This window comes from Pyrus communis, chromosome 5 (genome assembly GCF_041283825.1).
Source record: "Pyrus communis isolate YQ-2024b chromosome 5, ASM4128382v1, whole genome shotgun sequence".
Lineage (NCBI taxonomy): Eukaryota > Viridiplantae > Streptophyta > Magnoliopsida > Rosales > Rosaceae > Pyrus > Pyrus communis.
Window position 1 is genome coordinate 33268974 of NC_142569.1, and position 118472 is coordinate 33387445.

A 118472-nucleotide genomic window follows, 5' to 3' on the forward strand; every position below is an offset into this window, starting at 1 on the left:
ATGACCTTTGAGTAAAATTTCTTAATAACATTTTTCCATCCAATCCTATTAAGATGACCACCTGTTTGATTTCCGGCTAATGTCTCAGCTACACAAGTGCTTATAAATGTCTCAACACTTGCATCATTCCACATTGCCTTGCTTTTTTTTTTTTTTTTCATTACCTTCCCCACGTGCATCTTGTACATCCTTAATTATATTTTTTGACATATCTATGAAGAGAAAGGAAAAAAAAACCATAGCACGTAATAAGAGCATACACCATTGCTTACGTCCTAACTAACAACATGAAAGTAAGTTAAAAACCATAATGCATGATTTGTAATCTAATACTTGCTATATAATGCAGTACACCACTGCTTGCAATATTTCACTACTATAAAATTATCTATAACTGGCGGTCCAAAAACTGACAAAAAACGTATATTACTAACGGATTTTAAGCAAAATCTGACAAAAAACGGATGCAATGACGGATATAATAAGCGACAGAATTGCCAGCATCAGGAAATGAATTTTCCGACAAAAAAAATACTCTAAAACCGACAGAAATTGTGTCGGATAACCGACAAAAAATATGTTAATAATGAATAAATAAGAGAATTTCTGTCGGCTAAAACAGACAGAAAATACTAAAATCAACGGAGAATTTATTAAAAAGAATAAATAAAAGCCTTTTTGTCGGATAAAACCGACAGAAAATCTATTACTAATAAAAAAAAATATAAACAACCACTTTCTGCATTTCCATATCCCCTGCATTCACTGCATTTTCCATATTCACAGTAAGATCAGACATAGATTCATTAGGAAGCGGCTTAGGACCCGTCATGCTAGCCACTGTTACAACATTATGTGTTTATACCTACACACATACACATTCCATTAGAATCACTCAATCACAGCAAGCATTGCTCATTCTCTCTCCCCGAAATCGAATGAAAATCGAAATACTTAACAATGTTGATGAGATCTATGATAACGGAGAGCTCCTGGTGCGCCAGCTGCAAGTTCTCCACCATGCTTTGCCATTGCCACTGCGTCGCCGCTCTCTCTTTTGAGCTCTTCTTCTGCTTCTTGTTCTCGTCCTTCTCCACAGCCCAAGCGAAATCGATTCTCCTTATCAAATTCTACCGCTTCTCGTCGTAGGCTACATCACTTTAATCGAAGAAATAGATAATTAGGAGAGAAAGGGGGAAGGAAGGGGGAAGGGAGAAGGAAATGAGGAAAGAGGAGAAGAGAAGAGATGTAAGATCCCACTCACCTTGATAATTCGAGCTTTGACAAGACAACTTATCTAAAAATCTCCAGAACTTAAACTTACATGCATACTGACTAACTCCTTTGCATGATAACAAATGAGAGCCTTTGCACTTCATACCCTCAGCCTCTCCCCCTGCTTCTCTACGTTGCTCTCTCTGCAACACTGCTCTTTATGCGTGCAAATGAAATGAAAGAGTTTGAGAAAGAGAGATATAAAATAGAGAGAGATTGAGTGGCTGAGAAGGAGTAACGTGAGGGAAGGGAGAGTGCACAGGAAAGTGGGGTGTGTGTCAGAGAAAGAAAGATGTGAGGGAAGAGAACCGGTTGATGGGGAGAAGAAATAAAATAAAATTGGGAGGATGAGACATGAGAGAAGAAGTGAGGGAGATTTAATAAAAAGTAATGATGGTGCTGTTGAAAAGCTAAAAAGGTCATGATGATATTTGTAGAAAAAGAAAGAAGGCCGGCTGATGGAAGTGGGGAAGGATCCTATTTTCTCATCTTAAAACTTCACAGAAATCCAACCAAAAACGGGTTTTCACAGGAGAATAGAAGGAAATGCAAGGAGAAGAAAAAGGAGAAGGCATCGGTGTAAAGGAAGAGATGGAGGGGTTTTAAGTTTGAAAATTTTTATTACTCCCAGTTAAAACCAACAGAAAATTTTCATTACTGTCGGTTATAACCAACAGAAAAAAAATGGCCGCAAAAATCCCTCCAAAATTGACACACCCCGACCGAGATCAGGGCGTGCTGGCCGTCACACGAAGGTGACGTAACCATGTGCGCGTGCGGAAGCTAATGAGAAGGTAAAATAAAAGTACGAATAATTAAAAAACTAACTAATAGCATACAAAGTACTAGTGTATGTGAGACACAATTCAGAGCAAGTCTACAACAGTCCAAAAGGAAAAGATACGACATATATACACCCGAAGGTGACCCTACAATGGTGAGTGTCTGTCAGAAATGCCGGGACGCCCTCTGGGATAAACCACCGAACTCGCTAGACCACTAGAACCTGGAGGGGCGCAAAAACAAAAGCGTGAGTGGGCAAAAACAAAGTTCTTTGAAAACTCTTTAGCAAAATACATTCTAACCCCTCGCCGTAAAACCTGTATACTTCCCAGAAAATGAACATATATACGTATATATAGGTATGCCAATCATGCTTCACCATATGCCATTCATGCTCACAATGTGCCATTCATGCTTGAGAATATGCCACAACAGAATCTCATAATCAAATATAAATGCTCAAGCGTAATTCACATCAATAACATATAATCTGGCAGCCGGGAGTCACCTAACGTGACCTGTACGGCTGAATCTAGAGCTCCACTCTCAACTCAATAACTGAATCTGCACACAAGTCGGAACCACCTAACGTGGTCTGTACGACAGGCTGGGTGTAATATATATATATGTATGCTCTAGTGCTACGATCACGTGAAGCTGTGCGATAAATCGCGGGTCACCTACAAGTCGGAACCACTTATTGTGGTCTGTACGACAGGCTTGCACCTAACTTGGATCCAAGGCGAGCATGCGGTGCTGGTGAACATACACGTGAAGGACTCTGCCCCTCTCTGGGCGGGAGCACTAACACCGGGGGTGCAGATTATGAGCTCTCTAAGCATCTCAAACTACTATTGCATAATAAACAGGAATGCATAACCACATGAATACCGCTTACCTGGCACTTACCTGTGCGTCCACAGCACCAAATACACATTTATATATATGTATGCCACTACTAATACATGCGATGATGCGTAAACAACATTCATATTATGCATGGCATAAAACAAATAACCTTTTCTATTTAATTTCTGGGAATTAATATGTATATAGGTATATACGGAAAACAAAAGCCCACTCACTGGTAATTAGAAGGGTCGTAGCCCCCCTGCCTCGAGTGTGTACGCTCGTCCTCGGAAAACGAATCACCTAAACGCGACAAAGTTACGAAAACATTAATTTAAAAGCACCTAAGCAACTTCTCGTAAAAACTTCTCATACATTGCTCAAATTGGACAAATGAATATACCAACGTGATCTACACAACCTCAGGATCACGCCCATATTTTTAGAAAAAATTTTGGACCACGCACGCGCCCCCACGCGCCTGAACAGGCACGGACCTACGCGCCCCCCACGCGCGGCCACGTGACCTGCACACTGACGGTGTCAACAGACGCCGTCAGGAATATTCTGTCAACTAACGGAATATTCCGTTAAATCTAACCAGATTCCGTCCTCTGCCGTTAGGAATATTCCGTTAAACTTAACGGAATATTCCCCTGTCTTCTCCGGCGAGACTCCGGCACCGGCGACGGCGCCGGAAAACTGGGTAATTTTCAAACTAAGTTTTCTCCTTCGTTTTTCAACCATTTTTCACGATCTTTATACCAAAATGAAGCCTAGGACTAGTAGAACAACGTTAGACTAGTTTTAAGGCCTAAAAATTAAGGAATCTCACCTGCAACAACGATCAAAGTTCAGCCAACTTTGAACTTAGCCTTCCCGACGTCAAAACTCGTCCAACGAACTACTCCGAGGCTCCTGGGAACCTCACAAACACAACTACAAGCTTAGAATCTCCTAAAACAAGCTAGATTAAGTTTGCATGAACAGTGCATAATTCGGACCACTTCGAAACGACGTGAAAATGGTAGTTTTCTTACCTGGAAATGGCACCACTGGACTCCTCTCAGCTCCACGAACACGAGGGTGGTCTTGGTTTCTCGATTGGTGAAGATTTGAATAGGTTTGTATGTATGGTCCGTGTGTTGAGAAGAGAAGAAGAAGAAGAGAGGAAATGGACTCGGGGAGAGAGAGAGAGAGAGAAAGAGAAAGAGAAAGAGAAAGAGAAAGAGAGAGACAGAGTGAGGAAATGAGGGAGGGAATCCCGGAAAGTGATAGTGTGAGTGTGTGTGTGGGTGTGATCCAATACATTACACACCACACCAACAACCAATAACGTGACAAAAACGATCTAGGGGTAAAATTGTAAATTCACACGTACGTTTTAATGAAATTTGGGACGGGATGTTACAAAAATTCTCTCCCAAAATTTTATTACGATTTTAAAAAATAAAATAATTATTGTTTGGTTTAATAAATAAATAAATAATATGTATGTAAATATAATACGTTTTTGAAAACTAAATAAATAATTGCTTGGTTTAATAGATAATAACCCATGTAAAATATGCAATAAAGAAACAAAAAGATAATTGTACAATGAAAATGTCATCACACAAACTAAATATTGTCTAATCAATACTTGAAAAACATAAATAAAAATTTAGCACAAATTACTTTTCTCACTTCAAAATTTAGGCAAATTCAACGAAGATGTGCATTTTACGATCCAACCGTCAAACTTATTTGTACACACTCCGATATTGCATGCATAAAAAATGGTTAAAAAAAACATTCAGAGATTACGTAACGAAACAAAAGTTTTTGACGGTTATAAACGAAAAATCACAATTTAACGGTTATTTTAACTCCAATTTTAATGATTTTTTACAGCTACACTCCTCAACCCTATAAGAATACAATGAAAAATTTTGATCTTCAATTTAAAATATTTGCACTAGTGGATACCACAAAATCTTATTTTATACTTAATGGAAGTATAACATTAACTCTTAAGTGTTTATTTAATCTACCGTTTTGACGCGATACACATTCTTCGAAACTTTTTTCAAAGATCTAACCGTCAAACTTATTTGTACACACTCCGAGATCACATACGTAAAAAATCACAACAAACAAACATTCAGAGATTAGGTAACAAAACAAAAGTTTTTTACGGTTATAACCGAAAAATCACAATTTAACGGTTATTTTAGCTCCGATTTTGATGATTTTTTACAGCTACACTCCTCGACCCTATAAGAATACATTGAATGAATTCGATCTTCAATTTAAAATATTTACATTAGTGGATACCACAAAATCTTATTTTATGCTTGATGAGGAAGTATAACATTAACCTAAGTGTTGGTTTAATCTACTGTTTTGATGCAATACGCATTCTACCAAACGTTTTTCAACGATCCAACCGTCAAACTTGTTTGTACACACTCCGAGATTGCATACGTAAAAAATCTCAAAAAACAAACATTTAGAGATTAGGTAACGGAACAAAAGTTTTCGATGGTTATAAACGAAAAATCACAATTTAACTGTTATTTTAGCTCCGATTTTGATAATTTTTTACAGTTACACTCCTCAATCCTATAGGAATGCAATGAATGAATTCGATCTTCAATTTAAAATATTTACACTAGTGGATAAATCTTATTTTATACTTAATGGAAGTATAACATTAACTCATAAGTGTTTGTTAAGTCTATCAATTTGATAGGATATGCATTCTATGAAACTAATTTCAATGATCTAACCGTCAAATATATTTGTATAAACTCCAAGATAGCATGTGTAAAAAATTGCAAAAAAAAAAAAAAAAAATCAGAAATTATTCTAGTGGCCATCCAAAATTTTGCTTTGTTCATGTCAATTATATCCGACCAGGCCATGAGTGAAAAAATAAAAAAATTAAAACATGTATTTATTTATTTATTTTTAATCAATATAACATTTTAAAATAATAAAATCAAACATGATAGAGTACACCAGATGTTCATGTGTGTTTATGTGCCAGACAATGTGCTTTGTGATGCATTGAAAAAAATAGGTTGAATTTCTTTGTATCTTATTGCTTGCTTGTGAGGGAGCATAATCCTTATTACAAAAATAATAAGTGAAAAAAAAATATTTAAAATATGTGTTTATTTATTTATTTTTAATCAATATAATATTTTAAAATAATAAAATTTTCATTTCTGTCAGTTATAACTGCCATAATACTAAAATAATAACCGTCAGAAAGTAAAATAATAAAATAGTCAATTTATGTTGGTTATAACCGCCACCACTAACTTAAAAACCGCCAGAATATGTCAAAAATATTTAAAAAAAAAGGATTATAACCGACAATATTTTTTTGATATCCGCCAGAACTTTATGTCGGATATAACCAACATGATTTTTCTAATATCCGCCACTAATTACATGATGTGTCGGATATAATTTATCCGACAGGATTTTTCTAATATCCGTCAACATCATCTGCCACCTAAAGCTAATATTGTAGTAGTGTTTGTAACCTTAACAAGAAACTAATTGTTAAGTTGTTTTAATTGTATGTTCGATTTGTATGTGCCCTCGGTTACTAATGTTTTTTTTTTTTTTTTTTTTTTTTTTTTTTTTTTTTTTTTTTGGTTCTTTTGGGATTTTAAATTAACATGTAGTACTGAGCATTTGTCGATGGAGGAAGTTGCTGGCATACATGAGGGATTTAAGCTCATGGATATTAACAACAAGGGCAAGATTCATGATGGGGATCTTCATATTATCATTGAAGCTGTAATAATATATATGCATGTTCGACTAATAATTAGTTATGACCTGTGGGCTAATAATAATCTATATGCATATTCGACTCAAAGGATATGAAACCATCTTGTTTGAATGACTTTGTGTATTGCATTACTACTTTAAAGATTCATATAATGCTATAGATAATAATAAGAGGGCTTTCTTTTATCTTAAACAGTGTGAGTTTTAAAGATCCATATATGCAGGGAACACTTATTGTCTATCAATAGGAGGCCGAAGGTTTGGTTTATGTTTTCTCCTGTTTGTTTCAATTCTGAGGCCATATTTTATTGTTTTCGAGCCAATTCACAACGATTTTGACAAAAATATTATATAATCAAAAAAATTCTCACACCACATACAAATTTAAGATAAAAAATAACATAAATACCTGCACAAAAATTTCAGGTTATGAAGATGTAGAGAGATTTGGGAAGATGGACAAGAAGAGATAGAGACCAAGTGAACTGCTCTAGCCTTCAAAATAATTTGAAAATAAAAAACCTTTTGGGTTTTCAACGTGCAACCCTAGAAAAAATTGGTGATGGTAGTTTTGATGATTTTACAAAGTGGAATGGCATTTTAGACTTTGCAAATTAAAAAATAGGGATAATTTTGGAATTGAAAAAAAAATCATTAAAGGGAGCAAACTGCTTCCCTTGTTTTCTTTGTGCAACACTTTTAGGAGGAATCAGCTCCTAGGTGCTTCTTAGAAAATGCTTCTTAGTGAAGCACTTTTAAAATGTTTGCCAAACAACCAATTTTTTTAACTGAAGCACTTTTACTCATTATGAAGCGCTTTTAGCTCTTTCAAAAGCACAACCAAACGAGTCCTAAATCACTGATTCGGCTATGAAATTTTAATATTTATTCTGGAAAAAAAAATCCTATTGAATGATAGGAGAAATTCGAATATCTTAATTAGTTCTAACAAGAAAATATTAATTAATTTCTTGACAACAAATTTTCAAGTTGATGATCCTCAATTTTGAACGAACTACATTGGAAAAATGCATGCTTATAAGAAATTATTTGAATGTGTAAATGTTTGGATCCGATTTTACACTATCAGTCTGAGCAATCGAGGTTGTTGAATGAGTAGAATTTTAGACATTTGAAGGACAAAATTGTTGAAATAATTTTCAATTATTATTGAGAAATAATATTGTGATTTTAATCATAATGTTATCTCTTAGTAATATATTAAATTATTAGAACCTAATATTTGTCTAAATCCCAACTAATTTGAATGATGATGAAATTTGGGGATATGCATTAAGGCATGGTATCACATAACAACATGCAGAGATATTGGGGATATGTTTTGCATATATGGTATTGCTTTGGCCACGTGACATATGCATAATTAGGACTCCTATGCAAAGTGGTATTTGATGGTAAATGGCATCTCAAGTGATTAGCTGATATTGCAATTAAATTGCATGCATGGTTGCACAGGTGTCGTGGGAAAGAAAGCTTTATAGTTTGCATTGGGAGTCTTGGTTATGAATGACAGCTTAATGGGATAAAGCAAGGCTACTGATGGAGTTTTGATGATAAGGTAAAAAGCATAGGTGGGCTAGGCTTCTGATGTGATGTGATAAGCCTAGATAGGTTTTTATCTTGTTTGAAAAGTCACAAACAGTAATCTAAAGGATATGTTTTGGCTTCGGACACAGATCAATTTAAGGCCCGCGAGTTAGAATTGCAGTTGGACTCTAGAAATATCATGTCGTGCCAAGCAAAAAGTATGGATGCTATAAGCCTATAAATACAGAGTCGCGGGCAACATGTAGAGCTCCTTCCAATTCAACACACAAACTGCCATGCGCAAATTCTCGCTCTATGCAAAACATCTCAACAACCTTGAGATTTTTATTTTCTTTTTCCCGTCGACACATCTTCAGTTTGGATAAACAGTATTGTGAAGGCAACCGGCAAACATCTTCAGTTTGGATAAACAGCACTGTTACTGTAGAATCAGTCGACCGTGGAGCACCTTCAGTTTGGATAAATAGCACTGCGTCGAGGCCGACTGGTTATCTATCCAAGTCTCGGTTGAGAAAGATTTTTGAATCCTTATTGGCAGAGGTCATCTCATTAACCTTCTCGGCGAAGTGAGGTGTTACGGGTTACTACATTCGGCACATTGAAAGCCGAATTTGATATTGAACTTCGCAGAACTAACAGCCTTGTCTTCAGGCTCTAGAACCCGAAGGCCGAGACTTGTTCCTTCCTCCGCCGCAATCACAAGATCAAGAAGTTAACAGCGCGCCCAACGCGACATCAACACATTTTACTCGTCGGTCGAGCTACTCCTCGGCCGAGCTCGACCGACGAGTTGGCACATCCCATACACAACCAAAGGACGTAGTTAGTTTATTAATTACTCGGTCTGCGCACCACGTATGTTTGGTAGTTTTTAAGGTCAACAGTAAATAAACTTTATCAGTGTTCAGATTCACAATCTGAAAAATTATAATGTAAAGATGAGTTATCGGTGCAATTGTATATACTGCGTTCTTATCAAAAGAGGATCCCTTACGCCTTCAAAGACCACTCCTTCTGTTTTAGCAGCCGTTTGTTTTTCTTTCCAATATTTTTGAAAGAAACAACATAACATTATTGAAACCAAAAAACAAAAATTAGAAGGTTAGCTTAAATAAATACATTCTTCAACACAATTGTGAGAAGACATATTGCAACGAAAAGCAATAAAAAAATATGGACCAAAAATCAACAAAACAAAACAAGCTGAAATGAAAATTTTGTTTTGGTGTTTGGTGGGGTTGGGGGTTGGTTTGGTTCTGGTCTGAAGCTCCTGGCGCACCTGCGCGTGTCTAACGTTGTCCAAGTAAATAAACTCCTTGCAATTCTAAGCACCTTTTCTCATATCACATGATCCATGCCACTTTCACGTTACCCTCCACTAGAGCAACACGACGTAGGATACAAATATATATATATATATATATATATGTTATATAAATATATACGTTATATAAATATATACTTTCAGTGTAGGAAGATATCCATCATCGCAAATCTTGAGCCAAGTTCGCATTAGGTCAAAACAAAGATCGAATTTTGAAGTCATGTTTTACGTATATTAATTAAAACGGCAATGCATATACCACACGGAATGCATTCTGATGATGGTATGTGTTGAGGCTCGGAATCTATATAATTTTTTTCTTTCTATTACACAAAACTTAGCTTATGATATTTTGGTACAAGATAACTTATATACATATATATAACGATAAATTTACATTAAAATGAGAAAATAAATTAATATCGAATTTGCCACGTAAAATATTTAGGAACTGAAACTGTAAATCTCCACCTCAGTTTGATCCAAAATTCTTGAGTTAAACTCTTACGATCTGTCAAGGGTTTTAGTTTCTGAAAAAAACTAGCGAATTAATAATTGTCCCCAATGAATACGAATAGTTGTATTTTGTCATGATCGCAGATAAACATTAAACATCGGAGTCAGACACGACAGTGTCAGTTGGCCACTAGTTCGTTACTATTAATTTCAACTGGTTGAACGTAATTTTTTTTTTTTTTTTTATTTAATCAGACTGGTGGAACCTAATTAAAAGGGTATTCTGTACAAGCAGAAATTAGATGCTTTGCTTGTTCTTTGCGTCTTCTATTTCTTTATTATTTATTACTTGCACATTACAGACTTACAGTAACTATCATATCATATGTATAACCTTGTGACGAGGCAAAAAAACTTCAATAGGTCGGAAACACACCAAGTATTATTATATAAGTGGTTAAATTTTTTTTTCAAATATCCAATCATTTTTATTATGATACATGATATACTAGACCGTATTTCTAGCACACTAAAAAAAAATACTTGTAAATCTACTAATTCCAGCAATTTAAATACAACCTACAATGATTTCTTTCTAATAATTTGGTCCGCACATTCAAACAACAACTTGTCATATTCACCATCAAGAAATTGATAATTTTATTATGTGAAAATTATAAAGTACCGTAATGTATGACATTTTGCGGAATTTAACAGTGAAGTATTTTGAAGAATTCAGACGTACATATGCTAGACTGAAAAGAAAACCACCTTGATGTTATGTAAATATTAAAACTTTGCTTCATTAGGGTTTGATTTCAAGACCAGAAGTATCACTTCTAGTTCTAGCTAGGTAAACTTATTTCACATACGAAACCCACCAGTGAAAATCATAAGACTCTTTTGCATAAAAGTACCTCAATCTGCAGTAAAGTGAAAACCCGCTCTAAAGATATTGTTGATGTCGTAACTTTTTCTCTTTTTTTTATTTTTTTTTTATTTTTGATAAGATGCTGTCACTAAAGTTTTAGGAGGAGGAAATACTTTTATATATGCATGTATATTGATGGTACCATTTGCTTTTATGTCTTATACTGTAGCATCGAGGAGCAGAATATTTATTCGTGCACATCCATATGGCCAGTCCAATCAATTTGTGGGGCACATGGTCACCATGCATGTATATTCAAGAAATTTACGGTATTTTTATACATGATGCACAAAGTGATATGGTTTGTAATTAAAAAAGTTGATGTTTTATTATAAAACTAATTGGTAATATAGAGAGAATTTAATTTATCTTTACATTCTCAAACGCTTTATTCATGACAAATTTTCAAGTCAAACATGTGGAAAACACGAATTAGGTGATGTGGAGCACGTGTGGCCGTTGAGTTTCACACTTGAGCTAACCTACTCTGATACCATGAGGAAAGTTGAGGTTCCACCATAAAACCAATTTGCATATGGAAAGTAGCCCAACCTCTTATAAGCCCTTGCAAGGTTCCTCTTTTCACCAATATGAGACTCTTAATTTACCTTCACATTCTCATATGCCCATGTGTGTGGCGAATTTACACACACACATATACATAAATACACACATATATACACACACGTTGTAGCGCCATATTAACTTTCTAAATGGTTAGTGTCTGAACCTTGTATGCATACATATTGGATGTTATACTGATAGCGTAAGTGGGTTAAATTGCTAAATATTAAAAGGAAGGAAAATTAATGGGGATCAAACTCGCACCATATTGAATAGACATTATTACTTTCCATCACTGCGATAAAACGCCATTTGCCAACTCCTTTTTATTGTTGTCTAGGCTAAAATGTAGGATCTCAAAACTCCTTGAAGTGAAACATTTACTCCTCACAAGTTTCTCTCATTTAAACTAGGCTAGTGATTTGTTTTCACTTGTAAGTAAAAAATCTCAAGTTCAACTCACATGATCAAGTACACATAATATTTGTTTTGAATTTAATCTTAATTGTGACTAATTCATTGTTTAGCTTAACCCAATTCACCTTCACTTTAGAGTGCGCAATAAAACCGGTGATTCAAACATCAAGCAAAACAATTAAGTTAATGGTAATCTTATAACCAGAAAAATGAGTTCATCATTTTAACCGATCATCTTACATGAATTAATTTGAGCTCAATTTCCATGCCGCAGTTTATTACAGCAGATATTGATCGAGTTGGAGCTCCCAACAGTAGCAAAGTAAATTAATAACTATATAAGTAATTAAATAAAGGAGAAGGTAGAGGAGGTCATTAAACTATGACCCTTGATCCTTTTGTGGTACTGACATTAATTGATCAATTAAATTGAATGGAAATTAAACGACTTCGACGTTTACAGAAAACCGGTGTAAATATATAAAGGCTTGAGAAATACGAAGATTCCTTTTGGTGGGATCCCCATAAATATGAATACATGTGGATGTTGACATATTGTGGACATATGGCTCCTGTTGTAAAAACGGCTAGCAAATTGTCCCCTCCTTTTAAGCTGTTATGCACTGTACAAAGCCGAGCCCTAAGTGAGCTTTCCCAAATCTTCTTGTTTATCTGCAACACCATTAATTAATTTAATATATTTCGAGTAATGTTATACTTACTACATTGTACGTTGTCGCCTCTCTAATAGAGGTAGTGTCCATCAACACATGTGTGTCTCATCTCTATTAGAGAGATGATACAAATGTGATATAGAAAATGTGGATCCCAACCTTACCACATATTTGTACCATCATTTGTATCATCTATTTAATAGAGATGGAACCGACATATGTTGGTGGACCCTACCTCTATTAGATAGATGGTATAAATGATATTGTAAATATAATGTAGCATTACTCTTTTTGTTCAATCCCTTGACATAATACATACATATACTAGCCTTTCTATGGATTCCGCTACATTGTTTATAAAGCGGGATAGATAGTAGGATTAAATGGTTCGTGATCACAAATTAACTATACATGTAGCAAGACATGGTTAATAACGTGTTCGCAAAACAATCAATATGAGGACACTATCTTATCTCACTCTCTAAATATATAGTGGAGTGGAATACTTTCCAATGATTTCATTTTAATGATTGGGTTTAAAATATTAAAATTTAAAAGTACATTCATTTATTCTCCAGTCTTGATATTTATAAACTTTTTAGGCCACCACTAACATCACCGATATTGTCTCAACTTAATCACCAATAGGCTGGTGTTACGTATTATCTAAAAATGTCTCGGTGATGTTAGGGGTGAAATCTCCTATATATTAATTGTAGATTTTTTTTTGTCATATACTCAATGTGAGATCCTATTCTCCAACATATATTAAATCAGAATGTGAGTGACCATAAATTTCGTAACAAGTAAATTTGGCATGGTTATAAACTAGCACATAGTTCCGTCTAATAATATAAAGACGTGTAAATATTTGTCTACACCATATTACTAGCACAGAATAACACAATAGCGGCGTACCCATACTATATGCTTTCTTTCTCTAACTTCTTACATTCTCTCCTAATCAATTTATTCTATAGAAGGACTTAATCTTTGAAAAGAGATTACTTTTGGATTAGAACCTTGTGTAAGATTATAATCTAATTCTAGTCCTTTTACTCAATGTTCAAGTCAACATACATTTAATCAATGGCAAACTAAATAGTCAGGGCAAACTAAATTACAACCTCCTCCTCCTACTTCTTCATCTTCTATTTTTCTCTATCATCCTTGTCTTCTATTTCTCTCTTCTTGTGTGAGTCTTTGTTGTGCATACCAAATGCTCGACGAAATGCATCAGTTGACAAGCATTTGCAATTTTCAACATTACTCTACAATTTCCTATAGTCACCCTCGACAAGCCTCAACATATCATAATAATTGTTGACATATGTTGGCAAGAATCGATAAGTTCCTACTAGGTGCTCGACAAAATGATCAAATGAAGTTTTTTTGGCATATTTAAAAAATCGTGACTGCACTGCATTTTTCACCTCACATTTTATTTTTATTTTGAGATTTTGTTACTCTTTTTCTCCCTATAATAGTAATACCATGTGTTCACAGATTGTATTGCATTTAATCTTATTTTTCTTTTGATTCATCATAATGTATTTTGATATAGACATTTAGGTACACTAACTTTTTTTTAAAATTGGTACACTTTGTGTTCTTTATTTAGGTACATTGTTTCATTTTATATATTTAAGTACAAAATTTTAGATACTTTAATTCATTATAATATTTAGCTAATACATTTAGATACATTAATATATATTTTGTTACAAATATTTAAGTACAATATAATATATTGTAGTACATACATTTAGGTAAATCTTTTAATATGTATTTATTATTATTTTTTTTTTTACTAAATCGATATTTTTACACTAAAAAGAGAGGGAGTTCAGCTAACCACACAATGGGCAACCTAATTTGGTATCAGATTCGCCATCCACGAGATTCGAATCTAAGACATCTCACTTCCAAGTAAAGATAAATATCACCAGACCATAGTATTGAGTAGCTTTTAATATATTTGGGTTCATTATGCATTTGCATTTCTATATGTGTCACGAATACATTTATGATATGTTTTCTCATTTATAATTGGATGAAATTAAGCATAAAATTAAATATTGACGAGGAGAAATTTTTGGAATGAAAATACGCATTAAATATATAGTAAAAAGACTAGAATCAATATCTAATCTAACACTAGCTATTTGTTAGATTTCAAACTTATTTAATGATTAAAGTTCAAAACCCCCTTTATTTTGTCAGTAAAAGTTTGAATTGAAAGTTAATATTTATATAAATAGACGGTCCAGGATTCTCTCTGAATCATTCTTTGCGGATCCCGTTCGGAATAACTCATTATAGCGGTTCCCACACATCCTGAGGCCAGAAATTATTTTTGGCTTCTCTTTTTTCTTTGTCGCGTGGGGCGATAACAACCTAGAACCAGCAGCCACCGATCTCTCTCCGCAAAGTCATTTCCCACCCCCTTCAGCTACTCAACGATCCAATCCCTCAGCCACCCCACCTTGCAGGCGGCCATCGCACTCTTCGTCGCTGGAAAATGTCCTTCTATTTATCTCTTTCTCGAAACACGGGCCGGTTCAAGGAGTTTTAGCAGGCAAAGATTAGGGTGTGGTAAAGAAAGTGGAAGAAGAAAGGGAAATAATAATTAAAATCTAATCACACGAAATGAATCAAACGGCCAAGATGACTTGGTCCGCAAGATTTGAAGGCATAGATCCGGAGATAAATGAATACTCCTGTTTGTTAATGTCTCTGAAAGAAATTAAAAAAGTTGATGCGCTAAGGAAAACAAACAAAAAATATAAATGCATCCAGAAAGATCATAGACTAATTTATAACCATTTACTCACAATTTACACCACCAACCCCATGAAAAAGAAAACCAAAATGAAAATTACAACACTAGTTGAAAACTGTCTATTATTTATCGTGGAACTCGAAGTTGATAAACCCTCTTTATCTCTTCCTCGTGACCTTATTATTTAGAGAGAAAAAAATAAATAAATTATAAATAAACATATTATAACTTGATGCCTGACTGTAACTCTCCTCTTACCAGTCACCACTCACCTTCACCATTTGCCTCTCTTTTAAATTTCTTCCCAAAATTCAGGACCCGCCACATTGTATTTGACCCACTCACCCGTCCGAAAGCCCTGCAAAATCTGACCCACGTTCTTTGAATCCATGTTATGTTGCCCATTTTCTAAGTCATGACTCAGTCATTCAGCTGTTGCTGCACCCACTGAAGCTGGTTTGTTTGCCACTATCTCATAGTTCCCATCTCCTTCATCATCATCATCATCCTCCTCCTCATCCTCCTCCTCTTCATCCTCCTCATCATCATCATCATCACCGATATTGTTCTCTTTATCTTGCTGATCATGATGATCCTCCCCTTGGTTCTGATGATGATCAGTACCCATCATCAGTCCCTGATGATCTTGCTGCTGGTGCGGCGGTGGCTCAGGTGGCCATTGTTGCTCCGGCCTCACCATCAGAGGTACCGAATTTTCGGGCTTGAATTGGCTCGAAGAATTAGTAGTACTAGTACTATTGACATTGTTCTGATCAAAATTGTTCCTCTCTCTATACAAACTATCTAGCAGGTGAAAGTAGGGACATGTCTTCGAATCCTCAGGCCTTCTCTTGTTGCTTTCCTTCACTTTCTTGAAGTACTTGTTAATGTTCTCCCACTTCTCCTTGCACCTTTTTGCGTTCCGATTGTAACCGAGCTTCCTCATTCCTCCCGAGATTTCCTCCCAAAGCGGCCCTTTCGGTCCATTCTCTTGGTACTTAGAATCAAGGCTGGTTCTCAGCTTGATCAACGCCTGTACCTCCACTTTCGGCCATCTTGATGAGCTCGGTGGCATCATCAAATTATCGTTCTCCCCATTGTTGTTTGATTTCGGAACAATGTCAAAGGTCGTCACTTTCTGTTGTGGTTGTGCTTGTGGTGGTGGTGCAGGCTGCCGCAGTGGAAGAGGAAGTGGAGCTGGTTGTAACGGTAGTTGCTGTGACTGGTTCGGCGTGCTTTGGTTTTGGTTTTGATTTTGGTTTTGGTGCTGCTCGGATACCTTTTGCAAGAATGACATGACCGCGGCATCTTTGGCTGCCTTGATTGATCGTTCTTGAGCTAAAATCTCGTGCTCTCTATTGATTCTTGCAATCTCTTGCATTCTCCAAGCTTCTTCTCTTACAATTCTTTCTTGTTCACGTTTCTCGATGGTCTCCAAGAATCTCTTCTGAAGATCCTCTTGCTTCTGGATCACATCCTTCATTAGTCTCTCGAAGAAGTCCTTCCATTTCCTCTTCTTCTTCGCCCGCCCTTCCAACTCCTCGTCAGACGAGGTGGAGGAAGAGGCGGAATTGGAAAGGAGGTCAGTGGGTATGGTTGGGAAAGACGTTGGAAATGCAGTGTGCTGCTGCTGATGATGATGACTGAGATTGCTTGTAGGGTTTGTTGTTGTTGGTTGAGGCGGCGGAGGTTGTGGCGGTGGTGGAAGAACTATTGGGTTTGTTGGTGGGAATGAACTGGGGAGTGTGAGGTTATTAAGTGTTGGTGTTGCAATGCCTTGAGAGGACACAGTAGGAATTGTAGGGTGCGGGGCAGCTGACGATGGAACAGTAGTACTACTATTGAGATGAGAAATGGTTGGGGGAGGGTTAGCCATTGCCATTGTTGTCATTGTTGCCGCAGCTGCCACCGTTGTAGACTGATGAGGCTTAGGTTGATGATGAGTAGTAGTATTGCCCGGAGTCGGAGGTTGATTTTCGAGGGCGTTTAACTGATCGAAAAACCGATAAGTCTTGCCTTCGGACTTGCCGGTGCGGCCTTCTTTGGTTCTCCTGTGGTACTTGTAGACGTTCTCAAACTTCTCCTTGCATTTCTTGGCGCTTCGATGATAGCCAAGCGCTGCTAGCTTGCTGAATGATAAGAACAGTTGCACAAAAATCAACACACATAAAAATTAATAAATTAAACATATTAACTGTTTATCTTGAATTCAGCAACAAAAACAAAGCATTTACACATAAAATTTTGAAAAATTATGATAAATAAATATATAAGAAATTAACATCCAGCTAACGCTGGCAGGAATATTTCAGATATATATATATACACACACACACACACATATAATAAGAAAGACAAGAAGGGATTCATTGATGAAGGACGGTAACCTCTTCTGGAAATTGTATGATCCAATTATTGAAAGAATTGATTCCATTTGTCTTAAATTTCTCTGTATTTTTTTGTGGAATTTATTATTATTCCCATTGTTGATTCCGTAATTTCTTGAGATAGACCAAGGAGAGGTCAAAATTAAAACCAAATGAAAGACACAAAAAATGAAAACAAAAATAAAATTACCCAAAAGAGTAATTAAACGAAGTGAAGAACTTGAAATAGATCATAATTAAGCAAACAAAACAAAATAAAAATATAGTACAAAGAAATGAAAATTTCTATCAGTTATCCTCAGATCTCAACCCCCTATGGATCCAAAAGAGCTCAAATTCTCACTAAAATTAATCAAGAAAAAAATTAACAAAAACAAATTAGCAGTAGATAATTAGCTAGTTTTTATAGATATGGTAATTAAAATTTAACCTGGAAACCTCTTCCCATAAAGGACCTTTAACACTTGCATCACGAAACGCCACGTCCATTTCAGACCGTATTTGCAAGAGAGCCAAAGTCTCTTGGCGCGGCCACCGATTGCCACCGAAGCTCCTCTCGCCACCTCCTAACAATTCCTCTTGACCACCTCTGAACGTTTCTTCACCTGAATTATTATTCGAGCCATCGCCGCTGCCGCCACCACCTTCGGGAGCTGCCACAGCTGCAGCCGCAGCATCGCGGCCGATGGAGCTCGCTAAGACACTAGTAGATTCCCCCAGCATAGGACCAGCTGGTCTACTTCCCCTTTTTCTTCTCTTATTACTCCCCTCTAGCTATAATAAAACTAACAATTACGACTTACAGCAGCTGATGGAAGTTTATAAAAATATATCACTCACACGAGAGAGAGAGAGAGAGAGAGAGAGAGAGAGAGAGAGAGAGAGGGAGAGAGAGAGATGGTGAATTCTGTACAGAAGGGTTTTAAGAAAACGGGTGAAGGGTGAAGTTAATTTATTTCGGTGGGATCTGCTTCTCGATCTCAAGGAACTTGTTTTTCTTTTCCCTTTTTATTATGTATACACATATATATATATATATATATATATATATCTCCTTCTTTTTTTTCTTTTTTTCTGTGGAATCTTATTTTTTTTTTTTTTTTTTCTGTGTAAGTTGGTAAAAAGAAATAAAACATTATTGGATCATTTTCCTTTTTTTTTCTTTTCAAAAATGTATTATTTCAGAAGGAAAAGATATATATAGATATATGTATGTATGTATGTATGTATGTATGTATGTATACGTAGAAAGAGATTATTCTTTTTTCGGTGGTAGTGTTACAACAGACATTTTCTAACAGCTGCACAAAGAGACGATGATGATAATAAGTTGGTTTTTGTGTGTCCAGCTAAATTTAGTTAAAAAGCCAGCCCATCTAGGTCAGCTTTTTTATCTCTTTTTTTCTTTTTCTTTTTTTAAAAGGATTTTTTTTTAATTTTTGTGTTAATGATTAAGATCATTCATATATAAATTATTCCGTACGTCTTTAAAAAATTCAATTAAAATTATTTAATCATAAAACTGTATAAAAATTGATGAAGAGAATTAAGTAAAATAAAAGCCGTCCCGTTTAGGTCAGCTTTTTCCTCTTAAGGATATTTTTTATTTCTATTTATTTACATATTTTTTAGGCTCAGTGGCCGTTGGGTGCAATTGGGTTAAATTACCACTTTACTCCCAACGTGAGTCCCATTGACCTTTAATCATTGAAAGCTAATCTGGTGACGTATATTTTATTGGATCAGTACTATTGCAGATCCAGGTTTTGTTTATGTAATTCAGAGTTTTTTCGCTTAATTAGGTAATCGTGGATTTACCAGAACACCCTTGGTTTAAAAGAAATTTCAAAGTACAGAAAAATTATTGGCATGATATTGTTGACCATATATTTTAAGGTGAAGGGAGTATTCGAAATTGGTTCCTTAATTTAGCAAAATTGCTAGTATTATTACATATTTGTATCATCATTTATAATATTTTTTTAATAGAGATGTGATCCGTGTACATTATTTTTATTAGATATATAGTACAAATATATAGTAAGTGTAATATTATTCGTAATTTAAAAGATGAGGAGTTTCGAATGTGGCATGCATAGATAGAAACTCAACATTCTATCCATTAAGCTATTAGATCACATATTGTCGACCATATTTTTTCACTACATGTAAAGCGATATTTATGTGGAATCCACTCTTGCAAGTAAATTTCCTCGATTTATTTGAAACATACTCATATATATTCTATGTGAATCCAGATATAATATACACTAAATTAATAACAATAACAAAGAGGAATTTAAACTTGGTTTTTAGATGAAGGAGCATACAAATCTAGCAAACTTGACTGAACCAAATTTTTTGTTGTTTGCCATTTTGTTTTGGTAAAAACTTATAAATGCTCAAATTTTTTTTAACAAACGATATTATCTAAAACTACTAAATATTCGTATGTTAGTAATATAGTATATTATGTAGTATTATTCTAAATTAAAAAATTTAATAAGAAAAATGCCCCTAATATTTTTCAACTGGTTGGGTGGAAGTATAACTGTAGAATATGTCGCCTAAGGGGCCTCTTGTGATTGTGACAATCAAAGTTCGACAAAATTATATTCTTGCAAATTGAGCAAAGAAAATAATTTCTTATCGGGTAATACTAGGGATGCTAAATTTATAGACAAAATTTTGTAAACTAAATGACATGGATCTGATGATTTAATTGTTACTTAAGCGTTGAGAAACGTGCTCATACCTATTAATGACAAATAATTTAGTTTGCAATTTTAGTCTGCAAATTAAGTCTCCTTATCGTTACCCATTTGTTATCTTAAAAGAGACATTTAGGAGTGGGATCCACTGTTGGAATTAGTTCAATTAATCTTTCTTTGGTTAGATGTAGGCCATTTTATTAGGCCAAAGCCATTTATGAAAAGGAGTAAATGGGGGCCAATTTTTCAGTTGGGTTATCGACCTACCACAATAAATTTTGTGGAATTTTGGACGGCTGTGATCTAATCATCGACGAGGATGCGGAAATTACTTGGACATTTTTGGGACCATTAGCTTGTGATTTAATTCAATGTGTTCTCTAATTGTGTCATGATCAAAGCATTGTAGCCACACATACACCATTTGTGCCACGACTGTACATACTATTACTATGGTTACATTTCTCTTTCGTATTTTAAATTCCACTTGGAAACGGAATGTGACTTTTGCATTTTTTGTTATGAGGTTGTTATGAATTGCAAACTGGTTTTCTTAACATTAATATTTTTGACCCTTCATGCATTAAAAAATTATAATTTTCCAGAATATCTAACATGTACAATAACTCTGAGTCATAAGTTCCAGTTACAAATACGACAACATCACATGTTACACTGTTAGATAAGTTTCGAAAACATTGTAAAACGTGTAGCTTGAGAACTTGTCTAGATATGTTACATGCGTGAGATGTTACACATCTGAAATCTCTTCAATTAAGTTTATTAAAAACATTATTTATTAATATAGTTAATTATCATGGTTAGGAATTATGCCCTCTTACCGTGTCAAACAAATAAAACTTCATTCTTGTGCCATTATCTTAGCCAAGGGTCAAGAAATGAGTTTTGACCTAGTGGGTTGCAATTATGGGTAGTTTTCTATTTCGAGCTCATAAAAATCCATGAAAATTCATAATACTCTTTAAAGTACATGGTGGACTTTATGATCAACTGATGTTCTTAAAATAAAGAGAAATGCAAGGTAGACGCTCTAAAAAATGTTATTTTTTATAAACTCTTTGTTATCTCATATTTTTTTAGACAATGTTTTATAATGTCGAAATAGTATTTAACGTTAAACTGTGAGGTAACAGAAAGTTCATGAATAGTTTTACTTTGAAAGAGCCTCCTTAACATTTCTCTAAAGTAAAATGTATATTAAAGACAAGAATATGATAAAAGATCATACATGGTTGCATAATACAACGTTTTTCTTTAAGATTTGAAATAAATTACAATAAATATTATCGACCAATCTTTAATTTTTATCATTGATCCTATATTCGGTTTAATCATTTTCCGAATTTAGCATATACAATGGTTTTGGGAAAATATATTGGCATAAAAAGGCAAAGTGAAAAAAAAATTTATATATATCAACTTGTAGGGAAAGGAAAGAAAGGAAAAGGGAAATCAAATTTTTGAAAACATTACAATTTGCAATCAATTCCGTAACTCAATTATTGAGGTGAAAAAACAAGTGGATTGCCCAACCCATATAATGCAACGAGGTGGGACCCCCTTGAATCAATAAGCCATTTAATGCACAAATCATCGAAGATTAACTTTTTATGTTTACACACTATGATTAGTGAGTTCAAATTTTTTGTATTTATTTATTTTATTTGTGAAAATATTTTCTAAAGTGATAACACATATCAATTAATAATAAAATTAGAGGAAATCTATCAAAAAAAAATAAAATCAGAGAAAACCAAAACACAAAATAAATGTAAATTCACCTTCACTAGTAAATAAAAATGGAAGTTAAAAACCCAAAGAACGTGAAGATTGTGTGATGAGAGAAATTTTTAGTTGTGACGGGAATACGGATGGTACATCATTTGTTTTTATGTAAGTGGTAAAAAATTTTAATTTTTAAGTTATTAACCTTTTAACACATATAATCCACCATTTATATAAGAACTCGTGTGATGGTCGTGTGATGAGGGTAACTTTTTTGGGCCAACCGAATAGCGTAAGCGATTGGTTAAAGCGATCAGCAAGGATGAGGAGAGGGGCATATTGGTAAAATGATTACGAAGAGGTGGAGTAACACGTAAGGTAAACGTGAAAGGATGAGCACCGTCTATTTTTAATCCTTATTTTGGACAAGGGTAAACCTTACGTAACTGATAATGATAAAAATTAGTTACAGTCACCATATGTTATCATTTGTTTTAAAAAAAAAATCACTTTTAAAATATGCTTTTACTGGCACTAACTAGTTTTCCATTTTCTTTACAAACTATAAGAATAGGATATGAGTAGCCACTATAGCACTACAATTAGTTAATAGTTTTTTTTTTTTTTTTTTTTTTAAGGTGAACTGTCAATTTAGTCTTTAAATTATTAATATAGTGAAAATTAGGTCTCTAAATTTTTTTTTTTTTTTTTATAAAATCAGTCCTCAAGCTAATAAAAATATGCCAATTACATCCCTAATATTAGATCAAGGTTATTCTATTCACTTTTTCGTCAAGTTAAGTCATGTGACTTGCATGTAATACACTTTAGAGGGTAGATTGGAAAATTTTCATAAGTTAAGGACTTATTTTCTTCGAAGAAATAATGTATGGAGTTAATCTCAAAGGATAAATTAGATATTAAATTCGCAACTATATGCGACATTAAGGGCTCATAGGCTAGAAAATAACAGCATTAATGATAAATTAGACATTAAATATCATCTAAAATGTGTCATGTGACTTAAACTGATGAAAATTGGATAAAACAACTTTGAACATAATATTAGAAATGAAATTAGCAGTTTTTAATGAATACTGATACTTATTTTACCCAAAAAAAAAAATTAGGGATCAAATTTTAACTGAGGTGATAATTCGGGGACTAAATTGAAAGTTTCCCCCTTCTCTTATTCTAGGTGTGAGTTTTAAGTTTGACTTTCATTACTCTTGAATATGAATTTAGTATCAAATTAGGCATGGCTTGTGGCTTACTCCAATCTCTTATGCCCAATATCGATAAATAACAAATGATAGGATATTCATGAATTTGTTTTATAAAGGGGGGTAAAACTCACCTACACCAAATCACAATGAACCACTCATTTGTATTGAAAATCACTACAAACACAGTTTTCACCAACGTGAGTCAAACTTTGAACCTTCTCAAACCAAATAGAGAATGGGTGCAACTAAATTAACTAATCATGTCCGCACCAATTGGCTTGTGGTCTAATGATCTTTGGCCGCACTTAATTGGAGTAGGTCTCATATCGACTAACATGAATGACGATGACTATTCTTCAGGGTGAATTCGAATCCATACCTAATTGTTATAGTATTGTGATGTGTAACTTTATTTGTAACAATCAACAATGACAAATCATATCTTTAAATGGTGATAAAAAGATCAACAGTTCTGATTATGAAATTTATACAATGAAGGACATTACTTGGAAGTGAGTAATTCATACGCCACCATAATAGGGTTAACCTCCGCTTAAATATCGAACACATATGAAATACATATAAGGTATATGAATTGAATTTGATACCTCTTCAACTAAGCGAAAACAACTACCAGTTAAATAAAACCTGCTGCAAGAGATCCTGCCTTCTAATAGTTTTACTATAATGACATAGGGTAATACTGATAGCAGCACACTTGACGGTTGTCGACAGTACGCCATAATCGACTAATGAGTATGTCAAATCCAGTTATATATATAATTACATTGTACTAGAAAACAATGATCACACAATCGCCATCGATTGTGCACAAGTTGTACACAAATTAATTACCAATTGTTAACTGTCATTATCTGGCCTCATCGATCAATAAATAGTAAACATGTTAATTATATTGCTTGTATTATAATTAAGGCATTAGATTTACTGGGTTGTACATACACACACACACACATATATATATATGGCCTGCTTAGCTGGCAGAACATATATATCTGTAAAATCTGTAGTTGGATAGGATCTTTAGATGACAGATGCCTTGTGCAACCTCTCTAAGCTAGCTGGCTGGAGATCGAGCGAGATGCCTTCCTCCACTATGCCCACCACTTTGTATTTTACAGCCTTACACCTACTACGTACCTCTCTCTACCATTCTGTATTTACAGCTTTTACAACGTAAACTCTCTCTCTCTCTCTCTCTCTCTCTCTCTCTCTCTCTCTCTCTCTCTCTCTGAGGAACTCACATGGTACAAACACATCGTTATTGTAATAATATAATGACATGTGCAGTGATAATGTACTTGTACTGTATAATTCACTATAAAACTCTGGACTCGAGTTATCATTTTTACCAAGGAATGCATGATGCATGCAGTAGTGTATAGCAGGCTGAAGCCATTACGGTCATACTATCAAAAAGAAGCAACCTTTTATGAATAATCAAGATTCATAGTTTTCCAAGATAAGAATTTGTATGATACATTAGGTGTGGTAAAGAGAATATTAACGTATATACACGCATGCGTATACGTCACTTGCTAATATTGATAAAATGAAATACTATTTTCGATCGTAGTTGTCTTCTACTGCAACAACTTGTAGGAAAAACCAATCTTGGTGACTTGTGAAAGCCAGATATTCTGCTAGCTGCAGAACTTTAGGCATAAAATGTAAGAAACCGAAAAAAATACAACAAATTTAAATGAATAGGAACAGAACCGTTTCGATATGATCCAACCTTTGCAGTTTGTGCCTGCTGGGTTAAAATACAACGTTTACTTTGTAATTGTAAAATATATTATTTATAGTATCGTACGATTACCTCACTTTTATAAGACAAACAAATGCCTCGAACTAGGAAAATGTTTTGGAGCATTATCATCATTTTCTTTTTCCTTTTTATTAGATGTAGGAAATTATTTAAATATATCTACGGAAGCCTTCAAAGACTAACCAAGCGATAAGTTAATACAGTGTTAATTATATGTTTGAGTGCACTCCACAAGTCATCTCATGGTCTAAATGTTTATCGGTAATTATTTGAAGGCAACCCTTGCGAAAATTAGCGGAACCAAAAAACATTAATTAAACATATATAGGGAAACCTTCAAACACAAACCGATTAATAAGTTGATATGGCGTTAATTACATATTTGAATCCACTCCACAATGCAGTATGATCATCTAACTTTTTGTCAGTAATCACTTCAAAACAATCATTGCAAAAATTAGCCAAATAAAAAAAAATTTAATCATCGAACTATAATATAGCAAATAAACGAACACAATATTGCATGTTAACAATGAAAATTTCCACAACAATATCAAAAGACAATTTTTCTATTTGACTAATTCTTTTGAAACTTGTATATGTGTATATATATTCGAATATTTGAAAGGTGATATTTGAACCAATATATGTATATAGAAATGTATTATAAGAAATTATAAACACATATTTATTTTATCATTTTTGGTTTTTTCATTTGATTTTTTGACTCGATAATGAAAGATAAAGACGCGTGTGTAAAATAGTTGACTCGATAACCAATGATGAAGAAGCGTGTGTGAAATATCTGACAATAATGTGAAGAAATATGTATGTAGAGCTGGCTGAATTTTATAAATTACAGCCCGTTTGGAAAAATAAAGTTTACACTTTACATGTGGACAAAAGGGTTTACTCACATGGGTGGACATGTGATGTGAATGTACACACATACTTCTGTCTACCATGTGGTTTAACCCCATGGATTTTATCTGTCACCAGCTAAGCATGCCCACACCCAGTTGATTTTTTTTTTCTTTTTTTTTTGGGCCAACTCTTTCTTATTTGTATTTTTTATTTTCTACCCCCTTTTTATTTACCTTTTTCTTAAATTAATAACAAAAAATTATGCATCACATATTAATTTTCAAGGAGCCCACCAAGAACAATTTAAGACTCATGTCACTCAACCTCATGGAATTAATGATTTTTTTTCTCTCTCTCTTTTTATCTTTTTTCAACTTATTAATTTTCCATGTGGGATCTAGAGGTAATTACATGAATGTGACCCATCAACAAAGCTAGCTAGCCAGCTAGAATAATGTTTTTGAATGGTTCCTACTTTTATCACACTTGATTATTTATTCATGTGGAATTTTTTTTAGGTACTCTAAAGTACTTGATATTCTGAATGTTTTAACCGTTAAATATTTGTCATAGAGATTGTTTGTCACTTTCCTTTTCAAGTTGTACCATTTCATCTTTTTCTAATAGTAATTAAATATATATTTTTCTTCTTTTTTCTTCAAAAAAAAAAAAAAAAGAAAGTAGAAAATTAATGGTGAAAGAAACAAAGCATTAAGCATATAGGTGTTACAATGATTAATTAGTTGTAATAGTGACCGCCGTTGTTCTTTACCAACAATGTTTGATTAATAATTTACTATATATAACACTTTCTATTAGAACCTTCCTTGTTGTCCAACCCATATCATAATATTCCTTGAGAATCGTTTAAGCATATAATAATTAGACCTTTTGAGTTTAGAAGTAATTAAGTGTAGATTATTACTTGAAAGATGATAACTAGTGGAGTGAATTGAAAGCCATTGCAGCATATATTGCAAGTTTGCAACCATGTGCCAAAGATTAGCATACTTAATCATGTTTTATTATGCAAAGTAAACCCAAATGCTGCAAACGTTTATATTAATTTGGAACATGAAGGCATGGGCATGCAAATAACTATTCCATATTGCAGTGGAAGATCCTAATTGAAGGATTCTAAGAAATTTGTATTTTCATAAATAAAATAAAATAAATTAAAAAAATTTGTAGCTCAAATAGTTATAATTATTCATCCCAGCGACAGAAGATATTAATCAAGGGACTAGCGCTTGTAACTCAAATGATTAAATTCATTCTAGCAATGGAAGGTCCTAATTAAAGGATTACATTTTGGGTGGGCAAGAGGCCTGTAGACCAAGTAATTAATCTGAAGTAGCATAATATAGAAAATAGTGTTATTCACACACTAATTTTTATCTCTCACACACTTTTGTTAATTTTTTGTCATTGATCTTCTTCAATTCATCAATCCGATGGCTAAAAATTGAGAGAGATATATAAGCAGTAAAAATGAGTGTGTAGATATTTTTTCAATTCATTTGATCTGACGATCGAAAATTAAGAAAAATATGTAAGAAGTAAAAATGGTGAGTTGATATTACAACCCATATAGAATTTGGTTGTATTACTCTAAAAATGGTGTGTAGGCATTTCAACCCATGTAAAATTGGTTGTATTACCCTAATGCAATAGAGGAGCTCATTGAGGATGGGCCCCATGTGGGCCAAAGAAAACCACCCAAAAAGCCCATATTGGGCAAGAAAGAGTGGAAGGGCCCCATGTGGCCACAAACAACAAGTTAACAGTGGGAAAGAAAGGGAGAGTACCAAGGGAAAAATCACGTTCTCACGTCCACTTCTTTGCTTTTTTCCGCCCTCTCTTACGCACGTCCATTTCTTTGATGTTAGAGTTAGACCCAATTGGATAACAGGATAAGCTTTTCCCAATACGCTTTAATGTAATACTGTTGCTTCTGTGATCATTTTGTTATATTATATCTTTCCAACCCTAGCTCACGAGGATGGACCAACAAAAACATATACATTCCGATTATACAATATGTCTGGACGACATAGTTGATGTTTCGCACAATTTTATGGTATAACACGAGTTCATTGATAGCACCATTCTCACATTGAACAATTGCTCAAAAGTATAGTTGTGAATTGCTAGGAGAAAAACTTGGCTATTCCGGTTGTATGCCCCCGAGAGTCCCAAAAAATGGTTTCAATTAAGTTTTTCTCCAACTGAACTATATGTAGTGGATTGCTCTAGTGGTTAGGATCTCACTCTTCAACCCAGTGTGTCCTGAATTTACTCTTCTTCCTTATTTCTATTGGGGGTCAAATGACATGAATCTAACTTAGCAATAACAATGGCACCAAGTTTGTAGCCAAAACTTGCTTTGTAGGGAAAGGATACTCTTAATTATCCAACAGCAACAACCAAAAGAGGTCTTAAATTTAGCCCATAAAGGAGTAGGATGAGAGAACTTAATACACTCACATGATAACATGCATTTTTCTCAACCCTTTAAAGCGGGGTGATGCTCACTATCTCATTGGTTACTGTTAGATTAGTTTGATTTAATTGATTTGAGACACAAATTTTGAAATTTAGACTAATCTAACGACAACCAATGAGATGATGAGCGTCATCCTCACTTAAGAGTGAGCAAAAGTATTATTCCTTATAAGTTATATCAATTGATCAGAATAATATATTTATAGTAGTTTAAAATAGAAAATTGCCACAATCCATTGAATATATAAATTGAAATGTGTCGGCCCTATTATCTGGTTACTTTCAATCCATCCAAGGCATTGAACTAGATAGAGAATTTTATACTTTTCTAGTGAATATGCATCATCCAAAAATTGAAATCCACCTACTTGAAGAAGAATAGATGTATACACAAACCCCGGGGAGGGCGGTGCTATCCACACATCTTTTTTTACTTTTCACACACCTCTCTCAATTTTGACTATCAGATCAAATGAATTGAAGAGAGTGAAATGACAGAAATTTATAGACGGTAAGTCGAGTGTAAAAATGGGTGTGGATAGCATCATCCAGAGAGTTCTCTTCCAAGTAATTGTGGACCCCTCCCGCCTGGCTCCTGCAATGAAAATCAATGAATTCTATACAGTAAACAACAGACTTGATGATTCCTCGTCCTCTCCTACCATATATTTGCCGATATAGGGGGTCTTGCACCATGAATTTTCCAATAACGAGTCTCTGTTTCATTTACCTGGCTAAGGGGCCATAGCTAAGCTTTAATGCATGTCTACTGGGTAAATTGCAGTAAATTTAAATTTCAACTTCTGAGAGAAAGCAAGTACTAAGCAGGTCCCAGTTAGTTAAAACCACTGTAACAAAGTAAAGAACCTACTCTCTCATTTGCAACAACAATGTCTGTCAATAAATATTAGGGACGTACAAGAACTAAATTTACAGGCTAACATCTCAGCACATAAATTCTCAATGAATTGGCACTGATTGAGCCACGGATACCTGTTATTGTGTTGACAGGCCGATTGATAAGGCGGATTAGTGGTTGCACCATCACTGCCAACACAAGTTGTTGCGAAGATTCGACACTAGTTCATGTTCAGTTCAGACGTTTTATAATCTAAGCACATTTTACACATTCAGCAGCAATCCACCTTGAAAGCAACCTATTCAGGACTATGCAGAAGCCTAGCTCAAAACTTCATACGAAATGTTTCTGCAATTCACATTTACCGCTACTAACGGACTTTCATAACTACAGCTACTGTTCTCTGAGCCAGACTAGCCAAATAAACCAAAAACAAGGAACTCGACCATAAACAAAATGAAAACGAATACTTGATGCAATCAACTGCTGTAATCCTACAAAGATTTGTTTCCTCTTTATCATAATAGCAAGCACTTAGAAGTTAGACATTCTTTCTTTCACACTATTCCCTGATAGCTTTATGAACCGAGTAAAATATTAATCTTCCATAGTCGATTACTACTACAAATATTGACATATCCCATAGCAGCATCAGATATATCTACATCTATTACACAGCTTTTATATTTTGATTTTGCTTAAATGAAGCTAACAATCTCTCTTGAGCTTTCAATTGTCAAAGCATGATGCACTAGTTACATAGAGTCATTGATTCTAGCACTCTACAAAAAATAAGACATATCAACAACTAAGTAAGAGAGCCACTGAGCAGGACAAAAGTACAAGTCAGGTGGATCAATGTAAATATCAAATAGATGAGCCTAAACTGGTGTGAAAAATATTGAACACTGACTGACAATCTAATTCTCTAAACGAAGGTCAAGCATGTTGATATTAACATTTAATGGAAAATACCGGAAGATAGATAACTGAACAGGAGTATTGTACACAGCGATTATTAAAACGTGAGACTAACTGGCCAAGAATTGCAACTTACGTAAGTATCAATACATCTGAGTCCAGCACACACTGCATCCTTCCCCAAGTAAGCACTTGTTTCCCTTCTAAGGTTTGGCGTGGTCAACTGAAAATTCTTTTCAGAGTATATGCTAATATGGAATCTGGAAACTGAAAAAGAAATGAAATTTTTAATTTTTTGACCGGTTTCCAACAACAAGATTCTATTCTGAACCTCAAAACCATTAACTTTCGACAATAAACTTCAAGGCACCAAAGGTTATCCACGTCTACAGTACATGAAGAAACATATATAATCAAAAGTTACCAATTGGTGTATGCTTTTCGCAGATGGTATAGTTCTAATAGATGAAATGGGGGAGGGAGTAAATGTAAAGCTTAACCTTTTGCAAGAAGTGTTGGAATCTAAAGGTCTTCCCTAGAGTATATGGAGTGCAAATTCAGTGGAAATGGAGGTCCTAATGAGATAAGGGTGAGGGTTGGAGATCAAGAAGTACCAAAGAGTGAACGCATTTGTCACCTTCAATCTATCTTGCAAAAGAACGGATAATCGAATGGAGATCTCAATCATAGAATACAAGCTGGATGGATGAAGTGGAAGAGTACATCGGGTGTATTGTGCTACCGTCATATGCCAATAAAGCTCAAGGAAATTTTTTATAGGAAGGCAATAAGGCCAGCAATGTTTTATGGCACAAAATGTTTGACGGTCAAGCATCACCACATGCAAACAATGAGTGTGGCGGAGATGAGAATGCTTTGTTGGATGCGTGTACACACGAGAAAGGACAAGATTAAGAATGAGGATATCCAAGGTAAAGTCGGAGTGCCCGCAAATGAAGATAAGATGAGAGAGAATCAGTTAAAGTGGTTTGGACATGTGAAACAAAGACGTTCAAATGCTCCAATTAGAAAATGAGATGATAGAGGCTCATGGCAAAAGGGGTTGAGAAAAACTAGTAAGACTTGGACAGAGACTTTAAGAAAAGACGAGGAATATTTGGAGCTAACATACGACTTGGCGCAAAACCAAGCGTAATAGCGTCCTAGGATTCATACAGCTGACTCCACTTAATGGGATAAGGCTCTATTTTTGTTGCATTAAAAAGTTACCGATTCACAGTATGCGAGTATCATATAGCCACCACAAAGTTCTTGTAAACCTAATTCTCTAATTTCAAGCTTAGTAGTCTTAGACCATAGCCTATCCACATCATCCAGGTAACAAAATTCTATTACTTCAATTGAAGGTGCCATGATTTCTTACTACTGGTTGCTTGATACGTATTAGGTATTGCACAACCTCTCACTTGATAAAAGGGTATATTTGTTGGAAAGGTCATGTACAAATCAGCTCCAATATTTCTTTTCAGCCAGATACAGATTTCACTTCTCTGTTACTGGTTATGGAGGCAATTGCAATGGCAAGTACAGAAAGCAACTTCAACGAAATGTACCCGATTACCCGTAGGCTAACATCACAAAGGAAGGTAACATGGCTTTGTCACCAAAATATAATAGAACGAAGGAACATAAATTAGGATATATACCAAATCCTCAGATCATGTATTGAAAGTTATATGCTGACTCAGGTGCTATAGAAATTACAAAACAAGACCCGAAGTTTACATGTCCGCAAGAAAATGTACAATATCTATCACCGATTAACTCAATTAGAGGTCCCTCGGTTATTTCATGCACCAACAGCACTTCAAAATTCACATTAAACAAGCTAGTCTCAGGTTCTCATTTTCTTCCATCACAGTTTAAGCATTTTGAGCTAAACTACCATTGCTAAGCACAGTGTATCAATTTATAATTTGACTACACCAATACCCGCCCCTCCATGGTGTGAGGAATCTCTTAATTTCTCATCAAGTCCAATCATGCACTGACCACTGCCCAGCAAAGAGAGTCACAAAGTCAGGAGGAGGAGCGCACCTGACATGAGCAATGAGTTATTTGACAGGACAATGGCAGGGTGATCTTGACGGGAATGAGATCCTTCCTCACAATAATGGGCTAAAACCCACAGCTACAACCGCTCTGTAATCAGCACAGATTTAGTTCTTAGTTCAGTAGAAACTATGTCTTGAGTATCTCCAGGTTAAGTTGTTAACACAATGATCAATGCAGAAAGATAAGTAAAGACGGAAGTAACAGCATATTATTGATAAGCAAATCTTCAACCTCTAGTAATAATTTTCTGAAGGTTTCTTATCACGACCAAACATTACATTCTAGCCAGTCTTTATAGTTTATACAGTACCCTGCCTAATTCTAGTATAAGAAAAATAGTTTATACATGCAAATTACTTGTGATTATCATTGTACAAGTAATATGTGATATCAGTCTCAAAAATAAACTCGTAAACTTGAAGATGAAATATTGCATGCCATTTTAGACATGATAAACTCTTGGAAATGGGATATAGGTAAGTTTCAATTTCTAGAGAAGAAAAACAAGATTACTTGTGCGAGGCCAGAGCCTGCAAAAACTCACACATATATGAAGCATTCTGGTATATCTAATTCCTACATAGATAAACCATCTATAGCTCTTGGATTTCAGGAATTTTATTGCATTCACTATGATGTCAAAGTTACAAAATTCTCAAATAAAATGATGCAAAAAATTGCGATGCTGAAGAAAATAATTCCTGGCTAAATCAACAGGAAGAAAACTAACTGTAAGAATCCAGTTCTGCAAGCTGATAAAGTGGTATGGACAGTGAGTGGACAAACATCTTAAACATGCAGTGTAGACTCCACAATCAATGTTTTAAAAGGCGAAAGCGAAGCCAAAGCTTTTCATGGATAGCCTCGCCTAGGCGATAGGTACCTAAAATTATTATAATAAATAAATAAATAAATATACATATATAAATATATATACACACACCTGTAAAATGTAATACTTTGTAAAACAATCAAGCAAGCATGCCAAGCTATCAAATATTTGACTATTATTATTATTTCTCTAATTCACATCATAAAGTCATAATAAACCAATAGAAACTAAGTTAGAAACGTAAAATTAACATGAACTTTATAAAAACCAAGCACAAAACAACATCTTTTGGGTTTGAGCTATTTTAAAAAAATAAAAAAAAATCAAACGCCCAGGTGGGGCCTCGACAACGCCTCAGGCGCCTAGGCGCACCTCCCAAACACCTAGGCTAGTCTATAGCCCACTCCCGCAGGGGCAGAGGCGTTTTCTTGATATCCCTGCCCAAAAAACCGCCTAGGCTAGTCTCAATACTAGTTTTTCAAAATATTGCTCCACAAAGAGAATAAAAGAGACCTACACGACTTATAATGTTTAATTGAAGCTTTCCCGTCCGAGATTCAGAATAACTAACACAGTTCTAGATTAGCACGAGTTTCACAGACTACAACTTGAGGTGACAAGAAAAATACAACAGCTTTAAGCCAGAAACTCATAATCCTTGACCTTAAATCTAAGGATGGGCTAGCGTATCTATAGCATGCAGTAATATGAACATGCATGAGGAAAACAAAGCTTGCGGTAGCAGTTGTTTCTAGCATTGTACATGACATACATACATATTTATCGAGGGTACAGGATGGACTGCAGAACCTGCTCCTGTGGACTTCCTAATTACAAACCTACTCTTTTTGGTTATTATAGAGAAAATAATATTACTTGGGACATAGGGACATAGACCTAAAATCATGTAAATCACTAGAACAAATTCTTTTGAACACAAAAAAAAACAAGAACAATAACTGTAACATTGAATAACAATATTTGTAAGCTGCCAGTAAAATATGGAAGATCAAAAGTAAAAAAGACAAGAAAATGAATGCCAACATTCATTTGAGAAAACCAAACAATAATACCAGAGATAAAAAGCTGATGAAATACGGAAAGCACCAGAATACAATAAGCTATTAAGCCATTGTTCATACAGTTTTCAATAAAAGGTTTCAACCATATGAAATTACCATTTTACCATATGCAAAATACTGAAAACTAGACATTGATATTGCCAAAATCATAAGTTTTAGAGAGTACATCCAGGTAGAGTCGTTCCAAGAAAGCTCCCCCGAACAATATGTGATACTTGAACCCACTGCAGCTTACCGAATTTGAGAGAATCAACATTGCCTAGATGTCCCACTACTGCAATAAATACTGATCAGAAGAGACACTTAACTACATCCAGCACCCATTTCCTTCTGTTTCAATTCTAATATCATACGCTCATTCTCAAGTTTCATCCTCTCATTTTCCAACCTCAGCTTTTCCAGTTCATGGTCCCTTTTCTTGCTAAATCTTTGCCACTTCAAACGTTGCTTCTCCAATTCTAACATCTCAACTTGAATTTGTAGCTTCTGTTCTTCTAACTGAAATGAACGCGATTCAACCCACTGCTTCTGTAACCAAACAGCTTTTGTACCATCAGGTAAAACTTGATTCATATCAGGTTGGGGAAGAATCTGGGGGTGAGAATAAGAACTTTTGTTACTGTCTTGGGAATTCAAAGAACTCCCAAAGTTAAAATCTTCACGGCCCTGGCCTTGTCTCAACCTCTTTATAGAGTCCTCTGAAATGTATATTCCCCTATTATCTCCACGTAAAGCATTATTTTCCTCAAAGTCGTCATGCTCGTCATTTTCCATATCTTGATCATCTTCATCAAGATCATCATGGTGGTGCCTTCTCAGATCATCATTGTCAGGATCATCTCTTTTAAGCGCCCTTTGTAAAGATTTCTGCAAGGCTGGATCGTGAGGAAGATGCAAACGATTTCCATTATGATAAGAACACATCTCCTCATAAAACAAGTGCTTCGAGCTTAATATTTTCCTAACATCGTCTTTTTCTTTCTCTGTTAGGTACTCTATCACATCCAAAAGTGCAGGGTTCTCAACAACCTGGCAAGAAGTGCCCCTCCCGAGCATATCGTTAAGTTTCTTATACCTTTTGTTAAGGTCATTGAATTTATCCTCACACTGCTGCGGAGAAACATGATAACTTCTTTCTGCCATGACCTTGGAAACAGATTTCCACTTTCCCTTCTTCTGTACAACAGAATATTTCCTTCTTCCCCCGCTACCGCAATCTGAACCTGTATCCTCACCTATATATGACACAGCAGTAATCAGAAGCTTCACCATCTGATCAGTCCACTTCACACGCTGCCATGGCGACCCCTTCTTCCCTTTACTAGCTTCAGGGTGACCATCAGCACCATCTTCCGCATAACTTGGCTCATCCTCATCACTTGCCGAGTTCTTGCCTCTCTCCCCCTTATTGTAATCCACCATGGAAATGGTTTGATCACAGTGATGCATGGTTCCCATTTTGAGCGGAAAACCTTCGGGAATTGATGGGTGGACCAACGACCCTTGATGAGGATGAGGAAGGTGATGGTGTATGGTGTGTGGGTGTTGGGTTTGGTGATGACCCCTCATTGATCCTTGCAAATCAAGCCCACCAAACGAAGCCCCGCCCGGAACCATACCTCCTCCTCCTTGTGATAAATTCCCTTCCATTCCTTAATCCTCACTATTAACAACAATCACAACAACAACTTCTTCATCCTAAAACCATATTCTACATCTATTCACACGCCTCAAGCACTCAGAGGTAAAAATCAATCATCTTCCTTATCAATTTTTAAGCTTTTCGAGCTTTTTCAACCCCCAATTCAACTACCTGAAGCTACTTACAGTCTTACACCATGAAAGTATATGCATGTCCAATTCCCACAAACACCATAACCAAACAGAAACCCATTTCCTAAAATCCAACACCAAGCACAAATTTTTACCAACTGAATAACAAATTTATCCAAAACCCACCAACAAAAAACTACTCAAATCAGCACAAATTCAAGGCAACAAGTTCCGGAAAACGAAACATCATTCTTCAAAGATCAAGAACACAGAAGCAAAGCAACTTATCTGCAGAGAGATGCCCACACAAATCTGAGAAGCTTCCAGTAATCGAGCCAAGATTCCCGGGCGGAAGATGACGGAGAAACACCTGCTATCTGGCTACATAAATAAATAAAAGGGGTTGGAACTGTGTAACGTTATACCCCCTATATAATAATAGCACGACCACATATACCAAATTTTTTTTTTTTTTCTTTTTTTTCCCAATCTGTCGGAAGAGTAGTAATATCCACACGTCTTTTTCACTTCTCATACACGTATATGAATTATCTATCAAGAAAATTAATTACTTACTCAATTGTTTATTTCTTCTTAAGTTTTAAAAATTAATTTAGATTAACCTTTTTCAATAAAAAACTATATAAAATTTATTTTAACCTTACTTGTTTCAATAATTCTCTTACGTTGAGTTCCTTCTTGTTGTTTGTATTGGGAAGAAGCCAACAAAGTTATTTGACTTTGATAGGTTCGATGTATGGGATGATTCGGGGATGATTCGGGGATGATTCGGGGGGTCCATGAGTCACAAATTTGATAAAACCCATTGTCACTAAACCAAAAAAAACAATATAAAAAATAAGCAAATTACATTCTGTACCTTTAATTTCGGAAACAATTGCAAACTTGTAAATCATCATTAAAATATTGTAATGTCATATATAAATTCTTGAATTAGTTGTAATGTCGTATACTAGTTAAAGATATTTTAAATTAACCATTAAGTGATGATACGGCAAATTAAAACCTATATTTTTGTTGATATTGTTGTCAAATATGCACCATGTGGATAAGAAGCAAATAAAAAATAATAATTGATTCAAAATTTGGATTACAATTAACAAAAACAAATTTATTCATTTAATTAAAAATAAAATCAAAATCCTATTTAACCTTCTTTCCTGTACTATCTCTCTTTTTTATTTGTTTTTTGTTCGCATAACACAAATTTAATAGTCACGTTTGGATTTGGGATACTTTTATGTTATCATTTGTATTTTCTATTCGTGTGTTGAATTAGAGGTGCAACTTGAGCAAAGTCAACTGAATCCGTTTATACCCAATTTGATTTCAATCCAATCAGGTGAATTACAATGAAGTAAAAACTCGTTCAAACCTAACTCGACCTCAACCCGATTATTTAGGGTTGGATTGGGTTGATACTTTGCCCACCCACGTCATCCCAAACCCGATTTCTAGCCCAAATTGTTCATGCACATATTACTCATCTCACTTCATGTTATAGTATTGCTTTTACATTTCTATTAGTTAAAATTTTGGTATTGTCTTATAATTTAAATTCAACTTTGCATGTTTGAAACTTTACAAATGTGTCCCACACTATTTAGTTTATCTTTTGTACGGACGATGACATGTAATATTAATTTTCAAATAGTTTGACGTTATATGGTTACTTGATATTTACCTTATAAGATAACATGTAACCAGATTAAACTTTATAAAGTTCGGCAAACCCAAACTCAACCCCAATAAGCCCAAACCAATTTAAACCCGAACTCGAATAAACCCACAAACCGAAACCCAATCTAAACATGAATTAAAAATATTGATTTAAAATTGGGTTGACGATCTAACCTGCTTGAGTTACAGCCAAATTTGAATAGAACATCTGTTCCAAAAACAATTGGGTGCTAAGCCTGTTTACAGTGGGCCTTGTAATCAAAGACAAATTGTCCAGTCTATTACAATACAATATTTAATATAATAAATAAGCTCAGTCCATACAAATTGCCCCCTAATAAACCCATTCGAAGAAAGAGGAAAATACAAAAATGGCGAGTGAGGAAGAGAGCGCCGTGAAGGAGCCGTTGGATCTGATAAGGCTCAGCCTCGACGAGCGCATCTACGTCAAGCTTCGCTCCGACCGAGAGCTCCGCGGTAAACTCCATGTACGTTTCCACGCCCTATCTATCATGTCTCTCGCTCTGCTGTATATTAGGTTTTCTCTGCTTTCTGGGTTTTTCGAATTAGGGTTTTAGATTGGGCAAAAACAAAAAGTAGTGAGAAAATAAAATTAGGGTTTAAAGTATGCTACTTTAGTGTTAACAGCTGAATGGAAATTACATCCGATATGCATCAAGGTTTGATTCTCCTCTTTATAGACTCGAACACCAATAACAAAATTGTGATGTATGCTCAATAATTGTCTATTTTTGCATTTGCAATAGGAACTCGAGTCTTTTCATTTTATTTGCAATTCCATGTTTTTTTTTTCTTTTATATTTTTCTTTCGATGTTGCTTTTGACACTATGATGATTATGGCAATGATAATGGTGGTCAGTTGGTGGTTACTGTTGCAGTTTATAACTTGTATGGTTTGCTCTTATCGCGAAATTATACTTCCGGTTAGCGGAGCTAGGAAAATTGTGTGACTTTATAAGAAATTTGTAGCTATTTTTATGGTTTTTTCGAGGGTGAATCTTCTCTTCTCTTGATGCTGAGTCAAATTTTAAATTTATAGTATGTGAAGTGAGTGTCAGTCTGGCACTTGTATTAGTGAACTCATCTTTATTGAACCTATGAAATATACGACAATATCTCTACCTAGTTTAATGCTAAGCTTCCAAATATATGGTCTAGCCGACTCATCCTAGTATGAATAAGTAGATCGACTTTTTGACAAAGCAATGCTTCTATGCTAAGCCAAGCTGGTTCATCCTAGTATGAATAAGTAGATCTTGGGTAATCTGTGGACTTTTTGACGAAGCAATGCTTCTTACTTCTTAGCTAGGATTGTAATTCTTGTAAGGGTTTATGCTAAGCCAATCACTGATGTTTTCCAAATGTTTCCATGGTTCTCGAAAGTACTTTCTATGGAGTCACTAATTGTTAGCTGCCTCTGTTGTAAGGAAAGGCGTGTAAACAAACAGTATTCCTCTATCAAACAATGAGTATGTCAAGTGATATTTGCTAGCTTAGTATTTGTGGTTATAAAGCTTCCTGTCCGATTCTGATTTTGTTGTTAAAAATCTGGCTTTTGCAGGCTTATGATCAACACTTAAATATGATCCTTGGTGATGTTGAAGAAGTTGTTACATCTGTAGAAATTGATGATGAAACTTATGAAGAGATTGTCCGGGTATGTAGCTCACACTCTGATATCTTTTTCACTAGTTTATATAAAACAAAAGATTTTGTAAATCAATGTAACTGAGTGTTGTTTTCCTAGAGGACTAAATTGCGTAAATAATAAAAGAATGCATAACCTTGGGGTAGAGCTGCTGTAGTGACTGTGCCCTCAGATAGGTCCAGAGGTAAGAATGTTTACTACCTATGGGGATGCCCAGTTAGATATGAATGTTTCTGCCTTACCACTGTGGACGTGCTAAAATTTGGAAAACATCTGTCTATGGAAATTTATGCTAACATGATCACATCTGCTCCTGAATGTGTTGTGTTTTGTTCCGTCATTCATTTATCTCATCGTTAAAAGATACTAAACTGAAGCTAGTATAGGTTCTGTAAATATCGTGCCTTTTTTTCCTATGATCAAAGTGCAACTTATATTTGGTATGTTTGGTTTCTCCTTTTTCAATTAATAACCAAAGAAATTGCTTTTAGCGTTGGCATCATCGGTGAGAATGGGTTTTTGTGGAATTAGCATAATTTTTAGCTTTAGCTTTGGCTGTCGTTGCATTGATCTTGTATTACATTTTTGGCCGACAACCATTTTTTCCTTTTTCCATTGCAGACTACAAAGCGGATGGTTCCTTTTCTCTTTGTCAGAGGAGACGGTGTCATCCTTGTTTCACCTCCTCTAAGAACGGCTTGAGTTAGTTACTTGTATTGGGAAATCAACTGTTGTGACATTTACCAAATCTATCTTAATATTCCGCTTTTAGATTTCTGAATGAACGAGATTTCTTCAATCCCGAGCTACCTAGGATCAGAATTTTTACTGTATTTGAGGAAACCGAAAGAGTAGAATTATAAGAATCTCAGTTTCAGGTGCCTCGGAATTGATGGATCCAATTTAATGTAATCTTCATAGATTACTTTCAAAGCTTTGTTACCCGATTTTATACTTGACAACGAAGTGACGAACACAACACTTTCAACAAAACACTTCGCCATCTTTCTCTCGGTCTCGGTCTCCCCTTGGCAGCTCGGAGCATTGAACCAGTCTATGCTGCAACGGGGGCTGGCCTCCGCCCTACTCTTTTTCTTTTCCGTTAATTTGATGGATTTCTTTAATTGAGTAGAGTTGTTTGAAATCTGAGAAAATAAGGAAAGAAAGTAGAGGAGTTCTCCAGAATATAAGACGACGACCTTGTTAGAGTTGTAAGCATCAACAAATTATTGTACGCTCTCTTTACAAACTTCATCTAATAGAGGAGTTCAAATAGATGAACAATTATGTGATTTACGATGAGAGAACCACAATTCCTAGGTTCATTTCTTTCCTTCAGCTGCATAGAGTGCCTTGATTTCCTCAACGTCGTCGTAGCTGCCGAGGAAGATCGGAGAGCGCTCGTGTATCTTGGTCGGAACCAGGTCAAGGGCCTGTCAAGATGTATGTTAAAATCAATTACCAATCAATTCAAAATCGACTCACAAATGAAAAGAAATTAATCCTGTCTTGGCTTGCAAGTAATGTTCAATGTTCTTTTGTCAATTATCAATCTTAGCAACAAACAAGGTGAATCGTTATTTATAGATGTGATAAATTGACATTCTAACAACATAATATATTCGACTAATAATTTTAGTAATAGATTGCCCGATTAACAATTCGGTTTGATAATTCTTGGAAGTTTTCTGCAGTTACGAGAAATTGTCTGTGTTGCACAAAGCTTCACGACAGAGTGTGGAGCAGAGTTCCATAATTTATGCCCGCGGCTGCCTATTCCGGCTACCCTCAGGGCTGCCCCTGATTTCTGGCATGAATCGGCTTTATACACAGAAAGCTAGCAAGTTATTTAACCATTTTCATTCAACGTATCAACGAATAAGAAATGTGCGAGAGTCAATACCCGTTCCTTGCCAGTGAAGGACTGACCGCCTGCTTGTTCCAACAAGAACGACATTGGGAAGACTTCGTAGAGAACCCTAGTTAACACAAGTTAAACCAAATGCGTGACTTAAGTCCATAAACTTAAACCTGAAGCTACAGAACATGATACAAGGCTTCCATGACTGTTTCAAATGAAAATGAAAGCTGTAATTGTGCTTGACATACCGCAGTTTCCCGTTTGGGCTCTTCTTATCAGCAGGGTACAAAAAGATACCGCCATACAGCAATGTCCGATGAACATCAGCAACCATGCTGTTAACCATGACGATAAATCATAACTATCACTACTTACTGAACGAAACAGAACAGAATCATATGTCAAACACAAGAACGGGATGAAGGATCAACATTCAAATTCAACAGAGGCAGGTCGTTCATATAGAAAAACCAGATTAAACTTCTACGATGAGAATCCACGGTACCTTCCAATGTATCTTAGCGACTTCGGGGATGAACCATCTTCCGGGTACTTGCACTTTTGCACATACCTGAAGCCAAAAAGGTCAGAAATTTTCAACGCTGGACATCAAAATAAGAACTATTATTGAGGTTGACATACTTGGCTGTCGGGCCATCCCAATTTTTGGCGTTCCCTTCATTCACTGAATAGATCTTTCCTTTCTTTGGAATCTGGGGAAAGAAGCAGATATGTACTGAACGTTGGACACTACGATAACACATCTCATTTACTACATTCTCATCAAAATGACATATTCACTATATATATGCGCGCACACGCACACAAAATTTTTGGGACAATAGATGAGAATGTAGTACGTTCTCAAGTAGCACACGAATTATCATAGCAACATTCAGATATAAAAGAGGTTGAATTCCTTCCGTGTGTTACAGCACGAGAAATACCTGGATGTCTGGGTGAGTTAGTATGAACTCCCCGAGAGAAGGATCAAGGGTGAACCCATGAGCTCCAGATCCAGTGCTTATCACCAACTGTAAAACCATTACATTCCCAAATAGTTAAAAGCAGTGTCTTGCAAATCTGGACTGCAGGCAACGAAAATCCACAGGAAAGATGGTGTTTTGTATACCGTGCAAGAGCTTCCGTACATGCAGTAGCCTGCTGCAACCATATTCTTTCCAGGTTGCAAGACATCGTCAAGAGAAGGTTCGCCATCTTTTACCACATAAATCCCAAAAATCTGATAAGACAAATGTTTCGCAGCATAATACTGAGTTATTCTGGAACAAATGATTCAATTGCATAGATTTTGTCAGTAGTCTTTTGATGCAATAATAAATAATTAATAAGAATGAGGGATTGTACCGTTCCAATGGAAACAGCACAATCAATGTTAGACGAACCATCCAGTGGATCGAACACAACACAGTACCTGCTCCAGTATGAGTTCAAAGCATTATTCAGACAGACAGCCTTGAGTTACAAGTCTCAAAAACAAACATTCATTGGAACAAGCTCTGATAACAGGCATAAAGCATAGACAATTACTTTCCACGCAATTTTGGCTCCACGAAAATCGCCTCTTCATCTTCTTCTGAAACAAGAATAGACTGCCACAAACCCCAAATTGTTAGCAATATCGGTCCTTCAAATTCATCTAACGCAAACATTATAAAGGAAAATTTTGATGACTTACGGTTCTGCCACTGCTAACCAGAGCCTTAACAAAAACTTCATTTGAAAGAACATCCAGTTTCTTTTGCTCTTCACCCTATAACCGAAAAATCGAACAATTTCACGTTATAGAATATCCCCAATATAGTATATTCAATATAAACAGATATCAAATACTTACCTGAACGTTGGTCTCTCCAGCAAGCCCGATAAGTTTGGCCAGACCAGCCTGCCCAAGTCAAAAATTTCCAGATTAAAATCCCCATTTCCACAGTGCCAGTCAGTTCCCCAAAAACAGAGAAAAGCCATGCATACAAAAGCTACAGTACCAAGTTAAGAATGGAAAATATTTTCTATTGTATTCGAGCGATATTCTAATTTAATCCAAACTACAATAGCAAGAATCGAACTTGGGTGGAGTGACTACACTGCTCTAATCAAATTGACTACGTCATGACAATGATTCGAAAACTTTCATTCCAAGAACAAATTTGGCATTCAATATAATCTTTGAGGAAAATGACACTATAACAAAGAGAGAGACCTTGTTGACTGCAGAGCAGACAAACTTGCAGCCAAGAACAATATGATTGAGCAAGATAGTGAAGTCACCGCGAGACTCAGGGCGCTTGGACTGCTCATTCAGCACGAACCTCGTTATGGTCATCAAGTCCGTCCGGTGAGCATCGGCTGCGTGATCCATTTTTTTCTCTGCTGTCGTTGCTATTCCTTTACCAAACGCACTGTCACTTAGAACCTCCAATAACAAACCCCCAAACAGCTGACCAAGGGCTAATTATATAGAGTTTGGTTATTCACACTCTCTCTCCATCCGTTTTTTTAATGAAATTATGGATTACAAGTTTGTCCATTTATAAAATGTGATCCAAGGATCTTAAAAATATATAATAGTAATCATTTAATACTACGGTGTAGTTGTGTATTTTTTTACTTAATTTATAACAGAAAAGTCTTAAGTCGATTCTCGTTAATAGCATGGCTTTGCCTATCCCTCCTCCTCGGAGGTAAATGGAAAACTATAAGGAGAAAAAAGGAATGAAAAATGTAAGGAGGAAAAAATGGTTTGGTTTGGATTGGATTAGAAGGTGGTGGTGGTGCTGGATTCGAGGGCTAATGGATTGGGGAAGGGAGGCTAATCCAGCACTAATGGAAGTTTCGGCAGACACGTGGAGGGTTGTGATGGGAGAGTGAGGTATGTGGTTGTCACTAAAGATAACGCCTGTCGTCGTTTTCTTTCTGATTCGGCGGTTACCAGGTTTTTGTCTCTTCTTTCTCCAGCATGGAAGAAAGGGACGAGGTTGCCTTCATTCCAAGCAACTATTCACACTTTTCTCAACAAGTAGCCTTTTTGCATGGAGGTACTAATTCTTTTATACAATAAATCGGACGTCTTCCTTCTTTTCTTCTTATGCAATAAGTATGAAATTTAGGTTCAATTTTTATTAAAAATAAATTTATAATACATTATTATGATTAGTCCAGTGCAAGGTTTTGTTCATTTCTCGATCCCTAGTATAGATAATATAATTTATTCAAAAAAAAAAAAAAATGTAGCACGATGATCTGAACGAAGATTCTAAAAGCCATTAGACCCTAGTCGGGAAGCGGACTGGAGCCTAGCTCCTAAGCAGACTAAGCTGATTTTTAAATAAATTTACAATATATTGTATAAATAAGTCTCTTGTTATAATAATAATAATAAATAAATGTATATATATATATATATATATATATAATTGTGTCGGAATACATAAATTGCAAAATAAAATGATATATAGATTATTAAATATTAGAACATATTGAAAACATGGGAAACAAGCATATGATGAATGTTCATCCAAATATTCAACAAGTCTCTTCTATTTATTGAAAAAAAAAAAATTAATGCAAAATAAAAGTTATGTGTTTTTTGTCTAAGTGAGAGTCACAACCTATGTGAGTGCCTAATTGGGTATAGGCGGAGACAGACACCTAAGCAGGTTTAGGCGCCCTTTATTAATTTTAAACACCAAGGGTTAATGGGGGCAATGGTTAGCCACCTAACGCTTAGGTGAGACCTAGGCAGCTCTAGGCGGAGAATTTTATAATAGCATCAAAATTGTCTACATTTTATGTTACTTAAAAAAAAAAAAGCAAAAAATGAACTAAACTAGATGCGCTAACCATTCGATTAACATTGTTAAATATTAATGTTTAATCAAAGAATATTGTTGAAATATCAAAGCTGTAACAACATTGTGTATTTTATCAAAAGTAATATAAGAAAATTTGGCGATCTTCTCCTCCACATATTAGTCTTCCATTTTTACAAACATGATTCATTTATTTATAATATACTATTAGGCCATCTCCAACCGAAAGGGGGCCAAAGGGCCATGTTTAGCCCTATAGCCCTGCAAGAAATTTTTTTTTACATGAATAGTGCCAGGCTATATTTTATATCATCTCCAACCGAGGAGGTTAAAGGACTATAGGACAAAACATAGTCCTTTGACAAAAAAAAAAACTCATCTCCAACCAAGGCTGCTATTTTTTAGCCCCCTCAATAGTTTATTATTTTAATTAAATTAATATGGTTAATTGAATTAAAATACCATATTAAAATAATATTTTCAAACATATTTTGAGTATCACTTGTAGCTAAGGTTTTTGGACATAATTGAATTAAACTATCATATTGAAATAAAATGAGGTAAGATAGTATGGAATGGTAAAACGGATGTGAGAAATGATGCAAGAATAACTTAGGTATTTATAGAAAAAAAATTAATTAATTTAAAATTTCGTCTAAAAAGCTTTGTAATTTATCATAAGATTAAATTATGTTAATGCCAAATGCACCTGACAAATGGCGCTAGAACGAACCGCTTCATAAAATTAAGGGCTCGTTTACTAATCCGTAATCAGATTGAGGGAAATTGAATTGAGAAGAAATTGGATTGTGGAGGAATCATAATTAGATTCCTATTAAAGTTGTTTACTAAACTAGCTAGAATCAGAGTAAAAATGATATTAGTTTCATATAACTTGTTTTCTAATTCACTTGAATCGGAATTAAAACTATAGCTTGATTACTAAGTTGCTCTTGTTAAAATAAATTATTCATGTAATAATTAATAAAACTCAAGTTTATATAGAAATTAAAATTGCGCAAGCAGTGCATTGCTTTCTTTTTTGCTTCTGGTTTTTATTCTGTTGTAGAAATTAAAAAAATGAAATAAATGAAGGGTGAGAATATGGAAGGAAAAAGAGAAGGATTGCTCTGCAGTGCACTGGGTAATCTCTTTGAAGTCTCCCTAAACATTCTAGATAGTCTTTGCTTGCGAAGATCTGAACAGAAAATAGAGAAAGATAGGGGACTAGGGTCAGCGGCAATTGGCTTTGGAATGACTGTCGGAATCACTCCGATTGCTGCCATGGTTGGTTGGTTAGAAGGAAAGAAGAACGAGGAACGAAGAGAGAGACGAAGAAGCCAACTAATTATCCTTCCCATTTGGAGTGTATTAGTTAGCAGGAATAGACCGGATAAAATAAGTGAGTCCAAATAATTAGTCGGCCGAGTATTTAATACGAAACTGCACCAAACAACTGGATTACTATTAATTCTATCCGTTACTTTATACGATGTGCCAAACAAAGTCGTTGTGTTAATTTATCAGATCGTACTATCAAACTTACCAAATGATAGGTGATCTGACAAGAAAGTTAATTAACAATAATTGGGTAAATTGTAAGGGAATTTTGAATGAAAAATTTCTCACAAAACAAAAATTTAATAAAAAACGCCAAATGAATAATTCTTAACCATTAAGTATAAAATAAACAGCACCCCCAACAGGCAACAACAAGCAAAACCAAGGCCCAGCTTGTTGGGTTTTGATCACATGGATGTTGTTATTTTCATTAAAAAAAAATTTTAACGAAGTGTTTTTGTCATTTTCAGTATTGGGTATAGATATTTTTTTTAACAAACGATATTATTTACATTAAATTAAATATGGTATAAGACAAAAAATGTGGTAAGTACATCATTTACGCTGGAACCAAGACAAGTAGCAGTAGGTACCTCAGAGAGAGAGAGAGAGAGAGAGAGAGATGGAGATGGATGGGTTGCCTGCAAGGGGAGTGAGAAAGAGAGATCATACCCGACAAAGTTGAATTAATCAACTTAGAAGATGACAATGCAACTCAAGGTAAAATTGCTCCCAATTTGAGCATGCATTTCTTTCTGGTTGGGCTCAAAGATCAAATCTTTTTAGGGTTTACGGGTTAGATTTTTTCTGTTAGGTTTTACATAAAAGGCCAGATTGATACATTACATTTGCTGCCTGCAAGTATAATTTCTTGTAAAGAATTTCAGTTTGGATTTTTGCTTTTTTTGTTTTTATATGATAAAATTTGTAAACATAAACTAGGTGCATTGCTCTGTTTGATTGCTGAATTATACGAGGCATTGTAACTGAAACTTTTGGTCTTATTTTTTTGTAATTCATGATTTGGTTTTAGAAAGGATGGTGTTATCCACACACCTCTTTTTATCTTCCACACAATCTTGTTAATTTCTGTCATTTGATCATCTTCAATTCTTTGAACCCGGCGTTCGAAAGTTAAGAATGTGTGGAAGGTATACAGGGGTGTGTAGATAGCACCACCCTTTGTGAAATTTTTCGGCCTTTTTGTGAGATTATGCTTTTGCTATCTGAAAAAATACTGAAACTTTTTCGCTTTATGTAAAGTTAGCTTTTTTTACTTGGAAGGGGACCTAAACTTCTGGGTTTTTTTTTGGTAAGATTATGCTGCTGTGTTTTTCTGAGAAAAGACTGGAAGTTTTGGGCTTTACGTAATATTATGCTGTTATGTTAAAAAGAACTTAAATTTCTGGGCTTTTTTGTAAGATTATGCATTGCTGGCTGAAAACGACTGAGAACTTTGGCCTGGAATTCGATGCCAGAAAAGAAGAAAACATTTAAGAAAGCGGAGGGATCGAATGCGGATCAAGTTGGTTCCTTCACTAAAGTGGCTCAAAATATTCATGATGTAAGTATTCCTTCTTTTCCCTTATTCCTCTTCATTAATCTATGGTTTGTTTGTAGTTAGTTAATGTGACTTGTTTGATCTGAATATGTTGTCAGGAAAATATGATGCTCATACAACTTTATTCCACAACCAGGACTGAAAAGGTTGTCTTTTTGTCAATCTGATTTGGCTAAACTGTTTCGTTTTTGATGATTTAGTTTGTTTAATTACTTCGTTATATTATCTGCAGAGGAGGCTCGCAAGAAGACAGTTCCCTGCGCTCGCTGTGGTGGCACAAACACAACGTTTCGTTACTTCAATCATGGGGATCTCAGGAAAGACACACGTAAGTGCCATGATTGTAACAGAGCGTGGGTTGTAGGTGCAAAATTGAGATGATATTAATAGGATTGGGACAGTACGGTAGTACAAAGATGCCAAAATCTCAAACGTGAGGAATGTCAAGCTACTGACTGTTAAGGACAAGGTTCGAATTATGTAGTATGGTTGCAGTTATGTTTTAGCTCAAACTTCATGCATACGTTCACCATCTAACGGTTAGTTATGTTCATATATGATATAACGAGTCGATGGTGAATGCGTTAAATACATGCATGTACGGTAGCCAAATCCGGATATTTAATGCTATTTATGCATATATGCTATTCTGTAAGCAGTGTAGAACTTCTATAGGCAAAATTGTAAAAATGGGAAATAAAAAAGAAGCTTGTAGCTTTTAACCTTGCAACAAGGTTCAGGAGAAGGTGATTACATGTATAACAACAGTAATGCAGTAAAAATCATTACAATATTTCGACGAGACAGACTCGATGTTTGTTTATTGAAGTCCTTCCCAGGAACTGATAGCTCCTCGACTCCACAACAAAGGTGATTATATAGATGAATTTTACAATTTGAATAGACAATAAACTTGCACAAGATCTTTTTCCCCCTCCGTTCAATATGTTGACGAATCAAAGATCGAATTGATTGCTGAAGCTGCAGCATGTACAGAGGATGCCATCGACACTGTCCACGTATTGAGACTGACGAAAACATTAGATGAACACTCTTTGTATCTTAAGGGTGGCACTTCAAACCACAAGCTCATCCTTTTGGCTTGCAATATTAGTTCTCCTGCTTCAGCAATGAAAGTACGACAAACGATACCCAAATAAGATTCTCAAACAACTCAGACTATGCTAGGCGGGTCACCTACCCAATTGCAGACAGCACGGGGCCAGCGAGTTCTTATGCAGTCCACCAGAGGTGCATGCTGAGCAGGCTCCGGCTTAGCAATTTCTGTGACTTTCCCTCCAGATTCATTACCACTAGAAGCTGAGGTCACTACCACATCTGTCATGTATTCTTCAGGAGTCCACCTTGGAGGTACCGACACCCTCAATTTTGTGAGCCTAGGTCTTTGAACTGGAATCTCGCCTCCCGAGCTTGTCTGGCTTCCATTTAGGTCAGATTTTGCAATTCCATTAAAATGGTAAAGATCAAACACCTTCTTACCCATCAATCCAGTTGAATCCTTTAGGCCTCCTAAGCTCTTGTCCAAATCCAAAATGACCTGCCAGAATTCGCTCCATACAATAAATCCTGTGCTGCAGAGGAGGTCAACCTTCTCAGTTGGAAGTTTTACGTTAGTTTCCGTAAGGACTTGATGAAAGCCTTCTACACTAATAAAACCACCGCCACCGCTCTGATCTTGTGCGTCAAAAGCTTTCCGAATCTGTGATTCCCTTCCTTCCAGTTCATTCTCATCTTGGACAGTGGTATCAAGAGAAAAAAGGACTGTATAGTGAGACTCGCTTCCAACTACCCAGATCGGCCATTTTGGACTTTTCAAATACTGACCAACCTTACAGAAATTTAGGGATTCTAACAGAGTGAGGAATCCAACTTCCACAGTTTTGGATATGCCTTTTAAAGACATGCCACCACCCAAATCCATCTTTCCATCGAAAACATTAGGGACTGCCTGCCCGCAGAGCAATAAGTTCACAATTTCCTGTTCCATAACATACAAGGCAGAACAATGGAATTTTAATGCAAAGTTCTTAAAGAGAATACCAAATGGATCAAGTACTGAAGCACTGGGCCAAAAGTGGAACTCATTCATATGGATGCGTACCTGTGAGGCATGGCCAAACGGAGCAGTGACAAGGGGTAGGCTGGGGTCGTCCCTATCAGATTGAACTAAGTCCTGCAGTAGAGTAAGTTCAATAAATTAGTTTAGTTAACAAAAAAATATCACTGCATTACTGAATTAAAGTGTACAGTGTTCAAAAGAGCTTTCAAGCTTAAAAACCATACCAGTCCACGAGAAAGTAAAGCAGAAATAAGGAACAGCAGTGCCCCCATACGACTTTGAAAAGCAGGAAGCACTGCTTGGAGCCTCTGAAATGCACTTTCTTGTGTTGTGTATGTGCTAACTCTTAGCACTTTATGCAAATCAGCAGCCGATTCGATTGAAAGACCTTCAAGTGACTTGGTTATTACCTGTCAAAGCAGAAATATAAAGGCTCAAAGCTTAATTCAAACCAAATCCATATGAATATTCTGCAAGTGCATCATACATTATTCTTGTCAGGAGAAAAGAAAAAAAATAAGTGCATGAATCACTAGCTCCAGTTCACTTACTTCATCATTCAGTCTGTCTTCAGACCTCTCAGTTTCTTCTCCAATAACACTCAAAGTCGCAATCACCGCCCTTTTGTTGCTTCCACATAAGAACAATATCTCACCCATACTTCTAATAAGTACTCTGTCAAAAGGACGAAGTGTTGGTTTCAGCAACATGAATTCCCATGAGTCAACTTAATCAATCATGAAAAATATTATCAAATTACCAACATGAATCAACATAGGGTCAAATAATTTTCATACAGCGAGGATGCAAGAAGATGGTGCTTAGAACTTTCATGAAAATTTTCTTATAATCCTATTTCAAACCGGGTTGAGACACATATCAGGCAGTCGTCTTTTTCTTCCTTTCAGCATGATTTGGAAATATAAGGTTTCACTCAAGGTTATGGTTTTTGGCTCAGTTGGTGGTACATGGGAAGGTTAACACCAGCAATTTGCTCCAAGGACATGGGCTGGGATCCTTTTTATGCCCAGATTGGTGTATTTATGCAAGAGTTTGGGGGAGAGAGTGGATCATGTTTTCTTATCTTGCCCTTTTAGTTGTAAGTCGGGGTGCTTTTTATTAACCAGAGTAAAGTTTATTGGTTGGCGACAAAAGACTGTTTTGTTTGTTTGCTGAGAAGTTAATTATTGGGTGGTGGAAGGAAGGCTAATCAATACATGGGTTGTTTGGGGTTGGCTATTATTAAGGCTATTTGGTCAGAAAGGAATCAGCGGATCTTTGAAGATGTTCGGGGGATGGAAGTGGAGGAGGTGTGGAAGTAGTTCAAGTTTTAGGCGGCACTTAGGGCTTCTGGATCTCGTCTTTTGGGTGAGATTCTGTATCTCTTAGTCTTTACGAATACCTCTTTATCCAATACTATGCCAAATAGAAAGAAAAAAAAAACATATTTGTGCCAATTTCAGAGAAAAGAAAATAATAATCCTAAAAGCAGAAGCCTTGCACATAAAAAGTTAAGTTATAATGTGAAAGCGTAAAACAATTTCTGAAGAGCGCAAGGAGATAGTAAATCTTACAAAAGTTTAACATACAAAGGTAAAGTGGTTACAAAAAGTAAGACTTACTAGTCATTAGCCTTGCACATAAAAACAACTGAAAAACATTTTTGCACATCCTATAAAAATGCTCTGATTTCTCCTTATACTTTATGTAGAACCACAAATTAAACAATATTTTTCCAGTGAAATTAGTGTATGTTTACTAAGGAGGGAAAAGTTTGCCGTGTGTGCTTACAACTCAATAATGTGCAACAGAAATGAGTAAACCAGAATGGATGTACAGGAAGTGTCTGTGGCTTGTGCTAATTACAATATGAATAACTTAATGCATAAGCATGTTCAACCATCATATAAATTACCATGCAATGATTAATCACCTTGCTTTTGCATCTTCAGTTAGAGAGGCAAAATTATTTGTTGCAACACACTGACTATTAGACGGTGTCCTTGAACCCACATTTTGATGCATGTTTGGTGCAACTTTACCTAATTCAGCTGGGTAGAAAAGTAGGTATTTGAGAACAAATGCCTGCACAACCAAACAGAAAATACTATTACCAGACTAAAAGAGAATCATGGAATGCCTGTCAAGTCAATAACATTTTTTAAAAAGTACCAAGAAATATTAAATAATAACACTAATAAATTGAAGAAACATCAATTAAACCTAGGGGGTGGGTAGGGGCAAAGACACATATCTTATTACAATGACAGAAACATGTCTCAAAAACATCACATATTAAAAAAAGAAAAATTCTTCATATGACACATAGATATTAGGAAAAAAAAAAGAATAAAAGGCTCAATACAATCTTTTTGTTTCCTCCCACTGTAATTTCACTCACATCAATAAAATTGAGGAGTAAAAAAACTTTCTTATGAGAATAGCATGAAAATTGAGTTATATTCTTCATAATACAAAAGGTGCCCTTGATATTGCATTTGCAAAGCAAGAGAATTTTGAGCAACACCACATTATTAAAAGAAACACATAACATATTATGTTGAGAAATCAGGAAGTTACTTGAATGGCTGCTAAAACGCCACAGGGCCCACCTTCATGCTGCACTAGACCCATAGATGTTTCTGGATCAGGGCTAAACCTATAAAAAAAAAGTTTTTTAAATTAGCCAAACAAGTGAAACAACCACAAATTTATTTTTCAATACCATAATAACAGTAAACAATGGAGATCATATTAAGGATGTGATGAAATTCAAAGTGAGAAGAGAATTCAGTAAACTTGTTAAACATGGAGGCAAAATTTCTAACCAGGCAAAAGTTTTCACAAGTGATTTAAATATGTCCATAACTGGTGTCTTACAGAAGTGGTTCCGATAACTTATATATTATGGTGGCATAATTGGATGATGCACAAAGAAACCTAAGTTTTGAGCATAGAATCATAAAACTACAACAATACAGAACTGTTGAGTTGATTCAGTAAATTTAAATTGATTGTCTTCTGAAGAATAAAGTATAAAGTAAACTAACTGCGGCACATGTGGATTAGTAGGAGCATGACCAGATATGAAGGTTTTGATCTCCATAACCTGAAAAAGCTAATAATAATCCCTTTCTCTGTTTGTTTTTGTTCTTTTCTTCCCATCATCATTCCAATGACATACTAAAAACAAAGAGGTGGGCCATAGTTTCAGTGAATTGAGTTTTGAAGGTCCAGTATAGAGTTTCTGCTAGCTAGCAAAGAACAACTAGAAGAACAAAAACTTCCATCCATTCAGTGTTAGCTTGGAGGGCCCCTTAAACTTTCAAAGAAGTGTAAAGATAAAAATGATAGACAAATACTCCGGAAATGCATCGCCATGTTTTTGTCAATGTATGCCCCTATTAAATTATCAGCAAAACCATAAAACATTTCATGAAGATGTATTAATATCCTTATTCTTAAGTTCCTATCTCTGTCTGTGTAACGTGAGTCCAACCATACACATAACCAATGCCATGGCCCAACACCCATACTCTATTTCAAATATGGATCCAGATATCCAGCTGATTGGAAAGAATGCATACTTTTCTATAGTAAATCTGCCACATCATATCCTTTAAAGCTTTACTAAAAGTCTACAACCAAGTCAGCTTTTTCATGCTATGTGGGTAAAGATTGCATAAGCATGTGATGTGTGCCTCAGGGAAAAGTAACAAATGTGTGAAGGCGACCAAGTTTTTACCATTATACAACAATCATCACAATTAAGCTTAAGCTTTTTATCAACCTATACATTCCCACCCCGTTTGTTATATGTGGAATGGTCTCCAAAGAAAAAGTAAATGAGAGAAACAAGTTCCCTTGATGGATTATGCCGCCAAAAGCAATCAAAGACAACCTAAATCCATCAGAATTGGGGATTTCACTTCTTTGCTATCTTTTTTCTAAGGGAATGTGTCATTATCTTCCTCTAAATATACATTTTTCTTTCTTTTGAGAAGATCGTAGGACAGTTACTAGAAGGCGGAAACTCTGGATCATATGCATCTAGAGTTAAAACCCAGAATATCATGATCTCCACCATCTAAATCACATACTAGAAGGTGACTAAGAAAACTGCCCCGTAACTTCGGGAGAAGGGATGTCCCTTCGCAAAGGGAGTCGCAGTGAACAGGTCCGGTCAACTGTTTACCAAAAAGCAGTCTCCGCAAAGTCGTGAGACCATGTATGGGAGTTGATTCCTGTCCAGTGCAGGAAGGTCAAGAAAGGAAGGCTGGAATGCCAAAGGGCGTTTATTATTGAGTCCAATTCACCCAACCCGATAGTACATACCCATTTTGGGAGATAATAAATCTTCTAGGCATTTAGTCTGGATGCAACACAAAGCCAACAATAAGGAGGTAAAAATTTTGGTCCTTTTGTGTATTTAAGAGTTAGTCCATCTCTTTCCATACTTTCCAACCTGCTTCTCTGATTTGGATGGCTAAAAGAAGGAAAAAGCTTTATGGAGTTAATGTCTGCTAGTTTTTAGGGTAATTTAGAGTGAGCGTAACAAACAGATTTGGGAGAATCACAGTGCGCAGAGAGAAGAGGTTTTATGTGATAAAAGTCAGATTTTGGTCTTCACTTTGGGCTTTAATGTCCAGAGCTTTGGGATATTTTGTTTTCTTCTATTTTGGAAGATTCCAAAGTAGCTGTTCATTAAGAGGCAATTAGTGTCATTAGAATTATGTTAAATAGATTTTATAATAAATACTCTGGCAGTACAACATTCTGTTCTCGTTAATACAGTTTTTATGATAAATTAATAACCTCTATGGGGTGACCCTTTCATGACAACACAGCTCCCACCCCTATGCCTGATACATCACATTCCACATTTACTCCCTTCTGGCTTTACCTTCAGGGATTCTCATCTTTGATGTTTTGGTTCTTTCTAATCATGACACTTTTCTTGTTTCTTTTGTTTGTGTCCAGCCAGTTGTGTGTGTGTTTTTAAGGCTTATCCGGCCTGATTCCACCTAGTGGCAAATTCAACCAACAGAGAAAGCAACCCTAGCCCTTAGCGCAAGCACTAAGTAAGTAAACTACCTTTGTGAATGAAACAATAACCTATGTCTCTTGCTATGTTTCTGCAATATGACACTGATTAAAAGACCCGCTAAAGTCATCAATTTTTTTACATAGCTGCTTACTTTTAAGAAGAATATTGCGGCTTACTTGCATATAAAATGCAAATGAAAATGTTTGAACATAGAAAACAAGAACCCTGGACCAGTCTACAAGATTATAACAAACTCGAAAGTCAGATGTTGTACGTGAACTCAACTCCCTACAAAGACAAATCTTTTTCTAATTCCCAGCCCCATCCCAAATGAACCGTTCCACTGGTGCATCAAAATACACAAACTTTACAAGAAAAGCCAGAAACTTTACAAGAAAAGCCATCAAAATACACACCTTATACCCTGATTACTCCACTGCGCAAGAATGCCCTTGGTAACCTCGGCCCCGAAAACCATCGAAAACAGCTGCTTTGCATCCTCTTCGCTCAACCCCTTTCCCAAATTCACTTGCTCCAAACTCAATTCCTTATCTTTCGTCACCACCTTTGGCGCCAAACCCGAACCGGAACCTGCAGACCCGGACAACACCTTGCTAGGTGAAGCCGAAGGCGAAGACTTCTTGGCGACCAGCATTCTCTTCTCAGCTGCAGCAGCCATCAGCTCTCGCTGAAGTCTGCGGGTCTTCAGTTCCGACGGCTCTTCAGCCGGAGCTCCGGCGAGTCCGTCCCTGGGCTTGCTACGCTTGGGATCCGGAGGTGAATTCTGCATACTCATCCGTAGTGCCATTCGGAGGTCATCCTCCTCGTGATTCGCCATTGGAACTCTTTAGATCCAAGGCTCGACAATTAGGGTTCCGATTCCAAATCGCACAACAACCTTTGAGATTTGAGAAAGAAGGAGAGGAGGAATCGGAATTGGAATTCAAAACCCTCGATGGGAGGGTTAAACGTTACAAAAAGCAAGACATGGAAAGAACGGAATGAAAATTATGAGAGACGACGAATTTCAGGCCATTTACCACGCGAAACGGTGCGTATAAGGTAGCGACAACAACCGTGAGTCCATCTGAAATTACGATTTATGTCTTCGTGTTTTGTGTTACGGTTTATAAAATGAGGATATTTTTGTCAATTAGCATTGGTAGATAGGATAAGCGTTGCATTAACGTGGCCGGTGATACCTTTCCTTTAATGGGAGCAAAGCAAAAGCCGTTTCCTGTTGGACGAATCTTTTTCCTTTTCTGTTACGGCTCGTATGCGAAAAGTGTTAAAAATAATTCTTGAATTTTAACTCAATTGAAAAAATAGTCTTTTAATTAAAAATTCATGACCATTAATCTCTTAACAGTTAATTTATCATAATGTGCAACTATGATTGTTTTCGTCAATTCAATCAGAATGCTGTCAAATTGAGTCATGTTGGAAGAACTATTAATTTGATTAAAGTTGAGAGACTATTGCTCTAATTAGATTAAAATTAAGAAACCATTACTGTAATTAGGTTAAAGTTGAAAAATCATTGCTACATTTTTCTCATTTGATTTTCTATATTTTCCCTTTGATTCAGCGTTTCGTGCGTGTCCCACAACTTAATTTGACAAAAAATTTAACGAAGTTAATTAAAAGACTATAACTGCACATTTTAATTAATTAAGGCTTGTTATATTAGAACCCCACAAAATGTTGAATGCACCCCATATTAAAATTTAGTATTAAATGACTTATTTACCCTACTATGCAATAGCAATTTTGACCTTATAAAGTTGAAAAATAAATAAAAATTATATATACACCCCAAATCACTTTTAACGTATTATTTATCCCCTTCAACTGTCAAAACCCTTCCAACCCTCCATTGTTGAACAAAACCCTAACCAATGAAATTACAAACATGTTGATTGAGAAAAATTATTTTTGACGAATGAAACACAAAATCGATATTTCGGAAGCTTCACATGAGGTAAGTCTTCATTTTTTTTTTAATTGTTTTAGTGATTTTGACGACATCAATAATTATTTAATCTTGTTTTTGATGCGTTATTCAAGCTTCTATGTTCGTATTCATCTTTTAGGGATCACATAGATTACATAAAGGATTAAACATCTAAAATTATCATCAAATATTAAAAACTGACGACATGGGTTTTAATGGTGGAATTGAAAGCTTTATAAGATTTGAGAAATGTGTGATGTATAGAAAATACGGGGTGCATGTAGAAAATGTAAGGTGCATATTAAGAATACAGGGTGTGAGGGTATTATGGGAGAAATATGTGAGGTGTATTAAGATAATTTTTAATTGAACAAGCAAATTTTTTTTATTTTTTATTTTTTATTTTTGGAATACTGGAACAACAATCCCAAGGCTAAGGAGCCACACAAACAGAAAGCCAAACCAAGCAAACAACAACCGAACACGGGAAACAAACTTTGCAGGAAGCTACAAGAAAGAATGACGCGGCACCACATGCCAAAGCGTCACTCCCCGCAAAGCCAAGAACACCTATTAGGGACAAGGCAATCCATCAAAGTTTAAGACAAAAACCAAGGAAGATAAGAGTCGGTCAACCCACAAAACATCGCACATCTCCTTAGACTTCTGTGATGCTAACAAATTTGCCGCCTTGTTGGCTGATTGAGGAGTCTAAGACCAGTGGCAGTCCTGAAAGGAATCCCTATACTTTTGGACTTGCGCAAAAATAGGATACGCCCTCTAACTGCCATCTTCCAACTTAACATTCAAACAAGAAACCACTTCCAACGAATTCGATTCAAGAAATATACAAGTAAACCCTTGAGAGATACCTAGTTCACAACCAAGCAAAAGAGCAAAGGCCTCAGCTTGACTAACACACAAAACCTCAATAGCCTGTCTACTAGCTGCCAAAAACTTCCATATACTATCCCACGCCACCAACCCACAAACCCCAAATGTGAAGACTCAACCCAACTAGCATCCACATTGATTTTAACAAAAGGAGCATGAGGCAGTGACCAACGAATTTCCAAGTCCTCGACAGATGCAGGCACCTCCCATTGAGCCTAATCAATCCCACGAGCCGCAAAAAACACTCCCACATCATTATTAACAACAAAAAGGGTTTGAGCCGGGTTGATAGTGGAATGCTTAAAGATAAAATTGCACCTTGTCTTCCATATGCACCAACACGTGAAAACCAACATAAGCCAAAAACCACTTCCTCTCCTGAGCAGCCCACTGATATGAATGAAGAAGATCTTTGACCCATTACTGCCAAGACGAGACATTTGTCATATGAACCTTGAGATTTAGAGCACCTCCAAACCAGAGAGCTTCTACACAAGGATATGTCAGAAGAAGATGTTCAATCGATTCCTCTGCGTTACGATAGGATACAACGGTGAATGGGCAAATTTCCGCTGAAACAAATTAGCCATCGTCGGAAGGGCACCGTGTAAAGACCTCCAGAGGAAATGATGATTTTTTTAGGGAGTGTTCAACTTCCAAATAAATGTCCATACACGAGGAGAGAGAGAGAGAGAGAGAGATACCAGGTGAAAGAGGCAAGCCCGCAGAACTAAGCATTCTTGAAAATTCCCAATGGTTCCCAGACTGTACTGTAAATCTGCCACGCTTATTATATGGCTAAACAAGCCGATCAGCTTTTGACAAGTCCCTAATCTATAAATCATGAATTACAGCCATCTCATTCTGAGACAAAAAACCCATAAGAAAGTCAATATCCCAGGACTTGGTAGAGAAACAGATTAAGGTATCAACACATAGATTCCGCGACACCGAGACTCTTCCTCATGGAACAGGATGACCCATAGGAATAGAAGGAAGCCATTTATCCACCCAAACCTGAACATCTCAACCGCCTATAATCTGCTAATGCGCTCCATCCAACAACAGATCTCGACCTACCAACAAACTAGACCACAACCAAGATGCACAGTCACCCTGTTTAGCCTCAAGAAAAGAATAATGGGGAAAATATGACACACCCTAACCGAAATCAGGGCATGCTAACCGTCACGTGAAGGTGACGTAATCATGTGCACAGTGCGGAAGCTAAGAATAATAATAAAAGTACGAACAAATAAAAATCAAACTACGCACAGAGTAGTTAACATACATGTGCAAGCGTAAGTGTGAAAAACAATATTCAGAGCATAGAAAGCCTAGTGTAGTCCAGAGGAACAAATACTAACTAAGCACACCCAGAGGGGGTCCTACACTGGTGATAATCTGTCATATATGCTGTGAATTCCTCGTGAACCACCAAAAGAGAAATCCAAACTAGAACCTGGAGGGGCGCAAAACAAAAAGTGTGAGTGGGCAAAAACAAAGCTTTTCAAAATCATTTCATTATCAAAAGTTCTAACCCCTCGTCGTAAAACCTGTATAATTTCCTAGAAAATAGAATATACACATATATAGAAAACATGCTCAGAAATATGCCATGTTGAATGCCTCCATATAAAATGTAAGTAACCCAGGTAATGTCAAACAATGCAACTAACATGTCAGCCGAAGTCACCTAACGTGACCTGTACGGCTGAATCTAGAGCTCAAATCCTCAACTCACTAACTATACATGCACACGAGTCGGAACCACCTAAAGTGGTATGTACGACAGGACTGGGTGTAAATAAATATGCTCAAGTGCTACGATCACGTGAAGACTGGGCGAATAATCGCGGGTCACCTACGAGTCGAACCACCTATAGTGGTCTATATGACAGGATTGTGTACTTAACTTGGATCCAAGATGAACGTGTGGTGCGGGAGGTGAATATCACGTGAAGGACTGTGCCCTACTTTGGGCGGGAGCACTAACATCGGGGGTGCAGGTTATGAGCTCTCTACGTATCTCACATAACTATTAATTACAATCATAAACCATAACTTACCTGGCACTTACATGTGCGTCCGCAACACCAAATATACATATATGCAACTACTAATGCATAAATAAATAGGCAAACGCTATTCATGGCATTTAAAACATATAAACATTCCATTTCATTTTCTGGGAAAAACCACAGTATATAGGTATATACGGAAAACCAAAAGCCCACTCACTGGTATGTGGAAGGGTCGTAACCCCCTTGTCTCGAGTGACTGCGCTCGTCATCGGGATAGGTCTCACCTATATGCGAAACAACTATAAAAACGTCAATTTAAAGCACATAACCAAAACTAGGTAATAACTTCTCATACAATGCTCAAATGGGGTGTATGAATACACCAATGTGATCTACTCAACCTCACGAACATCCCCATATTTTTAAAATAATTTTCTGACCACCCACGCGCCACCACGCGCCGGCCACGCGCGGCCACGTGCCAGGCACACTGACGGCGTCAGGAATATTCCGTTAAAACTAACAGATTCCGTTAAAGTTAACCTAACGCCGTTAAGAATATTTCATCCAAACTGACGGAATATTCTGTCTTCTTTTCCAACACACCTCCGGTGCCGTCGCCATCGCCGTCGCCAGAAAATCGGAAAAACTTCAAACCTTCTTTTCTCACTCGATTTTCAACCAAATTCTATAAAATTGATACCAAAATGAAGCTTATAATAGGTAGAGCAAAACCTTACCACTTTCAAGCCCTGAAATTCACGGAATCATGCTGGAGAAACTTCACAAAATCCGGCCAAACCTGCAACTCATAACCCCGACGTCCAAAACCTTCCAACGAACCACCCTGAGCTTCCTAAGGACCTCACTAAGCTTTCTACAAGCTTCAAATTCCCTGAAAAACAACATTTCACGTATGCATGAACAGTGACCAAAATCGGGGTTCCTTGGTTCGATGTGAAATCGAATGATTCCTTACCTAAAATGGGTATGGTTGAACTCGTATGATCCTCACGAACACAAAGATATAACTTTCCACCTCGATCTGCAACGTTTGCAAGGGTTTTGGTACTTGTCCGTACGAAGAAGAAGAAGGAGAGAGAGAGAGACACGGGACAGGGAAGGTATACGGGAAGGAGATAGGAATGAAAGTGTGTGTGTGTGGTCCATATGAAACCAACAAGCCCACAAAACAAACACCCCAAAATGAAACATAACCATTAGAGGCAAAATTGTCATTTCACATCTACGGTACAAATAATTCGAGACGGGCTGTCACAAAATATCTAGCTTTTAAGACTCATGCCCAAAGGGAAGTAGGATTATGGAGGATCCGTCAACACTGCTTAGCGAGAAGAGCATTATTAAACGCTCGGAAATTGCGGAAACCCAATTCACCCTGATTGTTTGGAAGACCAAGAATATTTTTCCTGACCCAATGAATACGTCGCTCCCTACCAGCCTTCCCCCACAAAAAAACATAAATCAAAGCATCAAATTCGTTACAAAGCCCGGCAGGAAATTTAAATAAACTTATCGGGTAGGTAGGTATGGCTTGCACAACTACTTTAAGCAAAACCTCCTTCCCAATCGGAGATAAAGTACATCTTTTCCATCCCTGAGTTTCATCAAAATTCTCTCCTTAATATAAGCCAACACATGCCTCTTAGAATGTCCCCAAACTGCAAGAACTCCCAAATAGGTACCAGGATCAAATACAATTTTCATACTAAGAGAGAATGTCCCCAAACTTTAAGAACCCCCAAATTGCAAGAACTCCCAAACAGGAGCAGAGACAGCCACGGAAACATTAGCACTAAAGAACACATTAGATTTTTGAAGATTCACCATTTGTCCAGATGCCGAGCAATAATCGTTTAAAAGTTCAACAAGATTTGTACAATTTTTCCAATCAGCCTTAAAAAAGATTAGCGTATTATCAGCGAAGAATAGGTGTGAAATGACATGAGCATGAGAACCCATCTGAACGTCATCCAAATACTTCCTATCCACAACTGATTGAATCATACAAGACAATACCTCACTAACTAAAAGAAATAAGTAAAGGGATAAAGGCCCCCTGCCTAAGACCCCGTGAGGGCGCAAACTTGTCATTAGGTTGCCCATTGAGAATGACAACGAAACTAATTGTACAAAGACAACTCATAACAATCATTCTCCACCTAATGTAAAACCCTATTTTCTCCATAACATCATCGAGAAAATCCCATTCCACCCTATCATAGGCTTTGTGTATATCCAGTTTAACACCAAACTCAAAATTTCCTTGAGTTTTTCTTAGCTTAAGGAAATGAAATAGTTCATGTGCAATTCCGATGCTATCTTAGATTTGTCAACCCAACACCAAAGAATTTTGCATGGGAGAAATGAGACAATATGTGTTGCATTAAGCTTACGTGGGCAATCATGTTCCTCCAATAACTAAAAAATTAACCCATTGAGATTATCAGCAAGATCCTCCCAATAAGTATGATAGAAGACGCCTTGAAACCCATCTGACCCTGGGGCCTTAAGACTGCCCATTTGGAGAGCAGCTAATTTAATTTCCTCGATCGAGACAGGCAGAATGAGAGAATCATTCATCCCAGCTGTGACCGTCTGCAGGAAACACTCCAAAATCGAGCCTCATTCCCTCGGCCCAAAAGTAGTGAATAGGTCCATAAAATGCCTTTCAAACAATCTCTTAACCTTTCCCAGATTATCCTCCAATGAATCAGCTTCGACCGACAAGTATTAATTCTTTTAAGCCAACAATCCATAGCTATCCCCTCACATGGACTAACCCAACACTATTTCACCAACTCCCTACACTCATCATCCTTAGCCCAAAAGGCTTCAAACCGAAATCTCATCTTACTTTTCGGAATATCTGGCTCCCTTTGAATAATGATTGGACAATGGTCAGAGCCCAATACTGTCGCATGGTTAGCAACTGTATTGGGCCACAACTCCTGCCAAAAATTATTGAAGAGCCCCCTATTAATACGCTCCATTCCGTGTACCACGCCAAGTAAAGGCCGGTCCCTTAAAATCAGCATCCAACAAATCCGCACAATTCATAAAGTGCTCCAAAGTATCTTGGTCTATGTGTAGAGCCCCCAATCCCACTAGATTTTTCACTCCCAAAGGTATTCATTAAAATCCCCTCCACACAACCACAAGATCGTGGAGGACAAAAAATAAGTATTCATCCAACCTCAGAACTCTTCCTTTTCTACTCTGTACGAGGTGCCATAAACTCCTGTAAACCTTACCCAGGTTTTCTCTCCTAGTTCTCGAACCTTAGTATCTATGATATGTTTTGAGGAGAATAAAATATCTACATCCATTGACGCATCCCACCACAAACTAAGCCCACCTGCCCTGCCCTGTGGAGCCACATTAAATCCATCCACAAAACCCATAGGCATTCACACTCCATCAATGCGATGATCTTTCATCTTAGTTTTAGAGAGAAAGATCATTGAGGGTACCGTGTCCGACCCCAGACCACGACAGTTCTAGAAAATACAACTCATGGTGGATTTGCAGTTGTTGAAGGTTAACCGCCACAGCCCCGGGAAGACTTACCCACCATTCTCGCCATAAATGCATCTCTTTTTTATTCTGAAAGTTCCTCCAAAACATCCCACATCTCCTGATACCCAATCGGAACCTCCTCCAAGTTTTTTTTCACATAAATCGCTCTCTCCAACATAAGGCACCGTTCTTTAATGCTCATCCTGCTAGATGTTTCTGTTGTTTTCCCCTTACTGCTTTCACTCCACTTAGCACTTCAAACCCTTTTAAGTGGTGATTGAATGACCTCTTCAGCTTTTTGTTCATGTCCCATTTTCCCCTAATTCCGCAACATCGCCCACCTTCTGTCAAGCTGCCCTCCCTGCTCAATTGGATATCCCCCCTCCATTCGATTGATGGGAATACTAGGTACCTCTGACATAACACTTTCTTGATCCAGACCCTATGCCAATGCCGTTCTATGAGAAGACTAAAGATTAGGACTCTCATGTGCAGAACTAAGACTCTCTCGAGCAACAATACTAATCTGCCTGACTTTGCATGGTTTACCCCGGTGTGTACTCAGTCGTATGCCTTCCTACAATGGTGCTATAAGGAGATGAACAAATTCCGAATTCCCCTTAGTCTGGAATGCCTCATTATGTAAGTTAGGTGTGTGATTATAAAGCACAGTGCCAGCTACACTTTTTTCCCTAGCACGAACCAAATAAGAAGTAGGAGGGTCCACCATCTCCCTTATTGGTTCAATCTTAGTCCATTCCCCATATCTAGTAACCCCACCATTACTTAGATCACATGAACAGTCCGTATTAGGGTGCTCAATTCTCCCACACCGATAACAGAAATCTTGGAGTCTTTCGTAACGGAACTCCACCCACATATCCTTGTTCGTCTCCTGTGGTAACCAACAACCCTTAATCAACGGTTTCTTAGTATATACCAACACCTTTACATGAAGAAAACCTCTAGCCTTGGAGGGATCTTCAACTCTATAAACTCTCATATTTCATGAGTCAGACGTTTAACATTAACTTCTGAACTAAGGAATAAGGGCACTCCTCTAATTTGAACCCAAAACGAAACCAAGTCCACTTGAACTTCCTCCAAAGCCAACTCATGGGGCCATCGTTTAACTGAGAAATTTTGCTTCATCACTGCCTTGGGAACCTAGTTCAGAATTTGTGCCGCCGTACTTTGATCCAGAACAGTATTAATAAACAGATTATCGCAGACCCATTTTATCTCAACCTCCCCCAACTCTTTCCCTGGGGATCGCAAAATGTTATGTACCCCCCACTTATTGAAGGTTCGGTTAACCAGTGCAGCCCCACTAGCTTAATCCCAGTATTTATAGATGATAACTTCACAGACCTCTCCAAGTGGACAACCAACTCCTCCACCTCAGAATTTGCCATGGATCTTCTCCCATTCTATACACCTCAACCTTTTATCCCAGAAAGAAACAGCAAAGATACAATGAAAGTCCAATTTAAGAGAAGACCGAACACTTTAATTTGCTCACCAACACGAACCTGACTATGCACACCCAAGTTCCCAAAAGCGTCCCAAAAAATAATGAGTAGAAGAAACCCGTTTTTAGAGTTGCTGAAAGCCGACCCTCTTCTGGTGTGCACTTTACTGGAAGGTACCTGTGAGTTGAACCCAATAAATGCAGCAGATAGACTATAAGGCCTCGTTTGGTAGCCTGTATAAAGAATCGAATAGGATAAATTATACGGAGCAGGGTGTTTGGTGCAACTATGTACTAAATAGTACCTGTATTACTTAAATTGGGCCCACATCTTTTATCTGGTGTATGCCTACTTATTTATCCTTCCAGAAACCTATGTATTATTTAGTCGGGTTGGTGTCCTCGCTCTATCATTTATCTCTCTTGCATCGTTCTACAAAGTCACTTCCGTTGCCATCATCAATCCCAGGTTCTTCTTCCTCATTCTCCTTTCTTCTTCTTCATTTTGCACTCTATAGCTGTCGCCTTCCTCTTTAGTTTCTTGTTGCGGTCATCGCCCTCCTCTGCAATTCTTTGTCGCGAGACCCGCATGGGTTCGCGTGTCATCGATCTTAGATTTGAACTAGATCTGACTGAAACCCACGTCGTCAAAGCACCGCTTGCATTCACCTACTGCCCAACATCGCCACAACACCGTTGGAATTAGGTTAACTCCTCATGGAAAGAAATGCAAGAGATCAGGAAGCAATCTCACATGCATAGAACATTTGGGAAAAAGTTTCATGCTATTGGGTATAGGGTCTATGTTGATTATGTTGTCCATCCCATTTGGTGTGGTGAATCCTAGGGAATCCTGTGCGGTGGAGAAGATCTGGGAAAGAGAGGATTTTTTATTTTATTTTATAATTTGATTTAAATAAAGGACAAATAGAAAATGCAATATCAAGATTATTTTTATTTAATTTGATGCATTTGGTTGTTGTGAATTTTTATCAAAAAAAAAAAATTCCTTTTTTTCATTAGTCATAAATTTTTTTAGTAAAAATAATATAATCCGATCTCTTATCTAATACGATAACAAACAAATTATAAATAATACGGTCATTAGTACGATACTACACCAAACACCCGATTAATTTAGTCAGTATAGTCCGATGACAGATTATCCTATTCAACTGAAATAGTTAGTACAGTCCGAACTACCAAACAAGGCCTAAGATTTCCTTATTCTCCTGCATCATGTATGACAAATACCTTTTAAAATCGTAGGTACCACCACCTACTCACCTATAAAAGGGACCGGAATTAATAGAACCAACCACCCAAAGCCTGTCTCATCCCAATTAGATCGCACCATCACTGTGTGTCATGAGGGTAAGTAAGGGAATTAAAACCCTACCAACCCCCCAGCAACCAAACCCAGAGCCTCCTCCGCTAATTCTTGACACCCAGTTGGATACCAACTAGAAAACTTAATGGGCCACTAGCTGAAACCCAAAAGAATCCAACACCAAAACCATTGACAAACCAACCGACAAAGTAGGAAAAGGCAAACAACAAGTCTAAAACCCGAAGGAACCCACACTGAACTGAAGAAACAAACTACTACCCAAATTGCTCAGAGAAAACTACCTAAAAAGAATAAGCACCGGAGGAAAAGAAAGCAATTACTATCACCAAGGAGAGAAAATCATTCACTCTGAAGGTCTCTCGCGCCGGAGAGAAAGCCATATATAGAAAGTCACTGCTTTCCTTGAACAAGCAAATTTGGATTGTATTAAATATGTGAGAATTATTCAATAATTGTAGGATATTAATATAATAAGCCTTAATTAAAAGATAAATCATTACTTCAATTAAGTTAAAATTAAAAGACATTGCTGCAATTTCCTCATGAATCAAAATTCATCATCATCTTCTCTCTCTGCATTACCAGTCCTTGAACCCGAAACCTAGAGACCCATTTTACAGCTCCACTTTGTCGGTTCTAACTTCCACTTCCATTTCCTCCCTCAGTTTTTTCTCTCTCTTTTGCCCATTGCAGCACTTCAGAGCCAACCTTTCTCTTTGAATTACAAGGTAAAGCTTTTTCTTTTTTGCATTCGCTATTGAACTACACTTGGTATTGTTTCCTTTTTTATTTGTTCTTATGCAGGAAATCTGAGAGCTTTCTTGGTTATTTTCAATGACTTTATTGTGGCATTAACAATATTTGTTACATTGTTGCATTTGCAATAATGTGTTTGCTAAGGTTAAAGTTACCCGTCTTGATCAAAATAAGTATCTTGAGGCGTCTTGCCAGCCTAAATGTGTGAAGCCTCTAATTGAATATCTGGTGATGTACTTCTGTATAATTTCCTGGGTGACTGTTAAAAAATTTTGTCTGTTACAACGTTGAGTATCAGGAATTGGCATTTGTATGAACATACAGTTTGATCAGATTAATATTCATTAAATTACTAGCTTACTTCTAAATGGTATTAACTCATTGGTATTGTGTTCTACGTTTGTCTTTTTTCCATATCCATGTTTCATTCTCTTCACGCGATGGAAATTACAACTAGAAAAGCTTCCAGAATGAAGTTATTCGAGTAGGAATTTCGCTGGAAAGGGTTTCTAGCTCGAGCACACAGCTCCCTGAGGAGTTGACACTTTGGTTGACTGTCGGGCTCTCGCTTGCTTGTTGGGCTGCAAGAAGAGGACAAAGTTAATTCTGAAAGGTGCCTTTGTCGGGCTTTAGATGTAGGCTGTGAGGCTCGCAATCAAAACTAACTAAGTGCTAAGGCGTGCCACTACCATCTCTGTATAACAGATGTAGAATGAGTGTATTTAAGCCGATTACTTGTGCCCTAAGTTATTCTGACTTTCATCATCAAATGATTGTCATGGATGGGTTAAGTCCACATTAAGTTCTTTTCTATGCCCTGAGATCAAGGACTTTTGTTTATCTTGTATGCTTTTAAAGGGGAGGGGTTCAGATTTGATAAAGGCATCAGTTTCATTTACTTTTACGATAGTAAAAGTGCTAAGTGAACCGGATCTGAGAGTTAATAGAACTTTGGATCATCAGAAGATCGAAAATGACTTGCATATATACCGATGGATACATTATAACACCAGATCTATTAATGGAAAAGAAAAAACAAAGAGAGTCGGGCAAGATTTCACCTTGTCGGGCAAGGTTAAAGCGTCCTGCAATCTCTTTTCTTTGCAGTGAGTAATAAAGAGGGATAAGGGGTAAACGAGTTTACGCAAGAAAATCAATATTACAACATTTGGGGAAGGTAACAGAGCTTTTACATAGACAAAATATGTCTTTTTATGGGAAATCTAAGGCTGAAAGGGTGCAAAATCTGGACAAAGCGCAGCTTTCTAAGTATTAGCTTGAATGAGAGACAAATTGTATGTTTGTTTGTTTGATTGGTCAAGTGTCCTTGTCTCTGGGCCTTCTTTCTCATTTTATAGACAAATTAACCCAACTGTGTTGTTTCTATTCTTCCCCGAAAGTAACTGAAGGGTAATGAATCATCAACATTTTTACATGTTCTGCCATCCAAAAGTTGGGCCGGAAGTAGGTGGATTTCCATCGGTTGTCACTTCTCTTGTAAGCACTTAGTCTTTGCATTTAATTAGGGTCGTCATTTTGTCTTGAGATGGATGACCTGGGCTTGACTCTAGGCTTCGGGCAGACCTTCTTTATTGAGCTCATTTGGGCTTCATTCCCTTTGAAGTCCAAAGTTTAAATATTAACCCAAACAGAAGTGTCTTGTCAAAAAGCTTCAAACTTATATTTGCATTAGTGGAAGCAAATTGTTAATAATTTATCAAAAGTGAAAGTTAGTGATAGTAAGTTGTTAAGTATAAAAGACTAACTTACAAAGAGTAATTGTGCAAAGGTTATTGCATGAAAAAATAAAGATTAAAGAGTCTGTCCAGGAAGAGACTGCAAAACTGTTACATTTTCTGATTATGCATATGAAATTAGTTTGTCTAAGTAAAGGGAAAAATTATAGAACGTATACTTAGAATGAGTTTATTTATTTATTTCTGAAGGATGTGGGTTACAAGTGTTTTTAGATTCAAACTTTACCCAAGGGATTGTGTTACAGACTATGAAGTCCCAATCAAAATCTATAGCACTTGAACCTATAGACATTTGGACTTGCTATGGATATTGAATCTCGCATTTTTGGAACTTATTGCATTGTATGTTGCTCTGTGAACATTGTAATTTCGTCTCTAATACCACAGTTATGCAGTGAATAGTGATTGTCAACATTCCAAAATTGTCTAGTTACGTTAACTATCATGCTAGATTTAATAAACTGCTCTCGTCTATGCTTACAAAGAGTAGATGACTAGGCATTTGTTTTTATTAAGCATCAGTTATTGCTCAACCTTAGAAATTATGTGGATAAAAATGTCTTCATAACGTCTTGATTTCTAACCTTAGAATAAGAATATTGAATTTACATTTGACATAGACTGAGGATCTGCATAAGCTGCAATATCTTTTCATCCACTAGTGACTAAACCTATACAGGGACAACATAAATGTTTCAGTTTGTGATTCTGCCTATGAAATTAGCTAGACTAAGAATAAGGATTTATGAGGGGGGATATTTCGTTTATTTTTAGTGTGGGGGCTTTAGAATCACACTCTGCTCGAAAAATCAAGTGTTACATATGTTAGATCCTACATCGTTCAGGGGAGTGATCCTTATATGTATATTCCTATCCCTACCTAGCACGAGGCCTTTTGGGAGCTCACTAGCTTCGGGTTCCATGAGAACTCCGAAGTTAAGTGAGTAGCTCGCGAGAGCACTCCCATGATGGGTGACCCATTGGGAAGTTCTCGTGTGAGTTCCCCAAAAACAAAACCGTGAGGGCATAATCGGGGCCCAAAGCGGACAATATCATGCTACGATGGTGGAACGGGCCCGGGATGTGATGGACCCCGAGCTGGGATGTGATAGATTGGTATCAAAGCTTAACCTTGGCCGTGGTGTGCCGACGAGGACGTTGAACCCCTAAGGGGGGTGGATTGCTAGATCCCACATCGCCATATATTCCCATCCCTACCTAGCACGAAACCTTTTGGGAGCTCACTGGCTTCGGGTTCCATGGGAACTCCGAAGTTAAGCGAGTAGTGCGCGAGAGCACTCTCATGATGGGTGACCTACTAGGAAGTTATCGTGTGAGTTCCCAAAAACAAAACCATGATGGCATAGTTGGGGCCCAAAATGGACAATATCGTGCTATGGTGGTGGAACGAGCCCAGAATGTGGTGGACCTTGGGCCAGGATGTGACAACATATACTATGAAGTCCTAATAAAAATATAGCACTTGAATCTGTTGACATGAGTTGTTGTCGCTGACTCTTTGGAAGAAAGCATCCATTATGAAGTTGGCACATTTTTGAAGGGAGTTCAGTTTGCCCGAGAAATTGAATGTTTTGCTGCTTAAGCACGCCAACATATTCTTTGTCTCAAATAAGTACCAAAACTATACTGTCCTTCTTAAAGAAGCTTATAATGGGCAAGAATTGGTTGATAAGGATCCACTTGTTGTTGTGAAGGAAAAGTTTGGGGAACTTATGTAGGAGGGGCTTCATGAATATAACCGTCGGCGTCATTTGGTAAATCTAGAAAAGAAGAAAAAGAGAGGCATGGTTTTAGGTAGATCAAATGAAGGCAAGGACATGAGCTCTGAGATCTCTGACCCCGATGATCAGGGAGACAGAGGAGGGTTGTTTGATCTAGAAGAACGAACGCGATTCAATAAAGTTCTCTTTGATGACGGTGCCCCATGACAATATCATTCGGTAAGGAAGGAACGAAACTTATCCAACCTCTTGGCAAAGAGGAGGAATCAATATCACCAGAAGATGATGTAGAAAAGCAAGCCCACTCAGGCCTGACTCCTAGTCTTGACTGCCTCAAGTCAGAAATACCATCACCGTCTATTCATCTGGTTGACATTGTATATAGCCACTGTTTTACAATCCCTCTTTGTAATGAAGATTGCAATCAGATGCAATATCAAATAGCCATGACGATGTTTTCTATGTTCCCTGCATTGTGGGTTTGCAATTCGGACTTGGTCGTATAGATATTGTAATATAACAAGTTTTGCTTTATTGTGCTGGCCTTGTGATCTACATTGTGGGTTTGAAATTTATTTATTATGTTTGTCACTTAGGTGGAGTCTAGTATCAGGTTTTTGTTAAAAAAATATATTATTGTGGGTATTGTGTTAAAAAAAATTTGAATTTGAAGGGATTAAATCACATTTTCAGTATATTATTGTTATTGTGGAAAAACCAGTAGCGCAACATCAAAATATATACATGTGCGCAATTGAAAAAAATAGGCGTTTTTTTAATTAATTAATTAATTAATTTTTATAAATTATTTTTCAAATTACTCTTTTAAATTGTAAAAAATGGGCGGTGCAATTGGAAAAGAGTCCTTAGGCCTCGTTTGGCAGCTCAGATAGTACTGATTATTTTAGTCGGATAGGATAAATAGTTGTCGGATAGTACTGACTAAATTAGTCAGACGTTTGATGCAATATCGGACTAATAAGCGTATTATTTATACTGTGTTCTCGATAATGTGCTGGATTATAGAACTTGAAACTATAATTGATGATTAATGGAAACACTGCCAAACATCACAGGTTAAAAAATCAACAAAATTAAAACTGTTAATTTAGTTTTTTTTTCTCTCAATTATCAAACCCAAATTTCAATCCAACCCAACGAAACTCAATTGCGAGAGAATTGTTGAGGAAGTACACCAAGCCAGTGAGAACAGCAAACATGAGCGCAATTCCAGAAGTTCAGCTCCACTCCTAGGTTCCCCACTCGATTACAGTTGTCTAACTGTTGCAGAGGGAATTGGATTGGACAAATAGATAGGAATAAAGAAGTAAAATTTTAATATCATTCAACGAAATTGTTCATAATTTTTGTCATCCAACCAAATCCAAAATTGGGGAAAACGAAAAGGGGTTGGGTTTGGGCGGAGCAGATAGAGAAGAAGAAGAAATTTGCAGGTGGAGTTGGATTGGGGAAAACGAAAGGGATTGGGTTTGGGCGGAACAGATAGAGAAGAAGAAGAAATTTGTAGGTGGGATTGGATAGCAAAATTGGGGAAAATGAAAGCTCTTGGGTTTGAGCGGAACAAAGAGAGAAGAAGAAATTTGCAGGTGGGGTTGGATAAAGAAATTGGGGAAAACGAAGATGGGTTGGTTTTGGCAGGAGCAGGGAGAGGATGAGGAGGAGGAGAAGAAGACACAGGGCGTAATGCGAGACAGGAAGGAGAGAGCGGAGGAAGCGAAACTACCCGACTAATAAATACAGAGGATTTTGGGAGGATAATTTAGCGGGCATACATTGTATAAAACATGTAGGACCACTTTAATTAATCCGAGTACTATTTAGTACAAAATTACACCAAACACCTTAATTCGTACTATTTATCCTATCCGTTGTTATACGGCTGCCAAACGAGGCCTTACGGTTCTCTCTTCTTTCTCGCCCTCTCTCAGCCGGTCTCTCTCTTCCCTCTCGCTCCTCTCGCTCCTCTCTCTCTCTCTCGCTCCCTCTCGCTCTTCTCTCTCACTCCGTTAGACGAAGACAAAGACGAAGGAAGACGGCAGCCACCACCCACCCATCTGCTACTCCTCCGTTCCAACCTCCGCTGGAATTCCTCACCGTTTCCTCGATTCCGAAGGTCCCTTCACATCTCTCTCTCAATGTTTTGCTTTTCGCTTTAATCGTTCAACATATGATAAATAGGGTTTTATTTGTTGAGTGTTGCCGGAATTTGGTGTTAATTTAAGTTTCTGTGCAAATAAAAATAGAGGATGGGAAATTTATTATGATGCATCTTTATAGCAAATTTATGGCTCTATAGTCTGCCGATCCGTTAACATATTCGATTTTGAACCTTTTGAAGTACCCTATATCTCAATATAATTCAATTTCTCATCTATAATTATGAAACTTCCGTTTCTGTGATCAGGATTCAGGACTATATATTAGTTCTTGTTATTTCCTTGTAGAAGGGATCTGGTAGTCTCCTTTGTGCTTGTAAAAGGCTTTTACTAATTTATCATTCCATGATTCTCTCCTTTAACTAATTTATTGCTGAAATTGGAGTAAATTTTAAGTTCAATGTTGCAATCAAGTTTAGAAAATGGCTGAAATTGAAATTAAAGCTACCAATAAAAGTGACCGTGGAATGGCCATTGGGTTAACAATTAATAAGAAACTTAAGGCCTAATAGAAGTTTGATTGTGTAGGAAATGAGGTGAGTCGTGACACTACCCCTCTTCAATAATCTCTTATGGAAATTTTGTCCAAGTCACTTGTGTACGAGATGACTGATGTCATACGAGTCTCGCACGGTTGTATGCCATACAACTGATGTCATACAACATTGGAAGGTTTCTTTGCCCATGGTAGGTTTCTTTGCTCTAACTCACTTCAGAAAACACAAATATCACCAAATGAAAAGTACCATTAACATCAGTGTTAACAAACACGACCATATAAAAAATATGAAGCCATTTTCTAACCTATTCAATTTCTTGTTTGGTTGCTGAGCAAGTTGGTAGAGAAAATAATCAGATGATTGAATGCTTTTATATTCATTTTCACTTGATTGAATGCTTTTATGTTCATTTTCACTTGATTGAATGCTTTTAGAAGATTATTATGTTTCATATGTAGTGGATTATATAGTCTAATGGAATTTCATATGAAAGTTGAATATGTTGCACTAAGTTTTCTAATGGGTTTGTTTTGCCTGCCCTTTATATTATTTCAAAATCGTATACGTTCTCTTCCAGTTCCAAAAGATGATAGAATCACAAAAAGGAGTAATGGCACCAAATGAAACCCTCCAGCCTGCATGGGATTAACCACTCAGACTTGTTCTCCAAGCAAACCCAATAAAAAATAGCACTTGAATATGTTGACATTTGGATTTGTTCCAAGTACTTATTGCACCCTATGTAGTGTTATGAGCATTTTAATGTCATTTTTATCACCACAGTTATACAATGAAAACCTCAACTTTTGTTGCTTAAAACATGAAATGACATTAGTCTACTGTCAAGAGATTGATTGCTAACGTTGGTTACTTAGTCTTTATTTGTAGGTATTTCTTTTGTTAATCTTCGTTTACTCCATTTATCTCCTTTCGACCTTTCATTTGTTCGTCGCCTGTCATTGTAACCATCCAATTTGTGTTCTGCATGAATTTGATTTCTGAACACTTGTATTAATTTCTTACCTTTTCTTCTTTTAGTTTTCATTTTGAAAGATATTGAGGATGCATAAAACAGAGAATTATGGCTGCTACAGTGCACTTTCGAAACCCAAGACTTGTTCAAAACTTTGCTCGGTATTTTTCTCTATCGTCAATGAAGAAGGACCCATATCTTGAATCTGCTCTGTCTAAAAATCGCAGATGGATAGTGAATAATCAAATAACAAACATCATCCTTAGGTGCCCTGATCATGTAGCAACAGTGATCTTCATTCAGAAGAAGTTCAAGACCCTTGATCTTCAAGGAAAGGCTCTCAATTGGCTCAAAAAATACTCATGTTACTTTCAAGTCTATTTGCAACGCGATGAGTATTACTGCCAGTTAACTAAACAGAGGATTTCATTTTAATAATTTTGATATCCCATAAATGTCAGATTTGCAAAATTTAAAATTTAGAAAGATAAAATGGAAGATTCTTGTACTGTGATTAAGAAATCACAAACCCAAAGGGATTCCTTGGTCATTTTAATTAGTAATAATTAATAATATTGGATACTTGATTACTGTATGCTTTCTTTTGATGAAGTCTTCAATGGTCTGATTGTGTATTGTGGGTTGGTTGGCACCTATAAAGCATGGATATACAGTACGACATGACACAGTGATACATGAAATCTCTAAAAACTAGAATACGATATGTCATGGATAAGGGATACGTGACCAAACTAAAGTATATGTGCTTCATAGGTTGGCACCAGCCCCCTTCTTGTTAGTGGTATTAGTTTGATTATTAATGGAAACAAGCACAAAAACTGAATATACAAAAATAATGGTTATTCACTTTTGCTTTTTTGGATTCAAAACATTTTTCGTGCTGGGTTAGCATCTACCCGAATATGTGGATATACCCAAAACCATTAAAATGTACGATCCTTTCATTATTTTTTCGCTTTTCAGGCATGTATGATATTAGTCTTACAAAATGCAGCTATTGAGTTTGTTTTAACAGTAGATTTCATAGCAAACCCGTTCAAAAGGCATCTGTGTTACAAAATAAATACCTGTTTGTTTAGTAAATGACTATGGTTCGTTGTTGTAGGATGGTTGTTTACTTGTCCATTTCATATGTAACGTTCTTTAACAATATTTGCTCAGGCATTGTTGTAGTTTGCAAGAATGTGTTTGTTAATTTTTTTGGTCGGAACAAGAATGTGTTGGTTAAGGTTATCTGTTGTCGTGTAAACTTTAAACAATTATGTTTATTTCTATATCTTTTTGTTTACTCTATAAGGGTGGACGATGAACTTGTTGATCAAAAGAAGTATCTTGAGGAGTCTTGCCAGCCTAAATGTGTGAAGCCTCTGATTGAATATCAGGTAATTTACTGGTGTTATTCAAAAAATCTGTGTGTTGCAACTTCTAGTACCAGGAATTGGCCTTCGTATGAACTTAAAGTTGGATCTGATTATTTATTAAAATTGCTCGCTTACTTTTAAATTCCTTATTTTGCTTCCCAAGATAGTCATATCTACTTGTTTGTATTATGTTGTACTTGTACCATTGGCTTTTACCTGTACAGGCTTTTTTCTCTTTACCGATGGGGATTACAAACTAGAAAGGCTTGAAATATATGTTTGCATGTGGTCTGACAAGTTAGAAATGCGTAAGTGTTCTAAGTTTTTCCATTTGTGGAAGCAATTTGGAGATGATATATAAATATCGAATTTAAAGTTAGTAATTGTAAGTTGTTATATGTATATCAGGCTAACATTATAAGGAGTAGTTGTGCAAAGGTTCTAGCATGAAAGAAGACTATCAGATGATCAAGATTCGAATTGTCGTAAATAAGTGATTAAGCAAGCTTTTTTAACATGTTTTAATTGGGGTTTATTGTGAGATGATGTGTGAATTGCAAAAAGAGTGAGACAAGCTAGATATATCGTATGCAATAGAGATTGAAATTTATCTTCAATGAAAGGATATTTCTTTCTGAAATAAAAATAAAAGATAGAGAATTCACTTTACAATGTGCGTACACTGAGGATCTTCATAAGCTGCTATCTTTTCTCATCCACTAATGAGTAAGCCTGTCTGGGAAGGGACTGCAAAACTGTTTCATTTTCCGATAATGCATATGAAATTAGTTCGAGTGAAAAAAGGGAAAAAGTATAGAACATATACTTACTGAAGGATTTTTGTTATTTCTATCAAGTCCTACTAGACCATGAAGCCCAGTCAAAATCTATATCACTTGAACCTGTTCACATTCGGATATACTGTGGAAATTGAATCTTACAATTTTGGAACTTATTGTGCTGTATGTAGCTCTGTGAACATTGCAAACTTCTTGCCACAGTTATGCAGTGAAGGTGTGGATTTATAATCAGCAGAATGGCTGCCAGCATTGGAAAATCTCTAGCAAATTTAACTATCATGCATCAGTTATTGCTCAACCTTAGAAATTATGTGGATAAAAATGTCTTCCTAATGCTTTGATGTCTACCCGTTATTCACCCTTTTCCCTCCTTCCATGAGTAAGTGCTTTTGACTCTGTGAGTCGTCAATAATTTTGAGTTACAAGATTAAGTTGTTGAACTTTTTCTTCCATTTGTGTTTCCTTCTTCAAAAATTAAAAAGGAAATGGAATGCCATGATAATCGGAGGTCTTCGTTTTGATATACTTCAGTGGGTAGGGGGTTTTCACGTATTGTTTTTAATGGACTAAAATTTGGTAATTGTACTGAAATTATTTGAACCTTTTTATTTGTTGTAGGCATGTGTTAAGAGGGTTGAAGGTGATGACACTGGAAACAAGCATTGCACAGGGCAGTACTTTGTAAGTTCGTTGTCTGTCATGCTATCCAGTTTGTGTTCTGCATGAATTTGTTCTCCCAAACACTTGTATTAATTTATTACCTTTTTTCTTTTAGTTTTCATTTTGAAGGTATTGAGGATACATAAAGAAGAGAAATATGGCTGCTACAGTGCACTTTCGAAACCCAAGACCTGTTCAAAACTTTGCTCGGTATTTTTCTCTATGGTCAATGAAGAAGGACCCATATCTTGAATCTGCTCTGTCTAAAAATCGCAGATGGATAGTGAATAATCAAATAAAAAACATCATCCTTAGGTGCCCTGATCACGTAGCAACAGTGGCCTTCATTCAGAAGAAGTTCAAGACCCTTGATCTTCAAGGAAAGGCTCTCAATTGGCTCAAAAAATACCCATGTTGCTTTCAAGTCTATCTGCAAGGCAATGAGTATTACTGCCAGCTAACTAAACGGATGATTTCTTTGGTAGAAGAAGAAGAATCTGTCAAAGATATGCAGGAACATGTCTTTGTGGAGAGATTAGCAAAGTTGCTTATGATGAGCTCCAATCAAAGACTAAATGTTGTCAAGCTTAATGTACTGAAGCGGAACTTTGGTTTCCCAGATGACTATTTAATTAGACTTGTGCCAAAATATTCTGATGTGTTTCGGATTGTTAATTATAGTGGGCGGCGGAGTTCCATGGAGATTGAGCTAGTGTCTTGGAATCCAGATTTGGCAGTTTCTGCTATAGAAGCTTCAGCTCACAAGCAAGGAACCGAACCATGTTTCACAAGCTCATTGCCTTCAACTTGGATCAAGTCATGGGAAAGATTTCATGAATTTAATGCGACTCGTTATATTTCACCCTACTTGGACTCCAAAGGCTTTGCGGAGGGATCAAAGGAGATGGAGAAGAGGACGGTGGCTTTGGTGCATGAGTTGTTGTCGTTGACTCTATGGAAGAAAGCATCAATTATGAAGCTGGCAAATTTTCGGAGAGAGTTCATTTTGCCCGAGAAATTGAATGTTTTGTTGCTTAAGCACCCTGGCATATTCTATGTCTCAAATAAGTACCAGAGCTATACTGTCCTTCTTAGAGAAGCATATAATGGGCAAGAACTGATTGATAAAGGTCCACTTGTTGTTGTGAAGGAGAAGTTTGGGGAACTTATGCAGGAGGGGCTTCATGAATATAACTGCAGACGTCATTTGGTAAATCTAGAAAAGAAGAAAAAGAGAGGCATGGTTTTGCGTAGATCAAATGAAGACAAGGACGTGAGCTCTGAGAAGTCTGACCTCGAGGATCAGGGTGACAGAGGAGGGTTGTTTGATCCAGAAGAACGAAAGCGATTCTATAAAGTTCTCTTTGATGACGGTGCCCCATGACAATATCATTCAGCAAGGAAGGAACGAAACTTATCCAACTGCTTTTCAAAGAGGAGGAATCAATATCACCAGAAGATGATGTAGAATACAAGCAAGCCCACTGAGGCCGGACTCCCAGTCCCCACTGCCTCAAGTCAGCAATGGCCATCACCGTCTGTTCATCTGGTTGATATTGTATATAGCCACTGTTTTACAATCCTTCACCACAATGGAGACTGCAATCAGATGCAATATCGAATCACCATGGCGGTGCTTTCTATGTTCCCTGCATTGTGGGTTTGCAATTCGGGCTTGGTCGAATAGATGTTGTAATATAACAAGTCTTGCTTTATTGTGCTGGCCTTGTGATCTGCAGACGTTCTGGCTGGGAGAGGAGAGCTAGAATCGGTGAAATAACAAAAACTCATGGAGGATTGGAACTAGGAATTTAGGAGTAAGCTCAAGCTGGCTGAGAAAAAAAAAACTCGAGCAGATGTTGGAGAAATTTTTTCAATATTCAAACGGGTACTCCAGGTGTCATAAAATAAAATGAGTGGACCGATGTGAAAAAATGTATCATTTTTTTCATTTGTATTATGACACGTGTCAAACTACTAGTATCAATTGAAGACCGGTACTTCAAATTTTTTTTGGTAGATGTTGGGTCTATCAAGCAACTTGGGAAGGCTTGGTCTTCCTTTATCGCCAAGTTATTCAGACTTTATCTAATGTACTTTTTAAGTAACTAATTATTAGGAGCTGCAAATCAGTAATTCATTGACAAAGTGAAAATAGTTTGTGAAACTTGCAGTACTTAGATTAGAACCAAACAACCAACCACCCAGTTTGGTCCCACTATTGTAAGGGTGGTTTTTACACATCCTAAAAACGAGTTCCACATTTCCCACATCATCAATTTCATGGAGATAGAAGACATAAATTGATATGATTTTGAAACCTCAAGGTGCTATGTGAAAATTTTTTAAACTATGTCACCTGTTATGATAATCACGCTTAAACGTGAAATGCATATAAAATGTAGACCTGAAAGAAAAAAATTTAAAAGAACTAAAATTAGCAGTTGATCACTTGGTACTACGCAACTACAACAAAATTTTATTCCTTAACTGAGTTCGGTTTCATGAATCCTAGAACGTCAATACGCTCAATTTTGCACCAAGTCTTATGTTAGCTTCAAATACTCTATGTATTTTCGTAAAGTTTTTTTTTTTTTTTCTTTTCTTTTCAAGTCTTCCTAGTTCTTCCTCTAACCCTTTTTCCTTGAACCTCTTTTCTCATAATTGTATTTTTTAATCGAAGCATCTATAGATCTTCAGCTCACTACGGTCTAATAATATTTTTCATTACTTGTAGTTGTATGTAAGAGGACAAGTTTAACTCTCGTGAATAATAGAATCCTGAAGTTTAATTCTTGTGAATTGTAAATTTGTAACTAAATTATTATAACGAACACCCGTTGTGCTGTATTAAAATCAGCGGTAGGCCCAAGCCCAAAAATAAGAAGGGTAGAGTGGGCCAAGTTTAAATAGTTGACAAGTCTTTAGAGACCCATTCAACAGCTCCCCACAATCTCAGGTAGTGTGGTTCGCAAATTCCAAATTTCAACTTCCATTTCATCTCTCGGTTGTTTGTTTCTCTCTCTTCTGTTGTGAATTACAGCCATTGCACAACTCCGGAGCCGACCTTTCTCCTCGAATCACAAGGTATAATTTCTTCTTCGCGGCCCCTAATTAATTAAATTTGTAAAACACAACTAATTTCATTGGTTATTGTTTTTTGTAAATTTAATTAATTTATTTTGTTTGATTGTTTTTGTGCAGGAAATCTGAGAGCTCTTTCGGTTCTTCTCAATGTGAGTATTTCTGGGTTTTTAATAATTTTGATATCCCATAAATGTCAGATTTGCAAATTTTAAAAATTTATAAAAATAAAATGGAAGATTTTTGTACTGTGATTAAGAAATCACAAACCCAAAGGGATTCCTTGGTCATTTTAATTAGTAATAATTAATAATATCGGATACTTGATTTCTGTATGCTTTCTTTTGATGAGGTATTCAATGGTCAGATTGTGTATTGTGGGTTGGTTGGCACCTATAAAGCATGGATATACGGTACGACATGACACGGTGATACGTAAAATCTCTAAAAACTAGAATACGATACGTCATGGAAAAGGGATACCTGTTCAAAAGGAATCTGTGTTACAAAATAAATACCCGTTTGTTTAGTAAATGACTATGGTTTGTAGTTGTAGAATGGTTGTTTACTTGTCCATTTCATATGTAACGTTCATTAACAATATTTGCTCAGGCATTGTTGTAGTTGCAAGAATGTGTTTGTTATTTTTGTTGGTCGGAACAAGTATGTGTTGGTAAAGGTTATCTGTCGTCGTGTAAACTTTAAACAATTATATTAATTTATCTCTTTTTGTTTACTCTATAAGGGCGGATGATGAACTTGTTGATCAAAAGAAGTATCTTGAGGAGTCTTGCCAGCCTAAATGTGTGAAGCCTCTGATTGAATATCAGGTAATTTACTGGTGTTATTCAAAAAATCTGTGTGTTGCAACTTCTAGCACCAGGAATTGGCTTTCGTATGAAATTGAAGTTGGATCTGATTATTTATTAAAATTACTAGCTTACTTTTAGATTCCTCATTTTGCTTCCCAAGATAGTCATATTTACCTGTACGGGCTTTTTTCTCTTTACCGATGGGGATTACAAACAAGAAAGGCTTCAAATATGTGTTTGCATGTGGTCTGATAAGTTAAAAATGCGTAAGTGTTCTAAGTTTTTCCATTTGTGGAAGCAATTTGGAGATGATATATAAATATCAAATTTAAAGTTAGTAATTGTAAGTTGTTACATGTATATCAGGCTAACATTATAAAGAGTAGTTGTGCAAAGGTTATAGCATGAAAGAAGGCTATCGGATGATCAAGATTGGAATTGTTGTAAATAAGTGATTAAGCAAGCTCTTTTAACATGTTTTAATTGGGGTTTATTGCGAGATGATGTTTGAATTGCAAAAAGAGGGAGACAAGCTAGATATATTGTATGCAATAGAGATTGAAATTTATCTTCAATGAAAGGATATTTCTTTTAGAAATAAAAATAAAAGATAGAGAATTCACTTTACAACGTACGTACACTGAGGATCTTCATAAGCTGCTATCTCTTCTCATCCACTAATGAGTAAGCCTGTCCTGGAAGGGACTGCAAAACTGTTTCAATTTCGGATAAGTTTGTGTGAGAAAAGGGAAAAAGTATAGAACATATACTTACTGAAGGATTTTTGTTATTCCTGAAGGGGTGTGGGTTATGGATGTTTTTATAATTTGAACTTTACTCAAGGGATTAAGTCTTACTGGACGGTGAAGCCCCAATCAAAATCTATATCACTTGAACCTGTTGACTTTTGGATTTACTGTGGAAATTGAATTTTACAATTTTGGAACTTATTGCGCTGTATGTAGCTCCATGAACATTGCAGACTTCTTGCCACAGTTATGCAGTGAAGGTGTGGATTTATAATCAGCAGAATGGCTGCTAGCATTGGAAAATTTCTAGCAACTTTAACTATCTAGCATCAGTTATTGCTCAACCTTAGAAATTATGTGGATAAAAATGTCTGCCTAACGCTTTGATGTCTACCCGTTATTCACCCTTTTCCCTCCTTCCATCATTAAGTGCTTTCTACTCTGTGTTGTCAATAATTTTGAGTGACAAGATTAAGTTGTTGAACTTTTTCTTCCATTTGTGTTTCCTTCTTCAAAAATTAAAAAGGAAATGGAATGCCATGATAATTGGAGGTCTTCGTTTTGATATACTTCAGCAGGTAGGGGGTTTTCACGTATTGATTTGAATGGACTAAAATTTGGTAATTGTACTGAAATTATTTGAACCTTTTTATTTGTTGTAGGCATGTGTTAAGAGGGTTGAAGGTGATGACACTGGAAACAAGCATTGCACAGGGCAGTACTTTGACTACATATCTTGTGTTGACAAATGTGTAAGTCTCATTTCATTTCATTATACTGTAGGAAAATTTTGTTCTCGCTCAGATGATGATCGTTGCCTTCTGCAATGCAGGTTGCGCCAAAGTTATTTCAAAAGCTCAAGTAACGGAGTCAGAGTTCTACGGTCTCCCCATCCCTTAATTGTTACTCTTTTACATTGGACATGAATTTTTAAACCGCGCCATGATGTTTGCCAGTTTTTGTTTCCAGCAACATTATTCAAATCTTGTCGAGAGGTCTTGAAATAGAATAAAAAGAGGATTTTGTGAGTTGGTTAATAAGGCATGCTGTTTTTGGATTTCATATAGCTAATAAGGTGAATTTTGCTAGTCTAAGTTTAATAGCACGGACCTCTTGTCATCCTGCTATCGACAATTATTGATTGATGGGAGAAGCAGTATCAGTCGTGCGTGGGCGGATGATGCTATAACACGGTTTATCTTTGTGCGCAATCTGTGATGTATGTCTGCAATATTTTGACAGCCGAGGTTGAAAGTTTTGTATGTCCTTGCAATATGTGATGTATGTCCTTGCAATATTTGCTTCGTCCCCTATACATTCAGCTTCCTTTTTCGAACAAAATGCCGAGTGCTGCCTTGGAATGGAGAGAAACTTAAGTGCAACCGAGTGTATTGTACAAACAATAGGAATACATGGGTTGCTTTTCACGGCCATGGCGGCACCGGAACTCTTTGGTGTCGACAGTAGTGCAGGGTTTACGTGGTGACTGATAATAATTCTTCTTGGCGTGTTGGAATGATCAATCGATGGCTTTTTCTTTCTTGATAAACATATGACTTATGCTTGGTGGATGAGTTGAAGGATCTGGGCAGCGGGCAGGCATGGGGAGAGGAAAGGGATGAAGGTGTGCGATGGTTGAATGTTTTTATCATGTTCGAGTTTTAATAATATGTTTTTTCCGATAAAAAAAAACATTCATGTCCGAGTTTGAACCTTTTATTTTTTTTGTATTTTTCGTTTTACAGATTAAATAAAATATAGTTTTGTAAGACCAATTCCAACCTTTAATTAAAATCTAAAATTTTAGTCCAAAAAATTTAAGTTTAATTCAATTTTTTTTCTTTCAACCTTTTTAGGTTAAATTTGTAGTATGAGATTATTAAATAATAATTTTAAGATAATTTTTCCCCTTAAAGTAACCTTTTTAAAAAAAAAATTATGTAGACTATAATTTAATTTTATAAACATTTTAATCTAAAAATATTAAGATTCTGATAAATATTGAAAAATTACAAAAACGGACGCCATGAAACTCGTGGGACACTAGGAAAAAAAATATAAAACACATAATAGATTTGTTATTTACTTACTTTAGCCGTTTGATTTAAATTTGGATCATTAGATCTTTTTTAACTATTGGACTTGATTATAACCATTTGATTCAATAAATTTATAAATATAAAACTAAAAAAAATATACATATACAGTGGGCCAGTCCTACTAACTCAGAGGAAATCTTAGCCTAAATTTGGCCAAAAATGAGTTTTGAACTAAAATCCTATTTGCGTTGGAACAAGTTTAAAACTTAAAATTTGAGTTTTTACTCTAAAGTCGAGTAGGTTTAAATATAAAAAGCTAAAAGCCGAATTCAGTATTTTCTTGAAAGTTTTCGGACGGATGCCCAAAGTGGTGGAAAATTAAAAAAAAAGCCCACCACAGCACCTTTTCCAATTTTCTTAGAAACCCAGAAGGCAGACTACCCGTACTCAACCCTAGAAGCTTTTAAGAGACAAATACGCTTATTTTTCTCGGTCTCTCTCTCCCTCCCCCGGAAACTCTCCGTCTCTCTGTCTCTCTGTCTCTCGATTGTAATCCATTCGAACCCGATCGTTTTCCTCCGCAATCCGTCGATTCTGTTGCTTCTACTCTCTCTACGCCGCCCCTAGTAAGCTCTCTCTCTCTCTCTCTCTCTCTCTCTCTCTACACACACACACACATATATGCGTGTGTATATTTTGTTTCGTGTTGGTTTAGGATCAAATTCTTGCGGTACTGCTTTATGGTTGTAAAATCTGGATCTATTTCTTTAGATTTCGAAACATACAATAGCTAAATATGTATGTTTGTGTGTGTATATATACATATGTGTGTGATGTGTGTTTGTATAATCTGTATTGATTGTGATTCTTGGTTTTGCGATTAGGATTTTGGAAGGGGCTTCGATAATTGTTGAAACAGATTATAATTTGTCGAAACCTTGATGGGTCGGAAGAAGCCGACTGCTCGTGACGATGAGAACCCGCAACCTGCTGCGGGTGCAAAGTCGAAGAAGAAGGCTGTGGTAATCGAAGACGATGAGTATTCTATTGGAACTGAGCTGTCTGAGGAGTCTCAGGTGCAGGAAGAGAAAGTTGCTGTCACTGGAAAGAAGGGCAAAAAGGGTAATTCAAAAGCTTCAAAGAAGGGCAGGGATGAGGACGACCTCGACGATGTGGGAAAGGGGGACGAGGGCGAAGATGAGGTTCCCCAAGTTGCTTTCACTGGAAAGAAGAAGGGAAAGTCGAAGAAGAGTGGTGGGAATAGTGTGGTCAGCGCTTCGAGTTTTGGGCTGCTTGGAGATGAAGAAGACGGTGTTGATGATGAGAAATCTGGGTTAACCGGTAATGATGAGGAGGATGCTCCAGTGGTGAGTTTTTCTGGCAAGAAGAAGGCTTCGAAATCGTCAAAGAAAACTGGTGATAGTTTGTTTACTGGGTCCCCTTTTGATGCGATTGGTGATGAAGGCGATAGTGATGTTGAGGTTGTTGATGGTTCTGTGGGTAAGAGTGAAGAATATGACGATAGTGAGAATGAAGATGAGCCTGTAATTTCTTTTACGGGGAAGAAGAAGCCATCCAAGGGTGGAAAGAAGGGCGGGAGTGTGTTTGCAGCAGCTAGCTTTGATGTTCTCGATGATGCAGATGAGGATAAGGATGAAAAGAAAGATGAGGACGATGAAGTTCTTCAGATTACATTCTCTGGTAAGAAAAAGAAGTCATCAAAGGGTTCAAAGAAGAGCGGTGGTAATTCTTTTAGCTCAGCCCTGCTTGATGAGGGGGATGATGAAGATACTTCAGTATCCGAACCAACTAGAGTTGGTGATGAAGATGAATCTGTGATTGCATTCACAGGTAAAAAGAAGTCTTCCAAAAAGAAAGGTAATGATGTTTTTACTGCATTGAGTGAAGATACAGATGTAATTGAACCGGAACAACCAAGTATCGAAACTAATAAAAGCGAAGCTGATGATTCTAAAACTAACAAGAGTAAAGAGGTTCCAGAAACTTCAAAAAGTAAGAAAAAAAAGAAGAAGAGTGGACGGACTGCTCAAGAAGAAGATGACTTGGATAAAATTCTTGCTGAGCTAGGTGAGGGTCCTACAACATTGACCCCAGCTGAGGCTACTATGAAAGAGGAGAAAGTTGAGGTTCAACCTGATCCGGTTGCCCCGGTTGATGCTTCTGGTGAAAAGGAAGGTGAACAAGAGACTGTGGAGTCTGCTGCCGCAAAGAAGAAGAGAAAGAAGAAGGAGAAGGAAAAGGAGAAAAAGGCAGCAGTGGCAGCGGGGACTGCTACTGCTCCCGTGGTTACTAAGGATGATAAACAAGAAGAAACCCAAATTGAACCCACAGACCCCAAGAAGAAGGAAGTGAAAGGTAAAGTAGCAGATAAGAAACTTCCAAAACATGTGAGGGAGATGCAAGAGGCTCTTGCTAGGCGACAGGAACTAGAAGAGAGATTGAAAAGGGAAGCAGAGGAGAAACAGAGGAAAGAAGAAGAGGAGCGGCGTAAGCAGGAAGAACTTGAGAGGGAAAAGGAGGCGGCCAGGATTCTGAAAAAGGAAAGGGAAAAGGAGAAGCTACAAAGGAAGAGACAGGAAGGCAAGATTTTAACTGCGAAGCAAAAAGAAGAACAACGCAGGCGGGAGGCAATGAGAAACCAGATACTTGCTAATGCTGGGGGTTTGCCTCTCCCTACCACAGACAATGAGAAAAAGGCTAAACGGCCTATGTATCAGAAAAAGAAGACAAAAGCAGCACCCATTCATGCAAATGGTGCAGCTTCTGCGAAGCCAGTGGAAAACCTAGAAGAGGGAGACCAGCAGGACACTATCCCCGAGCCAGAGTCTGGGGAATTTGACAAGGTTGAAGATGTAGAGTCACTGGATCTGGAGGATCAATCTGAAGTTGCTGAATCTGTTAAAGAGAATGGAGTGGAAGAAGAAGAAGAAGAAGAAGATGACGATGATGATCCTTGGGATGTTAAGAGCTTTGATGATGTTAACCTTTCTGTTAAACGTGGATTTTCTGATGAAGAGATTGACTCTGAGCCTGAACCTGTTGCAAAAAAAGACATAAAGAGTTCAGGTGCCAAGCCATCAGTTTCTGCTCAGAAAACCGTTCCTTCTCAACCAATAAAATCTCAGGATGGTGAGGATAAGAAAAAACAACCTGATAATGACGTTGACAAAAGTAAGAAGAAAAGTGTTACTGTTAAAAAAGAAGCGCCAACTTCTAATGCTGACCCCAAGGAGAGTGGAGATAACCTTCGTTCACCTATTTGTTGCATTATGGGCCATGTTGATACTGGTAAAACTAAGCTGCTGGATTGTATCAGAGGCACAAATGTTCAGGAAGGTGAGGCTGGAGGTATTACTCAGCAGATTGGAGCAACATATTTTCCTGCTGAGAACATTCGTGAGAGGACTAAAGAACTGAAAGCTGATGCGAAGCTGAAGGTCCCTGGTCTGTTGGTCATTGATACCCCCGGGCATGAGTCATTCACTAATTTACGGTCACGGGGCTCAGGTTTATGTGATATTGCTATATTGGTTGTTGACATTATGCATGGCTTAGAGCCTCAGACAATAGAGTCACTCAACCTTTTGAAAATGAGGAATACGGAATTTATTGTTGCACTAAATAAGGTGAGGTTTATGGTCAATTCTACTGTCCAGATCTCTACTACTGTCGGCTCATAAATGTTTAATTTTTGTTTTCTGGAATTCAAATTGTTAGGTGGACAGACTCTACGGGTGGAAAACCTGCCGCAATGCACCAATTGTGAAAGCAATGAAGCAACAATCTAAGGATGTACAAAATGAGTTCAATATGAGGCTTGTACAGGTCTTGTGTGCTGCAACTTTGTCTTTAGTTCACTTTATATGTTTGACCTTTGGTGTTTCTAAAATTTCAATTGTTTGTATGGTTTGCCAGATTATCACTCAATTCAAGGAGCAGGGTTTAAATACTGAATTGTATTATAAGAATAAAGAAATGGGGGAAACCTACAGTATTATTCCTACAAGTGCCATTAGGTATGGCTTGTGGAATAACCTTATCTTTTAATTTTTAGTCTCTACTGCAGAGGTTTTTTTAGTAATTTGCTCTCCACTATGTCCTGAAATATGGGTTTTGAATATTGCAGTGGTGAAGGAATACCAGATTTGCTATTACTATTGGTTCAGTGGACGCAGAAAACTATGGTTGAGAAACTCACTTTCAGCAATGAAATCCAGGTTTAATATATTTTCACCTTGTTTCCGGTAATGTAAAGGTGCTTAACTGTTTATATGTGAGTTGATGGGGGGCTGTTCTTGTGAACCAGTGTACGGTTTTGGAGGTTAAGGTTGTGGAAGGCCTTGGGACAACAATTGATGTTGTATTGGTTAATGGTGTGCTTCATGAAGGAGATCAAATAGTGGTTTGCGGCATGCAGGCAAGAATCTAAAACCTTTTCTGTGACAATTTTTGTAAAGTCTGACTATTATAAAACTATTTTCAATATTTGCTTTAGAATTGCTGGCAAATGATTGTAGGTAACATGTGATGTATTTTACACGTAATTATTATTATTGATATCAATTTTTTGTCTCTTTTAGGGACCTATTGTTGCTACAATTCGATCTTTATTGACTCCACATCCAATGAAAGAACTTCGTGTGAAGGTAGGTTTTTTTCTTTTCTTTTCAACTTTTTTCTGCTTTTTGTCATGCATTTACAATTAGCTATTTAGTGATTCTGGTATGAGAATGAAATCTGTTGCTCCCAGTGAAAGTCCACTGAAGAGCAAGTAGAACAGCATAAAGTGCTACATGCACATATTAGCGGTTCGCTGATCATGTGTTCAAAAAAGGGAAAATATTGATATTATCATAAAATAGAAGGTTCAAAATTTGATATAGGCGAACAAGTAAGACACGAGGTACAGGTAAATCCTGGACATCTAAAGAAACAGCAGCCAAACTATTCTGGTGAATCCAAATACATCTCATGTAACATCAGCCAACATATCTGTGAAAAACTCGGTGGAAAGTGAAGCCCACAAGATGCCAAAGTGATTCCTACCCCACAATGGATCTGCTTCATGGTGCATGCACCTCTAAAAATGTCCTGTTCCTAGGTATTGCCATTGGGTGCATTTCCAAAAAACAGTAACAATGCTTAGTTTCAGGTTCAGGTTAAATTGTTTGCCTACGATAGTGCTCCTTATGATTTAAGTGCCGCAGTGCTGCGTTGCTTTGGACTTTTCTGTGTGATTACAAGCATTGCATTGTTCCTCAATGCTTGTTTGATTTTTTATTTTTTTTTTTGTTTTCTTTTTCATTTTCATTTTTCTTTTTGTAATTTAAAAAAAGCTTTTAGAGAAGAGTGGCGCTATTCCCACCCCACATTTCCTATTTTCACTCTACATTTGAATATTGTTTATCCCAAATGGACCTGTACATAATAGTACTTTAAAGGGAGAAAATAAAATATGTAAAATTACATAACACAAAAAATGGAAGGAAACAAAGATATTGAGGCTAATATGACTGCTAATGGAACCAGGTAGTTTTGTAGAAGAGTGGAAGAGAGCCGAAACTGATGTTTGAATGCTCCTTTTCTATTATAGACAAGTAATGTAAAGAAAAATGGAATTAAGTAATAGCTACAGAAGTAAAGTAGGCATGTTTGGCTGAATTAAGTAATAGCTACAGGAGGGAAGTCCAGCCTGTCCAGAATTGGACCTGACTGATTCATAAATATCTTTTTTAAACTTGATGGGGGTGAGAAAGGAGGTGAGGGCATTTTGGCAATGCAAATAGTAGACTGATATCTTATAAAACTTGATGGGGGTTAAAAAATATGGAGGGTGGGTTCAGTGCCATTTTCGGATAATTATTCTTGATAAACTAGTTTAGGACAAAATGATGTTTGTAGGAATTCTACGTAGTTTGGATAATGGTTCATTTCGGATTCCAGTTCTGATAACTATTGAATACATTTGGTTTATCAAATATTTGATTTCTTTTCATTGTGCAAATCCAATTCAGTGGGATCTAAGGTTCACTTTTTTTTTTGTCCATAAACAACATTCCATGTTGGCATCAGATGACGATTCTATGGATCTTTATTTCAGGGAGCGTATCTGCATCATAGTGAAATCAAGGCTGCACAGGGTATCAAAATTGCAGCACAGGTAAATTTATGTTGAAATCAAGGCCAATCCAGTTCTACCTATCTGAACTCCTGTTGTGAGATTTTCTTTGATGTTTGTTTTACGCAGGGTCTTGAACACGCTATTGCTGGTACTGCCCTACATGTGGTAGGGCCTCATGATGACTTGGAGGATATCAAGGAAACAGCTATGGAAGACATGAAGTCAGTTTTGAATAGAATTGACAAGACTGGTGAGGGAGTTTGCGTACAAGCATCTACTCTAGGTTCCTTGGAAGCATTGCTAGAGTTTTTGAAAACACCAGCTGTAAACATTCCTGTTAGTGGTATTAGCATAGGCCCTGTACACAAAAAGGATGTCATGAAGGCCAGTGTAATGCTTGAAAAGAAAAAGGAGTTTGCCACCATCTTGGCATTTGATGTCAAAGTTACACCAGAGGCCCGAGAAATGGCAGACGATTTAGGTGTGAAGATTTTTATTGCTGATATCATCTATCACTTGTTCGATCAATTTAAGGCATATATTGACAATATTAAGGAGGAAAAGAAGAAGGAATCTGCTGATGAAGCTGTCTTTCCTTGCGTGCTCAAGATTATGCCCAACTGTGTTTTCAACAAGAAGGATCCAATTATCTTGGGGGTTGACGTTCTCGATGGCATTTTGAAGGTATTATTATATGGACTCCATTTGGTTTACCCAGCTCTTTAGTGGGATATGATTGTTTACCATCTTAATTTGTCTCTCTTTTTTATTTTCTCTTAAAAGTTCTTTATTAATTCTTTTGTTTGGATACTTAACATTTAAAATATCTGATAAGAGACTTAAAATGGAATATTGCCGCAAGTAGAAGGATTCTGTAATTTTCAAGGAGTTAGTAGGGTTGTTGGATGTATAACGTAGGCAGTGGAAACAGTTTATTTGAAAAAACTGTGACAAAGTGTTCCCCAGGAACCTGCTAAGGTTCCCTAGGAACTGCTAAAGCCTAAAGATGTAACTCTGGTAGTCTGGTAGATTGATTTAAAGGATTTGCAGTGTTAGCTTGCTCAGTTTTTCTAATCTTCCTTACCTTCATCATATGAATACTAGTTCTTGAATAGTGTCTAATAAATGTTTGCTAGTTCTGTTTTTGGTTTAATATGAACGAGTCCAACTCCGGCTATGTCTGATTTTTTTTTCCTACACCTTTCAAAGTGTTGTATTGTATCAATTACATGTTCGTTAATTAAGTTCAGCTCCGATTGAACTACAATCCCATGAAAATTAGGTATACTGGCTAAAAATTCTTATTATTTTTATTATATGCTCTTTGCAGGTGGGTACTCCAATTTGTATTCCTCAAAGGGATTTTATTTCTATTGGGCGCATTGCATCCATTGAAAATAACCACAAACCTGTTGATATGGCGAAGAAGGGGTCGAAATTAGCCATTAAGGTATGAATGTATGATATCGCTTGACATGTATATGTGCGGACACACCACACGTGTTGCTAGTCGGTGTTGCATTTCTGCAACCTTGGATGTTTGTTTCTGCTGCTTTTTTTTGTCGTGGGTAAATCTGTCCTGTCAAAATGGCTTATATCCATCATTTATGATTAGTGTGTTGTAGATACTTGGGTTTTTGTTAGATCAATGACTTTTTGTATGAGAAATGTCTAAGCAATGCTGAACACTGTTTGATATTAGCTATCATTACAAGTGTAAGTGCTATTGACGGATTTTACTATAAATTTTTAAGGAACTGCGCACACATTTTTTATGTAATATGAACTCTTTCACAGGGTTCAGGAGTCGTATAATAGAATCTTTGTAATTTGACTTTATTCCACGGCCTATTGTCTATAGTTGTGAAATAACATTGCCTTTTAGCCATATGTGTTGGGAGGAAAAGGATGATAGAATTTGTAGGCATCAGTAAAAACTCTCCTATGAGGTTCATGTCCTTTGAGGTTTGATTCCTACGTTGTTAATTGATATTTGAATCCGACGGTGATCTGGTTCTTACCTACTATTGTTTTCCTCGGTGATTGTGGCTAGCTGATTGTGTGCTAATTTTGTCATCTGGATTGGCTTTGTTATTGCGGTTGTGATCTTGCCTTTAGTTTGTTTGATTGCTTTTTGTTTTTTGTTTTTTTTGTTTTTTTTCTCTCTCTTTTCTAGCTGACCATTTCTTAATACTGTTGGTCTTGGCTTTCCCTGTGTTTTGTAGCTGATCATTTGGAGTTTGTTGTGTTTCTTCTGATTTTTCTCTTACTCTCTCTCCAACTTAATTCTTTGTAATGGTGAAAAGAAACCTCTACACTTAATTGTCCTTGTGCTTATTGCAGCTTTCTTCTTGTGTTTTTGCAGATTATTGGGTCAAATTCCGAAGAACAGCAAAAGATGTTTGGTAGGCATTTTGAGATTGACGATGAACTTGTCAGCCAAATCTCAAGGAATTCGATTGATGTACTTAAAGCGAATTACCGAGTAAGTTTCATTTTCTCATACAGTTTACCTTTTGGACGATGTAATGTGAACCATCATTATTAACTGTAATTTAAACATGCAGGATGAACTGTCAATGGACGAGTGGAAGCTGCTTGTGAAATTGAAGAAACTTTTCGAGATTCCATGAGAAAAGCTAGTGCTATATATCTGAGCAAATTCTTTTTTTGCACGACACTCGGAGGCTTTACTGACTTCAGCTGCAATCAGAAAGGATACCAAGGTTCGTTGCGGATCTATTTTTGATCGTAAGTGGCACAAATACCTTTGGGCACTTAAATTCAAGGCAATCATATGTGAAGGGGGAGAAGAAGTTCCGGTTAGCATTTCCATGAGGTCATTTTTCCAAGAGTCCGCATTGCATTTTTTGTCCATGTAGCGTCGATACTTTCTTTTGCCACTTCGAACTTTAGTTTCTCTAGAGTTTATGATACCACCCTATGCCGTGGCAAGTTGATCCAAGTTGATATTGATGGAAGAAAATATGTTTCGGCCTCACGCGACCGCTGCTTTGGATGAGTAGCGGTTGATTTGTCATGCCGAAACAGTTTTGTTCAGTCCTCTTGGATAACCCGACAGGAATGATCTGAATTCGACAATAAAGCTGTAAGGTTGTAGGCACGTATGTATGTTATCGTTGTTTTGCTAACGGTATAATACAAGGAAACGTCAAATAGAAATTACTCTCTTGGTGCCCTCATTGATTTCTCGATGGTTCGATCCTGAGGACCTCAACGCTTTTGCCTCTGTACGCGAATGACTCTACTTTGGAAGAGAAATGCCAAGAAAACTCTCTCAAGGGGGACTCTACATGTGCTTTCTGTCACCTCATCATTTTGCACTATGTTCTATAATGTTGTCACGGGAAACACGAGGCGACGGAAAGTACATGGAGAGTCTTAGCATTTCTTGACTCTGGAATAATACAATTTTGTTCTAGTGTTTTAACCCTCGGTGCTTCCTTGAACGCTTTCCTTCCATACTTGGAATACTAGAGAGTGTAGTATGTGTTGGTTAAAAACATAATTAGGGGTGCAAATTGATACGGTGTTTCTCAGTTTGACGTTAACATCTTATGAATTTATACATTCGAACCTTTTTATTTTATTTTATTTTTTTCTTTTAAATCTGAATATTTTCAAAAAATTGAAATGTCGTGCATTTAGACATTTCAAGACGTCTTTGCAGTGTTCAGAATGTATTCTGCTAGTTTGTTTTCTGAAATATTCTAGCTTTATTATAGTTATTTGCCAAAATTATTTATTGGAAAGTTTTGTAGTTTATTGTTAGTTTTGAATACCTTTTATTCATTATTTTTATGTTAATTATATCATAAAAATAATTGAATTTATACGTAGGTTTATCCCAAATATTAAAAAATAAAATAAATTGTATGTACGGAAAAGTTCGAGAATACTAAAATCTTGTAAATAGATGAATTTCAAAAATTTCAAGATTATTCTGATTTCGAAAATTTTGAAATTGAAAATTCTGATATGATTCGATTTTGAAATTTTGGAATAAAATTAAAAGGCTTTGTTTCCAATTTGATCCATCCCAAAATCATTTCCAAACATAATGGATAAATCACATGGTGTGGCTGTTGATGTGGCAACATGGAGAGAGATTTCAACTTAAATTTCTTCTTATATTTAACGATTGATTCTATCTAGCTAATTATCTAGTGTGATTGGCTACCATCTTAATGAGTTTAATTAAGCTCCTTGCAAATTGATACCATGAATTGTTACTTAGAGGTAGATGCCATCCATGCTCTAGGATTCATGTACGATGTAAGGGTAATGTTTTGTTTAGCTAATATAGAGTTGTAGTTGAACTTAAGTCTAACGGTAAGAATTATATCAACTTCTTTGGAATGATATATATTATGTGTTTATTTTGTATACTATCTTAACATCTGTACACCTGCGATTACAAATATTTTTTTTTTTGGTCTCTTTTGGGGACCTATCAATCGCTACTAATATTGTTAAGCTTTGTTCTATATAAAAAAATATTGTTAAGCTTTGTTCTTCAGTTTCTGTTTAAGTTCTTAGAATTATAGTTCTATGGTGTAATAGACGGCTAGGATTATAACATCTCAAGAGTGCATAGCACTATGGCAGCTGTGCATGGTTGAGTAAACATGTGCAGTCCATGCGAGGAAGCTTAGAATTCTTGACTCGTGTAGAGCGTGTGAAACTCCGATGGGTCATCTTTGTTTTCCTTGCTTCTCGGATCTGTTTTTCACACTTAAAGAGTGTTTGTAATCGATTTTAGTCAATGAAACTGTCGGAGCAATGTATTCCATTCTTCTTCCTCCTTGAGAACTCTGTGATTTCTTACTTAAATTAATCAATCAATTCATCATTCAAACAACCAACATAAAGAAGTGATTTATTCATACCATTTTTTCTCTTTATGCACATTTTAATATTTTTATTTTTAAATTGAATAACTTAAAAAGAAATTAAGGGAAATAAAAAGATAGATGCATGAGGAGTGAAGTGTACGAAATTACATCTCATACTACAATAAATTTTTTATTATTACTGGAACACGGGTGGTACTTCACGTGTTTTTAATTTAAGTGGTGGGAAATTGTATTTTTTAAGTTATTAAGTTTTTAACACACATATCTCACAATTTGTATAATAACATGTGGTGTACCACCTTGTGTTCCGATCACATTGAAAAATCTCTCCTCATACTACAAATATGCGTTTCATTTCTTTAAGAAGTTACATCTCACTCCCGACGAACATCTTATCTTTCATTACACAAAATCCAACAGGGAAAAATAAAATAAAATAAGAACCAAAAAAAAAAAATTAACGAAAAATCTTGTAGGACAATATTAATGGGCGTCAGATCAAAGGGTCTCATAGCCCACTTGAGCCAATCAACTTGGTTAACCCAAAGGTAATAGCCATGGCCATCCAACCTCCAACCAAAACCCTCATCACTGATCTCATAACTGGTGCCTTCCCCAACTTAGCCCCCAACCACCCAAACACCACCAAAGCCAAGCTCACAGCCGCGGCCACAACTCCTAACCTCACCTTATACCGCCTTATAAACGACGCTGCTAGCAATGGGACCATTGCTCCCACTGAAAACGCCAGTGCTGATGCAGCTGCTGCTTGTAAAGGGTTGGGCAGACCCTCCTCATCATCTCCATCGCCACCATCATCTTCTACCACGTGTACTTCTTGGTTCTTTTTCTTTTTCTGATCGTCCCTTTTCATTTGAGCCACCTCTATGTCCAGCTGGGAGTACACGGAGACAAACTCTCCAATGGCCATGCTACATGCCCCAGCGACTAGTCCGGCGAATCCGGTTAGTATCATGGCCTTAAAGTCTTGTTTCACAGCTCCAACTCCCATCATTAACGACGCAGTTGAGATTAATCCATCGTTGGCACCTAGGACGGCGGCGCGGAGCCATTGGGAACGTTTGGAGTAGTCAAACTCCTTTTGGTCTAGGGTTGTTTGGTGCTCGAGGTCGTTTGTGGTCATTGGGATGGCACACTTGCCTGCACTTAGGGGTGATTGGCTGTTTGGCGCCATGCAAAAATTAACGGGAGAAGCGGATAATGAGGAATTAGGGTTTATGGGTGTGTTGTGGACTGAGGAAGAGAGTAGAGAGATATTGGAGAAGTGTGGAGGACACATGCACGCTCTCAACAAGGGTATTTATGGAGGGAGAAGTTCAATCATGGAGGCAAAGGTGGGTACACTAATTGAAAAAAGAATTGAAAAAAGCAAAGTGTGTTTACCTAGTGCTATTGCTTTCGTTATATAAGATACCACTATAAACATTTTCTTTGCTTCATTTTAATTTAAATAGAAGAAGATGAATACTTCAGATTTAGGAAAAAAATATTAATATAAGAAGATGAGTTTATAATTTGACTAATTTCACCAAAAAATAGGGCGGGAAACAAACTCTTTCCGAAAGAAAATATAATTTAAAAGCAGATGGGATACATATATATCTCTAAATTTCCTTGTTTTGTAATACGAGTTATGATGCTTAAATTTTTGACAATATGGCTGATTTCAAACTATTGAAAGCAAATAAAATCGGGATTACTTGCACCGCATGCATGCATGCATGTTCTTGAAGCTTGATCTCGACCGACTTTGCCTCTAACGCAATTGTACAATAAGCTTCAAATATCTGAGATTAAGACGGAAAAATTGGCGATTAGAGCTAACAGTATAACGTAATCAGCAGACCGGAAGAGATTAGTGATGAGGAAGAAGAGCAACACAAAAAACAAACAACTTTACCAACATCAAATTTTAAGAGGAAACGTAAGACTTCCAAGGCAGTTACACCGGAAACAAGTCCACATGCAAAGCATGACACTATCAAACAAAGACAAAAAGAGGCAACACAAATCCTGATTAACCTTTTTTCCTTTACAAATATGAAAACAGAAGCAATAATTCAGGCTTTCCCTTCCCTTTATCTCCTTTTCTATTTCTTTCGGTTATGTTATTGCTATTATTATTATTATTATTATTATTATTTTGTTTAATTATATAGCTTCTTTTCATGTAGCTTAGCCCGTTCATGGGCATGCATAAGCACAACTACGTATACCTTCTTATTTGGTGCGATGTTGAAGTATATGCTGTAATCACCAAAATCTGTGCCAGAAAGAAAAAAGAAGGTCCAATTTGTAACCAAAATTTGTGCCAACAAGAAAAAGGACCTAAATCACCTGATTCCATGTGCATGCATATGAAACAAATTAGAGTGAACTACCGTGTAATGTTCTCTTAGTAAACTGTTCGAATGATTTGATATGATTATCGATCTGGAATCTCCGTTGAGCTGCCATACGGATCCAGTGTAATCAGAAATCATCAAGCTATAAGTTCTCTGTCAATCCTTTGGTGGGAATTCTTTTAATAAAATTCTCTAGTAGTATCATGGCGTTGCAAGAGGTTTCAAAGTCGGGATAACTCTCCGTTTTGATAAATAAAATATGGTGAAGACCTAGCTATAAATCTTGGGGTCGGTTTTCAATCATGCATGCCACAATACACCAACTTAAATATTAAGTACAAGGAGTCGTCCTGGGATGGACTTTTGGTACTGGTGAATCACACGATGATAGTAGGAGGAAAACTCAAATACCTCTGTGAGTTTTTCTATCTCCCAAAATAGTGGACTACGGTGATTTCGTCGCTAACTGGTCCCTTTTTTAAAAAAAATTACGAGGGTTTGGACCTTCATATATCTTTTAGGTCAGAATTTACTAAATTTTGATAAATAAAAAACCTACTAAAATGATCAACAATGGATTGCTGAGGAAGAAAGCACCGAGTGTGGAAAAGAAAGAGTGGGGATTAGATAATTTAAGAAAAAGGAAGACCTTCTTGATTTTATATTCAGTCAAAAAAACGAATTAGGGTTTCCTTTATCTTCTCGCCCTTTCTTTTCAGCGTCCCACACACTCCCACTCAAATCACTGATTGTTTTTTTGATAATGTGAAGACCAAAATTTTAAATTAAATTTTGTAAATCAAATGATGTGGTTGTTGATGATTGAATTATTACTCAAGTATTGATTAACGTGCTTATTTTATATTGGTGACACATCATTTAATTTGAGAATTTAATTTAAAATTTTGATCTACCTAGCTAGCATTACTCTTGTTTATTTATGCTCATTTTGGGATAACAAATGGCTTTTGTGTACAAATACAAAGGGAGCGTTGAGAGAGAGTGAAAGGTGCAATCACACATAGCCCCTAATTTGAAGGAGTTCTAAAAAAAATTTGTCATGCTATATATAAGAATAAATTTATTTCTATTATACACTTTAAATTCATTTTCACTCCTCATAAGTGAAAACTTTATCCTTCTAAATATAAAAATTTGGAGTCACAATGAGATATTTGGAGTGCCAATAACAATACCCTAAATTTTGTTTTTCAATTTATTATATAATAATGCTATATATTCACGTGTTGTTTTTTCTTGTTTTGTTGTTTAAGATTGAACTACTTTTGATTATTTAGAGAATATTATGTTTTGTAGCTCTTTTCTTATTGTTTAATATATATTTGTAAGTTAGTGAGTCTTAAAATTTGTTTTTTTTTTCTTTTTTAACATTAATATGTTATTCTACTCTTTTTTAAAAAAAAAAACTATTTTAAGGACGTGTCATTTTATAAATTTCGCACAAAACCTTCATAAGACGCCAAGTACCGTATCAAATAAACTTCGAAAATATGTGCATATATTTTTACTTTTGTCAGTGGACCACCAAATTGTTTTGTCTACTTGAAGCCAAAATCTCCCCGATCATGGCCACGCAACAACTTCGGATATTAGGTAGCTGAAAATATATTTAAAGTAGGGTATCCAAACAATTGGTTTATCAGATCACGATAATCTTTGTTTTTATTTTTATATTTTTTGAAGCTTTAATGAAAAGGGTTTAGGCTGAGTTTATTTTAACCAAAAATTATGTTATAATTTTATTTAATGAAAAAGAATTAAATTTTAATGAAAAACTCTTAAATTTTAATAAAAAGGACAAGGGAGCTTAAATTTTAATGAAAATGACACGATTTGAATAATAAATTTTTTTTTAAAAATGACCAAACGCACGTGCCTCCAGCACAAACATTGTTTATGAAACTGAACACTATTTATGAAACTAAAACACTATTTATAAAACTGAATGCTATTTATGAAATTGAATGGTACTACACTATATATTGGTCCAATTTCATAAATAGTGTCTAGTTCTTGCTCATGTTTTATAAATAGTGCTTAGTTATATTGGGTCCAGTTTCATAAATAGTGTATAGTAATTGGTACAGTTTCATAAATAGCATCTCTTTCTTGGTCCAGTTTCATAAATAGTGCCTAGTTCATGATCCACTTTCATATGTGGTGCTTAGTTCTTGGTCATGCTTCATAAATAATGTCTAATTCTTGATCCAGTTTCATAAATAGTGTCTTTTTCTTGGTCTAATTTTTTTGTTCAGTTTTAGAAATAGTCTTCTTAGGTTTCAATGCATCCCCTGAGCAACAAGATGGTGATGATGGTGGTGATGCCCATGCCCATGGCGTTCTTCATGAGATACCCAGTGGTTCCTCCCTTCTTTTTCACTTTCTCTTCATGAGATACCCAAATCAAAAAAGCCAAAATCAAGTTTCTTGCAGATCGACTAAACCTCGATCACAAAAGCCAAAATCACTAAAACCATAGCCAAAATCATCACAAAAGCCAAAATCACTAAAACCATAGCCAAAATCACAGTAGTGCTGGCACTACTGGAAGGGGAGGCTAGTAAGCTTGGCCATGATACTTTTGTGACCCTTGGATCTTCTGACCTTCGAGGCTCAACATTGAGCCTTCATGGTATAGGGTAACCAAATCATAGATTAGCTATCAAATCAAATATACATTCCATGTTGTACTGAAACAAATATACCCAAGAGCCTTCCTTGGATCTTCTGACCTTCGAAGCTCAGCATTGAGCTTTCCTGGTGTAGATTAGCCATGGCTGTGCGGTTGGCATCAAACATGTACGTAGTAGTGCTCAACAAAGGCCTTGAAAAGTGCGTTTGGATTGCGCCGCACCTGATTTCCACACCCGAGAGGAAACTCGGCTGTGAAATTTGTTAGAAGGGACTGCTGCAAAACGAAGTGATGGGATCCGAGGAGACGGAGACTGCTGCAAAACAAAGTGATGGGAGGAGACAGAGCGAGTTGACAACTGGGTTTGAGTTGCACGCGCTTTTTTTTCTTCTTTTTTTGTCCTTATCATTTAAAAAAACTAATGGATGATTTTTGTTTAAAATTAAAAGTTTTGAAACTATTTTCATTAGTTTTTTTGTTTTTTTTTGTTTCTTTCGATATTCGACATTTCAAACATGAACAGATATCATAAATGTGTTCAAGAGTGGAACGTTTTTCTATGTATTGCTAAAGCTCAGGATTCATACATATGTCCAAGAAGAGAAAGGTTAGAATTAAACCTGCTACAATCACTCGTACATTACTAAGAATGATAAAAGCATTTACATACCTCATTAATAGAAACACTATAGTTTTGTTTTTTAATCGTCCAGGATTAATTAGGATATATAACTCACTATATTCAATCGCGTACGGTTGAATGAAAAAATTGGATGCTTATTTTCCTTTTTTGTTCAAGTGATGGTAGAAAATGGATTAGCTATAAATAAAACTAATTCCTCTAATTATCAGAATATGGAAGGATTTGGACAAGACTGCTCCATCATCTATCTTCACTTGAACAAAAAGTTACAAGTGCGTATCCAGTTCTTCATTTCACATTCATTGAATCTAATGATTTACCCAATTCTCGCTAATTCTAGACAACAAATGAGGCTTAAAGGATTTTTTTTTTTTTTTTTTTGGTCGAACGATAGGTTTTGTTAGATTAAATATTAGATTAGTCACCGACGGGTTCGAACTCATGCCATCATGCAAGGGCTCAACTCCTTTCCACTATTATGGTAAAATGCCACTTGCTTAAAGGAATTATACTCTTAATATTTTAGCCATGTTCTTCATTGCTGTCGTGAGCTATTCTGGATAGGCTTTGGGGGTGTTGACTGTTTGTGAGGAGTGTTGGATGTATTTGCTGGTATGCCCTTAATATTTTACACTCTATACATTATTACTCTAGGTTTCCACATTATTGACAAGAAACGCTCTAGTACATTATTGTTAGTATTTTTATTATTACTACGAGCTATATTTTACACTAAAAGAATAGAAGAAAGTTTGAATTCAGAACATAGAGTGGTTGAAGAGAAACGCCATAACCATTAAAGCATCCACAACAAGCACATTAATTCAAATCCAAAATCTCTTCTTTAACCATAAAATTAGTGAGTGTTAAGTTGACTTTGTAAATCCATGCACAAAAATATCAATTATGTGTATGGCCTTTTAGACAAACCGAGCGAATGAATGTAGGCTATATATAGAGTTTTCCAGCAGTAGTGGCCGAGCAAGCCCTCTTGTTGATTGGGAGGCAAAAGCCACACTTTGGCCTATTTATGTGGATACACCCTTAGTTTTCAGACCACCAAAGATTTATCATAATAAGCACTTGTGATATAATATCAGGTACTAAATAAAAATATATATAGAGTCACACCTGCATGGGACTTCCATGTTGTGTCTCAAATCACTGTAAAATGTGTTAGATGCAAGCAAAAATTTCTCCAAAAACCTCCTTGAGAATTACACTAAATATTCGGAGACTCGGAGTTGATCATCCATAAGCGTGGAAACCTAGAGTATTAAACTAAGAGAAGGAATTCTTCTGTGCGGACGCCTACATCGTCTCGTAATAAACTCACAACGAATGAGAACCTCATGCAAGGGTTTCGCTACCTAAATTCTGAGCTGTTGTGGAAGATTTTCTTCCCTTTCAGACACATTATCGTAACATTAGTGGTTCGTGTGGTGGCCGATTTGAACGTTATCGTAATTGGAGTTGCATATGGAACAAGTAATGGTGATTGAGCTAGCATGTATGCAATATGCTGGTCAAAAAGAAAGCCAATACAAGTCTTGTCACTCTTTTATTGCCCCAATTATGTACTCGTTGTGTGTGTGCTGTTGGGATGGGGTTTTACACTTGCTTCAACCATTGGGGACTAGTACTACTGTGATGATGCGTGATGTTTGTTGGATTGGCCAGACATATCCATATCAAGTTGAGTTGGATTCTATTGGAATACACCTAGAGAGAGAGAGGGTTTGAATCGCAGACATTTAAACTTGTCAGGGTCTAAAGTGAAAGAATAAATTAGTATCAAACTCGCCATTAGCAAAATTCGAACCTAGTTGGATTCTAATGCAATGATACTATGAAGATTTGAGTTAAGACACAGCAATGAGCCAAGTATAATTAGGTATCAAACTTGTTATGCATTGGAATTGAACTTGAGACCTTCCACAAACGTGCATGTGAAAAGGATACCACCGAACGCGTGGTAGCATGAAATTAACAAGATTTGTGAGATATGCGTTAGTGACAAAATTGTTAGATTCACTTATCTTGCGATCCTTGACACCTACCTAACAACTTGAATAGCACACATACTACAAATATTGGAAAGCTTTCCAAATTGAAATTCATGCCCCTTTCAATGAGTGCCTAGGAACTAATGGCATTGCACAAGACATGGAGATACGCATATCACTTTTCAATTCCTAGAATCAATGTTGCATGACCAGGATCGATAGAAGGTTTAGGATCTCGATCGGTACTTTATGGGCACGTTTGACACACAAAATCGATTTGGCTCGGACTAATTGTAGGGAATGGTTTGTTACGCAAGATCAATTTTGATAACAGACGAAAGCCAGCCGTTGAAGCTAAAAGCGATGCATCGTCATCGTCGCTAGTTTTCCTTTCCTTGTGTCTCAAGTTACAGGTTTGGATTGGTTCTATTGAGGCCCGTCATTTTGATCCTCATCTATTTGGTTCAAGCTCAGATTGGTGTTACATGTGCATAACAGTTTGATCAATCAACCACCTCCTATAGTTTCTATTTTTCCGTTCTTTTTTCCTTTTTGTGATATAACATGTTCTGAACACTTTGTAATCAAATTATCTCCTTCAATCTTGGCAACTGCAAGATAATTCACAATCAAAGGCATTTGAGTATACAACAGATTCAAATCAATCGCATTTGGAGATCCCATCATTTGGTCAGTTTGAATATTAATAGGGGCTTCTTCCCCCATTGTGAAAATAGTAAATTTGATCTATCAAGTTAATGATAATTTCGCTCATTTCGAGTAGCTTTGGTTTTGGGTTGGAAATCAGGTGATTTGCTACGGGCGGTGTTTGGGTCAATATTTGAACATTGGGCTTGAATGAGGGAAAGTCCAAAGATGCCAATTAAAAGGGGACTTGCCCGAAGCCTAGCATTGAGCCCAGAAGCAAGTTAAGGCCTTCTCAGCCAAGGGACACGAGCCACATTTCTATAATTGAAGTGACAAATGATGGAGACTAAACTATGAGCCAAAGAACACTTTGTAGTGGCATTATAAGTTAAAAGTTGATGACTCACTACCCTCTCAGTGCTTTCGGGCAAGAGCAAAAGTTACAGCAGTCGGGATAATTTGTCTATAAAAGGAAGAAGAGGCCCCAAAGACAAGGACACTCAACCAATCAAACAAACAAACATACAAACTCTGCTCTCAAGCCAGATTTGCATCTAAAAGCTGAGATCAACCCAGATTCAGTCATTTTTAGCGATAGTTCTCTGAAAAAACAATATCTTGCCTAGTATAAAAGCTCTGTTATCTCCCTCAGTGGTGTAGTATCGATTCCCTTGTGTAAACTTGTTTACCATCCATCCCTTTTTAGCATATAAACCCTGTAAATACAAAGAGAAGTGACTGCAAGAAGTTTAACATTACTAGACAAGATGAAATCTTGCCCGAAGCTCTTTGTTTGTTTTCTAAATTAGTAGATCTATTGCTTAATGCATTCTCTAGCATATATTCAAGTCATTTCCACTTGTTTTTATATTGTAAGAAGTTCCATTTGCATCTGGATCTGGTTAGTTTAATGGATATGTTTTCATTAAAAGCAATCTAGGACCAAACAAATGACTTAAGGGGCTCTGAACTCCCTCCATTCAAGCATACAAGATTATAAACTAAAAGTCCTTATTTACAAAGTAAGAAAAAGAACTTAATGTGGACTTAACCCATCTACGACAATCCTTTGATAACAAGAAATCTGAGTAACTTGAGGCGCAAGTAATCGACTTAAAACACACTTGTTCTACATGTGCTATATTGAGATACCAGTGGCACGCCTAGCACTTGGTTAGTTTTGATTGCGAGTCTTAAGGCCTACACCTAAGGCCCCACAATGGCACATTTCAGAACTAACTTCGTTCTCTTCTTGTAGCACATCAACAAACAAGAGCCCGACTACACATCCAAAGTGCCAATCCTTTGGGGAGCTGTACTGAGGTCTGAGGAGCCTTCTCCAGAGAAATCTTTGCCTGAACAGGCAGTACTAAGCGAACCATGCAACTGAGTATCTGCCACAACATGGAAAACCTTAGACACCCCATTCAATACCCAACTGATCATCGAAAACATTCTAAGGTTAATTACCGGGCAGAGTCGAGCTATTAGAAAAATATCGTAACTGTTGTCATTGACTTGCACCATAAACAATTTTGTGAGATCTCAAGACTCGATTAATCTCAATAACTCAATTCTTAAAACTATAATTTGAGAGAAAGCCTGACAATCTTTACCTTGATTGAAGTTCTACCAAAACAAGTCTCCATCTTCTGCGTCTTTAATATGGCACTCCGCCTCAATCTGAGAGAGACATCTTACTGAAATACACAAGTGGAAAAAGCCGTCACCTCCATCACCTGAACCAACATGTTGAACGCGCCATACAAAATATCACCACTATTTCCATACCATCCATTGAATAAATCTGCAGATTCAAAATTTTGAACTATTAGCCTTCTGAGTTTTGAGCACCTAGCTAAAGATTAGTCGGACCACATGACCCACAAAGAGTGTGAACTATAGCTAGTCAACTCTAGCGAGGATCTCAGGAACCTCAATACAAAACCTCAAACAACAGTCGAAGGGAGTAACCACCAAACACTATTATAAACGCCAGACAAACGCATGCATGCTTTCCATCTTATTCCAGTATGTTACCAAAAATCTGCTTCCAATAATCCCACAACTCCCTATGGTAAGAAAGCTCCAACATATTCCCCTACAACCCTACTATTGTATTTCCCCATCTCACAAACACTACAGCCTAGCGAAACATGCCCTTTTTGAATGGGGATTTGGTACCAATTGTGTCGAGAAAGGGATGAGCAGAAGCATGTCTCGAAAATCAAAAGCAAACTACTTCCCACATACCAAATAGAAGTCTTAATATCATTTATTAAAACTCTGTATACAAACTGTACAAAAACCATAAGGAAATTAAACATAAAAAAAAAAGTTCAAGAACATAAACAAATCCAAACCCAAAACTAACCGCAATTCTCAGCTTGCCTATGTCGCAAGCCATAAACACAAAATCTGCCTCTTTCATTTCCAGTATCACATCCACTTTCTGTTAGTGTCTATACCAATCTATGAAAATGTGGCATTGAATGCAATAACTTTCCAGAAACTTCACTTGAAAGATGCGTAACATGTACTTTACCCTCTCAACGGAGAACATGAAAAGAAAATCTGCAATGAGTGATCTACAATATAATAAAGTGTTTAGCCCTCCCACTACCCAGTTCGGGAAGATCAGTAGTGAAATCTATCAGTTTCCAAAGCAAATACAAATACAACTACAGTCATTAATATAATAGAAAGTTCTCTTACAAATGCCGGAAGCGATACAAATCATATTTGTTCTTTGGCATCGTAAGACCAATATCAAATAGTAAAGACTTTGTAATGCAGCGATGGTGCACCCAAGATACCTTCGCTTGAGAAAAGCCAACAAAAAGTCAGATTATATGGAATTTGAAAAGCACAAGCGTTTCGTTTACAGTACGAAATTATCCGAAATTAAACTGTATAATATTACACTACTAAAAGAGTAAACTCAAATGCAACGAAAGCAATGCATCCAAGCATTAGGTTTACACGATCAACTACTTTAAAAATAATTTAGGAAAGAGTTATGGCAATTTCCTTCTCATCAAGTAAACTTGGTAATTCATATATGCAAAGAGAATCGTACAAATGCACAACAATAAGAATTTCGTAAAATTGCTAGCATCCTGCAACTACAGAGCATTACGCCAATACTCTTTTACGAAGCACGCAATCTTACAACTTGGAAACCGAGAGATGCATTGCATTCTAATCAACATGCATGGGTTCCGAGCCCCCAGCCGCATCTTCCATTCCATTTTTCTGCTCTTTCTCCTCAATTAAATTCCTCTGTTCTTCCTCTATGGTATTCCGCAACTCATCCACCTGCAAGAAGATAAAATACACCGGGAAATTACACCACTTTCTTAAAGCATTCTAATTCTACTGCTTAATGCACACAACATATCGAGAATTCAATATAGCTCACATACCACATGCAGGAGCAGAGCAAACTGCTTCTTCCTCAGCTCCAGCGTCCGCGAACTTGTGGTGTTCTCCGCATCCAATAACGCAATCTCCTTCTCCATATCTGATATGATCTTGAGCGTCTCGGAACTCGGCGGCTGGGTAGCAATCAATTTCCTGATCGACTCAAACTCCTCCTTGTGCCTTCTTTCGATCTTACTTTCCTCGAGCTGCTTCTTCAGCATCTCAATGTCGGTCTTCGCCTGCACAATCTGCCGGTTAATCTCCTCCCTCAGCTCGTCGAAGTTGTGCTTCTCCGGGAGATTTGCATCCACGACGGCTTTGCTCTTTGGGAGCGGAATCTCGAACGTGTTGAGCTCCTGCAGGAAAGCCTTGGCGACCTTGTCGCAGTCGGAGAAGTTGTCATCGATCTTGTCGAGCTCGACGAACAGGGACGTGAACTTCTTCTGGAGCTTCTTCAACGGCGGTTCGCCTCTCGTGGTGGTGGTTCGAGTGAGAAGTCTGTGTTTGATGATGAAGTCATCTTCGAGCAGCCCGAACGCGTAGTTCGGCGCCAAGCCAGCATCGGAACTGACCGGAGACTATGAGTCCGGCGCAAATTCGATTTAGAATTTGACAAACCCTAATCTAATTTCCAGAAAGAAAATCCCCGTTCACGGCGGAGGAAGATGTTAGTTGTTTTTGCTCGAGGTTAATTGGACGGTCGGATGTGCTTCACGGTTAAACACTGCTACACCGGATCCAGGATGTTTATTTTGTCAACAGGGCTTTTATATTTGGGACCGAAACCAAATTTCTCACGAAAAAAATAAAAGAATTATTATTATTATTATTTTGAACAGACAATATCATCTATAAGGGAAATAATGTGTGCTTAGCCTCACAATAAACTAGTAATAATGCGATTCAAACTCGTATCTGGCGAGAATCAAACCTAAGACCTCTCACTTATAAGTGAAAAGAAATATCACTATACCGTAGTATTAAGTGGCAAAAAATAGAAGAAATTAGTCCATCTCTAATCGAAAAGGCTAAATATAGCCTCGTCCAGAATCATAACTGAAGAGGCTAAACATAGTCACTTAATGATTTATTAGTTTTAATTTTATACTATTAATTTATTAGTTAATTTAATTAATCTATCGTTTTGATGTTTTCAAATCTAGCCATTGAATTTGAATCAATTATCGGAATTGAGGAGCTGGGCCGCAAAAAAAGGCTAAGAGGGGACTACATTTGGCTAACCTGGGAGTATGATCCTTTCCAGATCCCTTCTAGTAGGATCCGGACGATCGTTTAATCTTAGCCGTTCAAAAGAAAATCGAACGGTCAGGAAAATGTTTTGCAGCCATCGGAATAGGAAGAAGCTACGATGGCAACAATGGCCACCGAATCCTCTGCATCGAATCCCCAGCAATAATGCTAATGACAGGAAGGGTTGAGAGGGTGCGAAGGTGGAGGAGACGACGGCACCGCTGTCGAAATCGTAGTCTAGATTGATGGCTTCAAGGTCCCGTTCGAGACAAGTTGAGATCGTGGCTTTGCGAATCTGTTTGAGGAAGAAGATGGAGCTGCAATGGCTTCGCGGATGTGCTAGAGGCAAGGCTTGCAGCCAAAATTCAGGATCCGGAGAGCATTTCTCGCTAACCTGATACCCATTTGGCCAAATAATGGTCTGGTGGGCTCCATTTAATTTTAGTCTAACCGTCGATTGGAGATGAGTTTTAGGCAAATTAGGTCATTTTTATTTTTTGATTTTTAAACCCTTATCTTTCTCCATTGGAGATGGCCTTGGCCTCATTTGGCAGCTCAAACTATACTGACTATTTCAGTCGGATAGGATAAATAGTCATCGGATAATACTGACTAAATTAGTCGAACGTTTAGTGCAATATCAGACTAATGACCGTATTATTTATGAAGTTTTTAGTACTTGTTAATAATACTTTTCAATTGATAATTTAAACAAAAGGAAAAAAAATCACAAATGTGTTTTTCAAAATAAAATATACAATCCAACAGTAAAAATCCTCAATCCATTGTTAATGGAAGCCTTAACCAGACTCTCCAAGCTTTCGTCGCAATATCATCTTTGAATCAATTAATGCATTCTCTCAAATTGAATCAACAGCTTCTCATCTTCGAACTCAATTAATGTCTTCTTTCCAAGTGAATCGACATCTTCCCCTCTTCGAACTCAATATCATCCTCTGTCAAAGTGCTGGAACTCAAAACCTCTATGAGAGATGACGACACTAAAACAGAAATTCCATGCTTTACAAGGGAATCAATTGTCACGCCCGACCCTGAAATTTCCTCTAAACACCAGGTAGGCATGTGCTGGCCAACACCCACAGGTGACAAAGCCATATTAACATGCATGTAAGTTATGAAGAAAGAACAAATGTAAAATAAAACACGTAAACTTAACAATAATGAATATGCAAACATGGGAATGTGTTCAAAGTATACAACTAACCAAAAATACTGTAGAAGGTATATTATGAAAAGGTACGAACAAATGAATGGTTCATACACTGAGAGGAGTCGAAGATACCGATGTGGGAGTGCCTTGACGCCGGGATTGTATTCCTCAATTCTAAATCCTGAAGGGGGCACAAAACAAAGTATGAGTGGACCAAGTCTACACACACACACACACACACACACACACACACACACACTAAAATAATTACTCTTCAACGTACTAACCCCAGTTTTAGAAAACTCGTATAGCATAATAAGTAATAGGTTTTCCGAAAACCCTAGCATGCCATAAAACCTTCATAAAACATATATCATATATAATATCCTTAGTAGTGGTATCACAATCACCCGAAGGCACCACATCGCCCCCCTGAAGGCATATATAAATCTTCCGCCCAAAGGCACTACGTCGCCCTCCCGAAGGCACATAGTATGAATATCCACGAAGCAAGCATAGAAAATCATGAACATAATCTTTCTAAAATATATCTCAATCGAAACTCAATAGCTCAAACATCATATCATAAATCATATTCATAAATATCTCATTCGATAAAGCATGATATTTCATAAAGTGTAAATCTAATAACTCAATAAACGTTTCATAAAATGTAGTCATAAAATCATGTTTTTCATGTATGCATTTCTAGTAATTAAATCATGCATTTTGGAAGGGGTCCACTTACAGATACTCCGTCATCGAAAAGCCGTTCGAACAAGGGAGGACGAAATCGCCACTAATAAACACACTAATTTGGAGTAGTGTCGCGGTCGGAGTTGGCTGGAAAATGGCCTGAAAGGCTCAGGTTCTTGCCATAATTTGGGGAAGTCTCCCCGAGTAGTTTCCTCCGTCGAGAACGACGTTATCTCGTCGTGACTCGTTGGGGAGATGATGAATAATGCCTCCCTATGCAAAGGGAAAGAGATCAGCAAGCTCGAGGCTTGTCCCTTCAATTATGGACGCGGGAATGGGTAGAAAAGATGGGGTTAGGGTATTGTAGTCTCGCCGGGGTGGTGATGGTGGCTAGGTGTTTGCACTTGTAGAGAAAGGAGAGGGACGGGAGATATCAAACAGTTCGAGAGAGGGAGAGCTGAGAGAAATGAGGGAGTTAAAGAGAAAAGAGGTCGAGAAAAATGAGAAAGTAGGAGAGAGAGTTCAACTGGGAAGAGGGAGACAGAGAAGGGACACGGGACAACTTGTGGGCCCAGTGGCTTACACTACAAGATCCACCAAAGGCAAAATTTAAAATAAATATCCTAACCAAAGTGAAATTACAAATTACCCTCGACGTTCCGTGTTTCATAAAATCTGGGACAGGTCGTTATAATCAGTGCAGCAAAAAAACCCAAATAAAATAAAAAAAACCCAATTTTGAGATTTCTAATCCATTGAAATCAAAGACCCAGATGAAAGCTCGCCCAATTTTGAGCTTATCCACATCAACAAAATCAAGGAACAATTAAGCCAAAAACTCAGATAATATCTCGTGAACAGGATCGGCGACACTTTGTGTTCTATCTGCCACCTCTGGATTCCGTTCGAAATCTTCTTGATGCTGATTGAAGGTGGGGATGGAGAAAAAGGGAGAGAAAGGAGTTTGCGATCTACAGAGCAGATAGCGAGATGGGTTGGAGAAAAGCGAGCGTGCTATCGTTTTAGGCATGAATGGTGAACCCGACTAAATAATACCAAGGGTTTGCTTGGAATAAACAAGTAGGCGTATGAGGTATTAAATAGGTGGGGCTAGACTAATAATCCGATGCTTATTTAGTACAAGACTCACCGAACACCTGCTTCTTATTATATAATACTATTCGGTGTCTTATACGGTGTGCCAAACAATGGTCCAATATATCCATCTATGAGATGAGAAACAAATTCTAGAGGGAATGAAGGAAAAAGTGTAAAAGCAGAAAGGACTAGATCTTACATTACTATGTTGTAGGTTCAAAGTAGAATTGTTATATAATTCACTTGTTACATATTTTTCCACACACTACCAAGATTTTAAAATATGCTAGGCGCTAACTGGACAGTTGGCTGGGGCCTAGCACCATAGGCAGATTATTAATTTTATATAAAACATAAACATAAATATCTAATTATACTTAAAAAAAATACATAATTGTAATATGATACATAAATTGCAAAGTAAAATGACATACATATTATAAAGTAAGAACATATTAAAAACATGGGGAACAAACATATAATGACTATTTATCCAAGTATTTAACAAATATCTTACAAGTATTAAAAAATTAAAATGCAAAATGAAAATTATTTATTTTTTGTCCAAGCGAGAGTCACGATCTAGACAGATGCTTTGGTGAGTCTAGACGGGTGCTTAGGCGAGTCTAGGTGGGTTAGGCACCCGTCTAGACTCGCCGAAGCACCTACCTAGATCGTGATTCTTATTTAGACATCAAGTTCATGGTAAGATTGGGATTAGTAGCGTTTAGGGTGGAATCGGTGATGGAAATTTCACCATTGAGGGGAGGGGGGAACATTCTCCATGGGAGGGGTTCATAAATGTTTTTTTTATTTATTTTTTATTTTTTTAAGGAACAGGCAGAGCAAAAATCCTAGGATGTTTCTAATTTATGTTTATTTTGAGATTTCAATTGTCTAATATTATTCTTCTCACTTAGGAGGCAATATATAAATATTACAGACTTGATTTACAAGGTAAGAATATGTAGTAATATTTACCGTAATTATACAGACTTAAACGGGGAACAAAATCCTCTTAATTACACATGAAAGTGAACTCACTCCGACAATTATTTCCCTAAACTATGCCTCTTCAACTTGGTCTTTGGAGGAACTTCCACTTTCACTGGGTCCCGCTTCATTATTGTATTGTTCACGTGTTTGCTTAATCACATCTCGTTGTACAGATTTTGATTCGTCAAAATCACAATTGGTAATATCCTCACACAAAGAAATCCTTCTGTTGGAATATTGTTTCATCGTCCGGTTTAGCTTTTTCTTCTGTATCTTGTTCATACACTGAACGGAGTCCGCACTTCTTCACCTTCAAGCATGTCTTGTTTCTGACAACATATTTTGTTTCGAAATGAAACCGAATCTGATCCTTGCATTTCTTCCAACGATTGGCCTCATGATCATGGCCTCGTTGCAAAAGGAATTTCCTAAATAGAAAGACCAACCAAAGGTGATTTGACGCTACCTTGTTAAGACAAACTCCAATGCTCATACCCCCCTGTGGAAATGTCTTGTTTGAACCAAAACTGCAAGTACATAGAATTACATGTTTATGATGTCCTAGCGAATTTAGTTCCCTAGTGGAAGTTGAAAATTTTGGACCAGCTACAAATAGAGCTCACGCAGCAAACCCCATCCACTTTCTATTGCATGAGTGCAAAGGTCGCTTCTCAATCACCGAATCTCCTATGCTTTGGTTGTTGAACCACTCAGGAATTTCACTTCCAGGAATTACTATACTAAAAAATTCCAAAAAATGAGAGAGCTCAGGCACAAAGGAACAACGTAAATAAATGTACACAACTAAGGAGACGGGGGATGATAAGAGAAAGGGAAATACCTGAAGGAATCTCTTTAGCATTGGATACATTATGGCATTGCAACCTTGATTTCCAGCCAAACTAAAGCAATTGACAGAATACAACCAAAACTCGTTTACTCTGCAAGCATGTGGTAAATATGGGAGCATTTTTAAGGAAGCACAATAGTTCGTGCCTATATAATAATTTGTTGTTTAATGGAGAGGTTGGCAGTTGTTGAAGCCGTTTGCAATTTTGCAATTCAAAATATTTCAGCTTAGAAAGCCCACTATGCTTGTAGGAAGGCTAACAAAATGGTTTCCGCTAAGATTTAGTATTTCTAAAGAAGACAAGAAACCAATATCCTTGGGAATTTCTCTTTCACAAAGATTGCAGTTCTCTAGATTTAAATTCTTCAGAAAGCATAAATCTTTCTATTGACCCTAAAAATTACAAAGCCTACGTGGCACACAGGCCGAGTAACTAATGAGCTAACTATGTCCTTCAGTTGATGCAGGGCATGCCAACTCGTCGGCCGAGGAGTAAAATTTGTTGATGTTGCATTGAGTACGCTGCTGACTTCTGGATCTTGCAACTGCGACCAGGGAAGGAACACATCTCGGTCTTTGGATTCTCGAGCCTGAAGACAAGGCTCCTGGTTCTGTGAAGTTCATGAATCGTCAGCGCCGAATTCGGTCACAGTGATTATATTTGTGAGAGTATAAACACGTCGAATCGATACCAGACTATATGGACACAAGTACTCAAAGGTGATGTGCGTCTTGATGGTAAATGTGGTTCGACCGTCAGAATGCCAAACTCTGAAACTTACTCGCGAATATCCAATCATAAAATCACTCGGCGTTTAATGTGCCGAATGTCGTAACTTGTAACACCTTACTTCGCCGAAAAGGCTAATAAGATGACCTCTGCCAATAAGGATTCGGAAAGCCTTCTCGGCCGAGACTTGGATAGGTAACCAGTTGGTCTTAACGCAGTGCTGTTTATCTAAACTGAAGATGCTCCTCGGTCGGCTGATTCTACTGCAACAGTGCTGTTTATCCAAACTGAAGATGTTCGCTAGTTGCCTTCACAGTGCTGTTTATCCAAACTAAAGATGTGTCAGCGGAAAAAGAAAATAAAAAAAAAATCTCAAGATATTTGAAAGGTTTTGCGCAGGGCAATTGTGTGTTGAATTAGAAGGCCTTTTTATGTTGCACAACGCCTTGTATTTATAGGGTAGATATTTGCTTGACACGGCTATATAATTGTGGAGTCTAACTGCAACTCTAACTTGCAGAATGAAATACGACCCGTGTGGCTAACTTTTCAAATAAAAACCTATCTAGGTTTATCCCATCATGACCAAAGACCTAGCCTACCTACGCTTCTTATCATAACTCCATCACCATCAAATCCTAGGCTTATCACATCACCACATCATCACCAAAAACCTAGCTTTCCTAGGCTTTCATCATCTTTTACAAAGCAGCCGCAGTAGCCTTTATCCCATGCATGTATAATAAAATGAAATATAATCCCATCATGCATGCCTTATTATCTGATACTTTAAAGACCATCTTCCATCAAATACATGGCATCCAATTCTTGCACAGCATCAGTTAATCACCCATTCAATCTCATATCTATCTCCTCATAGTCTTTATCTGACCAACATTTAATTTGCACACAAATTGTTGCTTAACCAGATAAGAATCTCAAAGCTTGAGATATAGTTTGCATCTCATGTATCTTATATAAAAACAATTCTTTACTAAAAGATAATTATTATGATAAAATCATAAAATATCTTTTAATAATAAAATTACCTTCACCTTTTCATCCGTCGGTCTGGAATTATGCTTAATCAACGATCTCGATTGCATAGGCTGATGGTGTAAATTTGGATCCAAACATTGCCCCCCAGTTTCCTTAAACTTCAGCCTGTAAGTCGAGTGTTTAAGGACATTAATTGTTCGTCGTCAACAACATTTCATCGTATTGCCTAAACAAATTTTGTACCTCGACATTAAAGCCACCTCTGTTTTGCCAAGAGCAATTGGGGTCGAGGTCAATAAAAACTAGCTCGACCTGCCTATATATATATATATATATAAACCTGATGTGACACTGCTATACATTTAGTTGGCATATATATATTGTTTCAGGTTGCCACAACCGAGAAGAAAAAGGTGCCATATATACATATATATATATATATATATATATGTATAAAAGTAGCCTGATGTCGGCTGACTTTAACACCAAGGCTATAATGATGTTGGCTTGTCATTTCAAACAAATTGCACACTGCACCAAGTATATATATAGGGGTGTGCTATCCACACATCCCATTTTACTTCTCAGACATCCTTGATAATTTATGTTTGTTGATCTTCTTCAATTCATCCGATTCGACGGTCGAAAATTTAAAAGGTGTGTGAGAAGTAAAATGGGCTGTGTAGATATCACATCCATATATATATATATATATATATATATATATATATTAGCAAAAGAAAAGAAAAGTGACCGAATTCTTCTCCTGACAAATGCCACCAGTGGAACCACTTGCTGATGACAAGGTCCTCGGCCGAGACAAAAAATTGGCCGCAATGAACAACGAATGCAACTGCATGCTGACTTATTGTACAAATATATGCTGCATATATGCTTAACCGTTCGTACTGCTCGTTGACCCCCTTATTTTCTTACGTCTCGGCTTGCACGGTCGAATGATTAAGAAAATACTTTATTCTCCTTTTTTTTTTCTTTTTCTTTTTTTTTAGCAAAAGAAAATGAAAACGGCTCAATCATAATTAGGAGGAGGCCAACGATGCTTTATTCCAAACTGAAATCTTTTTACATCAAAACTTTCACTTTGAGATTTTTCAAAGCTGAGTAACATATCATCTCCAAATATGTTCGGCTTGACGAAAGATTTTTTATCATCAGCTGCCGAATATGTTGAACAATTATTATGCCCCCCAGGCATAATTTCGCCAATTTCGGCTTTTAACTCGAAAAATTTAGCCGAACAGGATTTCTCCATATCGGCTTTATCACTAATAACCATGTCAATTGACGTAGTTTCGGCATCTAAAACCACATCTCCAATTACCATATCAATTGATGTGGTTTTATGGTCTGAAGTCGTGTATTGGTCTTGTTCGTCATTGGAACACTCATCCGACAAATCATTTTCTAAGTCAATTTTTGGTTTAGAAACTTGAACATTTTCTTCTAGGCCTACCACACTTTCAGTCTCGACCGAAAAAATAGGTGACTTAGGTTTTTCTTCTAGGCCTACCACACTTTCAGTCTCGACTGAAAAAATAGGTGGCTAAGGCTTTTCTTCTTGGCGGACCATATTTTCAGTCTCGACCGAAAAAATAGGTGGCCTTTGTTCTTCGGCCAAATTAACAATTTTTTTAGGCCGAATGTCGGTTGTGGCCGAAGTGAAAAATTGCCCCTCGGTCTTTTGATCCAACCATTCTTCAAATGGAATTGATTTGAACCCAAAAGGCGTTTTCTTATCGAACCACTCATAATATCGAATTTATCGTCATTTAACCATTGATCTTGTAAGCTGCAATGAACTTTCACTTTTATCATTTGAGAGAAAGATTTCTCCCTTTCTTTATTTGCTTCGACGATCCGGCCAAGGTGATGCGAGAATTATACGCGCACAAATTAAACCCTCTTTTTGACAATTGTAGTATAAGTATAAGTAGGGATCGTTCTGGACCGGGGATTAGGAGGGATTGCAAATCTCTTTGGAAACTGACTCAAAAACGTAAAATAAAGTTTAAAACACTATACTAGACTCAACGAATGCAAAACTAAACTTTAAATCACTAAGACAAACCAAAGACTCAAAATGCTTTAAAACATAAACTAAATTGAACAATAAGGTAAAAAGGGGGGGGGGGAGAGTTTTGATTTGATGAAAATTGAAATAACAAAACAAGTTAATAAACTAAGCAGAATGTAAATGTGAATATGGATGAAAGTATGGATGAATGGATGATAGCCAAGGGGTTCATCTCCACACATGTTACACTTGCATAATAAAATGATTTCCAATTGCGTTTCAATAAACCATTAATTCTCAACACTCCAAGTTAATTAGGTCCGCTTAAATTAACCGTCAAGTTTTCCTTAAGTTAATGAATTCGATGATTGCATACGACAACCCAAAGCATTCCTCACAAGTTCCCTACATGAATTGCATAATAGAGATACAAGCAAGAATCATTAAGTTCTTTGAAAACTATAAGTGTTGACGAGGCATTCGTTACTATGATTGCATGAAACTTATGCCAAGAATTCGTTTAACGCGATTGTTTATAAGCAACCTCCACTACTTGTGAATATAAGTTCATAACGATTAGGTGAAATTCACTTATATTCTAGCGTCAAATTCATGCATGAAAATTAAGTGTGCACTCTCAATAAACATACATAAATAGGTTATCAATAAAACAGTTAAACAAATTGAATTCACAACTTATGAAACGTAATTAGAAGTGATCAAATCAAAATGCAAGCATAAACATATATTTCGAATCACCCCCTAGCTAAAGGGGGTTTTAGTTCCTCATACAAAACAAAGAGAATTGAAATTAAACATTGAAATCAAAGAAACGCCTAAACATTCCAACAACTCAAACTTGAATTGTATGAACGTTTAGGCCCTCTTCTCTTCCTCTTTATTGTAGCATAAGGTCTAGGGATAATTGGTTTGGGGGATGGAAGTGTGGAATGGAGTGAGGAATTATGGAAATAGGTGAGGAGTGGTGGAGAAAATGGTGCAGAAAATGGAGAGAAACTCACGGCTAGAGAAGGAATGGAGTGTTTGTGTTGTGGTATCTACAATCGAATGAGATGATTTGAATGATGGGAATGCAAGGGTATTTATAGGAGGAGTGGAGATGTATATGGCTATTTGTTTAAGGTGTTTGTGTGGAGGAATGATGGAGAATTGCATGTGGAATGGCTGCAATGATGAAGAATGAAAGCTGGAAAATAAAAGGGAAAGCTGGAAATCTGAAAATGCAAATGGGAATCCTGAAATGCAAAGGTGGCCACGGTTTTGAGTGTGTTTTGTGTTGGAAATGCATGTGAATGCATGTGAATGTTGTTTGTGTGAAGTGTGTGTGGGTTAAAGAGTGAATGGTGGTGTAATGATGAAGTGTGATGGCTGAAAATGTCAAGGGAAATGCATGTGATTGCATGGCAAAGAATTTCAGGATGCATGTGTGTTGGTGTGTTGTGTGATTGTTTTGTGGTTTAAGTGGCTTAATTAAAGAATGGGAGTGCATGTGGCTTAAAGAGTGGGAGTGCATGTGGGTTAAAGAGTGGGAGTGCATGTGGGTGAATGTGAAGGGAATGCATGTGTTGATGACTAGGTTAGTGGGTGGAAATCTGAAAATGGCATAAGGGAATGGGAGCTCACGGTTTTGAGTTGTTTGTTTGTGTGAAGTGTGTGTGAATGCATGTGAAGATGCTAATAAATAATGCATGTAGGGTTAGGAAATAAAATCATAACTTAAAGGGAGATGATTAGAGGGTGTTGAAAGGTTTGAAATGCATGTGTTGAATTGGTGGTTGAATGATGAAAGAATAAGTGAATGATTATGATAAGTGATAAGTGAATGATTATGATAAGTGTATGATATGTTAAGTGATAAATGAATGATATGTGGTGAGTGATAAGTGAATGGAAGTGATAAGTGATAAGTGAATGGAAGTGATAA

At 36.7% G+C, this 118472-nt stretch overlaps 8 protein-coding genes, 2 long non-coding RNA genes and 2 pseudogenes across 31 annotated transcripts in view; 5 read left to right on the top strand and 7 right to left on the bottom strand.

Annotated features, from left to right (window-relative positions):
- Positions 1-1584, bottom strand: part of LOC148697184 (uncharacterized) — a 2348-nt gene extending 764 nt beyond the window's left edge. Inside the window, exons 1-3 of the long non-coding RNA XR_015962105.1 lie at positions 1265-1584; positions 960-1158; positions 1-865 (exon numbers count right to left, since the gene is read on the bottom strand). The exon at positions 1-865 is cut by the window's left edge and continues 764 nt beyond it. This is a non-coding gene — a long non-coding RNA (uncharacterized LOC148697184). The remainder of the gene's footprint in view (positions 866-959; positions 1159-1264) is intronic.
- A 13837-nt stretch (positions 1585-15421) lies between these two features.
- Positions 15422-18817, bottom strand: LOC137725907 (trihelix transcription factor DF1). The gene is made up of 2 exons (XM_068464746.2): positions 18231-18817; positions 15422-17542 (listed from the first exon to the last, which is right to left on the bottom strand). Exons 1-2 carry the CDS (start codon positions 18521-18523, stop codon positions 15838-15840), a joined length of 1998 nt encoding a protein of 665 aa, XP_068320847.2. The 5' UTR covers positions 18524-18817; the 3' UTR covers positions 15422-15837.
- An 11646-nt stretch (positions 18818-30463) lies between these two features.
- Positions 30464-36617, bottom strand: LOC137726276 (uncharacterized). Of its 3 annotated transcripts, XM_088695006.1 has the most exons (4): positions 34581-36611; positions 33231-33383; positions 32483-32587; positions 30464-30691 (listed from the first exon to the last, which is right to left on the bottom strand). In XM_088695006.1, the coding sequence occupies exon 1, from the start codon at positions 36062-36064 to the stop codon at positions 34718-34720; it is 1347 nt and encodes a 448-aa protein (XP_088551132.1). In that variant the 5' UTR covers positions 36065-36611; the 3' UTR covers positions 30464-30691; positions 32483-32587; positions 33231-33383; positions 34581-34717. The 3 variants fall into 3 exon arrangements, with proteins under 3 accessions (XP_088551132.1, XP_088551131.1, XP_068321279.2); XM_088695005.1 differs by lacking the exon at positions 30464-30691 and having other exon boundaries at positions 32087-32587; XM_068465178.2 differs by lacking the exons at positions 30464-30691; positions 33231-33383 and having other exon boundaries at positions 32087-32587; positions 34581-36617.
- Positions 36618-38210: 1593 nt separating this feature from the next.
- LOC137725536 (sm-like protein LSM3B) lies at positions 38211-40491 on the top strand. Its single transcript, XM_068464261.2, has 3 exons — positions 38211-38376; positions 39472-39567; positions 40180-40491. The coding sequence occupies exons 1-3, from the start codon at positions 38260-38262 to the stop codon at positions 40258-40260; spliced, it is 294 nt and encodes a 97-aa protein (XP_068320362.1). The 5' UTR covers positions 38211-38259; the 3' UTR covers positions 40261-40491.
- Positions 40492-40733: 242 nt separating this feature from the next.
- LOC137725535 (fructose-1,6-bisphosphatase, cytosolic) lies at positions 40734-44229 on the bottom strand. The gene is made up of 12 exons (XM_068464260.2): positions 43641-44229; positions 43278-43325; positions 43119-43193; positions 42971-43032; positions 42788-42854; positions 42552-42662; positions 42367-42453; positions 42062-42132; positions 41925-41990; positions 41668-41754; positions 41462-41537; positions 40734-40991 (listed from the first exon to the last, which is right to left on the bottom strand). Exons 1-12 carry the CDS (start codon positions 43797-43799, stop codon positions 40881-40883), a joined length of 1020 nt encoding a protein of 339 aa, XP_068320361.1. The 5' UTR covers positions 43800-44229; the 3' UTR covers positions 40734-40880.
- A 3089-nt stretch (positions 44230-47318) lies between these two features.
- Positions 47319-48944, top strand: LOC148697185 (uncharacterized). The gene is made up of 3 exons (XR_015963167.1): positions 47319-48154; positions 48250-48297; positions 48384-48944. It is a non-coding gene; the product is annotated as an uncharacterized LOC148697185 (long non-coding RNA).
- On the bottom strand, positions 48842-56402 carry LOC137725665 (uncharacterized). Its single transcript, XM_068464434.2, has 7 exons — positions 55695-56402; positions 52812-52890; positions 52165-52316; positions 50783-50906; positions 50456-50641; positions 50274-50345; positions 48842-50150 (listed from the first exon to the last, which is right to left on the bottom strand). The coding sequence occupies exons 1-7, from the start codon at positions 56114-56116 to the stop codon at positions 49326-49328; spliced, it is 1860 nt and encodes a 619-aa protein (XP_068320535.2). The 5' UTR covers positions 56117-56402; the 3' UTR covers positions 48842-49325.
- Positions 56403-72633: 16231 nt separating this feature from the next.
- Positions 72634-79278, top strand: LOC137724359 (Ubiquitin carboxyl-terminal hydrolase family protein). 19 transcript variants are annotated; one of them, XM_088695020.1, is made up of 7 exons: positions 72677-72901; positions 74483-74578; positions 75736-75820; positions 76770-76978; positions 77082-77133; positions 77218-77280; positions 77375-79278. In XM_088695020.1, exon 7 carries the CDS (start codon positions 77417-77419, stop codon positions 78641-78643), a length of 1227 nt encoding a protein of 408 aa, XP_088551146.1. In that variant the 5' UTR covers positions 72677-72901; positions 74483-74578; positions 75736-75820; positions 76770-76978; positions 77082-77133; positions 77218-77280; positions 77375-77416; the 3' UTR covers positions 78644-79278. The 19 variants fall into 19 exon arrangements, with proteins under 19 accessions (XP_068319209.2, XP_088551150.1, XP_088551138.1 ...); XM_088695011.1 differs by lacking the exon at positions 77082-77133 and adding an exon at positions 76024-76107 and having other exon boundaries at positions 72763-72901; positions 76801-76978; XM_088695024.1 differs by lacking the exons at positions 74483-74578; positions 77082-77133 and having other exon boundaries at positions 72672-72901; positions 77375-77469; positions 77575-79278.
- Positions 79279-80193: 915 nt separating this feature from the next.
- LOC137724360 (cytochrome b-c1 complex subunit 6-1, mitochondrial) lies at positions 80194-82944 on the top strand. The gene is made up of 5 exons (XM_068463110.2): positions 80194-80346; positions 80464-80495; positions 81089-81173; positions 82567-82656; positions 82737-82944. Coding segments are annotated over exons 2-5 (210 nt in total). The 5' UTR covers positions 80194-80346; positions 80464-80493; the 3' UTR covers positions 82770-82944.
- Positions 82945-84274: 1330 nt separating this feature from the next.
- LOC137724391 (uncharacterized) lies at positions 84275-93288 on the top strand. Its single transcript, XM_068463137.2, has 12 exons — positions 84275-84569; positions 84828-87590; positions 87682-87789; positions 87880-87980; positions 88091-88181; positions 88271-88381; positions 88545-88610; positions 90065-90124; positions 90212-90769; positions 91416-91535; positions 92451-92570; positions 92653-93288. Exons 2-12 carry the CDS (start codon positions 84885-84887, stop codon positions 92716-92718), a joined length of 4107 nt encoding a protein of 1368 aa, XP_068319238.2. The 5' UTR covers positions 84275-84569; positions 84828-84884; the 3' UTR covers positions 92719-93288.
- A 2005-nt stretch (positions 93289-95293) lies between these two features.
- LOC137723119 (vacuolar iron transporter homolog 4 pseudogene) lies at positions 95294-96277 on the bottom strand (annotated as a pseudogene).
- A 7903-nt stretch (positions 96278-104180) lies between these two features.
- LOC137725092 (THO complex subunit 7A pseudogene) lies at positions 104181-109068 on the bottom strand (annotated as a pseudogene). Its single transcript, XR_015962165.1, has 6 exons — positions 108934-109068; positions 106704-107279; positions 106451-106596; positions 105994-106094; positions 104895-105085; positions 104181-104672 (listed from the first exon to the last, which is right to left on the bottom strand). The product of XR_015962165.1 is annotated as a THO complex subunit 7A pseudogene (transcript).
- Positions 109069-118472: the final 9404 nt, after the last annotated feature.

Bases quoted from the DNA above. Each gene is read 5' to 3' on its own strand.
- LOC137725536 (XM_068464261.2), top strand. From the start codon at position 38,260: ATGGCGAGTGAGGAAGAGAGCGCCGTGAAGGAGCCGTTGGATCTGATA. The intron at 38,377-39,471 runs GTACGTTTCCAC...TGGCTTTTGCAG, and splicing joins AGCTCCGCGGTAAACTCCAT to GCTTATGATCAACACTTAAA. The intron at 39,568-40,179 runs GTATGTAGCTCA...TTTCCATTGCAG, and splicing joins CTTATGAAGAGATTGTCCGG to ACTACAAAGCGGATGGTTCC.
- LOC137725665 (XM_068464434.2), bottom strand. From the start codon at position 56,116: ATGGCGAATCACGAGGAGGATGACCTCCGAATGGCACTACGGATGAGT. The intron at 52,317-52,811 runs GTAACTTCCTGA...TTGGTTGTGCAG, and splicing joins GCGTTTTAGCAGCCATTCAA to GCATTTGTTCTCAAATACCT. The intron at 50,346-50,455 runs GTATGGTTTTTA...ACTCTACTGCAG, and splicing joins CTTTACTTTCTCGTGGACTG to GACTTAGTTCAATCTGATAG.
- LOC137726276 (XM_088695006.1), bottom strand. From the start codon at position 36,064: ATGGAAGGGAATTTATCACAAGGAGGAGGAGGTATGGTTCCGGGCGGG.
- LOC137725535 (XM_068464260.2), bottom strand. From the start codon at position 43,799: ATGGATCACGCAGCCGATGCTCACCGGACGGACTTGATGACCATAACG. The intron at 43,194-43,277 runs GTAAGTATTTGA...TTTCGGTTATAG, and splicing joins CTGGAGAGACCAACGTTCAG to GGTGAAGAGCAAAAGAAACT. The intron at 42,663-42,787 runs GTACAATCCCTC...TTGTCTTATCAG, and splicing joins GTGCTGTTTCCATTGGAACG to ATTTTTGGGATTTATGTGGT.
- LOC137724359 (XM_068463108.2), top strand. From the start codon at position 77,417: ATGGCTGCTACAGTGCACTTTCGAAACCCAAGACCTGTTCAAAACTTT.
- LOC137724360 (XM_068463110.2), top strand. The intron at 81,174-82,566 runs GTAATTTACTGG...TATTTGTTGTAG, and splicing joins AGCCTCTGATTGAATATCAG to GCATGTGTTAAGAGGGTTGA. The intron at 82,657-82,736 runs GTAAGTCTCATT...TCTGCAATGCAG, and splicing joins TATCTTGTGTTGACAAATGT to GTTGCGCCAAAGTTATTTCA.
- LOC137724391 (XM_068463137.2), top strand. From the start codon at position 84,885: ATGGGTCGGAAGAAGCCGACTGCTCGTGACGATGAGAACCCGCAACCT. The intron at 90,125-90,211 runs GTAAATTTATGT...TGTTTTACGCAG, and splicing joins GTATCAAAATTGCAGCACAG to GGTCTTGAACACGCTATTGC. The intron at 91,536-92,450 runs GTATGAATGTAT...GTGTTTTTGCAG, and splicing joins GGTCGAAATTAGCCATTAAG to ATTATTGGGTCAAATTCCGA.
- LOC137725907 (XM_068464746.2), bottom strand. From the start codon at position 18,523: ATGCTGGGGGAATCTACTAGTGTCTTAGCGAGCTCCATCGGCCGCGAT. The intron at 17,543-18,230 runs GTTAAATTTTAA...CTTATCATTCAG, and splicing joins TTATGGGAAGAGGTTTCCAG to CAAGCTAGCAGCGCTTGGCT.